Below are 140,820 nucleotides of genomic sequence, written 5' to 3' on the forward strand. Positions count from 1 at the left end.
GCCTCCTGCAAGTTGGGGTTTTTAACTTTGTTATGTTCATTTATAAATTATTTGTTTCCTCTGTTTCAGTGGCATGCCTGTAAACTAGCTATCTCGTTGAAATATGAAGCTAAGTGCCTGACCACTATAAACACATATATTTTTTTTTATCTGTAGCATCTTATAATAGTACTTTTTCAATGTGCCCTCAAAAATATTTTGCCAGACGCAGTGCCTTATTTTTTTAGAGAGAAAATTATTTAATGACTAACTGTTATTATTTGCACCATTGACTCGTCCTCAATATTCTCTTATCAGAAAATGTAAGAATCGAGGAATAATGGGAAGGAGCTTCTTAAACTTGAACTGTTTTTACAGTGCGAAGATTATAAGCTTCCAGCAATTTTTTCAAAATAGACTTGGACGAGACAGGAAAAATGAACTGTTCGTATTGACACCTTTCAGGAAAAACAAGTGATGTTAGTTGGAATATTGCTGCAAGCTTTATCCCAGAAGATTATACCAAACCCGAAGAAAAAATTCACAATCACCAGGAGGAAAAATCACCAAGGAAACAAAACCAACATAAGAACCAGAATGAAGCAACCAATAACATTCCTGTGGTCAGTATATATGCTTTTTTCCTCTTATGTCTGACTTGTTCATAAAAGCGCTCGCTTTCGGTTTCGCGGTGCCTTCTTGATTTTCTCAAGAACTGAAGCTGGCAGAATTCCTGTTGTGTGTCATTTAAGATTTTGTCTCGGCGGGCTTAGCTTATTCCAAAAAAGGGGGACGACGATGTCTGTTTTACCAAGGTTAATGTAATTACACGGCACACCCTGAATACAGTGCAGTTGGTAACCAGATCTTTGTGATTTTTTAAGAAAAAATGATGGAGAATGACAGGCGAAACAAGGCACCGGACGTACCACTTGTGCATGATATCTTACTTTTGACGATTCTTGTTCAAAGAACAATAAATTACTTTAATCCGAAATTAATTATTTTTATTATTTTTATCCCTTTATCTCTATATAAGACAAACACTGGTTTTCGTCGGACTATCGCAATTGTTATAATATGTGCATGTATATGCATTCCCTTGAGACGCTACTTAGCTATTTAGTATGCTGTTATCTTAGTTCGTTGTCAGTTGCAACGTAGATTTGAAAGTAAACACTTGTTCGTTTACCCGTGTTGATCCTTGTGTTATTACATGGTGGCAGCGTGTGTGTAACTCTATTCATCGTTGACAACGGTAACCGTCTGCGATGTCAGGAGGTGAAGGAGAATCCGCTTCAAGCGCCGATGCAACTGCCGCGGCTCAGCCGCAAACCTCACAAGCGCCGATGTTTCATCAGGTTTCACCGCCTCAACCTCTCTGTTTAAAACACAGTGAGGAAATCGCCGAAAACTGGAAACTTTGGAAGGAAAAGTACAACAACTATTTCATTATTTCTAGGTTGGATCGAGAGAACCCAGAATACCAGCTAGCGATGTTCAAACACACGATTGGCGATGATGCTTTGAAGCTTATCAAAACATTCACTTACGCCGAAACCGAGAACCGGAATGATTGGCGCGTGGTGATGGGAAAAGTAGAGAAGCACTGTATTGGAGAGGTCAATGAGATCTATGAAAGGTACTGCTTTAACAAGCGGGACAAGATCCCAACCGAGTCGGTGGATAGTTTTGTCGCCGAGTTGAAGACGTTGGCCAAGACGTGTAATTTTTGTGATTGTTTGCGGGACAGTCTGGGGGGATCCGCGATCGAATTGTGCTTGGAATCAAAAACGAGCAAACTACAAAGAAGCTGCTGAGAGTAAGAGATCTTACCCTGAATCGGTGTATTGACATATGTCGCAGCGAAGAAGTTACGGAGTTGCAGATGAAATCTCTTTCGGAACCAGTAGACAACATTCATCAGCTCAAGTCAAAGAATAAGAAGCCTTCAGTTCCGACGCCGGATGGACGGTCGGGAAAGAAAATTTCGTGCAAGTTTTGTGGCTACGATCATGCTCCAGAAAGAAAGAAGTGTCCTGCCTGGGGCAAGATGTGTAAGCGTTGCAAGAAAAAGAACCATTTTGCTAAAGCGTGCAAGGATCCCGCGGTTTACGCTATTGAGAGCGATGAAGACTTGGAAGAAATTAGTGTTGTGAGAGTTCAAGCTATGAAGGATAAAGCCGTGTTTGCTGAAATGCTTGTCCAGCAGAAACCCGTTAAATTTCAAGTTGACTGTGGAGCTAGTGCTAACATTTTGCCATACAAACATGTTGGAGGTGTGGATCTCGCTCCTTGTTCCCAATCCCTTGTTATGTGGAATGGCACCAGGGTCAAGCCGATGGGGACGTGTGCTCTGCTAGTTGTGAATCCTCGGAACAATACAAAGTACAAAGTGAGGTTCTTGGTCGTCAAGGAAAATCTAACTCCACTTCTGGGTTTAAATGCTACTGAGAAAATGGGTTTACTGACAGTGCACAAGGAAAACTTTGTTAGTGTTGTGGAGAATTTGGAAGATGATCTGGTAGTCAAATATGCAGATGTGTTTGACAATGGCCTTGGAAAGCTTCCTGGCAAGGTTCATCTACAAGTAGACCCAGCTTCTCAACCAGTAATTCTGCCTGCCAGAAAAGTGCCCGTCTCCGTCAGGGAGAAGTTCAAGTTGGAACTTCAAAGGTTGCAGGACCTGAAGGTCATCGCCCCTGTCGATGAGCCAACTGAATGGGTCAGCCAGTTTGTCGTCGCTGTCAAGAAGTCCGGTGATTTACGGGTCTGCATTGATCCTAAGCCGCTGAATGCAGCCCTCAAGAGGGAAAGATACCAGATTCCCGTGTTCGACGACATGCTTCCCGATTTGGCAGGTGCTCGTGTGTTCACCAAAGTTGATCTCGCGTCCGCTTTTTGGCAATTGGAGCTTGACGATGAGTCTAGTCGGTTAACAACTTTTGCCACTCCTCATGGGAGGTACCGCTGACTTCGTTTGCCGTTTGGTCTGTGTGTATCGAGCGAGATATTTCAGAAACATTTACACCAAGAGTTGCTGGGCCTGCCAGGTGTGAAGTGCATTGCTGATGATGTGCTTATTTATGGAACGGATGATGCTGATCATGACAGCAACCTGGAGAGTTTCATGAAGAGGTGTCAGGTGAAGAGCATAAAACTCAACCGCGCGAAGTTGGATTACAAGTGCAAAGAAGTTCCCTTCCATGGGCATCTTTTGACAGCAGAAGGCCTGAAGCCAGATCCTCAGAAAGTTAAGGCGATTACTGAAATGCCACGGCCTGAGAAGCCAGACGATGTGTCGCGTCTAAATGGTATGGCCAATTACCTCAGCCGTTTCCTGCCAAACTTGTCTGACGTGATGAAGCCGCTGCGTGACCTAACACATAAGGATGTAGAGTGGTGCTGGTCCGACACGCAAGAACGGGCTTGGTGTGAAGTCAAGAAACTCATTGCATCTGCCCCTGTGCTATCCTACTACAAGCCAGACGAGCCGCGCTAGAGGTGCAATGTGACAGCAGTTTGGCTGGTCTTGGCGCAGCCCTAATGCAAGGAGGTCATCCCATTGCCTATGCGAGCAGAGCGTTAACGGAAACAGAGTCTCGTTACGCACAAATTGAGAAGGAAATGCTTGCGATTGTGTACGCTGTGGAGAAGTTTAACGACTACACCTTTGGTAGAAAAACAGTGGTTTTCAGTGATCACAAACCATTGGAATCGATTCTAAAGAAGCCTTTGCATCGTGCCCCAAAGCGTTTGCAAGGCATGATCATTCGCCTTCAGAAGTACGACTTGGAGGTGAAGTATGAGAAGGGCAACAACATGTTCTTGGCCGACACCCTTTCAAGAGCATTCCTTCCAGCCGGTGAGTATGACAAGCAAGAGTTTGAAACCATCAATATGATCAAGTATCTCCCGGTGTCGGAAGAAAGGCTCCTGTAGATTCAGCGAGACACTGAAGCGGACGAATCTCTTCAAGTATTGAAGGGTGTTATTCAGAAAGGCTGGCCAGAGCAAAAGAGTGAAGTGCCCAGTGTTATCTCCCCTTACTTCAACATGCGTGATGAAATGTCTATCCAAGATGGCCTCATCTTTAGGGGAGAGCGAGTTGTGGTTCCGCGAGCTTCTAGAAGCGAGTTATTGAAGCGAATTCACAGCTCACATCTCGGGGTCAATGGCTGTTTAAACAGAGCGCGCGAGTGTTTGTATTGGCCTGGGATGACGGCTGATATAAAGAACTATGTGTCAACTTGCGAGGCATGTCGGGAGTATGAGCGCGGTCAACCCAAGGAAACAATGATGTCCCCTGAGACGCCTAACCGTCCCTGGCAACGAGTTGCAGCCGATTTATTTGAGCTCGAAGGGAAAACTTACTTAGTAACCTCGGATTACTACAGCGATTTCTTTGAGTTGGATCATTTGAGGTCTCCATCGTCGACCTCTGTCATCAGGAAGTTAAAGGCTCATTTTGCGCGGCACGGCATTCCTGAGCAACTGGTGACTGATAACGGCTCACAATTTACGTCGCGTGATTTTCTCAGGTTCGCGAAGGAATGGGACTTTGAACATCTCACGAGCAGCCCATACCACAGTCAGGGTAACGGTAAAGCAGAGAGTGCAGTAAAAGAGGCTAAGAAGATTCTTAGAAAGTGTAAAGTGGGTGGAACGGATGCTTTTCTTGCTTTGCTCGATCATCGCAACACCCCACCTGCCGGTGTCCAAGTGAGTCCTACACAGCGCCTTTTCAACAGAAGGACTAGGAGTCTGCTACCGATGACGGCCAGTTTGCTTGCACCACAGGCTATCCCAGATAATAAGCAATGCAAGGCCAAGCTCGAACAGCGCAAGCAGCGACAGGCCAGGTATTACAACAGAGGGGCTGTCGATCTGGAGCCTTTGAAAAGAGGAGAAACCGTGAGGCTGAGACCTTTCCACCTGGGCAAGCGGGAGTGGTCAAAAGGAGTGGTCCGAAATCGGCTGGGCGAGAGATCGTATGAGGTAGAGACGCCGCACAGCACTGTTCGCCGCAACCGTGTTCACTTACGAAAGACAAACGAGCCATCACCGCCACTTTCAGATGATTTGCCTGTTGAGTTACCTGCTTCCCCGGAGCCACAGTCGGATAGGTCGCAGAATGCCGTTCCCGTAGAAGCTGCTCCGCCTGCGTCAAGTTCAGGCAATGCGTCTCCGGCTCAGCCGGAAGGTTCCCCGACTGTTGCAGAGTCTCCCAAGCCAGTGCTAAGGCGATCCGAGCGCCAACGACGGCCACCTAGGCACTTGGATGACTATGTGCTTACAAAGCCATAAACTGTTTTTTGCCAGACTGCTCTAGATATTTCTAACGCGTGAACTTTAGGCTCGAGTACTTATCTCTAGAATGCGTGCTAAATTCATATTATGTATTTGTCAGCTCGTACGTTTGTTAGTTGTTTAGAGCAAAGCGTATTTTGTTTTCTTTTCCTTTTTCATTTATAAAAGGGAGGGTGTTATAATATGTGCATGTATATGCATTCCCTTGAGACGCTACTTAGCTATTTAGTATGCTGTTATCTTAGTTCGTTGTCAGTTGCAACGTAGATTTAAAAGTAAACACTTGTTCGTTTACCCGTGTTGATCCTTGTGTTATTACAGCAATTATATAGGTTTATCCTATAGCTAATAGCAGAAACCCATATGGGTTTCTGCTAATAGTCCATGCACAAATCACTTTATTGCTACCGAAAGAGGTGACCCTGCGACGTTAATGACAGAAAAAGCCTGCTAAATGCGAAAGTAACGAGGATCGCTGCTTGCCGAACTTTTTGTTATATTGAATGATCGCCAAAGTTTTCTTTTTCCTTTTTTCCACAGAGCCCAAGGCGTAAGATCTGTGTTGGCCCAACCGAAGCGCCACCTATTGGTATGTTTGATTTTTCACTTTCTGCATGCAGCTAAGTTCTTACCGGCCAAGCGAGTAATTTAGATCAAGCCTTCCCTTAAGCCGAACGGTCCATCAGGCCGGTGCTTATCACTTGTTTGAAAAAGCACTAAGTGACTGAAAGTATTTCTACTCCCCAAGGATGGGATGCTCATCCATCGCATGGTTATCCTAGCATTCAGTTCGCCGGTATAGTACCCATTTACACACCTGGGGGAGAAAGGCACTTTGAGAGTACATTGTCCGCTCAAGAACATAACACAATGAACTACAGTTATTTAAGGTTCTACATTTTGTTGAACTTTTATTTACATAAAGGTTAAAATTCCAGATCCCTCATAGCACAAAAGAAGTTGTAAGCCCTTTTATCCTTCTCAAAAGCTACCAGAGTCTGGAATCACTTTCCAGCAGAGATAGCTACAGTTTCATCGCTAACTGTGTTGTAAATAGAAGAGATAGACTAAGATTTTATTTTGTGTTGGATTTTTTGTATGTTTAATTTCTATTGGTAAAACAGTTTGTGTGATGCTTCATCGGCTTTACCAACTGATGATGATGATAATGATCATGATGACTAATGATGATGATGATGATGATGATGATGATGATGATGATGATGATGATGATTACTTGATTTTCTTATCTCTTTGCTGTTTGCAGATCACTTGACTGGAATTTGCGTTAATATCGCTTCCAGTAACAAGATTTCAAGCTGATTGCAGTATTAATCATTCCGCTATTACGTCATTTGAGCATATATGTTCAAGAGAACGCGCAAATATGAGATGTTATTATACTCAAGTATTCCGTATTACACTACTTTGTCATATTGGAGAAAATGACAAGAAAATTGCTGTTAACAAATGAATCTCTATTCGATAGTTTTACAGATAATAGTTGCGGATCGACATTTTGCACATTTCTCACATTTTGCGGAGCTCGTAGAATATCCGCGTCTTTTATTTATAAACCCACCGAATAAGGCATACTGTACGAATACGTCACTGCAGCTAGCACACATTCTGATATGCCTTAACTTTATATTTTCAGACAAAAACATCGTGATTTCAGAAAGACATTAAAGAGGTCATTAAAGTTATTTTGATCAAATTCTCGCACTGTAAATGCAGCACAAATGATGTCCATATATATATATATGGCCAGCTAAAATTAAGACTCAGTGTAGTTCCACTCGAAAGTCACCTCAAGAGACACTCAGCGTTATTTTCTAAGAGGAGGCGAAAACAATGTTTTCTTACCATTGACCCAAAAAATCCAGAAATTTCGGATGGAATATAAATGTAAGACTGTTTTGCTTTCCTCATCCGTGACCCAAATAAACGGAATGTTTTCTAAGGTAGTCAGCTACACTGTAAATTACATTGTTGTACCAGTTTGAAATAAATTTTGTTTTGTTATCGTCGAAAGTGTCCAGTGTGAGTAACCTTTACCATAGTGAAGTGTGACAGACTTGTTCTGAATAATCACCAGTGATCGCGCAGATAGTCGAGGGAAAAAAATAGACGCATCTGGCAGCCTAGTCCCCGTAGCCTGTTTCAGGCGTTCGGTTTTTTGGGGAGGCACCATTTCCCAAATTTACGCTTCTCTCCAAACAACCCCACACAGCGGTCAAACGCAGCGCGCGTGCGCAGCTCATGTGTAATTGCCGCCAAAATTTTCCATACAAAGTCTTAAATTTTCCGTAAACTTTTGCTTTAAAGCCAAAAGTTAACGCCGTCTCTGGAAAGTTAAGGTTTAAACGCCGCTTATGGATTGGAAATTTGATAATTCATCTGCACTGAGTGTCCCAGCTTGAACTGTTCTTTCACCGTACTATTTCGTTAATACTCTTTTTCTTTGGCCATCGTAGTATTTCTTTGACAATTTATTGCAAAAGTTTGCTCACTTTCGAGTCAAAAGTTCGAGGCGGCGTAAATCGGACGTGACGTCAATTTTTGCGCTTGACCGCTGTGAAAAACAACCCGGAGTCTGTGCGTTTTCGGTCAGCGGTGATCAAACGCTGACTGTAAAGGATCGCGGTCTCTGGAACGAGTCTCGGTTAATGCTGTCCCTAAGATGCTTGGCAACTTTTTCAGTTTTCGAGCTACTTATTTCTTTATGAGGAATTTTGAGCTACTTTTTGTAATTTCATGATTTCCGATGATTTTCCGAGTGTGCTCAAAGGCCTTACAAACCTTCACCGAGAATTTTTCAAACTTCTTTGAAGATTGACGATATTTGCCGAAGATTTCCGAGAAAATTTCAGAATACGCTCCAACTTTCGGATCATTTAGCATTAAAGAGTCATCAGCAAACATGTCGTCATCGGTATCTTCACGATTGTTGTAATTCAACAAATTTTTTAAACGTAATTTTGATATTTCTGTTGCAGTTAAATTGCATGACAATTCTTACAAATTTTACCTTTAAAGAGAACAATAGGGGTCACGTGACCAGGACTTACGACACCACGGGTGAAGCTAGGGTTATGCTTAACCCATAATAGTGTCTGGATTAGGGTTGCAGGTTAAAGGCTTATGGGTTAAGGTTAGGGATGAGTTGTTGGGGTTAGGGTTTGATTTAGACTTAGGGTGGCATTTTGGGCCTGGGTAAGTCACGTGAGCCCCTACCACACTGGATCACATTAGATGAAGTAATTGTAGCCTAATGACTGTGTTGGGCCTAAGTAAAGTTTCTGTCAAGCTACTATTTCAATTATTTACTCCCTTTTTCAATTTTGTGCTGTGGTCTGATAATAAAGGTTTGAGGGCATTGCCATCCACCCCCCCCCTTAACTTCTTGCTATGTGCTCAAGTTGACACAAACATTTACAGAGGGACTAGTGTTATGAGCCTTGCATGTCTGAAGAATCCCCGAGTTCGAAAGATGAATTGACTAAAAAAAGTATTTTTGGTTAAAGAGAAATTAGCAAATATCTGGAACTGAATTTTTCTTCTTCAAAAGCAACGTTTTGGACCTTTTGGAGCAATTTTCGAGCAACTTTTTGGATTTTGAAGCAACTTTTGATTTACTTTTTAAGAAATTTCCAACAACTTTTTAGACTGGGTGCATTTCAAATCCAAGAGTATCTGTTAACCATTGATTTGGACTCTAACAATGTTTAATTTTCTTCTTTGAATATGCATTATCAATCATACAGGTGACATAAGCATAAAGAGAATCATCAACGATAGAAGATGTTGAAGTATAGGAAGGATCATTTCTCGGTTTTGTTACTAGTAGTGGTACCATGCAGACAAAATCCATTATGAGTATAGTTTTTGAAAAAAGAGAACGACACATTAAAACATTAAATGTTCAAAAAAGCATGTTTCGGTCGTTAAAAGGCCATCTTCAGCCAAGCTAAAGAGGTCTAATGTAAGTGAATTACTCACAATAGAGCGGTTTTCACTTGAGTGTCGAAAGTAAATTGCGTTTGCTTTGGTTTTGCATTACTACGCTTAGTGATTGGCTTAAATCTCGCGCCACTTTCTCAGCCAATCAGAATAAAACCAAAACCAATCGTGACTCGCTCGCGCACGTTTTCCTGCGCCGTGCCAGTACATGTATGCTTCGAGTTTGATTGGTTCACTGGATGTCTGTGTCCCGTGAGGCCGGAGCTGGTTTGGGCGTCACTCAATTGAAAACTGCTCTAGACCTCTTTACCTTCGTTTGTTTGTTATCCCATTTCAGACCATGTGATGTTACCCTTGAGAATTATCTCTTCCAAATACAAACAAATTCACGAAGAAATGAAGTAACAATTTCCAGATAGACAAAGGAACAATTCTCTGGAGAACAACACATGGTCTGAAATGGGAAATTTGCATACGTAGCTAAAGAGGTCGTTAAAGGTCGGCACACACTAGGGGACAAGTCATAGGGACTTGTCGCAGAGACTTGCTCTCGGGGGACCAGTCCCCTAGTGTGTACTCGTACTTTGCATCAAAATTCTTGACGCAGGGATCACATTTTTGGTACCTGCGACTAGTCCCACGAATTAAGCAGGATAATTTCTGGGACTAGTCGCACGGACCAACAGTCCCACAAATCGGTCAATTTTCTAGTGTGTACACACTAAGGGATTAAGTCCTTGTGACCATTCCCTGCGACTAGTCCCCTAGTGTGTGCCTAGTTTAAAGATGGTCATCGACGCGTGTCTTGTTAAAAATCAAATGTGTCGTCCTCTTTCTCAAATTTATTGCCAGCCTGCTTCTAGCTAGGTCTTCAGTTCCTCAGTTTTTTGTTCTCCTTGTTGATTCTTTTGTGACAGTCGTCGATGCACTTGTGGAATTTCTTTTGACATTCTTGCTGACATATGATGTACTTGTCAGTCGGTGGCTTATTTTCGTCATTGCATTTCTGAAGGCAAGGAATCAAAGTTTTAAATTGGCATGTTGTGGGACAAGGGTCCATCACTGATGGGGCTCTGTGGCGTCTGGTGGCGGAGATGGGTCTTGAGTTATACAGTGTCGCTAGAGCTACAAGCCAAAGTAGCAGAGGAATATATAATTTCTTGGTAGTTAGATCAGCCATCTGAAAATAATAAAAAGAAAACGACTTACTACGAGCTCTTCGCTCGAACAGATCGGGGAGGATTTCTCGCATGGTAAAATTCTCTGAACATGACGATATGAAACCCAAATTAAGTCATATCGTCGTTAAAAATCATCACAAGTCCTTGAGCATACTCTGACGACATAAAACACAAAGCTAGTTTTATAATAGAGGTGTAATAATCGGAATTAACAAGTCAGCCTAGTCTCCAGGCGTTCTTCGCTCACCTGGACCTTTCCGTGTGCCGTTACATCAAGCAGACTTCGCGCGGTCAACGGCACAAGGGAGAACGCCTAGGGACTAGGCTGGGAGTCGGCTGGGAACAAGTTCAATCTTTGACATCTTTCTTTAATCTTAATGTATTTTTTTATTATTATTTATTGATATTGCAAAACATTTACTTACAATATTTACAAGGACACAGTACCTACAAGACTTACAAGACGTTTATAGTACAATAATTTTATGTTAATAGTACAATACAGTGCAGTGCACAAACTTTAAATTTGAAATGCATTAGTTTAGAAGGACACAAAAAAAAATAAAAAAAAAACACGAAAAGAAACAAAAAACGATCAAGAAAAAGAGACAAACATCGGAATATAGGTAAATTAAGTTAAATAAAATATAAAGCAAATACATAAAGTGATTTAATTATAAGCCCATGGGCGTATTCCGGAGGGCTTATCATGGGAAGGATCTTTGTGTCTGATTTTTTTTTTTTTTTTTTTTTGAGGGAGAAATCGGGGGAGCGCTTATTTCGGAGCAAAAATTTGGTCAAAATTTGATTTTGATGGCAATGAGAAAGGCTCGGGTATTGCAACTGACATCTTAGTCCTTCCGCTTTGGGCAAATATTGATCATCACTATTGATCATGAACAAATTCGCACGATGCTCATATATCTTTAGAACGTCATTGTTATCCGTCATCTGTACATAACAGATTTGCGAGAATGTATTTCGTTGACAAAGCGGAAAAAAAAAACAATCGTCCTGCTCAATCTTCCTGATTAACATCTGACCTGGCCAATTCGGAGACGGCCACGTTGGCTAATCCGCCGGGGGAATGCTTGTTTAGGAGTGTAAATTTCGGATTTTTGTCCCACTTAGGATGTTCCGGGAAAATGCCAATTTTTTTAGCCGTCAAGGTCTCGTTTTGTGCTGCACAAGTCTTGCCACAAGTCGTCCTGACGAGTTAAGCGAGAGGTCCCAACGGGCCATAAATAAAACGGAAGACTTTATTGAAGGTTCAATTCAAAATTCCCGACAAGCATCACCGTCTGTTTGATATGGGATTCCCCTCGGGCCGGAAATATTACTTAAGCGATATTCTGCGCAATTTCTATTTTTAATTGTTACGTTGCTCCTTTTGCTCAGTTGCTCGCTCGTTTTATGCTTGTGTTTTGTTTTGCTTTTTCTGATTTTTTTTGCTGGAAGGGGCGTCACGATTATTCTGAAGCTCTTCCCCAAGGTCGAGTGGCGTGGACCTTCGTACTTGGCGTGATACAACTTTCAAGCTTTCATTCGCCACTTAGGGAGACGTGAACTTGATGGGTAGATTTTTTGTTGTTTGCTGGTAGAAACGCGATGAAAACTGGAGCGAGTCTTATCTCGTAGTGGCTTGTGGGACTGTTATTGGGGACAAAACAAAGATTTGTCCCCATGCCCAGTAACTTTCCCACACGCGACCACGAGTCCTGAGACTCGCCCTAGTTTTCGTCTCGTTTATAAAGTGTTAAACGGCTTGATCTACTAACTTGATCCGATGGTTATTTGCGTTGTAATCTCAGCTGGATTTGTATATCAGGATATTTTATGACTCATTGTATGACTCATTGTAATCAGGTAACTGTCTTACTGATTCTAAATAAACAATTTCACATTGAACTGCTCGTTAACCCGGTGTCAGGTGGCTGAAGACAAAATTGTAACTTCAGTTCAATGACTAGTTCAGGAAGCTAATTACAAAAGTTTTTACTCAAACATCTCTCTGAGTGCGAGACAATCGGGCAATATTCTCACATTCGTAAATAGTGTTAACTGTTGACGCCTATAATCGAAATGCACGAACGATTTTTCAATTATGATCCTTTTGTTTTATATTCGGGCGCCACTTTTCATGAAATTAAATATGTTTGCATAAAGCATACAAAGTTTCAGAATGTGAACCGCAGTTCATGATCATTGATCATTGTACATACCTTGATTACTGCAAAATAGATTATCTTTCCACGAAATAATCAGATGTATTGAATGTTCAGTTCAAATCAAGGAGTGAATTCTAAATTGCAACTGAATCCGACACCGAATCTTACAACCTGCTAAGTACCAATGGAAGAGCAACCTAAACGAATCAATTTATTATTGCTTTGACCCCTTTTGGAACCCACGCATTGACAGGTAGCAAGAAAGCTGAGATGATCAAAAAAATCGGCGCGACTTCGAATGAAATTGGGATCTTTCGACGCAGAAAAGTTTTTTGGTGTTCCGTTAACACTTTTTCTTTTGCAAAATGTGGGAGTCGGTGGTTCACACGTCACGAGCGACCATCGAGTGCAACCGTTTTATTTGGCAGCAGATACATCACAGCATGACAGCTTTAGTGCAGTTCCCCGTCAAACCAGCCACCAGAAGCTTAGTACGAGCCAAACAAAGAGACCATTCAGTGATGCAGTGATAAAGTACGTCTCGGTAATAACGTCTTTGTAGTATGAAAATTAGCGATAAAAAAAATTGAATAACGTCTAAATGTCATTTCATGCATCTTTGTCAAGTTTGAAAATAAGTAGTAAAGGCGTTTTTATTAACGAAGTGCCAGCAGACGGAGTTCCATTATATGACCTTGTATAGCAGCGACATCTTGCTAACTTCCCTACAGACACCCACGTACTGTTCATTAATGCATTCTCCTACCTGTCAGGGGGTGGGGGTGATTTTGTGTCCGGAACTGCAAAACAAGCAACATTGCCAATCGGGTTTCAGAATATTTAGGGCATTTCATGAACTTGGAGCATTAATAAACCTTTACAAAGTCTATGCAAGGAAAGAAAACTTTCAGTGCGTGTGTCATTTGCATTGCGTGCATAAATTTCCATCTTCTCAGCTATCGCCTCGACTTCAAGAGGCGGGAAAAATAACAACACTTTTTGCTTGTAACAGACACGCTTCGTAGTTATTCAAGAGGATACAAGTTCTAATTCAAAGGGATCTCAAGGATTTTATTGAAAACAAATTGAAATCAAGAACTGGGTTTCAATAGCAAAGAAATCAATGTAAACAGTAACATGTTATGTCGTATTTCAGTTGATTAAGACTGTATCAATGGATTCTCCTAAACATGGCGATGAAGGACGCTTCTATGCAAGAACATCTATTACAAATAAATTCTCATAAAACTTTATATCTCTAGCTGGCAAGTCTTCAAATCAAGTAATGCTTCAAACACAGGTGCAAAAAAGCGTGGTATTCCACAATGACTACTAGCCCTACTAACATATCGAAGTTCTTAATTAAAGATGGTGAACAAAGAATATTGAAAATTAGTGACCCGTGCAATTAACCTTCGACGAACACAGCTGCTTCTCTCCCCTGGGGACCGGGGGTGAGGCGGTACTTCATTATATGGGGACGTGCTGCTGGATACGGAATGGTTTTTGGCCTATCCGCCCTGAGCAGGGTATATATTTTCCAGCGTATACAATTTCAAACGATCAGTGTATGGACCACTCCAAGACAGGGTATGGCAAGACTGCCGTCTAGTACTTAGCAGTCGGCAAATCTTTTTGTGATCACGTACGGTACGTTAAGTAACAATAGGTCCAACTCAATGAAATTACAATTGCCAATAAAAACACCTGTGTTAAACAAGCGAGTGTAGATGTTTTCATTGTCCTAAATAGGACCTTTATTCAGTAAGATTGAGGGCGTTGTCCTTCTACACAGAATTCTAAGCAAGGTCAGGGTCTCGTAACGCATCGTTACGTTTAGAAAGTTTTACCATGGGGTATTCTTGTATGCACCTAAAACAGACCTGGCCTCTCGAAAGTCCCGGTAACGTTTGGGCCTGCAAAGCCATTTTTAGAAGGTCTCAATGGGGTTAACCGTTAGTCATAATATGGCCAAACATTTAGCCGTTAACAACCGTTAGACGTAAAATATGTTAACCGCAACGACCAAGCCAAGAAGTTCGGCCAAGGAAAATTTGACACAAAACGTTTACGCCTCGTAGGAATTAGTTGCAAAATATATATTTAGAATAAAATGAGCAAGATTACTTTTTAATCCCAGAATGGTCCTAGGACCTTAAAATATGTTTTATAACAATGAAAATTAACTTTAAAATTTTTAAAGCAATTGAAATTAATTTTTAACAATTCTGTTAAGGCTGGTTCTCATATGATCGCCCCGATCGTCTCTGTCGCCTCTGTCGCTTCAAAAAGTTTGTTTGCGATCGGGGCGATCATATGAGAACATAACAGAGACGTCTGCGACGATCGGGGCGATCGTGATCGCTTCGATCGCCCGTGTTCTATAGGCTGGTTCTCATATGATCGCCCCGATCGTTTCTATCGCATCGATCGTTTGCAAATACTGAGACGATCGTAGGCGATCCAAGCGATTGGAAGCGATCATGGGGTTCTCATATGATCGCCTCGATCTTCTGGTATATGCAAAATAGGGTTAATCAAACAAGATAATAATTCATGATCTTTTCTTTGTTCCCGCATATGAATATTCGATTTTATTCCGATCGACGCATGTGTGTTTTTTCAAAACTCCGATATCGCTTATGGCAGCCTTCAATGCAAAGGCAAACTTCGTGGCCTCCTATCTTCACGTTATTGTCATTTTAAAATGTGTGAATAGAAGTCAGCTCTCTGCATAAGGTTTGAGATTTTGCTATGGCTTTCCGGGTGCCAAAACGTTTCGGGAACTTCGCGAAATGAGCCCCTAACCTAGAAAACACTTACTTATCAGAATCCCTTCCACATATAAAACAAAATAAAATTCTTTCCAAGAAGAAGTCCTCCGCATAAAATCCCACTTGAAGGGGCGTTGAGCAAAATATTAATATAAGCCCAGGGATTATTAATATTCTTGTAGAGTTATGGTACCGTATTCTACAATATGGCGCAGAATAGCGTCTGATACTCAAACACTATGGGCTGAGTTCGGTAAATTCATATGATATTTTGAATTATTCTTCACAAAACTTAGACGATACCATTGTTCTTGACTAGCTCGTTCAACTCGACACCCTTTAAACACGCCTAAAAACTCTTTTGTTGAGAACATACGCGCAGGAGTATAGATAGCGAAGATTTACACAAGAGGTTCCATGTTCAAACTACAGTTTTATTACATAGGTGGTACTCGTTACACGAAGTGAAAAACAAAACACAAAGTTTAATGATTTTGTTTAAACACTTTAAAGCGATCATTTGACTTCTTCGGAAACTTTTAAGCTCAATTTTTAATTACGTTATATTGAATAAAGTGATTAATATCAATACAAAACACTTTTTTCTTATAAGCTGGATAAAACTCATTGCTGTGTGTCGCGGTTCGGTCAAATTTACGGGATGGATTTAAAGGGACTATGTCACGCAGATTTTAGCCAAATTTAGGCATGGGAAATGGCCATCAAATTCGGTGATATATGAAAATAACCTCTTAAAACAGTAAAAGAACATTTCAATAACACGGAAAAAAACAAAATAAGGCATGGATGGCCAAAAGTGACAAAGATTGATACGGATTGCGATATGGGTTTTTGAAATATTGTTGGGCTGAACAGTTTTCAAAGTTGGTCTCGTTTGCTTCAAATTTTAAATTGTAATTTCTTTGCAACCATTAGGTTACAAAGCGAGTATTTAGCAAAACGTGATAAAATAAACGTAACTCAGCCGTGACACTGAGTCCCTTTAACCCCGGAAGTAACCGCGACCCGAAAAAGTAAGATTTAACACAGATAAACTTAATACAGACGTTTTGGTTTTGGTTTTAACATTTGAATTTATCACACACATTTCAGTCTGTTTAGTATTCTTCCTCTTCCTCCTCCTCCTCCTCCTCCTCTTCTTCCTCGCCTTCTCCTCCAGGGCGATCAAGATCTCCTCTCTCGCATTTTCTGATGCACTTTCTCCATCGATATCCACGTCTGTTTAGACAGCTATCGAGGCATTCTTCGTTGCTTGATTTTCTGCAGCGCTTTCTGCACCAATCTTGACACCGCCACATGCAGACATCTTGATCTTGTTCGGCTTGTGGATCAAACAATTTATCCGAAATGCGGGTTTGTGGGGGGCCTTTTTCCAGGCCGTTCTGCTTGAGGATCAAACAAACTGTCGAAAAAGGGCCTTTTGCCAGGGCGCTCGGCTTGAGGAACGAATCGCTTAGTTTCCAGTGCGCCCTCTTTTCTAGGCCTGCTCTCGGCTTGTGAAACGGAAGAATAGACAAAGGACTGGGAAGCAGCGCAAAGAAAAAGGACTGCACAGGGGAAAATCCTCATCTAAAAAACAAAAATATATATATATATATATATATATATATAAAGGATTAGTCCAAGGCTAGCGCTGTATAGGCAAGAACTGAGTTGCCCGGTAACAAACTAAGGCCTCGTCCACACTGGCCCGGGTTAATCTCGAAAACGGAGAAATTTGAAAACACCGCGTAAAATGTTTTCCGTCCACATTAACCTGGGTAAATTTGAAAACGATACAGTTTATTGGTGAGCGTCTTTGAAAAGCTTCGTTTTCGGTGACCGAAAACGCCGTTTCAGTGTGGACGGTTGGCCTAACCGGGGAAAAAAGATGCGTTTTCAAATTTACCTGATTCAGTGCGGACTGGGCCTAAGACCATTTCAGTCTTGACGAAAAGCTAACGATCACGATCGAAAGGGTTAACGTTCGTTTGGGTTGTATTTTGAATTTAAAGGCTATTTCAGAACCGATTATCTCAAAGGTGCGTTAATCGGCTTTTGAAGAATAAAAAAAGTTCTTAGTTTAAACCGAGGGCAAATAGCTTTCGAAGGTGAATGTTGAAACAACGCTATTCCCAATAGAGGATTTTTGCAAAAAGGGGGAGCAAAAGTTGAAAAGGCAATAAGCAACTAATAACAACTGTATTCTGAAAACTTATTTACTAAAATTATCTAAAATGAAATCAAAAAATCATGATTGCATCTACAAAATGCGAGAAGATTTTTCAAAGAGAGAAAACACTCGCCAAGGAGACAAAGAGGGTCTTAATTGCTATAAATTGGATTTTTGAAAATTTTCAAAATAAAACGCCAGCAGATTCTTACCTTAGTCAGTTTAACGTAAAAATCAAGTTCGTCCTCGCAGCGACAAGAAATGCGTTAGTTTTGTCTCTTCGAATTTCTGGGAAAGCCGTGATCCCACAAGTTCAGTTTCAGATCTGCGCTTCTTTATACTGTTCTACAGAGTTGCTTTCTAAAAAGCAATTATTCAAAAAGACAATATTTATCCAAGCTGTTTGAAAACGCGTGCGACATTAGGCTGGCATTAAAATGAGTTTTCATCAAAGAAAGGAGCTTGAACCATTTCCGTATTTGAAAAGTAGCATATTTTAAATTAAAATCGTTTAATGGATAAAGATATTTCATAAGAGATTTCCGGAGAAATTCTACCTTTCTTGGCTATGTTCAATAGGCATATAAAAAGAAGTTTCTCATTATGAGAATGAAAGCGATTAATTATCCAGATAATTTAGGAGGCATTTTCCATGACTGCTGTCCTTCGCATTAGCAAATATTGATTTTTGAAGGGCAAGTTTGAAATATTATACGATATTGATCACATTCATCGCAGTAAAAATTAATCTCTTGCAGCGATTATATTCAATAAAATAAATTAATTTGCAGTCTATTTTTGTCGCATAGATTTTGACTTTTTTATAGAATTAACAAGATCTGTAATATCCTGATCAAATTAATTGCGATTATGCGTATTTAAAAGATAATAGTGCAGATTAATTTTCTAGTATGAAGCATGTCATTTTCGACGTTTATTTGACTAACATCTCCTTTTTAGCTAAGTCTTTTGTTTCTTTGTGAGAAAATTCATAGTACATGTATAAAGGACTGTTTTTAATTAAAGTTAGATATTTAGAAAAGGAAAGTTTCCTTCGAACTTGAGTCAGAAATTATGCATTTTATCAGTACTTTCCAAACTTTTGCTCCGTTGTAGAAATGCTGATTAATTTGTTTCATTTCACTGTTTTATTAAGCTCGTTTTCATGGAAAACAAAACAGTCTTATTATAGAAATTAGCATGGAAAAAACAAAAGGCCATTTGTACCAAAGATGTGAAACAAAAATCAAAAGCAATTTACGATGTTTGTGGGAAAGGTTTTCCAATATTAATACATATTTTCTGTGTCTGATAAAATCTTGAGAACCGTTTCTTGAGGAAATTAGATTTATATTGGCTGTTTTCAACGACAAAAGAAACTGTCAAATAAACGAGAATGTTTTATATAACTTTGAGTGCCATTGTGACGCGTAGAACAGCGTGCAGTTGGGGCACAAAAGAGAGACAATTCTAATAAACGGTAAAGCGACGATCTACTTTAGATCCCCATTGTCAACGCTGAATCTTTGACGTTCTTCTATTTAACTTTGCTCTTTTTTATGACTGAAAAACTAATCAATTTCTTTAAGTTTTTTTTGTCTGGGTTGTCTCACGCTTTTCAACTGCTCGGTTTTCCCTCCGAAATGAAACAGTGGCCGGTAATCGACTGTTCTTGCACGCTAATTTTTTCGCTAAAATTGACTTGGGATGAACTTTTTAATTAGTTCAGAAGGTATTCCAGGTTAGCTGTTTCTCACTTAATTAGTATTCTTCCCTCCTGTCCCTATAGGCCCTATCGATAATGCTTGTAAAACTTAGCATTTTATGCTGCTAGCAATGCTCGTTTTTTGTCCAAAAAAATCTCAAATTTTGCTCACTTTTTCAAAATTATGGTCCTTTGGTTCGAAAAACGCCTTGTTTTATTTCGAAGAAATACATACAAAATAATGCATCACGAGTGTTTTTCGTTAACTGAATAAAGTGATAAACATCTGTTTCTTTTTAAAACAAAATTTGTCTGTATAGATATAACACGACGTTTTAGCTCTTTGTTTATTTGTCCTAACCTCTGAAAAAATTAACCGCTAACCGGCTGGGCTTCTCTCAAGTCACAATAGACCATGCAATTGCAAATGACGTGAATCTCTTTTTAACAATATTTCCCCGCATCAGCCTCCATTGCAAGCTAGTTCCAGTCCAATACCGAGAATACGAATATGGTCTATTGACTATAATGAATGACAGCACTTGTGTGGAGATGATGGAGAATTGTAGTTTCGTAAACGTCTTTAGAAGTGTTAGAACAGGGGTCCCCTGTTTAATGAGTCAAATGAGTCTATGAGTCATGATTCAATAAGTCAAGGTGGTTTTTAGACAGATTAGGGTTATTATCTATTGAACCACAGTTTCCTTTTACACAAGTAGGCTTAGGAGCACTCTACTTTGCTTACGAGTAGTTCAACTCTGGTTTGCTTGCGGTTAGCTTTTATTTGTTATTACAAAATGTCCGAGAAATTGCGCGCTATGATTAGTCAGTTCGACCTCATTATAAGCACTTGGGAATTTTTAAGAACACTCGAGAAGTAAGAGGCTTCGCATCGTGCTTCTCTATGCACTTCTCTCGTGTTCTTAAGAATTCCCGCGTACTTATATAACTCAACAATACACTCAGGTGTGTTCTTCATATCTCTAGTAAGGGCAGCACTATTTTCAAAACAATTTACTCTAATATAAGATTTGACTCATTAACTCATATGACTCATAAAAACTTTACTCTCGAGAACACCAAAAACAAGCAAAGTTGTGCTTTTGACAACAAAACCGTAGATAAAATTGGGGGGAAAATGCTAAATTTTGCTAGCAATTATTTCTTTAAAAAATGCCCAAAACATGTGTGTTGAGTTAAATTATGCCGAAAAAAAAAACTAGCATAAATAAATCAACGGTAGAATGAACGCATCGCAAGCTAGGGCTTTCCACAAGTTGCTCGGCAACTTTTTGGCAACTTTTCATATTTGGAGCAACTTTTTCCCCTTCGAGCAACTTCTTTCCTCTCGAGCAACTTGTTGCATTTTGAGCAATTTCTAAACCGAAGATCTCCGATTATTATAAGAGTGTTGTTCAAAGGCCATGCGAACGTTTCCGAAGATATACGAAGTTTGCCGAAGATTTTCGAGAAACATCTAAAGACGTTTAAACTAGTACTTTCGGCTCATTTTGCGTTAAAACATCACAAAACTCGTCAGCAAATATGACGTCATCGATATCTTCACGATTTTTCTCAGTTAAAGAAATTCTTGTTATTTAAAAATTTTCCCCTTATAATGTTATTTAGATACTTCTTTTGTTGTATAATTACATAAAACTGCTTTGAAATCTTACCTTAACTTATTTATTATTACATTATTAGCATATATAAAGAGACATTTTCTTAATTAGAAACAGCGTTTTGGATTTTTTGAGGGCAACTTTCGAGCAACTTTTATTAAACAAAGCAACTTTTTTGGATTTTTTGAGCAACTTTTGAGCAACTTTTTGAGAAATTACGGGCAACTTTTTGGGAAATCTCGAGCAACTTGTGGAAAGCCTTAACGCAAGCTACCACGTAGTTTCAAATGGGTCAAATCTAAGAAAGGGAAATGCATACCTGCGTCGGCTCTTCAATGTCACGTTAATCCTTTCGATGTAAAATATCAGGCATGTGTTTCTAAAAGTAAAAGTAAAGTTTGCTTCGAGCCTAGTGGCCCATACAGGCCGGAGCTTATACCGGTTTCCATAGCATTAAGCGACTGAGAGTATTGCTACTCCCCCCTGGATGGGATGCTAGTCCATCGCAGGGTTACCCCCAGCAGTAAATTCGCCGGTACCCATTCATACCCCTGGGTGGAGAGGGGCACTGTGAGAGTAAAGTGTCTTGCCCAAGAACACAACGCTAGCGCCCCGGCCAGGCCTCGAACCCGGGCCGTTCGACTCGGAGGCGAGCGCGCTAACCATTAGGCCACCGCGCCTCCCACTTCTAAAGTACTGATCAAATGGCCCACCCGGGACAGCCCATTTCGGGTAAACGCCCCACGGTCGATCGGAAACGACAACCCGTAAAATGCGCGAGAAATGTCTTGGGTGAAAGGGAAAGGGTCATCGCGCTTGAAACTGATGGAACTATTATGACAAATATCCGTGTATATATTTTTCATTCCAAATAATGATTACAGAGTAAGGAAATGGATTAAAGGGTTTAATTAAAAAAAGCAGGAGTCGTAATTATTTATAAATCGAATAAGGAAAAGACAGCTGATAATTAAAGCGTTCATTGCAAGTGGCCCTCGAGGTCATCAAATTTCTGGACTGTTTCAATGGCCATGATGTTCACCGGCTCTCGAGGACGTCTAACGAACGTTTTTCTTGATATATATAAATGTTGTATAGGTTTGTAAAAAGAGAATATTTTTTCAAAAAAATTCAAGACCAATCTTTCGACACAGGGATTTTGGCGTCCTCGACGACACTAATATCATCTACAAGCACTTCTTTGTAAAACAGCGATTTTTGGTAATATATTTAACGAGTTTTTACTGTTTCATGTTACAGAACCAAATTGAGGTACCCCCATTCAGACCGCCTTGTTGGTTCTCGTCCTTGCTCCGAGAGTTTTTTTCCGGGTTTTCCGGTTTTCCTCCCTCGTGAAAATCGCTCATTTGAGTACCCTGCGAGCAGACTCGACTCGCAGGGCATCACTCGTTTTGACATCAAACGCTTTGTAAAGCAACTTACTGTGAGATTGTTTCCCGACTTTTCCATTTCTCTGAACCGTATTTAAACTCTGGTGTGTTAACCATTCTAAATTTCCTGATCAAGCTAACTGCGGGGTAAATTAAACAACGCGTGTATCATACAATTTTTTTGCAAGTTGACAAGTTACTCACAGAGTTGCATTATATATTTGCGGGACGACCCCCGGGAATAAGGATTTTTTGGAAACCATGGCCAACAGACAAAATGCCCTACTACCGGGACAATCACTGTACAATCTAGCTGTTCTAATGCCCCGGGGGTAGCGGCTCAAACATGTTTATTTTCCTGCTCATTCTGCAGGTCTAGCGTACCATTCATGTCTTATGTAGACGTGTTAGAAAAAAAAATTATGATATTTATCGATAAATTGGTGAAAAAAAAGGGAGATAGTCAAATGCTCCAGGGTAGTTGGAATAGGATGGAAGGCTAATGCCCGACCCCGGGATGGCCATTATTGGAAAATGCTCCACTATTGCCCCGGGGGATGACACTGCTGAAATTGACTGAGCATTAGCCTATCTAGGAATTACGTTAACAAGCAAACTGGAATGGGATCAACACGTATCAACAGTCTCAGTCTCAAGTCTCTCGGTAAGAGAAACGGCGTATAAGACTCGAATATGCAAGTGCCGCATGGGATCCCTACTACGAGAGGGATATTTAAAAGCTGGAAAGAGTTCAGAAAAAGGCAGCTCGATTCTGCGCGGACAATTATAACCCCTATGCAAGCGTGACGGATATGCTTTAGGAACTTAAGGCGAGGGTACACCTGAAAACCGTTTATCCACCGCTTAACTTAGGTTTTGTGCGAATATTTTGTTCGCGTTTCAAGCAATCCAAAAACTCTATGCTCAAAACATGAATCTATGTTTTGCGGTGTTTTGTAAATTTTTGGGGATGTTTTGTAGAAGATAGTTTTTCTCAAAGTATTAGTAAAATTTAGAGAAATAAGAAAAATGGGAGATTTCATGTGATTTTAAAATTTGAATTTGAAGTTAAAAATTGGTAGATGGACACCAGACAGTCCCCCAGTCAACCTGAAGTGCTCTTGCGTGGGGGCAACTGTCAGGTGATGTTTCAAAATTTGTTTTTCTTTCTTCAACTCCTCCTCTAAACCATCTAAAATTCCATTCAAATTCGGGTATGCCCCCGCCTTAATTGGGAAACCCTAGCCACTAGGCGGAAAATCGCCTGACTATCTTTTATTGTATTAACTCGAGTTCTCCCACAACCTGACTGATTTCTCAGTAGCAGCCCATCTGAAACCAAATAATTGAAGAAAAACACGTGGGAGCCACGCTTTTAAATTTGTAGTTCCTAGAGCAAAGAAATATTTTTTTAAGGTTTCTTTTTTCCCACAAACAATCCATGAATGGAACTACCTTTTAGAGGATGTTGTAAATACAACGTCTGTAAATAGTTAAATCTAAGTTAATAAATAGTTTTTAATATTTTATTGTATTAGTTTTATTTAGTTTTTAACATTTTCAACATTCTATTGTAATTTTTAACGGTTGGTGTCATTTCTTAAGATTTTTTAACCGACCTAATAAAATGTAGATGTAGAAGTTGGCCATGATGGTAGGCCCGTGGTCTTAGTTTATCAATTTCTCGTAGCCAAGCATATCCATTAAATCTCCACAGATTTCTTCCACAACTCTTATTAAGCCTTTGGGTGCACTTTTCCACTTGTTTATAACATCTGAGGCACTCCTAAAAAGGGAGTAAGCATTTCTTTCTTTAGCAGTGCTCGACGGTCTGTCATGAGCAGATATCCATTTATCAACACTTATCGACCAATCAAATCCGGCAAACTTGTGCATTTTCCGTGCTATATTTGCAGTATCTACCGCAAGGTCCTCGTAGCGGATTACTTTAAAGCGATTTTTAAGCCAGGAAGGGGGATTTATCAAACCTATTCTTATATTTTTCTCTATGGGATCACAAATTCCACGGACATAGAAACGAAACTTTGGGTTCAAGTAGCTTGTTTTAATCCATTTCACTGAAGTAATTCTGAAGTAAGTCACAGCTCTAGGATCGCGAACCAAGTAAATAAGTTTTACATCATATCTGTTTTGTTGTCGGAAAAGCTCTTGGAGACTTTTTATTGTTCTTTTCGGCAGACGAAGGTTCAAGATCTTTAAAACTGTATGTTTGTAAGAGTTACAGGTCTTGCTAAGCAGGCTGTTTGAGAATGGAGGACGTCTTTCATTTGAACATAAATAAGTGAACGCTTGACTTCGAGCACGAAAGAAACCCTGTGTAAACGTAGATAAAATATCATTAAATCACATTTAAGGAAGCTGTCGATTACGTTGAGGCAGGATTCTCTGTAGCCTTTTAGTTCCATTCTTTTTGTGGAAAAATTACCTTTGAATAGTTCTTCTCCTAAAACATGAAGCGGTTCAAACCAGTACATGTTTTGGGGGATTGCTGTTAAAAACTCCTCCAAGGAACGATGATCCTCCTCTACCACATCTACCCGCGCTTATTATGATGAGGTTTTATCTGGGAGCAAACGTCTGTGAATGTTTGGTTGCAGCCCATTCGTTGATTCGCAGTTTACTGGTGTTTTCTGGCAGCTTGTTACTCAACTGAATGCCTTGTTCGTTCTCAGATGTCTTTGGTCTTTCTTCTGTCTTTGTGGTCTCTGTTCGTTGTAGTCGATCTTCTAGATGTAGACTGTAATTTTGCTCTATGCTGTTGTAATTTATCTCTTGAGTTAAATATGGAACCAGTAGGTTGTAAAAAGGCATCAGCGAGACGCCAACGACACACAATATAGCAAACACTCCGCGACTCTTCATAATTACAACAGCTGATTGATGTTCTTGATCTGACAAGACAAAAAAAACACAAGTAACCCCGCTAAGTCGAACTAACTGCCATTTCCCTTGGATTTGACCCCACGTTTCAGTCACTTTTACTCGGTTAACTCGAACTCGGATAACTCGAAAACCCCGCTAGCTTGAACTAACTTTCGTTTCCCTTGAACAAAATTTGGGTCAAATTTACCCTGATAACTCGAATTCCGGTTAACGTTCTTGCAACTCGCCACGGAACTTGCCCATTGATTAAAGCAACGAACAGATTACGTACTTGACAGGCAATTTTCCACTTTTATCATAACAATGTATGGTTGTATTAAAGTTCTGGCAAGATAAGTTCAATTTGCACTGTACTTTATACTGAAGTGCTAAAAAATCAGTAAACTGTCAATTATTAACTCGGCAAATTAAATATTCAATCGACCCCGATAACTCGAAACCCCGCTAACTCGAACTTTTTTTCGTTTCCCTTCAGAGTTCGAGTTAGCGGGGTTCTACTGTACAATGTAAGGCTGACTTTTGAAAAAACAAGAGAGAATTTTAAAACTGTACAAGCACTAGTGATAGCGAAACTTCTCAATTTTCCTCTCTTTCTTCCAAGGCCAAAGATTCGTGGGTTTATTGTGACACGTGTGATAAGATTGAAATGAAAGGACATTAGAATAACCAGGTTTTAAAAAATAAAAGGAGAACAAAAAAGCGTCGAAAGGCACGAAAAAAATACTAAAATTGTCCCTAAACAAATAGCCCGAGAACAAGACCTGATTTTCACTGCCCTTGTAAGCATGGATTACAATGATAAGCGAACTTCTATGTTTTTAAAGAAGTTTCATCAGTTCTTTTTAAGAATTTTTGTTTCATTACTTTTTTTCTCCTTGATCTCGAGCAACCTCGCTCAGAAGCCTGATAAGCAGTCATTGTTTGCTTAGAATAAACCATCGGGATGGCGAAATATTGATAATCAGCATCCTAGAATTAAAGAACGGGGTGAATAGGGGTACGCAAATCTGCCGATTTGTGCTATTTTTTGGCAGAATCTGTTATCCGCCACTCATCTTCTTTCTTTCTTTCGTACCAATGAGGTCAGATCAGAATGACCTAATCTAAAGTTCTTTTTAGTCCTTTCCATATGTTAATGAACATATGCATGTATCACGGATATCGGTAATACTGCACATATATTCCAGTTTATTTCCTTTTTCAAAAATCTCTATGTTTTATTTTTACAGGTACGCACATGCCGTTATTTGCGTACAGGCAGCTACGCCCCTTTTTTACAGGAGATATCCCAGGAAAGCCAGCTTTAGCCTTTACATCATCGAAAGACGCTCTTGTTGACTCTCGCCAACTTTTAAATGTCGACAAAATGTTTCACTCGTCGATCCGATTTAGGTTACTGGCATGCTCTTTTTTCGTTTATTCTCTTTAGTTTGTAGTTAAAGAGGACAAAGAAAACACTTAAGTCACTAATAATCTAACTGCAACATTAAATCTTTTCTTTGTCCTGAATGAACTCTTAGGGTTTCTGCATGAGACCGATCGTGGTGAACAAAGATCTCGAAAACAAGGCTCACTAACATATTAAATGTTAACTATACTTACCAATGAAGTTAAATGTGTGTAACGGCCACGTTTCTAGCGAAGCTTTACACCAGAAGGAAGTTTTAGGGTTTTTTACGAAGCTAGTATTCAACAAAAGATCATCAAGAGAGTTCCGCTAATGAAATCGCTTTCTCGAGCTTATGACTTCTTCACGTCTAAACGTTTGCTTTCAAAAGCGTCAAAACACCAACAAAGCAGCTGTGGTAACAGAGTCGACGGCTCGTGTTTTCACAGCTTATGCGCGAGTTTTGTTAGTGAAATGAGAAGTAAGTCTAAGAGAAAGTGAAAAATTAGAAAACAGCTGCTGTTACACGAGGGTCCTGAAGGGGGGGGGGGGGGGGGTACCAAATCCCATTTCCCAGCCCAAATTTTTCTCAAATCCCATTTCCCAGCCTATTTTTTGTCTAAATCCCAGCTGTCCCAGCAGTGAAATTCCCAGTGTGTGGAAATCTGGTCTCAAGCACATTATATCTGTGTTGTTTTTTATTGTCCTAAATGTAGTACACTCCCTGAACTTTCCCTTCTGTGCCCTATATAGGGATTGAACCCAGGCGCAGGAAAAGCGATTCCAGAGTAACTTGCACTGAAATCCGTCCTCTCACCCTCCCCCCCCCCCTCTTTACAAAAAAAGGGGGGAACAAAACCATATTCCACAGCACCTTTGGACACGCACGCGCACAGATGATAAATTCAAAAAGTTAGTATTTGTGGATTTAGTACAAAGTTTACAATATTTTTTCTTGCAGATCGCGCGCTTTAGTCGCATAGTTGAATTTTTCATTTTAGCGAACTATTTTTACCCTAACGCACATGTTACATGTAAGAAACGTCTCTGTCGTTTTTCATTGGTTTGTTTTTTAAAAACATGCACATGCAAGTTATCCTGGACTTTCTTTTCGCACCTGGGTTGCAGAAGGGATAGTTCAAGAACTGGACTACCCAAAACCATGTTCTGCTAGTTATTATCATTTGTCTTGTAGAGAATATAGAAATTTTTTGTAGCTTTAACTAAAGCTATCAAGTTTTTATCCCATACCTACCACTACCCTGACTGACAAAAACTTGCTGTCACTTCTTTTAAATATTCCATTTGTGCCGATCCTCAGTCATAGCTGTTCTGCTGAGTATAACTTAATCACTTACACGAAAATTGATCGAGACTAGCTCATGATGGACACTCGTGCAGTGCGGTCATTTTGTTTCAGAGTTTTCAGCTTTTTAACTACTCAGTGCCGGACTTTAAGAACATAACATTATAGAGCGCAAAATATGCTGGTTTAGTCATGTACTGACACGCTTCCCATTCCCATTTTTTGTTTCTGAATCCCAGTCCCAGTGAACTGAATCCCATTTTCCCAGTGAAAATATAGGCAAATCCCAGTCAAAATAGGCAAATCCCAGTTCCCATTTTACCCCTTCAGGACCCTCTTACACGCAAATTTGATCCAAAAATACTTTATTTTGTAGTTATATTGTTGATGAAGATCATTACAAAACGATAAAAAGAAACCACTATATTGGACTTTCGAGTCATTCTCTTCTTACGGGTACATAAAAATAAAGTGAAACAATTTTAATAGAAAGTGTATTTTGAAATCCTTAAGTTAATATATAGCTAGTGGTGGCCGAATTCAGTAAAACATCGCGCTTTAAGTTTTTAGTTAAGGACACCCGTCTACCGTATTTTCTCAATTAAACGCCCCCGGCGTTTATTTCAAACTTGGCTCCGTGGATCCGGCGTTTATTTGAATGGTGCAGTTTATTTGAGCGAAATGTTTATTAAACAAGGGTTTTTAATCATTATTTGTGACATGAATGTATCTTGCCATCATACCTAAAACATATTACACCTCAAATAAACGCCTAAAAGGCTTACTTACCACTCTACCTTGGAGACCCGGCGTTTATTCGGGGCCCGGCGTTTAATCGAGAAAATACGGTATTTTAGGTATAAGGTGGCTGAAAACAGTTTTCCAATCCTTGGAGTATCTATCCTTTATCATTTTGCTTTCACGTCCAAACCGTTGCAGCTGACGATTTCAAAACTGGCAGGTTAAAAAGATAAGCTAAAAGTAAAGTGCCCGAAAAAAACTTCTTCCATGTGTATCTAACTTTAGTTAATTGGTCGAGACTTTAAGAAAAAAACATTTACTTCCTTTTTGAGATGCTAGAGAAACTCTAAGTCTTCAAGGTTGTCCCTGAACTCTCATTTTCGCGCGCCCTTTAGTCATGTTGTTTTTCATTGGTTGAGAACGAATTAAAATACCTGAGAAACTCCTGCTCTGTGTATTAAGTTACGACCGTCTTTAGACGAAATGACGGAATTTAATGACCCATTTAATGTTGTCCAAACTCCTCATTCGTACGACCCTTGCCATTCTTGGTATTCTTATCGATTTTCCACCCGAAGAAGCAATTTTTAAATTCATGACTATTAAAATTAATTATTTTTAAACTAAACTATTCAAATCACTAGACAACTATTGAACTCATTTGACTTTTTTTTTTTGTACTACGGAGAATTCATTCTGACCAGCGGAATTAATGAAAATAACTGAACGCAACTTTCCATTCCAAGAAAAAATGTTGGTGAAATAAACGGGGCCACCCTCTTTCCCTGCCCCCACCCCCACCGCCCATAAACGGAGTCCTCGAGCCCTCGCAAGCATACTGATCGGAGCAAGGCCTGGGTACACAGCGCAGGATAAGCCTGGCGCATATTATCATATTTTGCAGCCACCCAGCGAACGAAACGACAACTCATCAAACCAGAAATTAGAATTGCAGAAATTTTGTTATGATCGAACAGAAAACGATGTTTGGAATCGCTGCTGTTGGGTTATCCGCCGTGGTGGGTTACGGTGTTTACAAATATGTTCAAGGCAAGCAAAATGCTCGAAAGATCAAAGAGGCAGTCGACGAAATGGTAAGGCGCGCGCGAAAATGCATGATTTATAAGCCTGCAGATTTTGTTATTCAGATCTGTCGCACGTTGCTCGAAAACGATTGCTGTGAAATTGCGTTTAATTCGTTTCTTTCAAGCTTAGCTAGCTTCGTGAGCAAACAAATAGTTTTTACGAATTGTTTTCTTCAAATTATGTGATCAAACCTTGATCTATTAAAGCATTGCTTTTAGATCTTGATTTATATGAGCTTATTTCCCAAATTTTGTCCGTAATGCCTCATCAAAAACACATTTTGTCATAATTTATTGCATATTTCATTAATGCAATATTTGCTTTCGTTTGAAAGCAACGAATATCAACGTGTTTTCAATTGTTTCATTTTTATGCAAAATGCGCAGCTGTTAAAATTTAAAATTAACTTCAAAGGATAATGTTGCCTAATTTCTTAATCTTTTAAGTTCCAAAATCTTGCCCCCGAATAGAGAGCCTGCTCGCAGACTAGTCTGCTTTGAGGTGCTAAAACTCAAGTGGAGTACAAGAGGGTACCAGGGTAGAGATGGGTTAGGAGTGGGGGGGGGGGGGGGAATGTATGGTAAGGGGAAATACATGTACCATACTTTTACATAGAGAAATGAAGGTTTAAATAATATTGGTCAAAATTCTGTACATGTAATTTAAACCATGTTTGTCCTCAATCAAGAAGAATGAAAAGCATACTAGCAAGATCTATTTTTGACTATGGCCGAACTGAAGACAAGAGAAAGATTAGTCAGACTAAGTCTATTTAACAATTAGACTACGAGCCCGAGTTTTCTATGAGCGAATAGTCAACGAGGTGCAGCCGAGTTGACTATCATTCATTTTAAACGAGGGCGAGTAGTCTAATATTGATTTAGTAGAAACTCTTAAGGATTGCAGTCCAAAACCTGAAGACAAAAATCAAGAAAATTTACCACTTTAAGAGCTATTCACCCACGACTGTTTTCTGTCGGCGAATAGAAAACAATGGGAGAACCAATCAGATTCGCAGATTTCCAATAGAACACGGCTGAGTTTCTACTAATGTTAATTATTGTCTTAGTTACTTTCTAGTACATTTAAGAAATAACACAATGAGCAAAACTGTGATTCTTATAACAAAGAATCTATAAAATCTATTTACAGATGAAAAATATTGACAAGCCAAATGTCTACATCAGAGATTCAGTTCGTGTGCGGGAAAAACTCAAGATGCTTTACGAGGGAGGACCTGAGAAACTGCAGGTCTGTAATGTGATTGAAAAGAATGTTTTGTCATTTGATACCATGCAAAAAAATAATAAGTTAATAATAAGCTTTATTTTTCACATGGCTCGTTTTCCTTTGTCCTTCCAGGCTGGTTATATTGAATAAACCCCGCTAATTAACAACTGTCTGAAAAGCTGGAAGCGGCTTTGATTGTAACAGGGGAGAGCGGGGCTGATATTCTAATATTCCACCAGGGGAATATTAGAGTTGATAACCCCCTAGTGGAATATTACGATAATATTCCCCTCGTAGCAAATCCACAAGCCTCGCATTGCAAACAAAACCACAACTTTACTTTATAATAACGTTAACGTTACATTCAATTTACCTTGACTGTTGTTACATTTTATTTTAAATACTACTGAGCAATTGCTCAATTGAAAACATGGGAAATGCGTTCCGGAACTCGTGCCTCCACGTTTGCTTTTTCAGAATTCCGAAGCAGTATATTCTGTTCGGTTGCTAACACACTCCAAACATTCAAACGCCTCAAGGTTACCTTTTTTGCCTTCTTCGGGATCCTTCACTATTTCTGGCCAGCAGCTCTTTTAATTTGTCATCGTCAACGATGATCTCTCTAGCCTCTTCGACGTTTTCTTCCCATTTGTTTCCACCTGGTTAAAGCTAAACAACCCTTTTGTCGCCTCCTCAATGCTAATTAAACTGAGCATTTTCATAGTCCTCTTCCCGATTCTTAGAGGATAGCAGGCTCCAAGTTATTGCCTGGATTTTTTCGAAAAATTAGAACTTTCCTTCGCAGACTCACTTACTTCTACCAACTTTGCAGTTAATTGGTGAAAAAAAGTGGTTACAAAGTTGTCGGTACTATTAGGCAATTACAAAATCCCAATGCGTACTTTCGGAATCTTTAATCTTTTGTAAAGCTAGTTTGGCACGTGACGCATATTGATTGTTTTGATCGGCATATCAAAAACGAAAAAATAACCTGTTTATTATAAAATTTAACAAAGTGGAAACCCCAGTGTGTCTTTTCGGAACCTTTCTCCTGTTGTTAAGTGTGTGTCGAGAAAAAAAACATTTGTTTTTCTTCAGCGTATTCTTATTGTTTTAAGCCACTGTTGATACCTTGCCCATGTGAAAAATAAATCGCATATTTCCGAGGTGCCTAAAAATAACCCTTACTTATAATTATTAATTTTGTCTGACTTGATACAACTTGTAGGTCATCTTAGACTTTGATAAGACACTCAAAAAGTTTGTTATCACCTCGGGAATATGCGATTTATTCACCTCGGGCTGCGCCCTCGGTGAATAGACATAGACATAGACATAATTTATTTATACACGAAGAGCTTAGGAGCCGTAGCTCGTTAAAACGCTCTCGTGAAATGAAAAAGGTTTAAAAATTACAAATAAAAGACGGTTAAAAATGTAATAAGTGTATATGTTGCAGTTAATTTTTGATCTCAGTTAATTTTTTATTTTAACTAGTTAGTTTTTTTCTAACTAGTTGATTTTTTTTAACTAGTTAAATAATGGGGTTAGGGTAAGGGTATCATATATTTAAAAAAAATAGTGGTTCACCCAACGTTTCCTTCGTGGCAAAGTGGATAAGGGGTTGGACAGCAAATCCAGAGGTTGAGAGTTCAAATCCAGTGCAGGTTAGTAAAAAGGAAAAATAAATAAATGATAGTACTAAGGGGAGCGGGATAACAGCAGATAGTAGGGGAGGGTTAGTAAGGATGGGGGGGGGGGGCATGAGATATCAAGGGAGGGGAGGTGTTCTACTTTTTCTACTTATTAACCTAGAATAAAAAAAAAACTAGTTAGAAAAAAAAAACTAACTAGTTAAAATAAAAAAATTAACTGAGATCGAAAATTAACTGCAACATATATGTACAAAATTGTGAATTATGACATGAATAAATAGAAATGTATATAAATATAATTCTAAAAAGGTATCAGAGTTTGGCAGAACTCTGGCTGTCGCTTGCCTAAAAATAACCCTTACTTATAATTATTTGTCTGACTTTAAATACACAACAACTCATTGGGGGTTTCTGGGTCTTTATTGCAATGACCAACGCGCGAATTCTAAAAAAAAAAAAAATACAGTTGCTAACTGCGCTCTTGCTGTTGTTGCTTGCTCAAAAGCTATCGTGATATGTCGCTTGCCTAAAAATAACCCTTACTTATAATTATTTGTCTGACTTGATACAACTTGTAGGTCATCTCAGACTTTGATAAGACACTCACAAAGTTTGTTATCAATGGAGAAAAAGGATGTACTGTATACGGTGAGTCAAGTCTGGATGACCTTTCTTTTATTGATTTGATATCTTTCTTAAACCTGCTGGGATGTGATGGGTCATTGCATTGTGTTCTTATAATGGGTAAGCAGGGTTTTTTTTACAATGTTTTAAAGTAGGCGTCAGCAACTGGAAGAGTAGGTGGCTGTTACAACACCAAGCTTGTTTGTCACAAGCTAATTACTCATTACAGTAACTATAACCTGAGTAACCAGCAAACATAAAATCAAGTTAGTAGCTGATGGAACTCCGGCGGTCACCGGCTTGTTTTGAAAACCCTGGGTTCAAGTCAGCACTTGGGTATAAGTAATTATTTAATGGCAAGTAGTGAATTGTTGCCAGGGGTTAACCAGACAAAAATGCTTGGGGAAACCTGCACCAGACTACATGTAGCATGTACATGTATGTGTTCATCAAACCTAAAATACAGTGAGTCGTAGAGTCATAATGCTAGGAATTTTGGAAGGTTGATTATGTAGAGCAAAGATGCATAAAGCACTCCTTGTTAGAGAGCAGCACATTAATCAGTCAGTGGAGGTGAAAAGAGCGAAGAGGAAGGTGAGTCGTGAGTGCTCAAAAACCGGGCTAAACAAAGTTCATCTGCCAGAACTGCGGCTGCATCTGCAAGTCTCAAATCGGATTGTTTAGCCACAGCAAACACAGCAGCCAACCTACAGTGCACTAATCCATGGACCTTGTCTGATAGATGCCTTCTTCTACAGTACTATTTGAGTTTTCACTGACAACGGTTACCGTTGTGATATTTCTACTGGAAATAATTTGAATACTTAAATACATATGACTGATTTTTTATATTTATTAATACTCTTTTCAGGTGTCATTGAGAGCTGCAAGTTGTTCCCAGAATCATACAGAGAAAAGGTGAGTCCAGTGAGACCTTGCCTGGTGGTCACCCTGTAAAATAACAAGAATCTCATTATTACAGCCACTTTATTTTGGTTTGAACAAAAGCCCATTCAGTCATTTACTTATTATTGTCCCCTAATATAGCCACCATCATGTTAACATGGCTAGATTTTTATGGATTATTGGTAACCAGATTATATTGTGTACTGTAGTTCCAGTAAATGTCCGTTTAACACCCTCCACAGAAGAAATTGGAAATTCCTGGGGGGTGGGGGTTCTTGAAGACCAACAAATTTAAAAAAAATGTATGAAGGTTAATTGAAATTCCAGAGGGGTGGGGAGTTCTTATAAAAAATCCCTTCCTTGGAAGTGGTATGGATATTTTATGTAACTACACATTAAAGGACCAAGTCCAGTAGTTCTTTGACAAGGGTGGCACCAGGCATAGAACCGATCCTGAATATAGATCTATAGACATGGTGGCTGAATGTTTGGAACATTTCCAGGATGCTTGTGTTGTGTTCGTGAGCAGGACACTTTACCCCCCAGTGCCTCCTTCTGCCAGGTAATAAATGGGTACTGCAAAATCGTTGGGGTAACCTGGCACTGGGGGTGAGAAAGGGGGAAGCGAAAGACCTGTGATGGACTACAGCATCCCACATGGGGAGGGGAAGAAACAGTACCGCTAGTTGCTTTACTGTACAGAAAATGGAGGTTACAAACGATATCACTTGTTCGCCAGGTATGTAGCTTTTTCCAACCTCTAGGTAGCCCTTTTTTTTCTTGTGAACAAGCTGTTTAAAACACACCCTGCTGATTGCGGTATTGTTATAGCTGAAGTTGTAGTTTTTATTTGGACTGAATACCATTTTCTTTCACCTTTTCAGGCTAAAGAACTCAAAGAAAAGTACATGCCAATTGAATTTTCTGGGTAAGAAAGTTCACTGATCATGAGTTATAATTATGGTCTGAAAATTTTTGATTATACCAGTGTGGCAGCTGGAAAAGGGTGGATTAAATTTTGCAACGTTTAATTTGGCTCTGAGGCTAGCCATTGGCAATCAAAAACTGCTGTACAGTACGTATGTAGTAGCTATTCTTTGATGATAAATGGTTGTCTTTGCAGAGATATTTCATCTGAAGAGAAAGAACCACTTATGGTGGAATGGTACGTTGATCCACATTAAATGTTGGTACCTAATATGTTTTCTAAGTATTTAATATATGAAAGTGTTGAAACTAATGATAATAAACTAAAGCTATAGTGTACAATGATCCACTTGGGAGTGTGGTACATGTAGCTTGTCCTTGTATATGGGTAGGGCAATTTAATCCTGGCGGGGGAGTACCTGACTGTACTCCTAGTCCCTCAGCTCCATGATACAGAAACCATGATAACTTCTAACAATATGGGCCACTTGGCCTGATGCAGACATAGTGGATTCTTCTTGGGGAAATTTTACATGCAAATAGCGTGGAGACTCAACAAATTCTGTAAAATGACATTAAAATTGTTATAACAGAAGAATAAAACTGAAACTTAGATTGACTCTTGTGTATCTGGTACTGATACCAGGGTCCCACTTTCTTATGAGAACCCTGAATAAGGCCTCCTCAGGGCTGCAAATAATTTTTTTTCACTTAAAAGACACCATTGTCAGACAAGACCAAATTGTGGTCGGACATCACCAAACACAAAAGGCCACTTACAAGTTATCACTTATGATTTATGATCAAAAATTGTCCGGACATTATGTGAAAAGTTTGTCCGACCACAGTTCGGATTTTGTTGGGCAAATTTTGGTCAGCCAATGTCCGATGACCGACTGTTATTTGCAGCCCTGCCTCGCTAAGGTTTTCCCCTGCAGGAAATTGCGGAGGAAATCTTGTATTATTCCAAATATTAAATCCATACCTCACCCACAGAATTTTTTTGGGGAAATCTCCCCCTTTCCATGCCACCCCTCTGGAAATTCCAGTATACTTACCTTTTAAAACCTTGGCTTCTGTAACCTCCAACCCCTCCCCTCCTCCCATCATCACCCCTTAGAAACTCCAAAGACCTTCCTTTGGGTGGATATGGATATTTCCTGGAATCGCACATTATAGGTTCTTAGCTATAAGTGCTTTTATCCACATATCAACAGGGATGGCAGAGCCTGGGGCGGGGGGGACTGGGGGGCTTTAGCCCCGCCACTTTTTCCGAAAAATTAAAGACTTACCGGTACTAAGAGAAGAGTCTCTTAAGCCCCCCCCCCCGACTCCAAGTCACTAGTTAACCCCCCCCCCCCAACCTGCAAAAATGTTCCGCCGTCCCTGATCAACCAGTGAATGAAGAAGTGGGTTAAAAATTAAATTATCTTACAAGGTAATTTAAAGGAAATATTTGAATGGCAATAAAGAAAAATTTGATTTTCACACAAACACTTAGGTGGACCAAGTCGCATGAGTTACTCACTGAACTTGGTATCAAGAAAGATGATCTTTCACAGATTGTGGGAGATGCTGCAATTGCACTGAGGTAGGACAGATGAATATAATACTTGAGCATTTTATTTAACGGGTTCTCTCGGAAACGTTTTATTTTTCAGGTGGACAAAAGGAAATGAACTCATTACTGAGCTGAAACTCAAGCAAACACAAATTCCTGAAATAGTAAAAGATGCACACATCGCTCTGAGGTACAATGAAGCAATGCGCCATTGCAGAATCACATTCTGCAGAAATTTGCCATTGCGAGAAACAATTATTTTTGTTTAATTTGCACCGACTAATAAAAATGAACTCTGAACATCCACGAACCACCTGAGTGTGTTTAACATATAAACCGCATGATTTGTTAATTCAAAGGACAGCTCTGAATGGGTACATTCCTACAAAATAATTATGTATGCATGTGTTAATAATTTTTCTAATTTAGTTTCTTTCTCTTATAATAATTATGTTACTGCCTTTATACATTTAGCTTAATATCATGTTGAACATGTGCATCATTCATGTCATTGACAAGTATAATGTATTACAATTACACCCGCTTTCAGTGTCACATGCATAAGCTTTCTTTCTACATCCATCTTTTGACATCATCTTTTGACATCGTCTTTCGATGTGCTGTTTGAAATGAGCCAATCAAAACCAATGCATACCGTTGTTGGTTTCATGCAAATGAGCATACAAGGTCAGAAGGTCATGCTAGTATACCTGCCAACTCTCACGCCTTGGGCGTGAGTCTCACGCCTACGAGTTGAAAACTTCGATCTCACGCCAACTCACGCTTACGAACCAATTTCTCACACCTAGTCGAAAATTGTGAGTTATTACAACCAAAAGCGACACATTTTCCAAAAAATGTAATCTCAAACCAGTGCGAGAAAATAAAACTCCATGACAAATTATACATAAAATGAGTAAATGGCGATACCTTCCCCGAAATGACAGAGTTTTGACGAAAAAAAGCATTGACAACGAGGTCGTATTTAGCAAAACACGTCCACGTACTGGGATCGGAAGATGTTCGGAACGTCTTCGGAATACTTCGGACGTCTTCGGAAAACTTCGGACATTGTCGTATCGTCTTCGGAAATCCTGGCACTCTCAGGATAAAAATCTCATGCCTTTGACCCAGAAAAAGTTGGCAGGTATATGCTAGTGGGCTGTGATTGGCGGATTTTGATCCGTGTTGTTTGTTTAGCACATCGAAAGATGGATGCCGATAGAAAGCCGCTATGCACATAACACTGAAAGCAGGTGTAATAATAAATTTTTACCATCAAGTATTTATCTTGCTGTCGCAGTAATAAAATTTCTTCAGCTGAGTTTAAATTTAAAAAACAAAAATTAAATTTTGCAAATTATTAAGTAGAATAACTTATTTAGCTGACATTTAAGATTAAAAGAAGAAGAAACAGGTGTTTTGTGGTATTAATAATGATTTTTAAATAAACAATCGATAGTAAAATGTAGAATGCAGTTTCTTATCAAGGAAATGTCAATAGAATAAAATTTAACCATAAAATTGTTTAAAGCAAGTAATGATAATTTATTGTTTATAAAATTATTTTTGGTTGGCTTCAAATTCAGATTTAAATTCATGTAATTGGTTCACCCTTGCAAATTCATGTTCAACTTGGTGAATAGAAGTACATGTACCGGTACATTCTTACTAGTCTAATTATATTATGGTGAATATATACATCAAGGCAATGAATGATGTCTTTTATCCTTGTCATTATAACTGTGAATACAATTTCACCATTTCACCATTTTGGGAAATAAAGGTATTGTGCGCTGTGTAACCGGGTATTTAACCTTCTCATTACAGAGATGGTGTGGAGTGGTTCTTTGTAAAGCTGCACGAGAAAAAAGTTCCAGTGCTAATAATATCAGGAGGACTTGGAGGTAATGAAAGTGAAATTAATTCACTAGTATCTTACTGTTGCAGGCAAGTGTTTTACCCCTACTTCTTCACGTCAACTATTCTTGACAACTTTCAGCTCTGAGTTAAATTCCTTAAGATGAGATTCAAGGGTTTAAACAACCGCCTACTCCTCCCAATTTCACTCTTAGCTTTCAGGGTCACACGAATCTCATACAACTTCTTATATATGTCACAAGGCTGTTTTGCCCTGCCAAAATGGTCGCCAATTTTAGGCTCAACCATCCAACTTTGAATGGCTAAAAGTACGGTATTCGTGAACCGTTGGTGAATATAAGTTTATAGTGTTTGTAAGTGAGGTTCAGACTTTGTTATTTACATGTATTACAGTTGAATCCCGATAACTCGAACCCTCAGTAACTCAAACCTCCCGATAACTTGAACATCTCTCTATTCCCCTTTAGGTCATTTTCTTACTAATTTTTTCCTCAATAACTTGAACCTCCAATAACTCGAACCTTTTCCATTATAATAAGTTCCCTTGAAGGCTCGAGTTATTGGGATTTAACTGTATGCAAAAATCTCAGATACAAAATTTTGTTACAGTTAGCACTTAAAAATATGCATTTCTTTCTGTTTGCATGATCCTCTTTCAGATGTGATTAAAGAGGTCATTGATCAACAAAGTACTTTGTACGACAATGTTAACATTGTGGCCAACTTCTTTAAGTATGAGCAGGTGAGATTCAAATGAATACGTACATAATCTTATTGGCATTTCAGTGTGTAGTATTGCTGTTTATTATGTAGATGCAAGTGTTTTACTGGAAAATAGACCACTGGTAAAATTCATATGAAATATTACATCTGGGACAGTAGTGGCATATTTTCCATATCCTCACTAGTGAGGATATCGATGTTGTTATTTCCTACCATTGCATGGCTAGCAAACTTTGAAAAACATCAGCTAGTTGAAAGATCGCAAGTGATAAAGAAGTTAGGTTAACTGACGCGGACTTAAAATTGTTCACTAAGGAGCAAGAGAACACAAACATGAAGAAAGCTTCACATGAATCAAAACAGTACAAGAAGTTTCTTGCAATGTAGACCAAAGGAGAGATAATAATTAATTTAAAGGGACCATTTCATTATACATTTCATGTACAAGCTAATTGACACAAGCAAAATCACTTCCATTGTAGGAAGAGATATGTCAATATGCAAATCCAGTGTGTAATTATTAATAACACTGGATGATGTAATATATTTCCATTTTAAGCACTATATGGATATGGCACTTTACACTGTACATGTACAAATCTTTTGTTATCACTATAATTTATTAGTTTTTATTTATTATTATGTTCAACATCATCGCTAGCATTATTAATAATTTTGTTTGATTGTTTATTAATAGTAAGCTTTATTTATTTACACCTGTCATTTTTAAAATACCAGGGTGTGATGGTTGGTTTCAAGGATAAGCTTCTCTTCAGTAACAACAAGAAAGAGATGACAAAAGATTTGCCGTACTTTGACAAAGTTAAGGTAAGGTATTTTCATTGTAAAACTTATCAGAAGTGCATTTAATATGGACATTGTACATTGGAGTGGTTTTTACTGGCTAAGAGATGGTAAGGGAAGGTTTCCATTATTTAAACTAGCTAAGATTAATCTTTTGCTAAGATTAGTCTCTATTACCCACTAGCGACATATGTAAATGAGGATGTTTAATTACTGATTAAATGACTTACAGTGCAATCTCAATACTCGGATCCAGAGTTTCAGACTTCCGGTCCAAATTCAAGGGAAAAGTGAGCGGTGGCCTAATGGTTAGCGCGCTCGACTCCGAGTAGAACGGCCCGGGTTCGAGGCCTGGCCGGGGCGCTGCGTTGTGTTCTTGGGCAAGACACTTTACTCTCACAGTGCCTCTCTCCACCCAGGTGTACAAATGGGTACCGGCGAATTTACTGCTGGGGGTAACCCTGCGATGGACTACCATCCCATCCAGGGGGGAGTAGCAATACTCCTAGTCGCTTAATGCTACAGAAACCGGGATAAGCTCCGGCTGTATGAGCCTCATGGCTCGGACACAGACTTTACTTTACTTTTACATTAAGTCAGACCATTGTTAAACATCGCAAAACATGCACAATAGCCTGACTTAAATTTTTTTTTTTTTTTTTTTTTTTTTTTTTTTTCCACTTTTTATTAAGATCTTATGAAGCTCAATTATGTTACAACAAGATAATTGATAACACTTATCACCACTGGAATTAACATTTGTGTGCCCTGTTATCATATTTAAATTAAATTACAGCTCTAAGAATTGAGTTAATCTAAGTTCTTACTCTACTGTTTAAATAAGGTAGCCATCTAGCCTGAAATTTACATTCTGTGTTATTTTTCAACGCTAAATATTTTTCAGTTTTGAATTTTTCCTTGACGATTTGTTTGAACACATCAAAATTGGGTTTTACATCATGTTTCCTACTTGTCCAAATATGTATTTTAATAAGAGTAATAAAATAGTTAAGCAGATCTGTTCCCATATCCAATTTACCTAGTAACACATCTTGTGATGTGAGGTCCACCCGTTTGCCGGAAATCGAAAGCCAGAAGAATTTTAGCTCATTCCAGAGTATTCTTGAAAAATGGCATTCAAAAAATAGGTGACATATAGTTTCCGATTCAAATCCACAAAATGTACAAAGGTCGTTTGGGACGTATCCTATTTTAGCTAAGCGATGGTTAGTAAAAGTGATATCATTTAAAATCTTAAATTGGAAGCTCCTTACAAAGGTTTCGGACGAGATGGTTCTCACATTTAAAAATGCTTTAGAAACAGTTTCATCGTCCAGGCCGAATTTCTCTTTCCACTTAGAGAAGCCTCTTGAGACCTTGGCTTTCTTTAAAATGAGCAGATCATAAAATTGTTTACTTCTGCTTGTTAGAGGATCAAATAATTTTCCTTCACACTGAAATTCTAATGTCATCAATTCATTTACATTTATCTCTCGAAATTTGAGATCGAGAGGAATAGCCTGACGAATTCCAGTCCAAACTAAAAAATTGGTGTGTTTCAAACCATTTCGTTTTGCACTATTATAAGATTCTAAATTATTCATATTTAATAGCATGTGCTGGCAAATTAAAATTCCAGCTTTTACGTAATGTGGATAGTATATTGTTTTATGGTCTATCTTAATGTTCTTATTGTTCCAAATAATTGACTCAGAGATTGGAGGTGTTATTGAAAAATCTGCCCTGAAATCAGCCCACCACAGAAGAAGTTCTTTGTAAAATGTAGAGTTAATGTTATATTCCTTTACATTGTAATTACACCTGAATAAAAATTTTCCCCCGAAGTCTTCGAGGAGAAAATTTACAAATGCCTTCCACGGAGTTGAGCCTTCTGTGAAAAGCCTTCCAAGCCAGGCTAATCTTAAAGATTTAATTGAAGTTTCCAAATCTGCTAATTTAAGACCCCCATACTCTATATTGTTTATTACTGCTAGTCGAGCAATTTTATCAGGCCCGTTCCATAAAAAGTTATAAATAATAGTATTAAGTTGCTTAATAAATGCCTCTGGAGTAGGCAAAACTGAGAATGTGTACAGCATTTTTGGAAGCAGAAACGATTTAATAATAGTAATTTTTCCATAGAGTGACAAGCCTCGGCAACTCCACAACCGTGTCCGTGTCCGGATGTCTTTTAATTTGTCATAAAAGTTTACTTGTGAATGAATATTTGCATCATAGCTAAAACAAATCCCTAAGGCCTTAACGCTTTTGCGCCAAGTTATACCCAGGGGCGCTGCTGAGCTTTCTCTTAAAGAGCCAATCCACATGGCTTCGGTTTTAGTGTAATTAACTTTCAAACCAGAACAGGATTGAAACCGGTCAAGCAGACGAAAAATAAGCTGGGCGCTCTCGATATTGGGGACGAAAACAGTCAAATCGTCAGCGTATTGAACCAGCTTGAACTCTTCATTTCCAATTTTGATACCTTGAATGTCCATATTGGTTTGGATTGCGATTGCTAAAATCTCCGCTGCAATAATGAATAAGTAGGGGGATAGCGGGTCACCTTGCCTTACTCCTCTTTGTACATCAAAATATGGTGAGCATAGGCCATTGTTTACCACACAACTGGAAATATTGGTATAAAAAGTTTCAATCCATCTAATAAGACTAGGACCAAAACCGAATACATTCAAGCATTTAAACATGAAGTCACGATCGAGACTATCAAAAGCTTTTTCGAAATCAATAAACAGTAATATGCCAGGTATATTTTGTTTTTTTGTATAATCCATAATATCTATAATCGATCTCGCTGCCTCCCCTATAAATCTACCTTTGACATATCCTGTTTGAGTCGAGTTTATTATTGTGGGCAGAACTGGGATAATTCTGGCTGCAATGACTTTCGACGCGATCTTTGCGTCTACATTAGTTAAAGATATTGGTCTCCAATTTTCTAAATAGTTCCTATCTTTCCCTTTTTTCTTGATAAGAGTGATAATAGCTTGCTTCTGTGATGAAGACATCTCCCTGTTATGACTTAATGAGTCTCACTTTTCTTTTGAATTTGGACCGGAAGTCTGAAACTCTGGATCCGTTTATTTCTTGAATGTCCAAAAAAAAATTAAGCGATATGAGTGTTTTTGGAAATTGGGAGAAACCTTTCATTATTTGACTGATGGAAACAAAATAATCAGAGAAAAGTGACTAATTGTTTCAAGTCATTGGGAGATTTGAAAATTCATTATATTATTTTACTAATGAAGTGTTCTTTTTTTTTTTCATTTTTCTGCAGGACCGCACTAACATCATTGTTATGGGTGACCTCCCAGATGATGCACACGTTTCAGCGAGTCCTAAAGACTCTGAAGTTGACCTCACTGTGGGTTTCTTAAATGACAAGGTGTGGATAGGTGTAATAGAGCGCTTTTCACTTGAGTGTCAAAAGTAATTTGCGTTTGCATTGGTTTTGCATTACTACGCTTAGTAATTGGTTTAAAAATTTCGCGCCACTTTCTTAACCAATCAGAAGTAAAACCAAAACCAATCATGACTTGCACACGCATGTTTTTGCGCGCTTCGTGCCTGCGACATGTATTTGCTTCGAGTTTTGATTGGCTGACTGGATTGTCTGTGTCCTTTGTGATTGGCCAGAGTAATTACTTTGGTTTTGGTTTTACTACACTCAATTGAAAACTGCTCTAATATAAAACAAATACCAGTGAACTGTAAATTAAAAAAAAATTCTGAGCATGCACAAAAAAGTGCCTACTTCTTGTTACCCACATGTCGACTTTTTTAAGTTCTTTGTCAGTTAAATTTGACTTTAAAATGTTTTTATCTACATGCAGGTTGATGAACGTCTCCATGACTACATGGATGCATTTGACGTTGTTATAGTTGATGACCACAGCATAGAACTGGTTGATCTTTTGTTGATGTCCATCATAAGGGCTTAGAAGATGACAAGTGCTCTACGTCATTGAGCCAGGCTCTCCAAGTGAATGAATGCTAAAGCGGAATTTCCAGAGGATTATAATGTAGAGAACTTCTCTTGTACATGTAAAATAATACAGTACCACTCTAGTTTAATCAACTTGCTTGGCTTTGAAAAATGTTGTTTATTATAATTATTATTATTGACAGTTAGACTAGTACAAGTCTGAGTTTTCACCATGTTAACTATTTGCACATAGATATTTGCTAATTGCTCATGCAGATCAGTCATTTGACTTGGACAAGAATCTTAGTTACTTTTAACATGGAAAACTGAGATCTATTCTGCTGTGTCTTTTTGCTTATTACATTGCACATTCATCAGTTTGTTACATGTTTAGATTCATTGCAAGTTCATTACACCATGAGGATTGTGCTGTATAAGGGTGTTATCTTGATGGTAACAGAATGGGGTGCAATTCAGATACAGTAACTATGGGTGTAGCATTAAGAGATGCCAGACTATGTGAAACATCAATGGGATCCTACATAGCTGTAATGCACACAGCGGTCAAACGTGCGCAGTTCATGTGTAATTGCCGGCAAAATTTTCCATACAAAGTCTTAAATTTTCCGTAAACTTTTGCTTTAAAGCCAAAAGTTAACGCCGTCCCTGGAAAGTTAAGGTTTATACGCCGCATATGGATTGGAAATTTGATAATTCATCTCCACTGAGTGTCCCAGCTTGAACTGTTCTTTCACCGTACTATTTCTTTAACAATTTCGTGCAAAAGTTTGCCCACTTTCGAGTCAAAAGTTCGAGGCAGCAAAGACCGGATGTGACGTCATTTTTTGCGTTTGACCGCTGTGAAGCTGTAATGTGAAGTAGACAGTAAATTGTGCAGTTCAAAAAATTATCCATACCTCCCCCACAGAAGGGGTTTTTCCTGAGCCCCCCACCCCCACCCCTCATACATTTTCTTAGTCTTTGGCCTTTTGAGACCCCTCCCACCCCAGGAATTTCCAATCTCTTCTCTTGGGGGGGGGGGGGGGTATGGACATTTTCTGGAACCAATTAGTATTAATATATAATTAGCAATCATAATGTATTTTTTTAGCAGTCACATTGGCTCCACTTTTGTAGAAACCCTTGAGTGTATAATATTTCTGTATTTTCCAGTAACTGGAGGTGCAAAAAATAGTATTTCCAAATTCAAATAGGGATATTTTAATATAACATTAAGGTATTTATAAATATATCATCATCATCATCGCCGTCGTCGTCCTCATTGTCATCTTTATTGAGTTAGTAAAGTCAATGAGGCATCACATTTACTGTTTATAGTTGATTGTAGTGCAACGCCAACTGGGCTAAAAGCTGATTTAAAATGATAATTATTTAGGGGTTTAAGTTTTGACTGTCAGTTTTTGATTATTTTGTGGATAGGTACCAGGTTGATATATAATTTACATGTAAGTGCTGATTGCAGAAGTTTAAAGTTCTTTTCATTGTTTAGTAGCGACACTGTGCTAAGCCTCTGCAGATACGCTTTGGGCTAGTCACACAATCTTTTCTTCCTAATGCGGGGAGGAACATGTGACGAGCCCAAAGGATGTATGCACGGGAAGCTACACTGTGCAATGAGGGTGTTTACTAGGGAGGGGGTGGCTTTTTGGGTAAGTTGTATTGGTGTGGAATCAAGTTTCCCACCAAACCAAAAACTTGTGTCTTTAAATACTGTGCAAAATAATTTTTATTTAAAAGACAATTTAACATGCTGACAATTTATAAAGAATTTGTTTGTTGACAAGTTTGGGGGCTGAACAACCATCATTAACTAAAAAGTTATTTAGACCTATTATACAGTGTTTGCAAATAATTACTACATCTAAGTTAAAACTTTACTACATTTAAGTTAAAACTAGTTAGTTTTTTAATTACTGTAACTAACAAGACTAGTAGTTTCTGGCCTCTGTCACTTTACTGTAACGTCTACAACATGGAGGATATTTTATGTACTAAAACTAAATATTTCTCTGTTTTTTGTTGTTGCTAGAATCTGATGCCAAATAAATCCAGGGACACAAACCTTGTGTATTTTTTTTCAGTTTACTGAAATGCTTGCGTATGATATGGTTCAATTTTACCATCATTGGTACAATCTAGTTTCTTTTGTGTTGTACTGATTATCATTATGACAATATACACCAGAACAAAGGAAAATGCAAAATTGTACCAATGATAAAATTCAACCACAACATGTACATTGTAATTGGGTTAAAAAACAAAAACAAACAAACAATAATGGAAATTAGGAGTACAGAATATAAAAGAATGTCTTTTGACTTCAAGCAATCAAGAATAAATAATTTTATTATCTGGGGAGGTTAGTTAAATTCTTGTAGCCAAATGACCTGTAGGTACTCTGGTCTAAAAAAATATTGTTAAGCTGTTAAATGCACAACACATGTTCTCAGCAGGCCCTTGAAGTTCAAATATTTGTTGCAACCACTTGCAAAAATGGTTGAGACACTTTTCCAGAAATGTTTTCCATAAACATGCTTTAGCTGGGGAAAAATGCATACAGTCGAATCCCGATAACTTGAACCTTCAAGGGAAATCAAAAAATGTTCGAGATGTTGGGAGTTCAAATTATCGAGGGTAGCATTAGTAATAAAATTACCTGAAGGGGAATCGAAAAAGGTTCGAGTTAGCGGGAGTTTGAGTTACTGAGGGTTCGAGTTATCAGGATTCTACTGTATTTCCAAATAATTTTTATCCTGACCCCTTCCCCTCTTTCAAAGTTGAATGTGCAGTAATCCTGAAATTCAAATAACGTTGAACAGTTGGAGGAGATACAAGGCATTATTGTAAAAATGTCTAAAACAGCATTCTTAACCAAGAGTGTCAACTCGTAAGTCATTGCAGCATGACAAGTCTGCAATGCGTGCAAATCTAGTTGCTGATTTGATTGATTGTTATCAGAAGTGATATCATCAGTCTTCTTGTTTTCTTTTAACCTCAAAGATGACAAGATTAGAGGTTGTTAATGAAGACTCCAACCAAAACATTCCCTGTCCTTAATGTCTGTGCAGTATTATTTATTTTTTTCACTTCAGTCCTGTAGAATGTTGCTTTTCATTTCCTTCTACTTAAAGTGATTTTCACTTGGACAGAACAGTTTGCTCTGATCAATAATGTTATCCAATCAATCTTCTGGCACAATTTTTATCCTGAGTCTTCCTTGATCCACATCCAGCTCAACTCTTTCTAACACCCATCTGAAAAAATTAACAGATTCATTTTCATTGACCAAGATTTTGTTTTGTTCTTTTTTTTTTTTTTTACTTGTGGAGCATACAACAAGAAGCAAAATGGGTACTGTAAGCCCAAGAAAAGACACTTATTGAAAATGGCACTTGTTAGGGATGGGATTTAGAATCTCAATCAGGAGCAAGATGGGGGGTATAGGGCCGATAGGGAGGGAGCTTATTAGAAGGAGGGTGCTAAATCAAATCATGGAATAAGCAAATAATTTTTTCCTCTGGTCAATGTTTTTTGGGGGGTTTTACATTGAAAGTAATTTATCACTTTTCAACACAGACAGCTTTTCTTATAAATTACAATTACAATACCTACCCTGTGTCATCTGCCCTTGAAGCAAAGGAATAAAGATTTCCTTTAGTGTTACTTCCTCTGACAGGAATAACTATCTGGAAATTAAAAAAAAATGTACCAACTTGAGATTTCAAAATAAAATTGCGTACTGGATAACAATACAGTCTGGGTCATGGCAGGTTTAATTTGCACTCCTCTAGCTAGAACAATCAATGACTAGTTCCTTCCCCAAAAATTTCCCAGTTTCCCAAAAATTTCTTGTAAAAACAAACCTTCATAACAAAGACCCCAGTTTAAATAATGAACAATGTTCTTTGCCTTGGCAAAAGTTACTAAGGCCCTATTTACATGGAGGGAGGATGATCCTAGCACTAGGATCATCCTCCTTTTAAGATGTATTAGAACGGAACCCTGGTATACGCATCCCCATATATTTATAATTACACATCACCCCAGTCAATCCCTTGGCACTTCATTATAGTGGGGTTTTAATGAAGTATTACAATAAAGGAACTAGTTATGCTTAAACTTGCCTGAGCAGTCTTGTGGTCAATTTTGATGTCTTTGCGGGCAAGATTCATGTAAGGAAATCTTAGAGGTTTCCCGATAGTTTCTGCTGCAAGTTGATGGTTTCTCATTACCTGAACTGACTTTTTATAATAGTCTTGAGAAGCTATTTTTACTGAAAAGAAATAAAAAAAAAGGTGTTGTAAAAATTAACAGATAACTTACAAAGGCTAATCTGAGTTTCTGACTTGGAGTATTTGCTATTGACTTCCCCTGAATAGGATCATAAGAACAGCAACGTGACGAACTCATCCGGCCAGCACCCCTGGGGGAGGAGAGAGGGGACCGGACAAAGTTTTATATGGGGAGGATACGCCCTGAAGTCTGAACTGTTACCCTTTTCTATATACCATTTTAACAAGCCGGGAGAGGTTATACAACCCTTTCATACACCTGCCTTGCCATAGTAAACAGTACCTTTAGCTTTCACATATCAGCAGAGGAAATACTGATATCCCTTTTGTAAACCTTTCACTGAGTACCCATATTTATGCAGAGCCTCTCTCCCGGGGGGGGGGGGGTATTCCCTATAATGGCCTATACGGGGAGGCTCCGTCCGAAAGGGGTACCTTTTTCAGGCTCCAGGTATATAAAAGGGTAGGGATTTCACACATTTAGGTGTATGAAAGGGTAGGGAAATCTTCCATAATGATATTTTAAAAGGCCTTTACATTAAATATTTCGAGCAGACGCAACTTTTGGATGTATCGTCTTAATTTATTAAGCACTTCATAAAAATGACAAGAAAACATCCCGTTTTAGGTAAATGTGATGTCGTGTAGGTATATGAAAGAGGTGCCTTTTTGCAATAAAAGGTATACAAAAGGGGCACCTTTTCTATCAAAATGGTATATAAAAGGGTAAGGGGTTGGATCTTCGGGCGGAGCCTCCCCGTACAAAACTTTTTCGAGTACTCCCCCCCCCCCCCCCCCCCGCCCCCTCCCCCCGGGCCTCTCTCCTGCACAGTCCACAAAAGCCTAAGGGACACCTTGGGGCTTAAAGTTGATAGGATCGCGCAATCTGTACATGTAGGTCATCATACGAATTCGTTCATCATTTACATCAGGCAACTTTAATTTTAATATACTTATATAAGACTGGAATATTATTCCATATAATTAAGAAATGATATACCGTAAAAGGTTAAATATTTAAGCTATAAAAAAACAGTCAGCTCGCTCACCTTGTATTCTGTGATGAAAAAATGTCGCTCCAATAACAGAAACAGCAGCTCCATATATTGCCGCTTTTTTGAAAGCGTTCGCACTAACCATGATGTTCAGAGACCGCGTCAAGAAAAGCAATTCAATTTATTTTACTTGCTGTATTTTTAACATCGTGTATCGTCTGCCATTTTGTCTCTGGGGATAACGCGGGCTCATTAGAACGATCAGCGGATGCTCACGGAGAGAACATAATTCAAAATGGCGGTTAATGGCGGCAAAAGCACATCGATAAATAAACTGTGAATTAACTCATGTGTTTCAATGAGTAGGGAATGAAAAGTAGAGGACAAGGAAAGGTAACCAGACGAAACGCAATTTAAGAGTTCGACAGTGTAATTTGTTTCGAAGCGTGTTCAAACAAAAGCTTACAATGATCCTAATTAGCCTAATACGGCTAATGCCTTGTTGCAGCTTGTTGTTTATTAGTAGTCTAATCATTTCAAATCCCCGATGTATTGTTTTGTTTTAGGCGTCCAAGGCATCCTTGGTAGCACGAGGCCTTGCTTCAAAATCTAAGCCACCTGCGTTTAAAAGGTATATAACAGTTTTCTGTCGATGCATGATAATCATGCAAGGGGGGCTAAAATATGGAAGCCGTCCGTGGTATGGTACGGATATTTTCTGGAATCGCCCATTAGAGATGATATGATAACCGAACTTCATTTTCCATATTCATATTAAGTTATTTTCTAGCCAGTAGAAATTAATTAAGAATATGGAAAATGAAGTTTGGTTATCATATCATACAGTTGGATAATAAGTACCAACAAAATTTAAATGCAGGCGCAACCCTGTCTTAACCAAAAATTCCATTAAGGAGGGAGTTAGCTTCTACTAGTCATTATTGCGGTTTTCAGTGAAATGCGAACTCTGAAATTCAAAATCAAACTAGCGATTGCGTTTTTCGCTACCGTCAATCATAATTATGGTGACTGCCAACGAACCATGAAAAACAGAAACAAACAAAATGGATCGAAATCTACCAATCACAACTGACAGTCGTGACTTTTTGACCCGGTTGAAGTGAACTTATGTTTCCCAAGATGTCTGCTAAGATGATTGACGGCAGCAAAAAGTGTAAACCGTTGGTCGAAAAGCGCAAATTATTAAATAATGCATGTTACTGGAACCAGAGACAAGCCCAGTTGCTAATACTTTTAGAAAGGGCATAGAAACAAAAGGAGTATGACATTTGTATTCTTTAAGAAATGGATTAAACATAAAACAACACTGTCATTGACAGCCCTTCAATTCTTTGATAACAAGTGTGAAACTCACTATACTTTCCCAACTTTTTAGAGTCCAGAAAGGACCACAGAAAGCAGCTGTAAAGGAGACTAAACCTGGCTATAGTCTTTATACATCAGATTCAGAAGACCAGGTAAGATAATTAGGTTACCTGAAACAGTTAAAAACTTAAACTGGTCCTTAAATTTTGTTGCATGAAGAGTGCACATAAAACCTAATAAAATTAAGTACTTAATTTATTAAACAGGCTTCTTCTGTTGATCGAGGCTTAAATAGATGTGCAGCTTTGCTGTCAAATATTCTTGACAATGAGGATAAAGGTGGGTTCTTTTTTGTGCTTTTAGTCTTTTACCTGGCAAACTTTGCTCTTAGTAGAGTTACTAAGAGTTACTTAGTTATGGGAAGCCTTGAGCCATGCCGCCCATACTGCCGAAGCTTATCCCAGTTTCTGTAGCATTAAGCGGCTAGGAATATTTCTACTCCCCCTGAATGGGATGCTAGTCCATCACAGAGTACCCTTTCAGCATTATTTTGCCGGTACCCATTTATACACCTTATGGAGAAAGACACTACACTGTATGAGAGTAAAGTGTCTTGCCTAAGAACACAACACAGTAAGGGTGGTGAATGGTCCTTCAAAAAATGTGTGTCTCGCAAAATTTCGCCAAATTTCAGGGGTCTCGTCGTCTCGAATTTTTCTTTCTTTTTTTTCTTTTCTCAAAGTCTCGATTTCTTTTGCAAGGCTAATAAGGTCTTGGGCTCGCAGAAAAGGTATCAGTCTCGCCATCACGCAAAGTCTAGCATTACCATTCGACACCCCTCACAGTAGTTGGGGCCAGGGCTCGATCCCAAACCGCTAGATTGGGAGTTCGGCATGCTAACCATTAGCCAGGAGGTTGTAATAAGGAGGTTGTCCTAAAACAGGGTTTTACTACAGGTACTCATTATGGACTTTCCCTTATTAATTTTGTAAATCGCTTTAATTGTTTCTGATATTCTTCATTGTTCAGTTCATTTATATTTTTTATTTAAGGTAATAGATTACGCGTATAATTTCAGCTTCTTTTCTTCTTTACTTTCTGGTATATATTATATTCTATATTATATTTTGTATGTGTGTCCGTGTGTGCGTGTGTGTGTCCGGCCAAAAATTTGACAACTCAAATTGTAAACTGGCAACCCGGCATTTTTAACCTAGTGGTTATTTCGGGTTGCCAGAACTCCTTATCTCTAGTAATTTATTTTTATAAATTTTTTTGTAATTTAATTTATTGATAAGGAAATAAAGAGGATGTTGTTGTTGTTGTTAATTGCTATGATTAGAGTTATCACACAAATACTTAGAAGTGTTTTATGGTCTTGCAGACAGCACAACACAGTCCAAGGTTACAGGCATGGTTAAACCTGTCAAGTCAACAATAAAAAGAACAGGTCCAACCACACATCCATCAACGACAGTGAAACCAGGGAAGCTTGACACTCAAAGAACAAGAACATTTAGTCGTAAAGTTGTGATTCCTACAGCCAGGGCTGACGACAAAGGTACACAAGTCTGTTCTCTTTAATTCTGTGTTCTGTCTTTGAAAAAAAAAAGGCTAATTATCAGTGCCTAAAGACCTCATTTTTTCTACCCTGGGATGTTATCACTAGAAGAAATTGTACCATTTTCTTCAGTGCTCAACAGTTACTTTTTGAAAAGATACTGGGCAATGGGCCAGTAAGTCTTAAAAATCACTAGCACACAAGGACAAGTGGCTAGTTCAGAAAATTAGCAATCAACCATTGCTCCCCTTTCATCCCTCTTTCTTCTGATGACTTGTCACACGAAAAAAAAATCAAACTACCATCTAAAGCTCCGTTTGCTTTCGATTTGATCTAGTTAGCCCATCACCATCCAAACAACTTGAAGAAAAACAAAGAACATCAACAGCATATAATGATCGCCTTGTATCCTCCACACCAGTTCTTACTTCAGAAGAACGACAGCGACGCCAACAATTGCAGAGAAGAGAAGCAGATCTTCAGCATGAACTGGTTCAACTCAAGCAACGTTATGATCTGCTCCAGGTACGTACAGTGTGTATTACCATAAAAATCCCACAGTGGATAGGTAGGTAGGTAGGTGAAGTCTGTATTCGAGCCTACATGTAGTGGCCCATAAGCCTGGAGCGTATCCCAGTTTTCGTAGCATTATAATACTAGGAGTATTTCTACTACCCCTGGATGGGATGCTTGTTTCATAGGGTTACCCCAGCATTAAATTCACTGGTACCCATTTTTACCCCTGGGTGAAGAGAGGCACTGCGAAAACAAAGTCCCTCATAGAAGAGCACATTGTAATGCCTGGGTTGGGGCTGGAACCCAGACAGCTCAGTCCGGGATCCAGTGCACTAACCATTAGGCCACCATGCATCGGCTGTCCCACAGTAGTAAGGGTCATAACATTTGATTTTATAATTATCAACCTTTCCTTTTCTCTTAATTCTTTCAGAGACAGCAAGATCCCAGCCACCACACTGAACAAAAGCTAAAACTTCAAAGCTCCATGATGCAGGAACTTGAGAGTCACCAACAGAAAGGAACATTACAAAGGCCTGCCACGCTGCAAGGCTCAACAGAGACACAATCAGCCATAAGCTCAAGAAATGAACAGCTCTCAAATCAATCTTCAAAGAGAACCTCAGCAAGGAGAAGTTTGGATTACTCAGGTTTTCCTGTGACAAAAACTACAGCAAGTGATGCTTCTTTTGATGATTCTCAATCTGGGGGTACATCAGACTTGATAAGAAGACATGATGATGAGAATCCGAAATATAATGTGGACGATTCTGTAACGCAAGAGGTTGGCACTCCAGAGTCAAAGAAACGAGTTAGAATTGTGTCACCTACAAGAACTACCTCTCCTTTTGTCAACGGAGAACCTTTGATAAGTGGCAGTCAACGCCAAAATGTCTCCAATTCTCCTGATGCAGGGCTGTCTGAAGCTACAAGAACTAGACACATGAGCCCTCCATCATCACTCCCTGCCCGGACAAGCTCCGCTTCTGCAAGATCCAGAGATGGACTGCAGCCGTCATCTGCTGAAAATCAGGCTCGTATGATTCAATACTTGGTAGATGAGCTAAGGGCGCTTCTTGGAGGCACAGGTCAGTGGAAAGTTTGCAGTCTACATTTTTTCCGCTTTTAAAATTGTTTAAAAAATTTTTTAGAAGAATCCGTCATTAAAAATGGCATGTTTGTTCAACCTGCCTCAACTTCGAAAAAAAGGAATAATAAGAAAAGGAGATGGGCTACTTGGGCCATTGGTGAAAAGTAAAAAAAAACGTCAAATGTTTGTTGAATGAAAGGAGTACTAAGGCATCTTAGTTATATTTAGTATTGCCAAGTAAGATTTGTTGAAATCTAGGCTTGAACTTAACGTTTTTCTCCAGAAGACTTCTGACTCATTCAAAGTGCTCACCATTTTTAGGGCGTCTTTTTTTAGGGAAAAGACAACAACAACTTTTGTCGGCAGACATGCATTTACATTGTATTTCCAAGCAGTACCTGTATATAACCTTTGGTTCTCCTTATAAAATCTTATTACTTTATTAATATGTTAGCATTTTCTTTTTGCGTTTAGGAATCGTTTTATAATATTTGTTTTTTTAGTTTTTTGTGGTTATTTGTGCGGTGCGGTGCGGTGCACAAGTGCACCACTTCAGTGCACCAAACAAAATGGCTCAAGAATAGGTTTAAAATCAACAAGCTGTTCACACATGCTTTATTTGGGCCAATCACCATACTGTACGTTTCTGTGATTCAGTTTGAACTACTCAATTACCGAAGGTGTAATTTTGCATACTTTTTTGTTTTAATATCCCTATTAATGAACTGTTTCACGAGTTTATGACACAGGGCTTCTGAAGATCTCACAGTTCTGAGAATGGCTTCAAGTAAAGATTTTTTTGTCGATAAGTTTATGGAATGTGTTACCTACTGGCAGCTGACGAAATTAAAGTCGTCCAAAGAATTACATGCATATTGGTCCGTTTTAGTATACATGCAGCGTGACTGCTGCGACAGTAACTTCTTCATGGATTGAGTGGAAGACTGGCCTCCGTGACATCATCACATGGAGCTCGCTCTCGCGCTTTCCCGTTTGAAAATTCTTCTCGGTCGGCGTTTGGTGAAGCAAGGTCGCTCGTTGGTGATGCCTTTTCTTTTTCTCTCCTTTTTGCTCTCTGACGTGCTTTATAAAGCCGCCAATTTGGTTTTGGAATTCGACTTTCGCTTTGCTTTGTCACAGTGGTACAAGGCCGCTTTGTCCTTCGCTCTACTTTTTTCTTCTCCAGAATTTTATCTTTGTTCTTGGCGTAGAACCGCGCATTTCTCTCTCTTTTCTTTTGTTTCTTTCTCTCAAGCGATTCACGCAGTCGCTCAGCACCAGTTTTACCCATGTTAATAGATGCTTACATCTAATATTTGTAAGCTTGAAAACCCACGCTTTATACGTGTGTTGACTGAAACGAAAACAGTGCACCGGTGGACTGGGAAACGGTGCATAAGCGCACCGCTTTGACACTTTGCATGCAATGTGGTTAAGTAAACTGTTTCCTTTAGATGGCCGCGTTGGAAACGGTGTTCAGTAGTGAATACGTTCTATTTTGCACGGGCTAAATGGAAGGTCATGAAAGGTTTAATAAAAAAAAAAGAAACTTTGGTTTAATGTGCAACTTGGAAAGGCTTATTTTTTTCTTCCAACTGAACAATGTGCTATGTGAAAGATTTTGTAGGAAGTATCATTTTTCTCTGAGCATCATAAACGTGGCCTGGTCTACAGAGCAGTGTCATGAAACGATTTAAATAAAATATATGATCGCCAAATGCATGGACTAAGGAGAGATATACCGTACCTGTTAGCCGGGAACCAAGCACGAAAAATCACTTCGTGAATCATCTCGAAAGCTTCTCATTCTACTGGTCCTCTAGTGTAGCAGTTGCTATTGTTTTTGGGGCTGGGGGCATCGTTCCTGTTGTTTGTTCTCTTGTTCTCGAAGATTAGCAAGCTATTCATGTGAGAGCTGCCACCCGACCCAAACAAAAAGGCCATGAAAAACACTATCAACACTCATTTATTTATTTTTTTCACCTTGTTAACAGGTGACTTGGAGGTCGATCGTCTGTTGAATGAGATAGATGATGCTGCTAAACTGCTTCCGTATCTGATGGAGAAAGATAAAACAGCTTCTACATCACAAGATATCGAACAAGCTGTACAACTATTCAAGAACGAAAATGCTCAATTGCGAAGGTTTGTTATATTATTGTTTGTTTATTTAAATGGAGGTTGAATTCAGCGCGCGCTCTGATAAGCTAAAAATGTATATGACACGAATTTTTTATTTCATTTTTGTTTGATCGATATGTACAAAGAACGGTTTGAGCGTTAAAAATCTACCCAAAAATACGCGCTATTAAAGTATAATTTATAAGAAGACGAAAACCAAGTCATTTATTGCTAATTTTTAAGGCACTCTCGTGTTCTCCAATTTCTGGCATCAGCAACAGTTTAACTGTTAAAGACATCCGTAATTTTAGCTTTTTATGCTTTTAACTCCAAAACGAGCTCGGAAAGTTAAGGTGGCTCTGATCCCCTTCGGCAGAGTTTTTTAAATTAGCACAACGTTGTATCTTAACTGCTAACCACGATTCGATATTAAAATTGTATCTGGTTGACCTATGGACAGCCAGATGGTGCAAAATTCAATATCGGATATCTTATTCACATTCAACAAACACAATCACATTCAAGATAATAACTTCATCAAATTCAACAACTACTTATATGAAGTGTGATCACATTCAAGCAATTAAATTTATCAAATTCAACGAAGGTGATTTATATCACATTCAACATTTCAATTTTGATCAACAATAAAATTTTTCTGTCAAGAAATCCCATGAACCCTTCAATCGTAGTTATAGTGCATGATGGGAACTGGAGTACATGGGGCATTCAAAATGGCGGATAGAACATCGGCTTCGCATGTTTCCCCAAGTATCGAAGAACAAGTGCGAATTTGCGTTAGGGAAGAACTTGCCTCCCACAGCAGAGGAAACCCTGGAGTTCAGTCATTAGTTCAAAGGACTCGACAGCTCATAAATGCTTCTGCTTCGTCAGAATATTTTGTTAGCTTGCATTTATGTTGATATTGTTACTTTAAACACTCCCCAAAGTCTGTTCTGAGTGTTTGTGTTAGTAAGTGGAACAAACTCCTACAATGTCAAGTCTACTGTAGCGTTAAATTCTGTAATGTTAGGTCATTTTCCTCTTCTTGACGTGGAGGTGACTGCAAGATATAACCTTTGAACACTGAAATGTATTACAGTTCTGTATCAGTTCCAGTTCCTATATTGTTGCCAGAACACTGTTAAAGTTGTTGTTGTATAGCCGTCATTTCAGGGTAATTTTTATTTGAGCACTCCAGGAACGACTATATTTATTTTTAGTTAGTTACTGTTAATGTTTTAATTAATGAAGTGTAACCTGTATAAAAATCCCATCATGTTTTGAGCAGGGGTAAAAACACCACAAGTGATCAGGTCTTGCTTCCAGTTATCTTTTATATATTATAATGATATTGTAAAATTTTCTTTTGGTAGTTTGTTTTGTTATTGTTTATTTATGTTTCTGGTTCACTTCTCTTGCTGTGGGTGAACAATAATGATTGAAACAAGGAATGCAGATTTATTATCTTGCATGAATACAGGTGGGCATGGACTGTTATTGATCGACACAGCCTTGTATACAGTAAGATTGCCAGTCAAGCAATACCCTTGTGTCCTAAAACTCTTAAACATTGTCACTGTTTAAACACTGACATTCACTTGTTTTGTTTGAAAACATGGTCTTGCTGTTCTCGCCTTGCCTTCTGTGTAGCATTACACTCAAATAGCTATTGTTCGCATGAACCTGAGAAACAAGCTGCATGCTAAATCATATAGAGGGGCAGTCTTGTTTGGAAAAGGGATTAAGTACGTTTGCGGTCAAATACATAACCTAGCCATCCCAGCCTATACATTTATATTTAGGAATACCAACAAGGATCTCAACTTAACACAACAATGCCTTTAATCCTCACTACAAATATTTTCAAGGGAACTTAACTGCCAGCAAAAGTAAACTACAAACACTACGAAATGGAGAAAAATGATTTTCACAAGATGATCCACAAATAATAATAACAACTTTATTAATACAGGAGAAGTGCAAGGGCCAGTTATTTGTAGTACAACAAGGTTATAATTATGCATCTGGATTGGGAAAAGGGTAATTTCCAAAAAAGTAATATTTTTAGTCATTTGTTCAATAAGATTTTGTTTAGAACAAATGTAAAAACTGCCATAATAACTCTCCTTAGACAGATAGTGCCATATCTGAATATATCTTATTAAGTGCATAGTTACTGCATTAAAAAAAAGAAAGAAAAAATTCCACCTTCACTAACACCTCTGTTGACCAGTTGCTCAGGAATTTTAACAGGTCTTACTATTAAACAAATCCTTAACTACAGGGCTTCTCCCTTAAAATTGAACATGTGGAATATTTTTCCATGAAGGGGAAGGTGAAGTAAATACCAAAGACCATGAATGTTAAATGTACATGCTACATTCAATTGATTGTTATAATCGAGAGAACAAGTGCCATTCTTGGCAAATCTTTGTTTTTAATTTTTATTTTCCAAGAAAAGAATATTGGGAGAACTAACAAATACTCTGAAAGTTGTGTCGCCATCACAGCTCAATTAGGATGCATCATGTTGCTTAGCAACTTCCGAACAAAAAACGGGGCTTAGTCTGTTCTTGGAGACTGGAATTTACCATCAACTGGTACTTGTTCTCTCATCTGGGCTAGAATGGTAATTTGCTCAATTCAAAACAATTGACAAGGCATTCACATACAAATCAATTCCAAAACTATCAGAAAATTTACAGGGATTAACCTCATTTGTGAGCTGTTGCGTTACATTGTAAGACAAGTCAACAGTGATGTCTTCAATTTCAACAGTAGACAGTCCATCATCGCTTGGAGGTGGTGCTTGAGAATCATATCCAAACCATTCCAGTTTTATATCTGACACACCTACAACATCTGCCACACCAACTAATTCATGGTTCCGCATGTCCAGCATACCATTTGTCCACATTTGAATTGGAGACCAGTTTCGTTCTGTTCTGATTGGATGATTGTTCCAGGAGGAGGTCAGACTTTCAAGGGCCTGATTTATCCTTGGGCGGAAGACATAGTGAAGCACAAACAAATGTACCTGATCATTTCGGTTTAGAATTCCCTGCTCTTACATTGCCTGGAATGTGTAATAATATATGTGACAAACCATACAAAAAACATCTCGCCACAAGCGTTCTATACGCTGATTGTGTACCGATGATCCTGCAAGGTAGCTTCCCCTGTTTGGACCTCTTTGCTTGCACTCACGTGACTTCTGAATTACGTGTGACTTCTGTCCGCCATGATGGTGTTCCAAATACCAATATGGCGGACGGATGCCAGTCACAAACATAAGTTCCCACACTCTAACATTCTCTCCTCCACGATCGGTTCTCACTCTGGATGGTCATCCAAAATTATGTGTGGCAGATAGAAAAAGCTGTCTCACAGTATCGCTCTTGTTGTTGGTAGAACACTGGAGAAATACAGTGCACCTGGAAAACCCATCAATAGCACCGTGAACCACAAATCCCCAATTAACAAGACTGTGGTGTCCATCAAGATGCCACAGACTATTTGGTCCAGGCACAGAGTAAGCCCTACGATATATGACACTGGCCCATCTCACCCTTACGTTAACTGGATCGACACGAACAATACTTTCCCTCACCCTCTGGCGCTGAACTCTAAGTCCAAGTGATCTTAAGCGTCCACTTATCATTGAGCATCCAATTAAGGAGCCATGTTCCTGCATAAACTGTTTAACTAAGCCATCAAGTTCTGTATCTGTCATGTTAGTAAAACCAGTTGTTTCTTCTATACCATACTCTATAACCCTTCTCCGTATTTTCCACCTTGAGACAAGCAACATGTCGCTTATGTGCTTCCACTTAAAGCCTAAAGAGCGCAATTGGAGTAACACATCTTCACTTATTTCAAGTTTTGGCCTTCCAGCACTAGTAGTACGACTCAAAGGCGGGGATTCCAAAGCGTAAACAGCAAGATTAGTGCATTGAGTAGAGGATTCTGGGCGTCTCAATTCGATGTAAAGCAGTTGATAATTTCTCAACAGCTCATAAAGAAATGCTTCACTCTCGGAATCACTTTGATCAACAGAAAACCTTAACGACACAACAGTCAACTTGCTGCAAAGCGTACACAGCCTGCCTTAAACGCATACCTAGCATTTCCCTCTCCAAAGATGTGGGTGGCAAACTCTCGCAGTCATCGAGAATACACAAGAGAGAGTTAAAAAATAACTCCCACTCTGTCGAAGAATCCCCGTCCGCCATCTTGCTGACCGAGGAGACCGTGGACTGGGTACTTCGTTCCCAGTCCATCACTACGCTGTTAACCTTCGTAAAGGATCACGGGATTTGTTGACAGACTTTAGCCCTTTTGAATGTGATCGTACTTTGTTGTTATTGAATGTGATCATATAAAGGCTGAATATCATCGTCTTTATACATTTTCTGAATTTGACTGTATTTCTGCTTTGACTGTTATCGAAACCTGTTGAATCTGCTCAAATTTTTTGTTGATTGTGATCGTATTTTCACCTTTGTTGAAGTTGATTAAATTTTTGGGTTGAATGTGATCACACTTGTTGAATTTGATGAAGTTATTACCTTGAATGTGATTGTGTTTGTTGAATGTGAATGACATTTTCGACGTTGAATTTTGCACCATTTGGCTTTCCATAGTTGACAGTGCTGTTTGAAGGAATTGCGGTTGTTTCGCCTACGAGTTGTGTCGCTAACGACCAGTTCGCTAACGAGTTAGGTCGTTTCGCCTACGTCTAAAGTCGTTTCGCTAACGAGCTGTAGGTCGTTTCGCTAACGTATAAAGTTAATACCCTGACGTCTCTTTTAGTTCTTTTTCGTCAACAGAGAGACAAAGCTTCTTCATCAACAGGGCATCAACAGGGCGGGCGCCACTGATTAACTTGTATTGTTTAGAAACTTAAACTGTAAACAACTCTTTTGAACAAAATAATGGTGCGTGGCAAACTTTACTTTATGCTAACATTAAACCTTTTCGCTTCGACGAAACCTAATATCAACAACACACACAAGAGGTCTGTCAATCGAAAAAAAATAAACGCAATCAACTCTTATTGCGCGCGCTCGATTAAATACTCACTAAACCTTTCAATGAGAATGCATCATTTACAAAACCTCTCTAAACTTTTAATCGATTTATATTCGAAAACCGCGCCAAACTTTTAATCAGTTATGGAGTCGCTTTGATTACAAAACCTCGCTAAACGTTCAATCGATTGTGAAGACGCTTAGCTTCGATTACAAAACCTCGCCAAACTTTTATTCAATTATGAAGACGCTTTGATTACAGAACATCGCTAAATTACTGATGATCATACTGTGATGTCGCTTTGCTTACAAAACTTAATCGATTTATATTCGAAAACCGCGCCAAACTTTTAATCAGTTATGGAGTCGCTTTGATTACAAAACCTCGTTAAACGTTCAATCGATTGTGAGGACGCTTAGCTTCGATTACAAAACCTCGCCAAACTTTTATTCAATTATGAAGACGCTTTGATTACAAAACATCGCTAAATTACTGATGGTCATACTGTGATGTCGCTTTGCTTACAAAACTTCACTAAACTTTAAGTTTTGTAATTTGCATATGTTCAGTTAGCCGACCCGAATTGGTCGATTGTTGAAGAAAAGCTGGGTGAAATAAACTTTTGATCACGTATACTTGTCTACAATGTTGATCAGTCTTTTATGTTACGCGGAGGACTGGGACTTGAGTTCCAGCCCTTTTTCGGACAAACATGGAGACACATTTAACAACGGTATGTTTTAAACTGTCGTGTTTACGTCGCTGAATTTGATGTCATCGTCAAACTCAACGGGTCTTTAATGCGGATTGATTTGTTATTGTTATGTTCTATTAGTACATATTATAAAATATGAATCTTCATAATACGTTAGCGAAACGACCTACGGCTCGTTAGCAAAACGACTTTAGACGTAGGCGAATCGACCTAACTCGTTAGCGAACTGGTCGTTAGCGAAACAACTCGTAGGCGAAACAACCGCATAGGCAATATAGACTATTTTAATATAGATTGACTAATGTATATATCTTTTTGCAAATGTAGAAAGCTTCTCATCGCACACCAAAAGCTCAAAGAAGGATCCTTGAAGAAGAATGATGACAAGTCCCCCAGAAAGACGGATTTAACTTTTGAATGTAAGTTGTATTTTTAAAAATAATAATACAATAAACCAAAGTAACCACCGCCGAGCAACCACAACAAACGTAAACAACGCAATGAACCAATCAAGCCAAAGCAGAAACATGGCACTGGTGCTAAGCGCGGGAAAAGGTGTAACCGGTGATAAACGCGGGAAAACGCGTAACCGGTGATAAGCGCGGGAAAACGCGTAACCGGGGATAAGCGCGGGAAAACGTGTAACCGGTGATAAGCGCGGGAAAACGTGTAACCAGTGCTAGGCGCGGGAAATTGCGTAACCGGTGATAAGCGCGGGAAAACTTGTAACCAGTGCTAAGCGCGGGAAAACTTGTAACCAGTGCTAAGCGCGGGAAAACTTGTAACCAGTGCTAAGCGCGGGAAAACGTGTAACTGGTGCTAAGCGCGGGAAAACTTGTAACCGGTGATAAGCGCGGGAAAACATGCAACCAGTTTCTGGCGCTAGCGCTACCATGTCACATTGGTTTTGGCTCAAGACCAGATTGGTTAAAAAATAGCGGGTTTGATATGGTTTGTGCTCGTTGCATGGGTTATTTTTGAACAAATTATCGAGCTCAGCAAAACACATGATTCATTTCGATCGTGACAATCCGCTAAAAACCGCTTGGTTAGACAGGCAATACTTAACAGTGATGTGTAATCTTTGCTGTGTTTTATTAGTGGCAGCTTGCAGGTCTGTTAACACTGTACTACAAAAACAGCTGACAGAGGAGAAAGACAGCAAGGAACAGATACTAAGGGACCGAGACCAGCTCGCTCAGGTCAGAAAATTAAGTTGTTATAATTTGTTAATAACTTTAAAAATGATAAGGATATCCAAATTTGAATACAGTACCAGGTTTTGTAAAAAGCAAAGTCAACTGCCCTGCAGAAACCCGCTGTAACTGACAAGCAGTCGCTGAATTGCTGGCGAAATTTATGCCTGTGTAAAGGCGTTCCGCTGTACACAGGCACGAGATATTACTGAAAATAGCGCCTGCTTTTTTTCAGACATCACATTAATAGGAGTTGCCTATTATCTTTATTTCTGTAAAACTATGCCTTTTACACCACATAATGTAATTGTGTCAATGAGAACTAAGCAAACAACGTGTGAGAGATAGAGATTAAAGTCCGTGCGGAATTTCTTATATTCTATTATTTCTAGTAATTTATGTGTCTTGTCTGTTTTTTTGAACGTGTGAGTGACCAACACGATAGCATATGTTTCTTTGGTCACTGAGCACATTATATTTTGTTTTGTATCTATTTATATTTTCCTTATTTTAATTATTGCATTTTCTGTAAATAGTGTTAATATTGTTAAATTTTTGTAAATAGTGTGAAATAATAAAAAATCTGAATCTGAATCTGAAAAAAAATCTGTTGTTGCTTCTTGACGTTTCATGTGAGAGAAAAGAGATTTTACCTGTAAAAATACGATTTCGTTCTTCGTTAAAAATTCGTGATTTAATTAAGGATTTTTTCAGGTCGCCGAGTTGACGTGGCTTTGCTAGCTGCGCGGTAACTGAGATCCTCGTTATTTTCAGTTTTTTTTAATTGTTTTCACGTGTGGGAGTGTGTATAAGAGGTGTTCGTCTTCTTCTAATTCATAGAACCTCAGTGATCTGCAAGATGAGAAGAGGAAGTTTCTACAGATTCTATCAAACAAGGTACAGTTTTGGCCCACTCCAGGCTATACACCCAAAAACGCCATGTACGTTTTTACTGGAGAACGTGGTGGATGTTCATGATCGTCTTCTGTCAACACGTAACTGATTGACTGTTTTTCTTTCGAAAGCGCTTTCAAAGCGTTTTACTTTTGGTATGAACTAAAAAACGCCTCAAATTACAATCAACTATTGAATTGCTCTCACGCTTATTTGCTTAATTCTATCGTCGATAACAGGACAGGCAGGTAAAACGTGTTCGTGCGCTTTTCATCTGTGCCCTGCTTACTTTGTCCTTAAAAGGCTGGTACTCATATAATCACCCCGATCGTTTCTATCGCCTCTGTCACTTCAAAAAGTGGTCTTGCGATCGGGATGATTATTTGAGAACATTGCACAGACGATCGCTAACGTCTGCGGCGATTGGGGCGATCACGATTGCTTGGATCGCCCGTCTTCTATCGTTTTAGTTTTTCTTTTTCTTCTTCGCAATATTCTACAATGACTGAGAAGATAGGAGGCCACGAGTTTTGCTCTTTCATTGAAGGCTGCCATTGTGTTGGATCAAAGGCTTAAATGTCGGATTGTTTTTTCGTAGATCTTTGCTCATACCAGGCGATCGGGACGATCATATGAGAACCAACATTAAGTTTGTTGTCAATAAACTTACGTCCGCGTATGGGGGGGGGGGGAAAACAAGTGTTTATAATATCTTTTTGTGTATTTTTCCCTTTACCGTGCAGGGACAAGATCAACTGCGGTTAAAACGAGAGTGGCAACAAGATACTTCCAAACTGAATGTCGGTTAGTGTAATTTTCTTTATCAGCAAAAACAACTTTAGTTTCTGAAGAAACTGTATTCTCGTCCCCTGAGAGCCTCTTGGCCCTCTCACCCGGAGGAGCCTGTGCACGAGAAACGAGTGCTTATTGGAACACATGATTTCATTGACTAGATTTTAACAGAAAGAGCAGCCAGTCAAATGAGCGTTTTGAAATCTCTTTGTTATACGAGAGTTAAAACGGTTGTTTGTGGTGTTTGAAACCTCTAACGCCCAAAAGGAAATTTTCCAAATTCGCCATGACGATTTTATTTATGTTTCTCACATTCAAGTTAATAAGTACAGCCTATCAAACGTAAAAAGGTGTGCCACAAAATGACATTACCAGATTTCTTTCTTTGTAGAAAATAAGAAGCTGAAAGCTGACCTTGAAGCTATTCAGCTTTCCACGGAAGCAGACAAGAAGGAGGTCAACATTTTGAGTCTTTCCTTGAAGCAAAAAGATGCAGAAATTGAGAGGCTCAAGGAACTCACAAGGTTGGTTTGATACCGTATTATTCAACACTGATTTAAGAATAGCAGCTATTCAAGAACAAGGAAATAAACAATATCTCTTTTCTTATTCAAATCACGTTCCGTTTTTCCTGTCCGCGTTTTCCCTCCCTTATAAAACCCACCCCCCCGCCCCTTTCCCGGTCAATCCCCCAAATAATTTTCTTTTTTTGCCCGTCAAAATACCGCCCTTCTTGTAAGCACTTCGTTTCTTATGCCCTGTTTACACGTCATGTATTCGTCATATTTTGTCCTCTGTAGGGGCCTTCAGCAGTCTCTCGCTCGCTTGCTGTCAGACATACAACAGTTTCAACCAAACGGTGTCTTAAAGCCGGGTGGCATGTTGGATAAAGCTATCTCATTTGAGGGACTGGATAAATTACTTAGGAGCGAGGTAAAACAATGTAAGTGCTACATACAACTTATATTCTTTCTTCGTTTTTTAGCGACGTTTTGCTTCAAAGGACGAATGGAATTGTCCCAACTTTCCCTCGAGAGAAGCAACTTTGATAAAAATAGAATGGACCTTGGTCGAGAAATCAAGAATAGCACCCTTGTCTCTTATCAAAAAAAAATCCCATGTTACATGTAAAACAAAAAGCAAAGACACAAGGGAAAATGTTTGTATTATTATGTATTATTAGGAGTTAAAAAGTGTCAAAACGCAAAATTGCGATCAAATTTATTTCTGCATTTTTGGACTAAGCCCTACTCATTAAAACTGCCATCCCTTAACCTAAAACATCCCGACTTAGTAAACTGCTTTTGTTTTTGTTTTGTTACCCCCCCCCCCAAAAAAAAATTTAATAAATAAATAAACCGGAATCAAATTTATACGCAAGTCGGCGCAAGTTTTTCTCATCGTTTGGCCAACCAATGCAAATTTGTACGCAACTTGAACTGGCGACTACTTGCGCCTCCGGTTGCGAATTGCATTCATTTTACTTTGAGGTACTTTTTGTAAACGATTATTTATTTCTCTAGAGGACAACCGACTACCCCAGGGCTCTCCCCTGAAGTTTTGCAGCTCGCAAGACGAAATAACGGAAACAAGTTTTCTCCAAGTCTTCCCAACAGAACATTGATTAGCCAGAAGAATCCATCTTCCCTAGATCGAGTAGATGTTCAAAGCGAAGGAACTGCGTGGAAAACTCCCAGAAAGAGTCCCTTGTCGCAGAGCAAAAAGCACTTACGCTTCGCCGACGCGGCACACGAAACATCTTTGCGTGCGAATGGAACTGGAACACGCGAAGACGATTTGACAGTGGAGGATTTGGAGGAGGAGCGCGACGGCGGCGATTTATCGTCGCTTTCATCAGGAGAAGAGGAGGATTTTAGAAGAGACTTGGCGAGTCTTGACGCTAATATCGCAAGGATACAAAAAAGTTTGCGGGAAACTGCTCTTAGAACTTGAAATTAAACAAAAAAAAAGACGACCGACGAGAAAAATGAATTGACTTGTAAAGAAAGCTAACAAAAATATTTAACTATTGAGAGTTCGCTTATTTTTCTTGCTCATTTGTATAATATTAATGAATATATAAAATTAGTAGAAACTCAGCTGTGTTCATTGGAAATCCGCGAATCTGAGGTTCTCCCACTGTCATCGCCGAAGAAAACAGTCCGCGCAAGCTCAGCGGAATTTCTGATTTTGTCTTCAAAGTGCACAATATGTAGGTTGACTGCAATCCAGAGCACTAAAACAAGACACCGCCCCGTTTCATGAGCGATAGTCAACTCGGCGCGCCCGTTGACTATTTGCTCATAGAAAACTCGGGCTCGTAGTCTAATTGTTAAGTAAAGCATAGTTTGAAATCTTTTTCACTCAGTTGTCCGGCTTCTTTCAAAATTATTTTACCTGCCCTGCCCTGCTCTGCTCAGGGAAAGGCAGTAAAGTGAAGGAAATTAACTGAATGGCAGGTAATTCAGGGCCTGCCCTACGCCATCTAGTTCCCTTGCCCTACTCAGAGTGGATTCGCCGGTTTCCCTGACGACCATGATCCGAGCGATCCCGGTTGATCAGTTCCGGATCATCTCAAAGGAGCCGCTGTGCCGCAGTGGTCAAAAGATATTTCTTCGCCTCTTGCCGTCCCTACTATCATTCAGCTAACGCTGGAAAGGAAATGTATGGGTTATTTCCAGCCCTTAAAGTAATACTGCACAGTTAATTCTTTAATTATCAAATTATCCTGCCCTTCCCGCCTCTGCATCGCCCTGCCCTTCCTTCCCTTGATTTTTGCGACAGGTTGTATAAAGTACCATTCAAAGGGCAACTTTAAACACCTGTTAAACAAGGCAGGTTGATAATTGTTAACAGTTTAACAATTCCTCGAGGGTCCCTCTCGGAAATAACGCCTTTTAAAATTCTACTCTGGCGAGTGACCAAAAATTTGTTTTAAAATTTCGATAAAGTAATTTGCCTTGGGTAATAAGTGACTTGATGCCCGAAACGTCCATGACACAGGCCGGATAATGAATGCTGAGTGGTTTACCAACGTGGTGATAATTTTCGTATTGACTATCAACTTTGCTGTCAAGGTAAATACCAAAATTTATTGCCCTTTACCTAAATGTTGTGTTTATCTTATGCTTTTTAGATTGGTGTTAATTTGTTTAATCTATTTTGTTGACAAATAGTCCTCAACTTCCGCCATTCATTTCAAGGAGAAAAGGAAATATTTTAACAGGAAATTACGTAAGTAGACAAAGCAGAAGACATTTTGACTAAATCTGTGTAAATAATTTGAAATGGCTTAACTGGTTTTCACCAAAACCCGGAGGCACATGTTGTAAAAACAATTTTAAATGTCTTCATCAATAGATAACTCAATGGTTTATAATTTCTAACAATAACAAGCTTGTTTTAGCACATAGCACACAGTCAAGGAAATGAATTATTCATCAACAAATGTCTTAACAAGGACATGTCACCGTCGAAATAGAAACCCAATAACTGTTTTACTGAAACATAAATTTCCATCCGAAAATAAGCCAAAAGGGACGTTGAGCATATATAAGCACAAAGATTATTTCGACTTTTTTACGGTATCAGGGGGTAAAACAGTGTATTAGTTCGTACTGTGACTGAAATGTTTGGTGCTTACAAGAATACCACATATTAGTGAAGCTGTCTAAGCATAACAACATAACACCCAAACCAAGTCCTACAGTCACTCTTAGCATTCTCGCACAACGTAAAATAAAACAAAACAAGCTCTAGAAATAAATTTATGATTGATTGTCTCTGAAAGTATTTTTTACTGATTACACCTTCAGATGTGAAGCAACACGTTCCTCGCCGCAGTGGTATCCTGGAAACAGTGCAGGCAATTCCCACATCGACCACACCCACTGCTCGTGACTCCGCGCGTGTCTTAGCGCGTGCTTCCGCGCGTGTCTCCGCGCTTGTTTCCGCGCGCGTAAACACGCCCGCGAACTCCACTAAAGACAGCGTGAAAAACCTGGACTCTGTGAATAATACACTCGCCGATAAAGCAAACTTCTCTTCTCCGGTTAATGGCAGCGCAGCGCCTAATAATATGACGATTGTTCAGAATGCAACAAACAGACTGCAAAACTTGGCATCATTTTCCTCTCCGGTTAATGACAACACAGCGACTAATAATGTGACAGTAGTTCAGAATGCTACAAACAGACTGCAAAACTTGGCATCATATTCGCTTGATCAACCGAACAGTTTCCCTCGGCCGACCAGTATCCCAGCAATCGATACCATGTCGGCGGCGTGGCCGACGCCTATGGGATCAATCGATAATGAAATGGACGACGCCGGAAACCCACCTTCTTTGCAACCGATTGAAAGTGAGATGAGCAGCGAGGAGAAAATTCCTGGTATTCAAGAAATTTCCAACATGGCGCGTATTCCTCTCGATTTTCAAGAAGAGCCGCCGTGGGAAAGAAGTCACGCTACCGCTGCTAACGTCACCGCTGGTCACGCCACTCACGGTCACGCACGTTTTAGTCTTGGTCACGCTGCAAGCAGGCATTTTGTTCCTAGTCCAAGTAGAAGTATAAAGAAGTTATTATCTGTAAAAAGCAGAAAAATAATAAGGGCGTATGCAAAAGGACAAAAGGAAAATGTTGCCGCAAATCTGAAAGGCTCGTCGAAGATTCGAAACACGAGCTTCAAAGTTAACAAATTCGGAAAAGAGAAGTTAAGATCCCAAACGCAAAACATATTTAAGCACAAGGAAAGTCAAAATGGTGCCAAGCGGAGCAAGGAAGGCAAACACAAGAAGTGGAGAAAAAGAGTTTCAATTCCTCCTCCAAAAGCTATAGACCCCATCCAGCCTTTACTTGAGAAATTTCAGAAAGAGAAAGAAGTTGGTGACATCAAAGAACATACGGTCGACATTAAAGCCATTAAACCTAATGAAGGGATCGACAAACATTTGGTGTCTTTGGAATCTCAGCCCAAGATTAAACCTATTACAGAACACCTATCTAAGGAAAAGCCAGATGATATAGAGCCGATAGAAAATCATCAACTTGTTGAAAACGCCAAGTAACGCTCATTTTAGGTTGATTTATCATTCACTTGATTTTAATCCGCAACGATAACCTCTCTTAGTGAAAATCAACAACAAAAAAAGTGAACACGTAGAGATTTCATGAGCACCGTAAAAGCTATAGTTTATTCCCCCTCTCGTTTAAATTCCCTCTCTAATGAAGGCCCCGTCTAGAAGTTTAATATTTTAGAAACCCCCTCTCTATAAACCCCCCAACCCATCCCAACCCCCATACCAGGAAATAAGGCAACAATTCCCTATTAAAGGTAAAAACCACATTTACTTACTGTTGTTGCTATTTTCTGTAAATGTGTTACCAAAAAGCACTAAAACATTCAAAAGTGCACTTTATTTCTTTTAGATGTACCCTAACTGATATACGATTTGAAATTAACCCCCTGTCTCTAATAAGCCCCAAACAAAAGGTCTAGAAAAAGAAGAATTTTTCCCTCGGGATTAATAGAACTTTTTTCGGTATTTTGTATAAAAAGATTGCTAAATAAATAGCAAGCTTTACCCTCTAGTAACCTATTTTTATACAAATCACCTTTAAGTTATTTTTTTCAAACGTCCGAAACCGCCTGAAATTTGCCAATTATGTTTGGTAATGTTTTGTTCTTATTTCTTCTGCTCTGAAGTCCATAATCTAGGGATAGGTAGGTCATGCGACTAACAACTGCAAAGAAAGAAAGAAAGAAAGAAAGAAAGAAAATTTTCTTTAAGAAAGATAGATTTTCTTCGACTCGTCTTCTCTGATCCTTAACGTAACACCTCAACTCTTCTTAGAATGGATACCCATTAATTTCACCTTGATCACGTGATGACCATCTCTCCCCAGCGGAGAACAAAAAGACCAATCACTGCGCGCGAATCTGATGTGGAAACCGTCGTTATGCTACGCGGACTGATTATGAAAACCTACATACACAATAAGAAACAGCTGGGCATTCATGCACTCATTTGTCATTCGATAACATTTGACATCAGGCAAGAAACTAACAACTCATAACCAATCAGGGCATGTCGTTTATTTTATTTTGTTCGTGTTTTCGCAACAATGCAATCTTACTTCTGCCAAGGTGGAAAATAACTTTATGATGTGAACGATGTTAGGTCATTCCTACTAACCTTCTTCTTTTTACTTGGAGTTTGCGTTGCTCTTTCAAAGGATTCTCAGTAAATTTAAATGTAGAGATTTTGGGGGGTTATTAAATGATATACAGTTAAAACTAAACGGAAATCTGAGGTTGATGCTCTTTAAGGGAATCTATAAAACATACTTACAAACTATAATCACAGTTGCGTCTTTAAGACTTTGGCTGTACACATTGCTATAGGGAGGGGGGTAATGGGTGGGTGGGATTTTTGGTTACAAACAAAAAAGGGGAGGAAAAGACCCCCCCCCCCCCCCCCAACGTCTGTTAATTGTTGGAAGTGTTCTTAAAAAGCCAAATTAAAAAGGCTCATTTTCTGCCAACTACTACAGAGTGCTGGAATTTCTTGTTTAACTCGCCAACTCGGTAAGGCTTAATTTGAAAATTCCATTTTCTAAAAATACAGGGCAATGGTTAGAATAGATTCACCTTTACAGCTGAATCGCTTTAATTGACTTCTATATCTATTCTTCTATTCTTTCAGTCTAGAACTGTATCAAATCATGATAGATTGTTGGTTTCTATCTAGTATTCTTCTATTCTATCGAGAATAGTATCCAGTAGCTGAATCACATCGGCGGAAACAAGGCTTCTGTTATCCGCGCCCGCAGTCTCATCAACCTCAACAGCGGCCTCTTCCTCGTCATCATGCGCATGTAATTCTTCGTTATTGTTTTCTTCGCCAACTTTTGTTTTCTTTCCTTGCAACTGTGGAGTTTCTATGTTACCATGATTACCCTCTGGAGAATTGAGAAAAACAACAACAACAAACAATCAATCAAGATGTAACGCAAAGCGTTATGTAGAACTACTACTGTCACCGCCTTTCATAGCCCGGCTGCTGTTGACGTTCTCTCTCACGAGAACACTGGTATTTTAGAAAGTAATTTTTTTTTCATTTTAAGAGGAAGAAGAAGAAGTATCGTTTATTAAAAAACTATACCTGCGTCTCGGATAATATATGTATTTTTATAAATATATAAAAAAAAAAAATTTAATGCAACACGCAAAGACATACAGTACTTACAATACTAAATTTTTAGATTATTTTACAGTCACCGCGCATAAAACTTATACTACTGAGTTACTTTATTTACTCTGCACACAATACTCGACTATACATTACATTACATTCTACAAAAAAAATAATAAACTATAAAGGCGGCAAACGGCAAACGCGAGCTTGCCTTTCTTTTGTTCCTTTAAATCTCATTCTGAAATTAATCCCTCATAAAAATAGGGAAAAAATCCCACATTCACGACAAACACAAAAACTACTCATTTCCGCGTTCGAACGTAAGACGGCAGACGTTGAATGTTTGCCGTTCGAGTAAAAAATAAACGTCATGCTTAATCCTTCCGATTTATTACTTGGAGATCCCCGAGAAGGGCTAATTATACCACGAAGTGACAGTAAATTTTGTTTTACTTGCACAAAGCTTTAAATACCTACCCCCTTTCGTGTCCTCAGCTATAGCAGAGGCTACGCCCACCAGCGGTAAAGACAGCCTACTGTTGCAGAGAGTCAAGTCAGTAGAGGTAGCTTGGCGGGTTACATTCGATCCATTGTAGTAGCGACGAGATATGCCTGCAAGGATTAGAAGAAAACTGTTATGATAATCAAAACAAGGTGTCTCAGTGAAAAGGCGAAAGCAAAGTTTAGAGGTTTTATTTGAATCCAATTAAAGCGACTCTGTTGTAACTTGCAGGAGCCAGTTGTTCAGTTGTCAATAGATTGTTTTCACTGGCACGCAACAAAAATATACAAACTAAAAAAAACATTCAGTGAATGAAGTCAAGGGAACGGGATGTTATAGGAGATGAATAAAAAAAAGTCATTTCTCCAAATGTCAGGTCTGTGCGTTATCTCAAACTTCAGATATTCTTCGAAACATTTTGCACAAATTTACAGAGCCCAGTATGTCATATTGGTCACCGCCATATTGGTGTACCTTGGTGGTACGCCAATACGGCGGCCGAAAAATAGCGTAAACATCTAGAACTCAAATTGGTTATCTTTGCCACTGGTTATCTGTTCTGGACAAACAAACATCTTTCATGCTACTTTAACTTCTCAAATGGCTAAAAATCACAAGATTAATAAATATTTTTGGACAAACATAATTGCAGAATTTTAAATAGATTTAAAGAAAGGCTTAGGCGGACTCAACAAAGAGGGGCCTAGAAAAGGCGGGTAATTTTTAGTTGGAAAAAGGGATAAAGGTCACTGTAACTTGGAATAACAAACAAAATAATGGGACTAGGTTAAGTTACCTATAAGTTATCTATTTTACGGCCCATACGACGATTCCGGGTTGGCGGCAATCGCTTGCAGATCGCCTTTTTCTAAAGGGTTTCGTTAGCTTTACATCACGTGACACATGTGAGCAAAAACTTACTCAGGGATCTCCGGTTAGGACGGTTTCCTCCACAGATACTAAGCGCCATTTTGAACACGAAAAGGTAACCTCGCCTGTACCGCTGGCTCATCCAGCCGTACAGCGGTGGATTGACCACGGCGTGAAGGAGGGAAATCACACTTGTAAAGACCACAACCTTTTTAGCTGGCTCCTGATCGACGATCAGGCAAAACATGTTGTTTAGCTAGAGTGGAGGCAAGATTAAAGTTAGGTTAGTTGAGTTTGTTGGTTGTGTTACACGTACCGTAAAACCTCCATTACAGCGCGCCTTACCGTGGTTACCCAAGAAACGTTTTTACAAGTGCCATCTTGTAATATTTTACGTTTTTACTGCGTTTTTTGATGTTTTGGTCTTATTAAAAATAAGCAATGGTATATTGCAATCCCTGCGTTTTGATTGGTTGACAGAATGGTGTATGAGCTCATATACCACTGACCACAAATATGGTACAGGGGCGTAGCCAGCTTTTGAAAGAGTTGTAGGCCTGGTCAATCGGCCCGTAAGGGCCGCTTTTTGAGGGGGTTGGGGCAGAGGAGGTCGGCCGAGGATTTTTTTTTATTAACTTTCCAAAAAACAGAGGTTTAGATTACATTTTTCATAAGCGGCTTCCGATGCTGTACTAGGCGACGGTAACCACATAAGGGTTCCTGAGGCTTCCTTTTCCTTTGGGTTCTGGGGTGCCTGCTCCCCCAGAAAAAATTGAAATGTAGAAGCTCGGAAATGCAATTTCCAGCATTCCGGGCATCAAAAGAAGTGCTGTTAATGATTATTTTTATTGAAATCCCCGAAAAGAAAGCTATCTGCTTCACTTTCTGCTAATGATATGTGTCTTTCACAGCACCTAAATTATAACATTTCATATGAAGGAATTGCTTCAGTTTTCACTCATTCAAAAATAAACGCACTTGTCTTTTACAGCGCACGCCATTGTGCGTTTGTCTGTCACCTGGCCAGTCTAGAAGGCTCCCGAGTTTGCACTTGCTAGATAATAATAGTAATAATAAACCTTTATTTAACCACGATCTGTTTTAAAGCAAATACATGCTTGAGGGGTCGTGTGTACGTGTGATTAACTACCTACCTAAGAAAAATTAAAATAATATTAATTAATATTAATAGATAAGCCTTGATCTTATCACGACAGGGTAGTTGTGAAATGTATAATGCTAAGGTACGTCACAAATTGCCAATTTATCTTGAAAGAGTTTCAGCCTGATTGATTTTCTATCACACATTTTGAAAATAAGAGCTCCAGTGGGTTGAAAATTTGTAGGCCAGGGCCTACGGGCCTATAGGCTGGCTACGCCCCTGTGGTAGCCGATACGCGTCAACGAAAACAGTTTAGGAGCTAAAATATTGCAATTCTTTGGGTGTTTTTAAGAAAACAATTATTCCACTCGCGCTTGTCGAGTGGAATAATTCGGTTAAATATTCAACTTTACAAGGAGGCGTGTTTTCAAACAAGTAATAATATTACGAGAGCATACTTGTAAAAAGGTTTGTTGGGTGGCCACGGTGAGGCGCGTCTCACTGTAAGATCTCTATCTTATAAGTCTTGACCTATTACATTGAACTTAATAAGCTTTCACTCTTCACGCACACACTTCCTAAGATAATAATCCAAGACAAATTATCAGGAAAAACATCCTTATATCAAGCTATGCAATGGAACTAAATATTCAAGGTATTCATGAAAATAACTTTCAAGTCTTTTGTCTGTCTCGCCAGTTCATAACTTGTCGCTTAATTAACGTTGACAGTCCAGCAGAAGTTGTCTTAGTCTAACGCTTTGAGTGCTCAGTGCAGATCATTCTTTGAAGCGTTTTAGTCATTGTGCCTCAATTAAACCAAGTCAAGGTTCAGAAGGCTCTGGCCTAAATTTTTGGTCGAAAGAAAAATAAAAAAAAAATAAAATAAATACTTACACCCACGTGTAATAAGTGAACCAACAAATTTTTAATGTAAAATAGCGGTTTTCCTTATCTCCTTCGCAGCAAGATGGTAATTTCTCTGAAAACTTCATGGTACTCACATTCAGAATCACCAAATCTAAACAATGAAACAACCGTGTAGACATGCGATCCCTAATTCCATTAAATCAGCCGCAAGTCGCTTCGAGAAAAAAAGTTTTTGATAAGATCCTGACATCTTTTTGACCGTTTTTAATACAGTTTGCCTTTGCTTGCTCAATTAAAAACCCAGCCAGTCTGGGAGGCGGGAGAGCTTAAGCCAGGAGTCTAAGTAATCGGCACACGCCGATATATTTGCACGTGCAAGAGCTAGCGTTTTGATTCGCTAAGAAGTTTATGAAATCGAAAAAAAACTTGTCAGAAAGTTGTCAAACTTAATGAACAACTTCAATGAGGCGTGCTTCATGCAAGTTCAATTTCAAGATGTTGTAATTTCAGTTTTTAATGTTATAACCTGTCAGCTTGAAAATTAATTAATTTTTAGACAAGAACGAATATTTTTATTATATAATTGTCAGAGACTCACCAGAAAGGGCAGCCAGCTGATGTAATAAAAAACAACTACAACTCCCATCATGAGAGTTAGTTTCCGCACATTTCTTACGCCGCTTGTACTACTTGGAATTTGTTTGCTTTCTCGGAGGCTTTGCCCGCTACGCATATTATTTCCATTGTGTCCCGTCATTATCGTCTGCCTCCGAATAAACATTTTCCCAGAGAGCTTGATTGCGAAATATGAACCAAGAACAGCTAACAACTGAATCGCACCGAATACCTCGATGTAAATGGCGTACGCTTTGCCCAAGTCGTACAGTTGCGAAAAACACTCCCCGTTCCGATACCCAGTGTGGCCCACACCAATCAACGGTAAAATGGCTGAAAATACCGAAAACAGCCAAATTCCAACCACGAATTTCTTTATGCGTGAAGCCGTGATTAGAGTGTGATGTCTGAAGGGCTGTATTAACAACATAGCGCGTTCCACTGCAATCACGGTAATTGTAGTTGCTGCCGCTACGCGAAAAGTATACACCAAGCCAATAAATACATTGCACAGAGATTTAGACATGTGCCTTCCCATGTAGTATTTTACAATCGTTAAAAGCTGAAGGGCGACTATAGAGTCCAAGATATCAGCCAATGACAGTGAGAATAACAGCACATCCGCGGATGTCCAATTTCTGTAGCAAGACAGCGCTGCAAGAACTAAGGCGTTCCCGAAAACTACGACGATTATCGAAGATTGAAAAATCAGTCCGGACAAAAAAGGGTTGAAAGTTTCCTCTGCGTATACACTGCTTGCTGTGTTGTTCGTCACGGTCTTGTTGCTTAAAAAATCTTCAGTGGTTTTAGTTGCGAAGGCATTTGTCGTAGAAGTCGAGGGGCTGTTCCATAGTGTTAAGGTAAAGTTCGTTAACGCCGACCCGTTCATCTTGACAGCAGAAAGTTCTTCGTTTCGTCTTCAGAACGCAGTCAAGTGAAAGTGAAGTGTCTCGAGATTGCAGGGTGTAAATTAGCCTCGTATTTGGCACAATGTAAACAGGCGGAATTCATCAATTTCTTGCCATGACTAATGTCAATGAGTCACATCAAAGCTAAATTAATTGTTTCCTTCTTAGCAATCAAACGTTCATAACGACCTCCGAAGGTTCACTCCACAAAAATGTTAGCGAGCTGCTGAAAAGCCATCGCTACGTCAAGTGTACTGTATCGCTCTTACAAGCATCGAAATAGATCTTCTTTTTGAACCTGACGTTGTTTACCTAACTTAGTGACGTTATGAACTTGTTTGGCTTTTAACACATAAACGAAACCCCATTATCATAATAAAAAGGATTTTTTGTACACTTTCTTGTTTGAGTTTGCAGTTTGGCATGTTTACACAAAGTTTTTCCAGCTCTTAAAAAGTGTGTTAATATTACAAAAGAAGGAAACCTGTCATTGTTAATACAGAATTTTGTTGATACAATCTAATGCTACAATAAATGTTATTTTTGTCTTTCATGCTACGATAAACGAAATCCAGACAGCTTAATAGATGGTAAATGTAGTAGCGTTTTAAAGCGCGTTGAAACAGCTCACGTCTTATGCGTGATCGCTAATGACGCAAATCGAATGAACGATTTCACATCACGCAGTTCGTGTTGCGCAAGGAATCATTTCACGAACTTTCGTGCTCTCGTATACATGAATAAATTGTCAAGATCTTCAGATACAAAAGAAAAAAGACTTGCTATAGGCTGAAACGCAATGGAACAAAATGCGAGAAAACCAAAGAAAACCTGAAGATAATTACTAAGATAAGAATATATCAAACAGATGAATTATGAACCCCAAAGAAATATGTATGGTAAAAAGAAATATATATATATGTATATATTTTTTTTAGTTAGAAATGAAAATTAAATTTAAGCCGTCTATATTTTACACTTGAAAACCTATTTCTATCATTATGAAATTAAGCTTACAGCAAAACGGGGTTTTTATTGTGCTGAAATACACTCCAGAAAGGTAATTCCAAGCATTTTCTATCTTGATTTATCGCACGCATGGCAAAAAGTTAACTTCAGATTTAACGATAGCCAATGATCCTGCCATGAGATTCTAATCGTAAAAGCTATAGAAACATTTGACTTCGCCAATTCATATTTAGAAGACGGAAAACTTGTCTTAAACGGTATACTTGACCGTCTGACAGAATGCCGTGTATCTTATAAATTGACGGATTGTAAAACCACCTTGAAATCACCAATTAGGAATTGCTGAATTCTTAGTTCCACTGAGTAGCCCGTGTTGCAAACAATTTTTATTTTCAAACGTGAATTTATACTAATATTTTCCATCTAAGACGTGCTTTTTTGTCGGTATTTTCCCGTTTTTCTCAGACGGAGAAACTGGACGGATTAAAAAGGCGAGTTTCCCACCCCCCGTCCAAATGCAAAATGGTTAAGGGCAGGCAACAAATATTGAGCAGAAAATTCACCATTTATATTCGAGGCTTAAACATTGAATGCACGATTTCTTATTGAAATATGAGGTTACAAAAAAAGAGGGATTTTCTATATAGGTAAAAGGGTATTTACCTATAGTTCGTCTAATTAAAAACACGGTTGTCATGTTAAAGTTTAACTATTTACTAGTTGTCACTGAGGAGGATATAATGAGGTAAGAATATTTTGTCAGTTAAGATTGAGGCCATATGTCAGATAGTAGTTGATCAATTCGGTCGCAAATTTTCGCCATTTGTCAGTTTGTCGGTAAACATTCTGAATACTTGTCAGTTGTGAGTCTATCGCCATCCTCTAAAATAAGAAGCCTGGGACCAATTTTGTTCCCAGAGCTCGCGTTAGCCTTGTCTATCTAGGGGCCTGGCAACGAGATTGGCCTTAAAGAACAAAGGGAAGTACTAGTGCGAATAAACGATGCGTCTTCGTTCGCAGGCTACGGTCGACATAGCCTCCCACGTAGTCGTTCTTAGGGGCGATCGTGTTGCGTGGGAGGCTACGGTCGACAAGGCTGACTTATTTTCTCTCTCTTTGACAAAGAAGTGGTGCTACTTCAGTTTATACACGAAAAATTAAAACCGGATCTTGTCAAAACTCAACGAAACTTGGTACTAACTAAATTGCTTGAGAAAGTTTCAGTTGAATTTGCAAGTAACTCGAGCAAACTGAAGCATTGCGCCGCAACTTTATTGCAAAGTTAAAGAACTACCGGTTTGACTGGAATTTGTCAAAATGCATTGAAAGTGGTTACTTCAGTGCCTTGGGGCTCAAGAATTTTCAAGTTTTTTTTTCTAGGCCTGGGTCCAGCGAACTTGTTTTGCGAGTTTCCTAATTAATGACTGATTGTTCCTTATACATGTATATAGTGTACTGTTAACTGAAGGAACCGATAAATCTAAATCTCAGACTCAAAAATCCTTACAAAAGCCCTGCCAATCATACGCCTATGGGCTTATACTTAGTTTTTTTTTAAGATCAGTAAATTTTCCAATTATAAGCCTTTATTGTAATGCACCTAACAATGTTAAGCCCGAGTTGGGGGGAGGGGGTCGGACATAGGGTGGGGATTTTGACATTTTCTTTAAAAAAAGGGCAAATTCCCCACCCTCGGGACAAAATAATTGGTCAAAATCCCCACCCAGCAGCAAAAGAAGGTGGTCAGATGTCCTTCAAACTCCCCCCCCCCCCTCGGGTGCATAAGCTTGTTTTGTATCTTACTTAGTCTTTGATAGAATGAAATGCTCGGATTGACTGTAGGACTTGTTTCGGATGTTATATCGTTGTGTATAGAGAGTTTTACTGTAGTATGTGGTGTCCTTCTATGCACCAAAAAATTTCAGCTACCGTTTCCCGTCCACATAGAACCAAGAAGATTTTTGAAACGTAAATTTCCATCCGCGAAATATTGCCCCCCCCCCTCCCACTCCCCCACCCAGTATATAAGGCCTTCACCTTACATTCTCCTTTTATTACGATAACCTTTTCAGGCCTTTCAAGATCTCAATATTCCGAACCATCTGCCAATCCAATATGGTTTTCATGCCAACTCGGCCATGCTCTGCCGAGCAAGGCCTAACAACTCTACTCCCTCCAAATAACACCTACAATCATTGACAAAAGTGTTGACCCATTGTCAATTTACGCCCTTTTTTATTATGTTATATGGACCAATTTCATCCTTTTGCCCCACCTTTCCAACCCCCCTCCCCCCAATCAATGTTGTAGTTTGTTTCTAAGAGTCCTTTGCTACCATTTTACAACATTGGATGTGGGGAGGGGGGTATTTTAGCAGACAATCATGAAATTTAAAAACTAGTGGTAAATTTGTCATAAAAACCGCAGAGCGAAGTCAATGTGTCAACTACTTTTGTCAAAGATTGTATATTCTCCAGACAACACATATCTAAAATTTGTTTGATGAAAATCAATGTCAATTACTCAATGCACATAAAGAATAACACCTTGAATGACTCAGCAATTTCTGTCGTGTTGGGAAATTGATAATTCAAAGATGAATTTTAAAACAAGGCGACAGGTGGGAGGAATACATTACAAAGCATCTGCGCTTTGACAATTTTTCCTTCTGTGTTCTAATTAACATCACAATTGGTTTTGATGTTGGGCGTTTAGATGTTTAGACGGCAGGAATAACAAGGCACGCCAATTGACTTAATAAAATGAGTCATAACTGATGCGAGGGTTGAAACAATGTGTTGTTTTGGATTCGTGAGAAGAACTGCAATTCATATAAGTGACGGTGAGTTGTAGGTAAGGAAAATAATTCCATGTACTTTCTTTTGCTTTTATGACAAATATCAATGTATGTGTTTGAAAAGGAAATGCGTTTATAAACAACAACTAATTGGAAATGTCTTTTACGATAAGAATTAAATTTCAGCTTTGAAAGGTCCGGGGAGAGCATGACTCTCTTTCTGTGAGAATGAAAAGTATTATTTAGATGAAATATCTCGCTTATTTCATGGCATGTAACGTGTAACAGTAGCTTATCGCACAGCAGTATTGAAGAAAATTGTAAAGGAAACGTTCGTGATGAAACCCTGTTTATGGGAACAAAGGAGAATCTCTTGTGGGCTGTCTGTGTTAAGACTGAAGACAAATTTAAACTTTCTCGAAGAATGAAGGATATCTAAAAAGGACATTGATAAAACAGATTTCCCTTTAACCAAACTTTGTTGAACAAGTTTCTTTTGAAAAATTATATTTTTCGCCAGTATTAAAGTTTCAACAGTTTCAATTCGGATCGAATGTCAAAACGTTGCGTTTTACATATTGCACCATTGCCTATATTCATGTATATTCACGAGTTTCCAGCGGCCCACAAAGTCTATAAGAAGCTTATCTGTTCCGGTTTGGTAACTTAAGCTCACCCTTCATTCGATTTATCGCTCTGTTTATTTATGTTGTTTGAGGAAGTACTTCTTTATAGAATTCTTAAATGACCGTCCGCTTTATAACAAATCTAGAGGTATTAAAGTTGAACTGACTATATATATTCAAAAACAAACTTACCCAAAGAATTGTTAAGAAAGAAAAATAAAAAAGGGCTGTGTACAAATATCTCGGGAGATGAGAAATCCTTTGTCTTTAGAAACGGAAAAATTTAGGCAAACAGATGTAGGTGCTGTTATGAACGATATTTTGTGACATTAATTTCGCGACTCACTCGCACACATTCTTTTTTAAAGAAAGCTTGTTGGCTTTCCTTTTCCAGCCTTCGAAATCCTTTATTTGAGACTTTTTATGAAAAAATTGGAACGTTTTTGTAAAAGTAAGTTCTAATTTCTTAGATGACCATTGCAGGGAATTGTTTTTTTATTATTATCATTTTTCATTTAAAAAAGCCTAAATATTGCTTTATATTTTGTGTCATTATCGTTCTGCGTGTTATTTTTTGACTATAGAAATAAAAATTACCTATTTCCCGTTATTAACGAATCAGTTATGAATGATTTCCAAGTTTAACTAATTAAAGAAGGACGAAAATTATACTACAGAGTATAAAGTTCATTTAGTTTGTAAAAAAATAATAGAAAATAAAATATAATTAACAAGCAGAAACTGATTTAAAAAAACAAGCAAAGAAAGCCATTATGTTAATATCTGGTATATTTTGACATTTGAAGCTAGAAAAAAATGATCATTCATTGTAAATTGAAACTACTTTGTATAAACCTTTTATGTTTATAAGTCTTGAGCTTTTAGCACGACAAGTTGTGTCATCTTGTTGATATTGCTGTTTTAGTTGTTTATTTTTCTTTTGTTGCTTGAATCTTGAAGACGGAAAGCAGATTTTATTTCACTGAAGAAAACTTTTTGATAACTGATGGTTAAGTGATCTTTACGTCTGGAGCTTTCTGCCGAAAAGGGACATGCCATGCTTTTATTATGATTATTTTTTTATGATTTGCTGAAAAGGGACATGACATTCTCTTATTTAGATGATTTTTATGAAGCTAACCTGAAGATTTAACGAAAACTAAAAAAGTAAACAACAATGGTTTTATTTTGTTAATATCTATACCGTAAATAAATGACAGGAAGCCATTCGCAAGCGCAGATGATTAACAATAGCGCGCATGGAAATCGATTACAATGTACATCAATGAACTAAAAATTAAATGCTAATAGACTGGAAGACTAATTTGCATGCGGTTTGTCATTGCATGCGGTTTGTCACAGGTTCTAAATCTTAAACCCTATCACGGTCTGGCGAAACATTAAGGCCCCCAGGGAAACAATTGGAAGAATCCTGATGGCATACATAACCTATACATAGGCTCAGTGCCCCCGGAAGAAACATTTATCTACGAGCTGGGGTAGTGGGGTGGGGCGGCATCCTTTCCTCCACTCCCCTGTTTGGAAGTTGTCAAATTTTTCGGGCGACACGCTCGTGATTCGGGCAGGCAGGCCATGATGGCTTTTCCCATACAAATCACTTACATTTAAATGAGTCACAAATGATCTGAATCAGATGTTATTCCCGCCTTATAAGTTCTCAAAAAAGTGAAACCAGACATAACTTTACGGCTTACGGTCATCGGATCCAGATAGTTGCTTGATTTCTTTACCGAATTAAGAGAGGGATAAAAGTAAATTTGACTGAATTTTATAGTAATTTATAAAAGGAAGAAAAGGAAAAAAATTATTTTTGGAACATCAACAGACAGTTGATCGCCACGCAAAAGCACTCCAGGTTGTCAGGGGACTGTATGGTGTCCGTCTACTACTTCTAACCTTCAAAATCTAATTTTAACCACATCAAATCTTCAATATTTCCTATTTCTCTAAATTTTACAACTCCTTTAAGAAAAACTATCTCCTCCCAAAAATCTCCAAACATCACCCAAATATTTACACAACACCCCTAAACATAGATTTATGGGACGAGCATAGGGTTTTTGCATTTTGCTTAAAAAAGCGAACGAGATATTTCCAAAAAACTCATGTAAAGCGGCAGAAAAAGAGCTTTATGTTAAGTCCCGCCTTATTATCATATTCGACACTTTAGTGGCTTAACGTTAAACATTTGACGGTCTTTGAAGTTTTATTCTAATTTCCTACCCGCCGTGTACCCACTATCGGCTCCTTTCCGTTCCCTTGAGAAGAGTTTTGTCACCACGGTCAGTGACAATAGCTTTTGTTTAAATATTTATAATAAATTTTATGTTATAAAAGGGAAATCAAAAATAAAAGGGAGGTGTATTTGTAATAGTAATTGAACTGAGTGGAGTACAATTCAGGGAGTAATCGGGCGAGTCATTTCGAAATCGGCCGAGTGCGCAGCGCGAGGACGATTTGAAATTACGAGCACGATTACTCTCTGAATTGTACGGCACGAGGTCCAATTACTAATTAATCGTGTCAATAACAAAATTCGAGGTTAGGAAGTCTTTAGGAACCTTTTCTGTGTGGGTGTCCAATCACAGGTATCCAATTTGAAGTTGCTCAAATTAGTACCTGTAATTGGACACCCACGTGATCGCGCGCCGATTACGCGACAAATAGGCGCGCGCAGAACCAATCAAAAACGAGAAATTTGTTATAGATACGATTAGTATATAAATACAGAGAACACAGGTCAAATATAGAGTCATTAATGTCGTTACCATGGTGACAGTTGCTTTAGATATTCATTCGGACATTACTTTCATTTTGTTTTAAAATGTTGACAAAAGAGAGAGCGACAGGAGGGCGAAATATCATTATTGTTATTTCAAGAATTTTTATTAAACACAATGAAATAAAATTCACGCTGATTTAACCCACAAAATACAATTGACACAGTTATTCAATCTTTCGTGCGGTTCTTGTTCCGCAGCTCTATCTTTAACAGCCATGTTTGTATAAACGTGTTAGGACTAATATAATGCTAAATGAAATTTGTGCGTGAATTGCTCTTCAATGTTCGGCATTTTAAATTTGCCCTTGAGGCGAAAAAGTTATTTCACTGCATATATTTGTTTTGAGTTCTAAGAATGTTATTCAATTGGATATAACAAAGCAGTTATTACTCATTGTCTAAGGCAATGTAATATGCGGAATATGTTAAATTTTCCTCGTCATGACTTCTTGGCTAGACGGCGAAAGGTAACATTTCGCTTACTTATGTGTCTTTCTGACAACAGCAGACATTCTGAACAGAGCTTTCTAATGAGCGAGTGTTACAACAAGCACTCAATTTGGATTGCCTCTCACCAATGTGCTAATTGACTTCCGTGCTTAAAGGATTTGAACACGTTTAGGAAGCTTTTAATAATCAAAGCCATTGAGCGCACTTGATCGGTTTACGTAATCAACCTGAATCTCGTCATTGAAAAGCCATTGATTACTTTTGTTTAAAACTGAGTAGCGCTCATTAATTTTGCCAACAGGGAAAACTGGCCAATATTTTGATGTGAAAAGCGACAGCCACTTCAAAGCGTCGATTGGACATCAGGGAGCACGCAAGCACTGAAATGGCTTCCACGACTTCGATGATCGGCGGAATAGCGCCGAATGTTTCGACATCCGCTTTTGCTGCTACGGAAACTAGCGAAGATGAGGACATAACTTCTTTGAGCCCACTTGTAATTGGTTTAATTCTCGAAGGAGGTATTCTGGCAGTAATGCTTGGAAATCTTCTGGTTCTCGTGTCTTTAAAATTCCAAAAACATTGGCTCATTACAGATTTTCTTCTTTTATCACTGTCTACTGCTGACTTCATTGGCGGAGCTTTCCCTCTACAGCTTGTCGTTTTCATGAATTATTTTGTGCAACAGAATTGGACAGCCTCTCTATGCGGCGTATATATCGTGGTGGTGAATTCACTTCGCTTTGCGTCGGCGGGAACAGTGACTCTAATGGCAGTCGAACGAGCTTTTATGATTTTATCGCCGTTCAAATATCACACGACACTAACAACTTCGCGTGTAAAGAAACTTGTTGTCTTCACTTGGCTTAATGCTGTTTTTTTCGGGAGCTTACCGTTTATGGGAGTCGGAAAATCGGGTTATGAAGATGGCAAATGCTTTTATCATTTAACAGACCTGGGCAAAACGTATGCAATACTTATTGTATCGGCGTCCTTCCTGTTACTAGCATTAGTATTAGCATGTTATATTGCAATCAAGTCTTCAAGTAGTCAGTTTGTTAAACGGCAAACAACAATGGACGTTAAAAACAAAAGTGCTGGAACAGACTTGTCCCGCGGGTCGGATCCCGAAGTGCTCGCGTGCGAGCGAACGAGGATAAGGCGGAAAAGCAACCCTTCGGGAGTGAGGGAGATTCAAAGACTATCACAAATGATGGCAATTGTTGTTATTCTGTACTATATCAGCTGGCTGCCGATTCTGGTAAGTAAATCGTCGGGAATAAGGGAAGAAAACATTTGCACGAAAACGACGAAAGCTCGTATCCAGGTTTTTCTTCGGTCCAATGGTCAGCGGTATACCACAGAACCCGAAGAGAGTGGGTACAAGTTAAAAGCCTTTCAGAGTTTCTTTTTCAAAACGAGGAAACGTGATTAATATTTTTTTTCACTGGGAAAAGAAATATATTTAAACAATTCTGGGAGAATGCTAAACCTTCCCTCTCTCTTTGGAGTCCCTTATCTTTAATTGCAATTTATTTATTTTGTTCTAAAAAACAAATTAAAATACCGACATTAAAACTTCCGTAGTAAAATCGAAGAAGACTGTAATTCTAAATGCAAAATGTAATGACTTCAAATTCGTCGAACACCGATATATTTAAGTGATTTCCGAACGCAAATTTGTATAATCACGTTCGGCTATGTCAAATCATTGATGAGGTTTTCTGTTTAGAGTATTAAATCAAACTATATGGGCTTCAGCTAGTGTAAATTTTGAGCGTTAATACCAAATATTCGAAATTGCTAGATGATGACAATCTTACTTTCGTGAATAAACTGTATTAAGAGAGGATTTTAGCGTTTTAAAATTTTCATAAACATTACAAAAACAAACTGCTATTGATCAATGCAGCTGCAGCTGTCATAAGAAGCAATTTGACGAATCGTTTATGAAGAACTGAAATTTCGTCTAGAATTTTTTGTGCGTTTGTTATAGTGATAATAATTTAATTGATAATAAATTAATAAATCGATTTGAACAAGCTGTTTTAGTCTTCTTCAACTAGATCCACCTGACTTCATTGTGTAACAACCTAAAAGAATTTTAGAAAACTTAAGTCTATTTGTATGATGTTGAATAACACACTGTGTGGTCTGTGGGTGTATTAACACATTCTGTGTGTATTTTCACGTGAAATATTACTGGAATGCACGATGCCTTAATAAATCAAATGGCTATTTTTAGCTAGTTTGTAAGGCTGCAGTGAATGTAAGCTGTTTCCTTTCTTATGCTTATCAGTTTGATAATTTAAGTTTTACAATCTCTATAAACTAATAATTACTTACAGTTGTTTTGCTGATAAAGAGGTGGTGAAGGTGGTAGTGGGGGAGGGATGGCAGTTGGTCATGGTATTTTGCACACAGTTGTGGGTTATGCTATGAGGGGGATGCAGGGGGAAAACACGCCCAATAATAGGGGGGTTCAAATAATGCAAAGGAAAAAATCTAAAATTGACATAGCCCGGCCCTCCCCCCTACATTTATTATGAACCCTCCCATAATCTTCCCCAAAAATCATTCTTTTCAGATCAGCAACATTGTAACCTTGGTAACAGACAGGAAGTCTAGTAAGTTGGTGGTTCTACTCACAGGAATGGTATCTCTTATCTACGCTCTAGCAAACCCAATTATCTACGGCAAAATGAGCATGCGCTATAGATGGGCCTACAAACGAGTGTTTGCAGCATTGTGTACACTTTGTGGAGTATGTGGAGAGAAACCAAGATCCTGGAGCATTTCAAGCAAAAGTAAGTTCAATTTATAAGCATTTAACATCACAATACGATTTCTGGGAATTCTTTACAGCTGCATGCCTCTCAGCAGTTTTCAATAGACTAGTACTGTCATTGGTTCAAAATACCCATGCAACCAGACCTAAACAATCAGGACAAACTTGCTATATCCTAGCCAATAGGATGTAAAGCCACCGGTTGCAAAAATCAGAAAACAAGAGTGTAAAATTTTCTTCTCCTCTTTTTTCCTGTTAAGGCTGAAGTAATTTTACTCGCAAGGAATTGTAGAATGAGATTCCAACACAGAAAGGGAAAGGGTACGGTCTCTTAAATACTTCGTTTACGGTCTTTCACCGAGTTAAAATCCAAATGGTATTTTTAAAACCTTTTCGAACACGTTTGTCGCAGATTGACGGATTTACTGCCAAAACATTGGAGCAGATATGCTTTTTTCGTCATTAAAAAGATCGAGACCACGTCGGTGACTTATAACTTTTCATATCACTTCTCCTTTCTGCGAGCTATAATATTTATTTAACAATAAACTTGGCAGCGGTGCATTGTTGGAGATACGAGCTTTTATTGGTTTATTCAATTTCGCAAAACCAACAGAAAAAAATACAAGTACAACATGTATTTATCCATTTCTCATCTTTTCTATTCTTGCAACTGGAACAACTTTTTTCTACAAAAAAAATTGCTAACATTAATTCATAATTCGCTTGGGAAATGTTGATAAAAGTATTTATCTTCCTTTGGCCTTTAACAAAGACCACCATTTAAGTTTGATCTATATTTTGTTCTTTCATTCTAATGAAATGTCTCTTAAAATCCCAAGGTACAAGTCGTTCAAGAATTCTGACAAATCCACAAAGCCCAAATATTCCCTCCCTTCTTTACTAGAATCTATTTTTTTTTTTTCAAAAATCATTACTGAAATCTATCATTCGCTTGGGTATTAAATTTTGATAAGAGTATTTGGATTCTTTGTGAAGTTTATTTTTTGTTTTTATCTCCAAGGTGCAGGTACAAGTCGTTCAAGAGCTTCGACGATGCCTTACATATTCAAGCAACAAGAGTCCAACGAAAATGCCATCAACGACGAAGGGTCTGGAGACGACCAAACAACCGCGCATGGGCAAGCTGAAGGCACCTCTGAAGCGCAGACTAATGATTTGATAGAAGGCTCAGATGACATCACTGATGGCGTCATTGTTGATTTTTGCGACGAAAGAAACAGTGTATCCGACGTTGAGTTCACAACCAAAAAGACTGACAATCATTACTTCTGAAATATATATGTTATATCGAAACCACTACGGCGCCTGCTACACAGGCTATGATCAGACTAGAATTATTAACTGTTATTTTCCAACTTTTTTTGTAGAGTAAAAATAACGCGCGGAACGAGTACAGATATCTCACTTAACAACTATCCTGCGAAATCGCGCGGAATATCGCCTGATCATGACTTAGCCGACGAGGCCGTAGGCCGAGTTGGCTAAAATCAGACGATATTCTGCAGGACTGAACAGGACATTTTATTATTCAGCAATTTGTCAACGAAAGAAATTTTGCAGATGTAAAAAGTGTAATTATGCAGAGTGTTACAATACCTTGGACAAATCTTCTCAACCTACGTATATCGCAGGATATCTGTTATGTACGGATGACAGATAACGATAACATTTTGACTTTATATGGGCAGCTCGCGTATTTGTTGAATATAATATTTGTACTCATCTTATTCCTCCCGACCGCGCGAGAGATTAAAATTAACGTGGCAAGTCAGCATTGCATGGAAAGAAAACGCTTTATAATTATTTTCAGATATTTAAGTGTGTACTATCATTGTTTATTATATAAACATCAGTGAAATACCAGGAAATCTTTCGCACGAAAAAATGTATTTTCTACTGGTATGCAGTCAATACAGTTCATTAACAGGTTTTTGGTTATTTATTTCGCTGTATATGACACGCCGCTTGGGCGTGTCCCTTGGGTATCTCTGATTGGTTTGATAAGGTATTTATAGACTGTTCAGAGTTGTTCAGTCCTCTCGCTTTCGCATTCCATGCTGACATTGAAGTTGTAAACCCGAAGTTTTTGAGTAATCCTATGGTTGCAGCAAGAGTCTTCAAATCCAGAGTTAGTCAATTAAGTGTCCTCCCTGTTCAAGAATTACCTGTCGTCCTAGTTCGGATAGTCAATTAGAATTCGGAGGAAAGTCGAAAATCGACTTTGAAGCATTGTAGTTTAAATTCATAGTAATTATAAGCTGTTTGAGTTGAACGTTCGCTCAGCTAGAGATCAGCCTGGATAAACCGTCAGAAGTCTGCAAGCTGGTAACGGAAGGAGGGCAGCTCACAACGACGCGGCAGAAGGCGATAAATCTCGCGGAAAGAAGCAAAGACGAGTGGTTGGCTCTACAGGTATACGAGTCGTACGAGCTTGCTTGTCAGAAGATGCAAAGAGAATTGACTGTCAGCCGAAAAGAAGAAGGCGGATTCGGACGCTAATTTCGCAGTATTCTCAAGAGGTTCTAACCAACTAGCAATTTAGCCTTCTCGCGGTAAGATCTTATATCTTTTACTTTGTGATGTCTCGCGTTGGTTGGATTGCCTGAGCATCCAACCATCATTCCCTTGGTGTGTATTTTTTGCAGTATTGAAGAAGAAAATAATTTACGTTCGTTTGAGCGTAGCGAATTAGAACGTAAATGTATTTTCTACTGGTATGCAGTCAATACAGTTCATTAACAGGTTTTTGGTTATTTATTTCGCTGTATATGACACGCCGCTTGGGCGTGTCCCTTGGGTATCTCTGATTGGTTTGATAAGGTATTTATAGACTGTTCAGAGTTGTTCAGTCCTCTCGCTTTCGCATTCCATGCTGACATTGAAGTTGTAAACCCGCCCGCCCGCCCATTTCGTTTTTGTTATCTTGTCTAATTGATTGCTTGTCAATTTTATACATGTTTTTTTGTCCGAACAGAATGTGTTGCAGGTGTTAGTTTTTATTTCAAACGGCGGAGAGTGGGCTAAGGACTGCAGGTTCGGAAACTTTTGCAGACTGCAGTAAAACTAAAGTAGTTGAAATTCCCATTAATTACTGGAGCAGCGCCGCTTCCACTAAGCCCGCCGGCATCAGGAGCACGCAATGATGGGGCATCGAAATGATATTGGTAATGTCGATCTGTTTGACGAATTGAATGAGGTAACACAAAAATCAGATTTGAGCGTGAAGTTTCTACTAGACCAGGTGTGTTGCAAGTTATTAAAGGGCAGTCTGGGAAGAAATATTCATTTCTGTTATTTTTAGGCGTCTCAGAGATATTGTATCATTTGTTTTAGATGGTTTTCGTCTTCCTTTCAAGAAGATTCCCTCTGAAATTTTTCAAAAGCTATGTGTCATCTTTGCATCATTCTGTATTTGTAGATAAGCTATTTAGTGCCTTTACATTTTACCGGGTTGGCAGAAGTTAAGGCTCCTTCTTATATGGTTTACCCTTTAGTGTTTCGAATTAACCCTATGGAAGAAGAGATAAACATTTTTATGAACAAGGATTTAGTGCGTAAACGGGAATATCACTTTGCCCTATTCTAAAAGGGAGTATTTATGGTTTTGTTTGGTCCAAGTGGCTATTACCTATCACCTATATAGCTATTCACACCCTGATCATCGCACATTTATATTGTTAGGTTTTCGCTTGCTTTTCGTTAGGTGACGCTTAGTTTAGGTGTTTTTCTGTTTACTGTATTTCCTTTTGGGTTGGATGTTTATTCCATGCCTCAAGTCGCTCGAACTGAATATTGAAGGATTCAAGGGGGTCAACATTGTTCTATTCCTGGACGAGGAGAAGTTGATCCATATTGATTATTACTCTTGTGCAGTCTTAGATCCAGTTTACGGAAGTTCAGATTTATTTTTTAGCTATGGCGGGAAGTTTTAGTGGACCCTTGTTAATTTTCGAATGGTATAGTATAGAACACTATCTATAGAACAATTCCTATTTCGGATAGACGGTTATTTTTACTTCGCATTTCTGTATGTCTTCATAATTGTTTCAGAAAAAAGTTTATGGGGAATTGTTTAGCCTGGCTTGGGGGAATTTGTTTACATTGGTGTAGTATTTGAGGACATTTCCCGAATTATGACTAGTTATTACAACAAGGACATTGAGGCTGCGCAGGATTACGATTTCACTAGACGTTTACTTTGGCCCAGTTTATTCTCTAAGAAAACATGTTGAGTATTGAAGTGGACTGGACAGGATGAATTTGAAAAGTCATTATGGATTGGCCCGTCTTATTGTATTGTTAGCTCAGATGCTAGTGCCACAAAATGTGGCGTCCATTTAGGTAACAGTGAACAAGTGCGCCATAATGATAACTGGGTGCATGTATACACGTTTGTGGTATGACTTGTCTGGAAAAGTTTTTGTCATTTCAGCAAGGCTCTTATGTTAAGTTGGTTTTAGATTGTTGTGCGTTTGCAGAGTATTACATTCGAGTAGCACGAAGTTGAAGTTTACATGTTATATAGCCCAAAATTTTCAGCTCCTATTGACAGCGGTGTCAAATTGTATGCTATGGTTTCCCGTACGGAGCTCGTTGTGAGGATTATAAAGTCGCATTATATATACATAAATGGTTGACTAATTACAAATCATCATGTTTTCAAGCATTGAATATGGGTGGGAATCCCATATAGTGGTCTACTTTGTCAGTTTGGCAACAACTAGGTATGTTTTCACTTTAGTTTTTGAAATCCATGCAGGACTTACGGAGTGGATTTATTAATTCACTAGGTATTCACTGCTCGTGTACATGCAAGGCCATTACCACATTTATCGTACTGTTCTGGACCTCGTCTCGTTTTTTCCTAAACTTTCAGAATAATTGCTCGTTTTGCAATAGATGGCAAGTTGTTTATAGTCTTTATAGCAAGAGTGTACTGGAACATCGGCGAAATACTGTTTTACTTCGAGCAGATTCTTTCATTTCAACATTGGTAGCTGTTTGTATAAAGTTTTCGCTGATTACAAGACCGCTGGGCCAGTTTCTATTTATGTTTGGTTAAGATTGATTGACGTTATCAGAAAGGAGGCGCTGGCCTGACTTTGGGACGCTTGTCCATTCACTCATCAGCTAGGAGGCGCTGGCCTGTTTTTGGGACGCTTGTCCATTCACTCATCAGAAGGAGGCGCTGGCCTGTTTTTGGGACGCTTGTCCATTCACCTTTCAGAAAGGAGGCGCTGGCCTGATTTTGCAGAGCAATTTGTCTGCATTCAGCTTATGTTAGTTTATTTCAGTTTATGTGCTCGCTCGCTTCCATGTAGGTTTATATGGATACAAATGCCTGTCACTTCTCTTTTTTTCTTCATTATAGATGTTAACTATTCAAGGTTATCAGAGGAGCCCCCAGCTAGCAAGAAACCAAGCACGAAGGACGTCCTGAAGTTGTTTATGAAGGTTACTTCACAGCAAAAAGATATTCAAAAAAAAAAAAAAAAATCGTCAAGTTCTTTATAAGATGCGGTATCTTGTCCTCATACTGTCTCAGTTTCAGTTGTATCGCTTTACAAGCCGCATGCGCATCTTACGTAGTTTCAAGTCTTATGCTGCTTTTATTTTGATTCATGTCCGCATTATCATTAATCATTTGGCCGGATAGCTCAATTTGAAATAGTTTTTTTTAATAGCGGTTCAGCGTTTGTTAGGGTGTTTATCTCTGCTAATAAAATCAACAAGCCTGAAGGACTTGCGCTTAGCTTGCATATGTTTGTTAGGTAGCGAAAGATTCTTCGAAATGATGTATTGAATAGTTTGTTACCTTAAGCTTAGCTTTTGGCATTTTGGCTGTTCATTCTAGTTATTTGTTCCTTACGTACATGTGGAAATCTACTGATGTTTACAGTGAAGGGACTAATGTTTAAATTAAGAGGTTATGTAACTATATTATCTCGCCTCAACAACAGCTTAACATTATTGGATCAATAAGTTTTTTGTGGTTTTTCAATACCGTCTAGCAGAATGGTACCAAGCTGTTATGCGCAAGATGTAGGGAGCTATTGAAGAACTGTAAAGGATCTTGCTCTGAGTATTTTATTGTCATTGATAGCATAAGCTCGAAGAAGCTACATCCGTGGTTAGAAGTAGCGCCAATTTATCACAACGATTACTTTTATTACATTGTACATATAATTATTTTGAAATAACTGCTCACCTTATCCTAACTGATTTAATAAGTATTTTGGTACTTCTATTTTTTCTGGTAGGCGTCAACATTAGCTCTAAACGTTCCTTTTTCACTGTATGAAATGTATCAATAAATGTCAGCTTGGATTGCCTGAGCATCCAACCATCATTCCCTTGGTGTGTATTTTTTGCAGTATTGAAGAAGAAAATAATTTACGTTCGTTTGAGCGTAGCGAATTAGAACGTAAATCATATCTTCACACGTGAAAATAACATGTTATTTTCACATGTGAAGATATCGATTTCGAAACATTTTCTGACAAGTTTACCCTGTTTCAATGCTGATTGAGCCAAAGTAAATCGATATTAAGTCGAAACATCTTCGGATCTTCCTCGGCAATCTTCGGATATCTTCGGAAATTTTCGGAAAAGTTCGGAAAATGTTCGAAAACATTCGTACGACCTTCGCACAACATTTTGCAAATCTTCGGAAATCTTCGGAAAATGGTCGGCAATCTTCGGAAAATCTTCAAAAACACCGTAATTAGTAGGTTTATATAATAAACAGAATATTACATGGTTGCTTGGAGATATGAAATTTATCTTCTCGTGTTCAAATCGATATCCCACTCGTTCGCTGCGCTCACTCGTGAGATATCGATTTGAACACTCGAAGATAAATTTCATATCTCCGCGCAACCATGTAATATCCTCTATATATTTTACTGGTCATTTGTATTTTGACTCATAAAAATATGCAGCGATACTACACACTAAAATGACTTATAAGTTATATGAATTTTTTCGCATTCGTATGCAAGCCAGCGAAAATAAACTAACATATATACCATTAAAAAAAAGTAACAAAAGTAGGTTCGTCAGGTTAGTATGTCTGGGATCTTATTGGATAAGGTTAGGCCGGTTAGCCAGGGTTAGCACTCGACCACACGTCTTAGACGGCCGTAAATAGCAGGTCAGCAAACTTATACTTTGCACTGCTATGGGCTTAACCGTTAGCCGTAAAAACGGCCAACAATTTCGCCGTCAGGCGTAAAAATTGAACAATTTTAACCGTTAGCCATAAAATATGTTAACCGTAAAAAAATCGGTCAGTGATTTTAAATAAACCAAACTAGTACACTTCATCGTCCCAGAATGGTTTAAGGTCGACCTAAAGTATGTTTTTCAATAATAGAAATTTATTTTTAAATTAAAAACAATGGAAATTGATTAACTTTGTATGAGAGCGTTTCACTAGGGTCACAAGAAAGTGTCCGTATTAACGGGTGTCCGTATTAAGCGGGTTTATAATGTAAGAGAAAATGTATGATCTTTTTGTTTGGACAAACAAAACAAAACTGTTCGTAATAAGGGGGTGTCCGTAACATGGGGTTCCACTGTACCTCATCTTGGTTCATGCTCAGCCGAATAAGAATGACAAAAATAGCGGCGATAAAATGCCTAGCTTGGATCTCAGACGGTCCAAGCCCAAGGTCGCTCACTCTCACGATCGACGGCGGAAAATCGGGCAATTAAGCTTCTGGAAGTAAAAGATTATGATTGCCGACCTTCTTCGCGTAATTTCTTGACACAGTTTTGTTCATTCATTCAAAGCGTTCAAGGTCTATGATTTTACAAGGGGAAAAAAATTCTTAAATTCTTACACCATTGCCGCAAAGAAACATATCTATTACTTTCCCTTCACAACGAACAAGCTTCTTAAATTGTACGCACAATTTTTCTCAAAACTTTCTATCTAACCTAGCTTCAACCGGGACAAAATGTTAATACGCCATTGCCGCAAAGAAACATGTCTATTTACTTTCCGTTCACAACGGACAAGCTTCTTAAATTGTACGCACAATTTATATCAAAACTTTTTATCTATCCAAGCTACAACCGAGACAAAATGTTAATACACCATTGCCGCACCATTGCCGCAAATTTTTGCGAGGGGCCTGAAGGGGTAAAATGGGATTTGGGCAAATGTTCTTTGTGAAAATGGTCGGGTTTGGGTCACTGGGACTGGGAATCACAAACAAATCAAACTGGGAGTGAGATTTAAAAATGGGGAAACAATGTGAAGGGAAATGAGATTTCGGCAAAATTTTGACTGGGAAATGGGATTTCCTCTTTATGCGAGTTTATTGGGACGGGGCCTAACTCTTGGCAAATTTACTTGCCGTCTTTTGAAAAACAACAACGCAAAACGGCTAAATTCTGTGTATTTTGAATCAGACCGCTTATTTTGTTTGGGACAAAAGATCAGCTTTATTTCGATTTCACAATCGAATGCATTTTTTAGTGTGTTGGTTCATCATTGTGGATTAGGCACTCACAGTTGGCGCATCATTAAAGGAGAAGTTCACTCCAGAATGGCCATTAATTTTCTTTGCGCCAATAAAAAGTTTACACAAAGATATGTTATTCACCAAAATTTCAGCCTCCAACTTTAGCTATAACCCTACGAAATCTTACCCAAAACTCGACAACTGAACGCCGCCATCTTGGAGCTGGTAATGTATGCGTGACGTCAAAGAGCTCAGCCTGAAGTTTCACGGGGAAATTTTAATGGTCGAAACTCCTTGTTTTTTGTATTTCTTGGAGCTCTGTTTGAGCAAAATGGAGCTGCACAAACATGTATTTTGTCAAACCAAAGCCACTTCGAAGAAACAAGGAGTTTCGAGTATTTAAATTATCCCGCCAAACTTCAGGCTGAGCTCATTGACGTCACGCATACATTACCAGCTCCAAGATGGCGGCGTCCAGTTGTCGAGTTTTGGATAAGATTTCGTAGGGTTATAGCGCACGTTGGGGGCTAAAATTTTGGTGAATAACATATCTTTGTATAAACTTTTTACTGGCGTAAAGAAAATAAATGGCCATTCTGGAGTGAACTTCTCCTTTAACCCTTTTACGCTTTTTCTTCTAGTTATCGTTCGCCGGCGAACGATGACTTGACATACGCGCTATGAAAAAATAATGAAGTTTTAAAAGTTGATCAGGTATTCTTAAGTATGAGAAGATATTGCTCTTTCAAAAGAACTATGATATGGAAGAGACCATTTAAAATTAACTGATTGTGTTCAAACCAACTTTGTGATCTTGCATATTAGTGAAAAATGAAAAATAAAGGGTGAAAACCTGCCAACTTCAAAGTTGTCATACTTGCAAACAATTTTATCTATTTAACTGAAACTTTGTCAGTCAGTCTGTTACAGACTGTTATTACATATTTTAGCCCCTCCTTGTTTAACTACAAATAATTAACTCTCATAGGTTAAATATTACCAAAAATGTACATTTATGACGTCATAACTCCATAGGAGTTCACCTGTCAATCGAAATCTCATCAACAGCGGAAAGCACATTCTGTGCTCTTAAAAACCGTATATAGTTTACCATGCTTTCAACTGTTTGCTATGCTCCTAATACCAGTGACAACAAACCTTCATAGAAAAGCCCACAACAAAAAAACGGTTAAAGGGTTAAGCACTGCTCACGAAAACAGCTTTACAAATCCTTTTTCGGATTTTCCAAAAAAAGCCACAAAATTTCAAAACCAATAATTAATAAAAATCCACCTCGCAAAAGAATTTCGGTAAGCCAAAATCCGTTTTTGGATTTTGGGTTTTATTGGAAAATCCGATGATTCGATTTAGCGCCCTCCTCCCAATAAGCGCCCTCTTCCGAATAAGCGCCCCCTTTCGACTGCATTTTTGTCAATAAGCGCTCCTATTCCAATAAGCGCCCCATTTCTAATAAGCTCCCCTATTGTGGATAACTGCCCCGTCTGAAGTCATCGACGTCGAATATATAAACTCATGAACATCCAACGTACCGTACATGTATATATTTCTTTCTCTAAGTAACTAAACTTTCAACAATTTTTTATTGTTAGAGTTTCTGTTAATTGTTAGTTATTTTGATATTTATTAACGTTTTGTTTTGAACATTTGGTTGTTTCTCAAAAAATTAAATAAGCTCCCTGTTCCAAATAAGCGCCCTGTCTCAGCTCGCTCCCTTGAGTTGCCAAAAGTAAATAAATAAATCTTGCGTTAATTTTTACATTTTGTGGCGTTACAGCTGACGTGTTAAAAAAAAAAATTCCATTACACTTTTCTGTAAAATGCAAAAACGTAGTATTCCGCCTTTTGTTCCCAGGGTGGAACTACTTCCATAACGTAAAGAGAGGTGTAGCTGATCAGCAACCTTGTTCCCAGGGTCTCTCTCTCCCTGAGACCCAGGTAACAAGGTTGACTGATCAGCTGATCCTGTGTTTTGAGGCAAGGGCTTTCCACAAGTTGCTCGAGATTTCCCAAAAAGTTGCCCGTAATTTCTCAAAAAGTTGCTCAAAAGTTGCTCCAAAAATCCAAAAAAGTTGCTTCTGACAATAAAAGTTGCTCGAAACTTGCCGCTCATTTTCCTTTAAGGGTAAGATTTCTAAACAAAACAAAAAAAGATTTATGCAATTTTACAGCAAAAGAAGATCTAAATAACATATTAAGGAAAAATTTGTTAAATAACAAGTATTTTTTTCAAATGAGAAAAATCGCGCAGATATCGATGACGTCATGTTTGCTGAGGAGTTTTTGTAAAGCCGAAAGTTGAAACGTCTTCAGATGTTTCTCGAAATTAAATCTTCGGAAACGTTTGCATAGCCTTTGAACAACACTCGGATAATCTTCGGAGATCTTCGGTCTGGAAATTGCTCAAAATGCAACAAGTTGCTCAAGAGGAAAAAAGTTGCTCGATCGGAAAAAAGTTACTCGAAATATGAAAAGTTGGCAAAAAGTTGCCGAGCAACTTGTGGAAAGCTCTATTTGAGGCTGCGTTTCTCGACCGCTGTTCAAAGGGGGCGCGGACTTTGGAAACAAGATTGCAATCACGCGTGAAATTGTGCGCTGTAGAGATGACTTTGCAATACTAAGGGATGAGCTTAACGTATCTGCTTTTTAGAGAACTGTATCTTTGCTTAGAGAACTAGTATCTCGCCTTTTCCCGCACCGGAAAATGCCAAGGCAACACGTCCTTGTCTGTTCATTGCAATCCCCCGTATATAGTGATGTCGGTAACGTGAACTGATGGGAAAATTATGTACTAACTCTCCATCTATTGTGTATATCGACACAACAAAGTCACACGATGGTTCCCAAAAAACATCACCACATTTCGAAACAACAATTACGTGTTCTTCATTTACCCAGTAAATTGCTAGGGCTGCCGCTTTCTTCAATCGATTTGTTTCCAAGCCCACACTGAACTTGTGTAGACAGTCTCCCTCTGCACTGAATATGGAAACTCGTCCTCGGTCCAGCACCATAACACGACCATCATTCTCATCATTACAAGCACTGATGCTCCTAGCTATGTAACCTCCTTGAAATCGATCGGTCCCTAATAATTTTCGAACAATAGATCCATCAGCCTCGTAAACATTCACCACAAAATCCAAATTAGACCCTTCCTGCGTTCCCAGCACTAACACCTGTTTAAAGTTCTGTTCCACTACAGTAAGACGAGACGCTACATCAAGCCCATCAACAACAAAACAGCGACGCATGTTTATGGCCTTATCGAAAATACGCACTTGGTTTTTGACCTCATCATTTTTCAGGCAACAAAGCACGTACATGTTATCAGCTTGGTCAATACCTACATCACGAATAAAGACCGGACTTTGATCGTCTAAGGTATGAGAAAACCAGTACAGGAAGTTGCCATCACTGTCAAATACTTTTATGTTACTATCCTGAATGTCTCCTACAATGAACTGATCTTTTGTGTTCGTGCAGATACCGCTCGCTGATTTTAGGACGTTCGCTCCAAACGACCATTGCATAGGGTAGTAACCAATGTATTGTGTGTTCTGCTGATTTATTTCAGCTACTCTTGGGTCCCACAACGGATGAACGCTCTCTGCTCCAACATCGATGAGAGGCCAGACCACGCCTAGGCGGCGCAGGATATTGGAACCAACCATGTGCGTGACATCAAAAATGGCGTGATTTATGTCACAAACAGCGGCGATAATCGTCTCACGCTCATCCTTCCCGAATCGAGACTTCAGTCCCTTTGCTAGCGCGATTTTGAAGCTCTTTTTGACGGCTGCAAGGGCGTGTAACTGTTCAAGGCAAACTCTACACGGCGTCAATGCCAAAGTAGGATTGTCAACTTTCTCTAGTATTGTTGCCATGACCAGAACCATCATAGCCAAAATGCGGTCAGCCGTGTTTATCCCTTCGTTGCTAAAGGCATCCCTTGCTTTGCTACGGGCTTCCTTGAATCTTTCTTTTGCGTCAGACAACAATTCTTTGCTTGACTCATCTATGTCGATTAGTTGTAAGTTGGCGAGTTTCTTGGTAATGGATACTGTTTGTGCTTGAGCTGAAGCTGACGATTGAAGGCTGACCTCTGCGATGTCTTCCGTTCCCGCTGTTGTTGCTACAGCACCTACTTGTCCCGTTACATCAGTATCCCTCGACTCCTTTTTTCCTCTGTTTGCTTGTTTGAAGACATCGAACAGAATAGCTATTCCCTCCTTGAAGGCGCTGATACTCGAAAGAAGATCTTTTCGTGCCAATCCATCCAACTTCGAGTTGATCTGATCGATTTCGCGCACGATCACGCTGCGAAACTTTTCATCTGTGACATCACCTTCTTTCAGCCTTTCAGCTGCCGTGTCTCTGGCTTTATTGATCAACAAGCCAATAGTTGCCTTAAACACAGCTGTTGCGATAGAAGACATGCTAAACTTGTCTATTGCGAAAGGACGTTTATGCTCTGTGACTCTCAGTCTACTCTTACTGATCTTTCCGAGAAATCGAGTCATTTGATTCCATCGGAATACTTTTCAGGGGTGGGGAACAACAGTTGTCAATCGATGTGAAATGATACCTTAAGGTCTAAACTGGGTATTTAAAGGTAAACTTTCAGTTAAAATATTGCGACTGATGAAGCGGTTATAAAAAGTATAGCATGCTCCTCGTTACAGAAATAAAATCAAACCCTCACCTCCGGCCGGTTTGACGTTTGAGAGGCGGACGGGTTTTATTCGCAAACTCGTCAAACTGGCAGGTCACGTTGGGGAGGCAGGAGGACTACATATTTATTATTTTTTCTCATATTATTATTATTTTTTCCTTTTGATTAGTTGTTTCCTTTTTATTTTTTAGTGTCTTAGAAAAATTATAACATTATATTAGTTTTAGCTAGTTTTTTTAATAGAGAAATGTAAGCGCATTGAGTTTTTTAAATGCGCCCAAAAAACCTTTTTATCATTATGGTATTCGCTTTCCGAAAAATGTTCGCTACGCGGAGCAAAAAAATATTTCTACAAGGGGTGGTTGTTGCTTATACCATAGTTAGAGGACTCGACTGATTTCCTAAGCTCAAATCACTTTATTTTTAAGTCTCTACATCAAGGAGTTTATTCAGAGATTATCAAGTCATTCACTCTCAATACCTGCCTGCTAATAATTGTTTTGAAGAGGAAAAGATAATTAAGCACTTCATTACCGATAAGAAATTGGGTGTTGGGGATCAAGATAACTGACACATTTTAAGAAGTAAATTTATTACAAATCGTGTAATCTTACACTGACCTTTTTTGGGTATGACTTAATTAAACTGAATGGTCTTCCTGCAGGGCTGTGACAAGCTTACATCTTAGACAGTAGCCTCAGTTAAACAGCCATCTATTGTCGTGTATTCATTTCATCCTTCATAAGAGAAACATCTGAGATTCAAGCTAAAAGCCTTATAATTGATTATGAAGCATCACCGAGAAACAGGCAGTTTCTCTGGTTGACTTCTTAACCAATCAGAGACGTGACTGATCTCTACGACATCAGTATGGAATTGCTTCAGTTTGAATTTCAGACATCTCTATTACAAAAGGCAGAATGAGTATGTAAATATAGGATGTCTGTTCTCTTAGGTCAAATGTAAGGCAAACAACAGAGTTTCAACCAGTCTCCCTACAGCTGTAAATCTTAAGGTGAAATTCTTAATCTGTCCAAGTCTTATACCCTTGCCGTAGCTGGGCTTTTATTTTAAACCCATCTGCTCATTGACGGCCCACTGGCAAGTTCAACAGCATATTCTGTCCATGAGGAAGGTATGCAACATTGCGTGAATGAGACAATTTTTCGGCGATTTCCTCAGCAGCTTCCATCTTCCTTAGCACAACAAGACCCTCGCCTGCCTCTTTAAAAGCAGTTGCTAAGAGTTCTGCTCCTTTAGCGTCTCCTTCAGCCCTGATAACAGTTGCTTTCTTGTGCTGCTCCGCCTGAAAAAAAGTCGAACATAAAGTAAGTAAACACTTATTGAGCTTATGCGAAACATCTACAGTAATACAACAATAGTCATGAAAAATTCCATTTGGGGGCATGCATTTCTGTACTTGAGGTGCCAGCTCATAGCAATACTGTCTTCAGTCTTTTGTTAGACTTTTCCAAACAATTTGCCAATATCCATTAATCAATAATCTTGAGTGTAAAGAAACGCTTTGAGAGTCTATTGTCTTGCCTAAAAATTAACTCAACAACCCTATACAGCCAAACCAGGTTTTACGGTCTTCAAAAAAGGTCGAAGCAAGAGTTTAAACGGAAATGGGGTGGTTAAATGGGTAGTTGACCCTTTGAACTCTGCCATTAGTGTCAAAAGTAAATTAATAAAGAGGAGAAAAACCTATATTTTACGAACTACATGTATAACTGGATTTATGAAAATGTGGTCAACGAAAAGTGACGTGAGGTTTTTTTGACCACGTACATTATACTGCGATATGGCGTAAAAACATGCCGAGAAAGTGGAAACAATGAACTGCAGCGCTGAAAGGTAGAAAAGAGAGAGGAGGAGATAAAAAAGACTGACTTTCACTTTAGTTTTTATATCGTTTACTTTGGAGATTTGCGCTTAAAACGGTGAAAATTTCATTAACCTGGTTTTGATAAATCCAGTTATATGAACATGTACGACAACCCCGTAAGAGTTCAAAATGCAGTGATCAGAGCAGCTCTACTAAGTCGCCTACATGTACATGTAACGCATGGCATACCAACTGCTGGTCAAGGTACATCACTTGCTCTGACTGCTGACTCTACTAACCTTCTCCACAAGAAATCTGGCACGTTCTGCTTCTTGCTGAGCTACAAGGTGACAATATCAAAATGTCAAATTTATGAGGAAAAAAAATCTCAGTTGATGTAAAGTGTTAACAAAACCAACAATGATATCTGACACTGGGTAGAAAGAGAATGCTTGCCTGAAGGGAAGCCGGAATCCAACTTTTTTCAAAGTCCTTAGCAAATAGGGCCATTTGTTAAGCAATACAGTACATAGTTAATAAAGGAAAATGGTTATGAAGCCTGGCAAAGTTTTTTGTTATAGGTTTTTTGTTCGATATTTTGGAGAGTGCACAAAACCTGATAAAATACAATAGGTGTGGGGGGGGACAGGGGGGTCTGAACCTCCCGCCTCCCGTACCTTTTACTCCCGCTTCCCGTACCTTTTACTCCCGCCTCCCGCCCCTTTCCGTAGCTGTTCCCTCCTGTTTGTTCCATTTCCATTGCGAAATATAACGAAATGTTGCGAAATTATACTTGTTTTCTCCCGGTTCCCGCCACCTTAAGAATCCCGCTTCCCGCCCTCTCTCCTCCCGCTTCCCGCCCCTTTTCTCCCGGGCTCCCGCCCCCCTGTCCCCCTCCACATAGGTGGTTACATGTGTTCATGCAACTAACCAATAGAAACATTGCGATTATGTAGTTTATGCATAGTGTATGAGTGCAAAACAAACAATGTCCACTGTCATGGACCTTTCAGCCTCTTCGTGTGTTCCTTTGTTGTTTGCCAGGCTTCCTAAACAACTCCCTCTAACTTTGTACAGTAAGACCCCGCTATCCCAAACTGACACTTATTTCAAACTCCAACTCACTCCAACAAAAATTCATTCTCTTTAATTAGGTAAGGTTGTATTTTTTTCCAGTCTTTATTGCAAAAATAACCCTGTTATCTCAAACTTGGTCACATGGGAGACTTTTAACCACACTTAGAAGACGAACTGCTAGCCACCAAATGCTACGCTTGGTGCTATTAACTTGGTTGCATTAAAATCTACATACATGTTAGACACTGTGCACATAAAGATTTTGTTTTATTTTATTTTTTTGGAACAAGAAAGGTCATTGTTACTCACCAACTTGCTTCATTTCAACAGCCTCGGTGAATTCTTTGCCAAATGTTAAATGTGTCTGAAGTGAAGGGAGATGAAGCCACAAATTTAACACTCACTCATTCTAGCATGTTATATATTAGTCTTAATATTTCTTGCACTTTTCAGGGCTTGAGACTAACTTTTTAACTCACTGGTTTACTGGCTAGTGACAAGTCAGATTTTACTAGCCAGAAGTAATTTTTCACTAGTCAGGTATATTGATTTCTATCAAGAACAGTTGACTTTTCCGAGTTTTTCACTAGCCAAATGGCTAGTAGGAATGCTAAACCTGGTAGCCAAAACCTAAATTTTAGTAGCCTTTGGCTAGTTGGCTACCGTTAGTCTCTAGCCCTGCTTTTCCATTTCTTTCATTAGTACATGTATAACAGTTAAAAACTAGTGTATTTACAGCAAACAGCTTAAAAGTGTGATCACTTTTTATCAATTCACATTCTTTCATGCAGCCACTATCCAATCAGAAGCAGAGGGCAGCTTTCCGTTGAGGTCGGATTGGATTAAATCTGCATGGAAGAATGTGAATAAATTACACGGGGTCACGTTTTGGGCTCCTTGCTGTTATAATTATTTAGTGGAGTAAAAATAAATACAAAATACATTTATAAATGTTACACATTTTTTTTAAGTGTTGGTAACAGTCTTTTATTAGAACAGCTTGTTTGTTACTGTTAAGTTATTTGAAAAGCTTTGATTAGAATAGCCAGGGTTGTTTTATACCCTGGTACTTCCTCGATTACAACACAGGACCACTTCAGGAAATTCTGCTGCTGCTAGTACAGTGAACAGTTTTTGTAGGCATCTCAGATGCTCCTCCAGGTACTGAAAGTTTCTCTGATAAAAGACCCTCAAAAATGCTTTTTCCTTTACTTTCTGGTGATTTTAAGCATTTCTACAAGATATATACATGTATTCTAACATTTCTTATCTAAGAATTGCACCGATTTTCACTCATTCCTGCATTGTAAATAAATGCACTTGTCTTGTCTTGAACAAGCAACTTCCAAAGGGAAGCGATGTTTAAGTGTTTTATGAAGAATTTAAATATATTCTTAGGTAAATCCAGAGTTGAGTATTTATGCAATCATGTAAAAAATTAATTTTAGTTGAACTCTTGAACATGAAAAAATGTCCTCACCAGAGAGATGTCATCTAAAATAAGTCCAAAGCTTGCAGCACGCTCTGTCAGTGCCTCTTGTACTTTCTGAGAAACCTGCAACATTAAATTGAAAGTACACATAATAAATTCAAAATCTGATACATGCAGTTCACCCTATATATGTAGCCATTACCCATAACTTCTGAAATTCCTTAAAATCTTTATCCACAAAGGGTTCAAAATTGAAATGGGGAAGAGGAACCTCTAAAAAATGTTTGTATGGGACATTGTTAAAGTTTAAGTGAGACATATCTGCATTGGGTTAGTGTTCCAGCCACTTTTGTTGTAATCATAGATTTCACATTGTTATGATTAGAGAGTTTTTTTTCTTTTCTTTCCTTTCAAAACTCATAAACACATGATGCCCTTGTATGTAACAAAACGTTAAGGTGTCATTTATAAGTCACTTTAGAGCTGTTTTGGAAAAATGAGCACATCCCTAAGGACTTACTTTTTAGTAATAAAATTTGGCCCCTCACATAAATTACAAGTACAGATATACATGTAGCTGATGACACCTACCACTTCTCTCTGTGTGATGAGTTCTCCAGCATCAAACTGAGCCTGTCAGGCAACAATAATTATTAACATCACTATCATGTATTTTAAAGATTTCATGACAACTACAAAACTTCAAAACAGCAATGATCAATCTTAGTAACAGTTGCATCACTTACTGTAGATAACAACGTCTGTGTAAGCATAAAAAAGTAAACAGCATTCTATAGCGATGAAGTACATGTACAGCTGCAGGCCATTTCCAAGTTACCAAATGCCTCTGTTTCAAAACGAGTCTACGTGCTAAACCATTCATATGAAAATGAGTTTTACCTACAGATCCATTTTCATGCAAATCAAACTCATTTTCTTTTGAATGGTTTGCACGTAGACTCATTTTGAAAAAGAGGCAAATTGAGTAACTTGGAAATGGCCTATTATTGCACTACCAGTGTTATTAAATAGATTTTCTGTTACTATGATGTTTGCGTTATGCGTTACTCATGTTAAATATTAATAAGTCATTCAAGACATTTAATACTTTTGAACTGTAATCAAGTGTATCACATCATGTCAAGATCCCGTTGTAATACCAACGGCAAAAAGTATTAAGGCTTTGAACATTCACTTATCTATCCTTTCGTTGTATAATTTTGAATGCTACCATATGCATGGAGTTATAAAGCCGACTACAACAAATAGTGTGTTTTTATCTGTTAATAAACAAAGGTCAACAATGGTCTCTTGCAAGGATCATTAAAAAAGCAGACAGCAATATTGTTTTGTTGTCTCTGCTTGTCACATCAGATGTCGTACAGTGTAACACTAATATGGTTCTAATGAATGGATTATTTATGTGCAGACCACACAGACACCCCTCTCCATTTTTTCCTTGACAGCAGATGGCTGTACTAGCCTAAAATGTTTGCAGCTATACTAACTTCAAGGTCTACTTACAACAACAGCCTTGAGGACTTCTGTTGTGATTGATGGAAGCACACGCTCATCATAATCTTCTCCGAGGTTCATGTACATTTTGGGCAGAACATGAGGCTGTGGCCTGAACAGGATTCTTAGAGTGATGTTAACATTTTGTAGATCTGTAAGACAAACAATTGTTGTAATTTTCTCCTTTGCCGTAGCAAACAGAGAACTTTTAATATGAAAACTTGTACACTGTTTGCCTTAAACAAAAAAAAATTGTTTGTTAATGGGTAACACACTATTTTTCACTAAGAAAATGTGCCGTTTCCTTCTCTTATGGAGATTATGTCAAGGAATTATGAACAGGTGAAGAAGCATCAAGCCCCCAGGGAACATTGGTGAACGTCATAACTTGTACTGACTGAATTGTTTTCAGACAGCAAAACTTTATGGTTGCCTGCTGAAAAGGAGAGCCATCTCAACAGCCCATATTGATGTATTTAGAATTGGACTGAACTAACTTACAATGAAGACTATTGAAGCTGAATATCATTAGAAAAAGCTTCATATCTTTGTTCTTGAAACGATTCCCCTTCATTAGCCTCCACAATGCAAGCAAAGTCCAGTTAAATCCAAGAATACAAAAATGGCTTATACATGTAGCAGTCAAGTCCTGTTTAAAGTTACATGTACCTGTATGCCTGTGTAGTATTACAATGTATTTTTAGCAAATTGTGTAAAAACTCTGCAATAATTTCATGCCACACAGCATGGTAGCTGACTGTTCAATGTTGACAAAATATGTATACACTTACCTTTACTTCCTGTTATTACAGGTACATTTCTTGGTCTGCTACGAATGTCAAAGATGATTGGTCTTTGGACCCATGGAATAAGGAAATGAGTTCCTTCACCAGTGACGTCAGGTTTAACCCCTTGAAATCGATCAAATATTACAGCACGGTGTCCTCCTTCAACTGAAAAATACAACACATCGTAAGTTTTCAAATGTGGGAGGGGTGTATTCTTGACTCTGTAATTGGCCATTTTTGTGGTCCTTGAATCCCAAAAAAGGGCCTTGGAAATCGTCATTGAAATTTGTGTAACTCTGTGAAAAATGCATTTATGGGAATTAAGGAATGAAAACCAAATGAAATGCAAACATGTGTCGTGACAAGACCCCCCCCCCCCCCACTCCCTTTCTCCCCTGTTCAACGTGCAATTTCTTGTGATCAACCCTTAGATATGTCACATTCTGTATGTACCAGAGTGTGTCGCAAATCACAGTGTCCCTAAAACAAAAAATTCTCTTTCGAGTAAGTTACAGGTCGTTTCAAAATTAAGCCATATAATTTATAAGAGTCTTGAGTACAAAAAAAATGTACACCGCACGCAACATTTAGTTGCTTTTCATTCATTTCCACCAAAATACAGACTGCAAATTGCCAGCTTGATTCAAATGGGAAATTTGCTAATAAATTTTACGAGCAAAATAAACTAACTGGAGTTGAGTAAGGAGTTACAAGCATATTTCAGATCTGCAAACTTCAGCTAATATACGCGAGCTCTTGAATAAGGCTGTCAATTGAAGTTCGATCAACCTTCAGAATCTTGCGTGATCGCTTCTTCAATTCAATCAAGCTACAAACACGCTAAATTACAATTTATCTAACCGTTGAAAAGAGCTGTATTAACCACACCGCCAATGCCAGCCAGGCCTAAACCCAAGGCAGCAATCTTGTTGAAAAACGAAGCAGCCATCTTGTCCGAAACCACGTGAATGATGAAATTATTGCACGAGCCCGCGATGGTATAGGACAATTTCTGGGGAGGCCGCCCACAAAATCCAGGGGCCCCATGTGAGCGGCCTCTTTTCCTCTCGCTCAGATCAAAATGGTGAGCTCTTTGTGACTTGTAGCTTTGGTTTAGGGACATTTTCGTTGTTATTTAGACCGCTGAGCGACTTAAATACGCTTGGAACACACTTTAGATATCGTTTGTGCCCTGTAACCTATAATAGTAGCGCTATGGCCGAGAAAAAGCCAAAATTGTCGCGTTTATGTTCTCGATACGAAAACCACGTTGCCAATGACTCGCTTACAGGCGCTAAATTCTTGAACCGAACGTTTGTCTTTTAGACTGTTTCTTACCGTTTTTTATTTGTGCGTGTTGGGATTTTAACTGGAGTTTTATTTTTTTTACTGATTCTTTTTTTGTAAAATAGTATAGCCGTCATTTTACCACTGTATCAGTATGAGAAATAACAAGCAAGGAATTGTGGAGGTTGAAATTGTTTTATAAAACACAGAACGTTTCTTCAAGGCTTGACACAGTTGACAGTAGTTTTTATGATGGTAGCCTAGTCGTCAGTTTTATCAGCTTTAGTAAGAAAAAGTGAATTTCCACTGGATAAAGGAGATCGAGAAACCTTTTAAGTGTCTGTGTATTCTAGACCAGGTGTATCTAATCAAACCCAATCGAACACCAATCGTTCAATTGGGTTGGGTAATCAAACATATTCAAACTCACAACAAAATTTGGTCAATCGAACGTTCGATTATGGAACAGTCGACGATCATACCCAATCCAACGTTCGATAACTGTTTTGTTTGTTTGATTTTTAAGTTTAAATATTAATACAAAAAAACACGAAGTCATGAAAAAAATGCCTAAACATTATCAATCTAGTGTAGCATTTTGCAGATATTTTGTACGGTGCACCGTTCCACTAATCCTTTGTTAGCGATTTGATAGGATGATCGTCACATCTGCATAATCACCAGGTGGTCAGGGGAAATTTTGATTGAAGGTTGAATTACTGCTTGCTTTCAGTGAAGAAATGTCGCAAGTGTTAAGAACCCAAAGCGATATCCAGGAGACTGGAGAGGAGAGTGCATGTATCAAAATTACATGTACTGTAAAAGGATAGCAAAATTAATGTTGTTTTAGTGTTATGTGGGAGAAGAGTTGACATTCATCAGTTTGATATTTGGACGTTTTCAATTTATTCCATTCAATAAAGGTTGATTATGATTACTCCGGCATGATTTACTTATCAAGAGATGGATTCCGAACAAAATTGAATTTGTTGAATTGGTTTGATAATTGAACTCACAGCAAAATGGATGTTCGATTTTGTTCAATTACTGAACCCAATCAAACGATCTGTGTTAGATTGGATTTTAATTGAATTTTGGTTCGAGTTTGTTCGATTAGAAACCCCGGGTCTAGAGGGTTTGCTTTGCTTTCAAAACAAAGCAGACCAGTCAGAATTTTGCATTAAAAGTGAAAAAGATGTTGTACAGCATTTGTTGTCAAGGTTTTGTTCTTTCACTATTAGCCAAGGTGCCATCTCAAGCAAGCACCCTGCTCTGTTTGTGGGCTTGCACACTAATCCAAGACTAAAAGTTGATGGAGGTTTTAATTTTTATTTTCCTTAAGAAAAGAGCTTTTATTGCTAATATTTTGCAGAGTTTGAGAATCATTAGCATCATAAATGGAGGGGAAAATATATTTTAAACAGAAAACGTTGCTGAAAAGTTGGAAAACTGAATTTTAAATTCATGCTGGATAATTTTTGCTTGAACAACTAGACCCAGAGCTATAAACTTGCTGGATTTTATCTTCATACAACTTGTCTTGCTGTTTATAGATTTCTTACTTTAAAAGTAAAAAGAGAAAAACCTTTATATGGTATTTGCTTTTTGTACAGACGCAGAAGAGGCGAAACTGTGGGCGCTCCAAGCATGGCCGCGGACACGTCAAGTTTGTACGTTGCACAAACTGTGCCCGTTGTGTCCCCAAGGACAAGGCTATAAAGAAGTTTGTTATTAGGAATATCGTGGAGGCTGCCGCAGTAAGGGATATCGCTGATGCCAGTGTATATGAAGGTAGGTTTGTTTCTGTTGAGGAGGATGTTTGAGTATTTCTCACACTTCTGGTGTCAATGTTTTTGAGTTGCAACCACAAACATTCAACATTCACATTATATATGTAGATTTATTGGAAATCAACTTTTTCTGTACCCTGATATTAAAAAAAAACCTTAGTAACAAAGGCCCCAGTGGCATATTTCCCCAATCTTTGTCAGGCCCCCGATCTTTGTATTTATGTGCCTATTCCATCAGCTTGTAGATTTTGAAAGGTGACGAAGTCCGAAACCAATCAATGTCAATTAATCTATCGACTGTTATTGGAAATCGATACCAATCGATAACCACACGAATCTTTGTCATTGATTGGCCATCGATTATCAATATCAATTAATTAACTGATATGGATTGGTATTGATTGATATCGATTGTCATCGGTTTCATCGATTGGATACCCCGGGATGGAACAGAAGCCCAGTATAGTATAACAAGCACATCGTCCTAGTCCCTTGCCACTTTACAATGTATTATGCCTTGGCCAGGGCTCGAACCTAGATCACTTAATATGGAGTCCAGAGTGGAGAAGAAATACTCTTAGTTGCTTCATGCTACAGAAACTGGGATAAGCTTTGGCCTGAAAGGCCACTAGGTCCAAAAACAAACTTTGCCTTGCCATTTCATTATACTGGATTTTACTGTACTTTGTCAATAGGCCTTATTCGTATTCCCCGACAGCCCTGGGACGAGAGCCTTCTGAACATGAATGCGAGGCTAATGCGGGGTACTTTGCACAAATTGCAAAGAAACATATGGAAAATTGCGACTGGGTTGCCGAAAACCTTAAAAATTATAAACGCTTTGAGGATCTAGAGCTAGTCGGTGATCTGCAGGCTAAAGGGATACCAGTGTCGATCAGAAAAATTAGAAGATCTGGTAGAACTGACCGAGAAGGCTAACAAATTTACACTGAATCGTCGGGAACGGTTTCGAGTCAGCAATACTTGCGAAGTAAACTTCAACACCAGGTTATGTTTCCAGCTAATCTGTAATTTTTACTTTCAGTGTATATCTGACTTTCAGTGTATATCTGTATTTTCTGAATAAACATATCACAACCTGAAAACTTTGTTGTTGTTCACTACCTTTTAGTTCCTCTGCAAAGCTGTTTGCAGTAAGCCTGCCAGTCACTTCGAAGCATGTATTTCCGCTGCGTGCGAAAAGGCACCAAGATAAACGCAAATACTCACAAGGCAAATGGCCGACCGCTTCGGTTTTTTATTGACCTTCACAGCAAATACATCTGCTGGATTAACAAACTCTTATTCTGCATGAAGTTTTTATCCTGTTGCGGGTAGCAGTTTCCAAGAATCTTGAAATAAAAACGTGGTTTCTTCCGAAGAAAGTGCCGCCGAGTGCCACCATGTTTGTTTTTAATGCCCAGACTCCTCTCTACAATTCAGAGCTTGGCTACTAAGCATTCATCATTCGCGAACGATTCGAACGAATTACAAGTGTTTCAGGAGTGTTTAGAAGTGATAATCTGGAAAAAATGATATCAAGAGGGCATCCAAGTTTAAGATATTGTGAACTCAAACTAAAAAGGAGGTATGACAAGTGAAATTTAGCTTTCGTAATACTTAATTTATATTAAACATTGCAACAACCACCGTGTCAGTGTCTCGAAACTGTGCTTGTGTGCCCTTGATTGTTTACCAATAGAACTTCACTTGAACTTCAAAATTTATGGTCTGTATATTTTTTTTTTCCAAAATTTGAGCTTCCAAATCGGGGGTGCGGCTTATCTACGGGTGTGGCTTATACACGGAACTTTACGGTATGCTTAAAATTGAGGCTAGTAGAAAATATGTTTTGGCTAGTGAAATCAAAGCTGTCACTGGCCACTTGGCTAGTTAGTCTCGAGCCCTGAAGCATGAATTTCTTCTCCATATAATTTTTTTTGTTGGCTTCTTCCTTAACACCAATCTCTTTCTTTGCAGTGTACCCTCTTCCCAAACTGTACGTCAAGCTTCACTATTGTGTTAGCTGTGCAATTCACTCCAAGGTGGTGAGGAATCGCTCCAAGGAAAACAGAAAGATCAGGGTTCCCCCTCCAAGGTTCCCACGTAGGGTAAGTGTACTGTTTATTATAATTTATTGTTAGTCAGAATAATTGTACTGAGATCAGTACTCACTTTAGTCATGACTACAATCTACAATGTATGCATTTGCTCAGATGAGATTAAATCATAACCTACATGTAGAGCATTTTGGCATCAGTGTGAATATTCTAGCACTGAAACAAAGGGCTCTTTTGTTATTTATCCTTGTGCTAACCAGAAAATTTAATGTGCAACCAAAGTGAATCTCCCCGAGTTTACAATTTCCAGAACTTCTGACATACTGAATTTCCTATAGTTTTTTTTTTCTCTGTTTTTTTTTTTTGGGGGGGGGGGGAGGGGACAAATCATAACAAGCTCATCGTGGTTTGCAAAGTCCTTGATAAGTCCTTGAAAAGTTGCCAAATCCTTAGAGAGATTAGGTTTTCTCCTTAAAAATGCCTTGAATTTTTTCCACCAATCATTGAATTTTGTTGAGGAGTCCTTGAATGCTTGAGACTAGCTGATTCTCTGGGCTCAGCGCTAGTTGGTCATGACAGAAGGCAATGGTACAGTAGTAATTCACCATTACCCTTTTGTATGCCTTGGTGAAGGGAGGTTTTGTTGAGTTGTGCCCAGTTTGAAAACTATGGGAGCTACAGTGTACATGTAGAAAGTCTGATGTTATATTCAGAAATTGATATATATTGTACTACCCTTAAGGTCATCATTAATTTTCCTCTTTTTCTTCCTTTTCGTTGTAGCCTGACAACCCCCAGGGACAGCGTCCAGGAGGTGTTGGACCACGGCAAACTACTGCAGCATAAATCTGCCTGTCATTGAATCCTAAAGGGTCAATAATAAAAAACTCACTTTGCAGTTATAACTTGGTTTTCAACTTTATTGACGAAGCCTGTGCACAGATTTATCATATTTCATGAAGTTATATTTCATGTGTAGTATGGTCAAACTGCTCAGACAGTACTGACCTAGACTGCAAGCAATATCTTTTTTTTGCTTTCAAATCTGCCCATGCTTCTCATGGCTCTCGGCTTTGCTGTTCCTTGCTTGAACGTCACGCTTGAATCCTCGCTATTTTTGCCTTCACTCTACTGATTTTAAAGCAAAAACAGAGACTGTTTGCAGTCAAGTACTGACCATGATTATAAATCTTCTGGACAAATATACTCAGGAGCAAAGGTCAACAGTCCCAGTATACACATACAAATTATTCCGACTGATCTCCATACATTTTCTTGTAGTATTAGTTGGGAGAATTTTGTTAAAAGATCAAAGTAATTTCCCTTTGGTGATCGTTTTATTAATTCTCATAACCTTTACTCTTGGTTACAGCAAGGCGCCCAAAAGTGTGACCACTTTTAATTTATTCACATTCTTTCGTGCAGATTTAATCCAATCAGAAGTCAACTGCAAGCTATCCATGGCTTTTGATTGGATTAAATCTGCACGAAAGAATGTGAATAAATTAAAAGTGGTCAGACTTTTGGGCGCCTTGCTGTAAGTATTGATATTATGAGGAGAAATTTAACATTGGTCACTCTTGGGACTTAGTGTTAACTGGTGCCAACTCATGCCTAGAGACTTAATTAATCTATGCATCCAGGGGATATCTCCAGTGGTTCCTGGTTACCCTCCCCCCCCCCCCCCCCAAGTGGGCTTTTGTAGTGTGTGCTGTAAGGCAGCATTGCAGCCAGTGGTTGAAACTGTCTTTGATGCAGGCTACATCTGTAGATGTGCCCAAGCCATTTCCATTTCTTTTTGGAAATAGCTTTCTTGACTGGAGTTTGAGATCTCTCTTCAAGCTCAATGTTCATCCAGTAGACCATGTTTGTATTCTCAGCATTGGAAAAGAACTAGCTTGCAATGGATGCTAATGCAGGGAAATATCATTAATCAAAGAGGTCTATGACCTACTCGTGAATGCGTTAGATATATTTGAATCCTTCCTTTGAACAGCATACTATCGATGGAAAATATTCATTATAGGGATTAATAATAATCAACTTTATTAAAAGAGGGTGAACACATAACAGGTCGCTTAGGTATAAGAATTACTTTTTTCATAACTTTAATTGCTTAGTAAACCAATGGCTCAGTGGTACAGCTCTGTGTTCTAAAGCGTGTGACCCGGGATCAACTCTCATACCCTGTAGCTAAAATTCTTTTTTTCTTCTTATTTTTTTAACACGGATATTATATTATATACATATCTGTCTTATATAGAGTTTCGTTACTCTTTTACTGATTATCCTTTAATAAATTTTGTCGTGGCGGTGCTGTAACCTTCCCAGTGTTTTAATAACATAAAGTGTATTCCCAGTGTTTTTAAAAATACATAAAGTCACTGGTCATCGTTTCCGAATGTTCGCGATTATTAATGAAAAGGCAATATTTCATCGTTTGGGAAACGATTGTTTCTCATTTACAGGGGTGAAGTATTTTCTACACTTATTTCTTTGAACTGATACCTTTGTAAAGCTGTATTTTTATTCACAGCCGAGGGAAAAGAAATTTAGAAAGCGCCCGTGAGCATACCTAATTTGCATAATGTTTACATCACATGGACGGATGGCTCAACCTCCCCACTATACTCGTTCATTATGCATTTACGAGTAAAAAGGGCTTCATTTATGCATGGTAACTTACAGTGTACACATATAAGCACAGAAAAATTCTACTGGACTAGCAATACCTGAGAATTTAACTTGTCTAATATACTTCTCCTCTGGGAGATAGGATGGCCCTATTCTCCCAGAAGAGATTTAGGATACAAGTCAAGTAAGTCAAGATATACTCTCCAATATTAACTGGTTTGCACATTGTGTAAGTTATTTGTCACAAGAGAGATGGTTTCCGTAGCATGAAGCGATTAGTCGTTCCAAAAAAATAGGTCGTTTCACACAATATAGTCAGATCATTCAAGAAAGAAATATTTAGTTAGAAATAGTTAAAAGATATACATGTACTGATATGCTGATGTCCGGTCTCATCCCATAAAATTCTGTGAAGCGCATTGAGCTTGGTAAATGCGTTATATAAGCACCAGTATCATTCATTCATTAAAAAAAAATGTCAAACTAGCGAGAATGCTCCACTTTGCCTCGTTAATTTCGTGCTGGAAATTTGTGCGCACATTTCGTAGTTTGAAGTTTGTTACCCGCTTAGTTACATACAGTGCTCGGTGAATTAGATCTGCATCTGCAACTGAATTCTTCTTACTTTAGGGAGTTTTTCTTTACATTTTCATCGAACAAAAAGATTTTTTAGCGAAATGATCTGAAAATGATCTGAAATGATCTGAATATGCTTTAAAACTTTGTGATGTGGAACGAAGTGACCGTAAAGCATATCTACTGCCCCTGCATGGGATGCTAGTCCATCGCAGGGTTACCCCCCCCCCCTCCCCCCAGCATTATTTCCGGTGTCCATTTATACACCTAGCCCATTAGTTCAAAAGATTGATAACGCTATCCACCGGATAAATCACTATCCGGTGGATAGCGCAGTTTGTTTTGTTTACACTTTGCCACTGGATAGCGATTTATCCGGTGGATAGTGTTATCTACCCTTTGAACAACTGGACCCTGGGTGAAGAGAGGCACTGTGAGAGTAAAGTGTCTTGCCCAAGAGCACGATGCAGTGCCACAGGCCAGGGCGCGAACCTTGACCGCTCGATCCAGAATCCAGCGCACTAACCATTAGGCCACTGCGCCTCGCTTGTATAACTAGTAATTATTTCTGTCCGATTTCGCAAGAATGTAAATCAAGCAAATGCAAAATATGCAAAGTTTAATATTATTGCGTAATCTCGTACCCAGATCTTCTCAACCCTCGGAGAGAACATCTGGTAAAGTCGGATTTTGCTCACGTCAAATGTGTCAGAAATGTGACACGACGCGACTACGCATGCTCGGCAATTTAGTGGATGAAAAGCTCACTTGGCCGCAGTAAAAAGCTCATAAACTTCTTTCTTATACAAGGAAAGATAAGTAACACAATCTTGAGATAGAGTTAAAGAAGAAAAAAAGCCGCCACTCATGTTTTGCTGCTAAATTAAAACATTCAACCCAGCCTTCAACGGCGGGGAAAAGCGCGCGCTGTATTTGACGCGTACAAGCTAGCTGTACGCGTCAGATTTGCAAAGTTTTTCTCCCATCTTTTTACCCACGAATATCGTCTTTTAAAAACATTTTGTACTGGCAAGCTTGAACTACAAACTGTATCTGAAGTTTATTCGCATTAGTAACGTTCAAAACACGAATCCGTTTTTAGCAGAAGCCTTTTAAGCCAAACATTTTCTTACTAGCTAACGTGCGGTGCGCGCGTGCAAAACAAATTTTGCATCATCCGCGCGCAAATGCTGAAGCTTTTCATCAACCAATCAGATTGGCGAACTCAACGCACTTGACCAGATGTGTACTACCGTGGTAAGTAGACATCTGGGTACGAGATTAAGGTCATTGCCCTGTATTGCATTGCGCATCCTTACTGCGCAGAATTTTACGCGTAATAAGCGCGCGCGAGCGCGCGCACATAAACAAAATGGCGGCTTTTTTCTATGTGGCTTAGTCCGCGAGAGAAGTAAATTGTCGCTTTCTCGTAAACGAGTCTGGTGACCTATCAATTTTTCTCATTTTTTGGGTGTAGCGATCAAATTCTTTCTGTAAAATGAAAACAGATCAATTCTTGTGTTTGAAAAATAAATTATCGCTAAAAACGTGTACTTTGCTAATACTCGCAGAGGAATTTTAAAGGAATTATATGGAATATACAAGGTCTTCCTGCTCCTAAACGAATCTGGTGACCCCCCTTTTTTATTTCAAAATTTAAGTTCCCTTAAAGTAATAAACCAGTAGGCGAAGTTTGGTTAAAAAATTGTGTTCAGTTCTATTTCAGGGCAATGACCTTAATTATTGCGTTCTTAACCTACACGTCTCGTAACCAAGGCGGAATAAAAAAAATAAATTACACTTCTGTACGTAAGTGACACATAACAGTACTGATCCCAATCTCTCGTCTGAGTTTTCAGTTTGCAATTATCGACCTGCGTTCCAGCCCTACAATTTTAGTGGTCGGCGTAAAAGGTAAGGGAATAGTATTTTAAAAGTTCGGAATGTACTTGAGAATTGAAACACGTCTGAGTTTCGGAAAGAACCTCTCGAACCATTTAATTGTCCTCCCTAAGTAAGTATACCTTGGTAAAAACAAAAAAATCAGTAAGAACTGAAAGGCCAGGCAGTGATGTTGAAATTTTGTGTTCGAGATGCATTTTCAGTTTAAGCTAAGAACAGGGCCGGTATTCTTTAATTTGTCCGTCGTATGCACGCAACAAATTCCCTTTTGTCGCAACTTCAATTCCACACTCGAGACACTGGAGCAAAACTAATAAAAGAACAAAATTTGATCCTGCCTGTTCTTTTCTTCTTGAAAAAGCTGTTTTTATACAAGCACAGTGAATTTTATTTATGCTGCGCAGAAACAAAAAGATATGTTATTTTTGGGAGCTCAAGGGCGAATCACTCTCGGGCCGGGAAGGTTGACCAAGGTTTGCGCTTTATCTGATTTTGACCGGTAGATAATCCTTTGGCCCTTTGGGCCGCAAATTTACCAAAATGCGTTTAACTTCTCCTCCAATCTAGATTTCATCAGGTGTGAAGCACTCACGGGAAACTGAATTGACCATGCAAGAAAATGTACGCACTATGTACAAATTGATATAGTTTGCTCTCCGCCAAGTATTGCGCTTCTAAATTTCGCTCAGCTCTTTTATCACACTGGCGAAGTAAGTAAATGACCTTTCTTTAAACACGATGGGGATAAAGGCTGACAAACTTGTGTGGTCGTGTAAATTAAAAAGTATGAAAAAGTTAAACGAGTCAAACATTTCAGAGTGAGTGAATCGAATGTCCCACAGGTGTCTAGTAATGCTGGCTTGCATGTTAACTTTCTTTGCTATTAACATGCAAATCGGTTGTCTGGAAGCTTTGGGGGGGCAAACGTTTGTCACCTAAATAGTCACTAGCCAGTTCAGTGTTATCTATTATTTTTTGAGCAATTTTAAGCTTAGTTTGCGTCGGATAAAAAATCGCAAAACTTATTACACAAAAAATAATTTTAAGGAAAACTGGACAAGTTGATTTATATCCTCAAGAAATGGCGAATCACTTATAAGTTTGCTAAAAAAAAAGAGAAAAAGCAATTTTGAAATTAGGCATCGTGTCATCTTATTGTATTTATTGAAGAACGTTTTCTTGTTAGCCGGATAGATTTTAAAATACTGCAACACTGTAATATCTTATAACAAGAGAGCAGCCTTATATACTACGCCTCAAAAATCGCCTTGTTTTATGTCCTTAATTCTGCCGTTATCTAGATAAGTTAAGGTTATTTTTTTAATAAACCTGAAGCAAAGTTGGATACTGTTAGCGGGGGACAAATTCACATAAATTCAAAAATATTTCACAAAATATCATTTTCTTTTTTCGTTCTTTGTGACCGAACCAACAAAACATCTTGCTACCAACATTGGTCGTCTGTTCTAGTAATTGTAGTGTAGGCTTAAAAAAACTGAAATAAAAACATATTTTTGACCAGAAACATCTCCATTGCATTAAAACCCCCTGCCTACAAACAATGAAATAGCTCTGCAGTTAACAACCGGTTGAATTAATAAATTGGTTTCCATCATTTAAAACACAAACATAAAAAAAGAAAACTGGTATTGTTCGATCAGCCTAAGCTAATAATTACAGACGAAGGGGTTTTCTTGACAAGCGTGCTTGACTTTTTTTTTTATTTGACTTTGTGCCAGAGCGGTAAGTTTCCCTGCCAAATTTTATTTTACGTGCTCTATATGCTCGTTTTTCTATGGTGATGCTGCAATTCCGCAATACTCTTTTTTTATAATTCACGAAATGTCCCTAAAACTGTATATATACATATTTTTTTGTTTTATTTACAGTCAAAGTCTTGCGTAAACTGAACGACCTTCGGAAATTTCAAGTTTATGTGCTCGCTTAGGAGGTGGTCGCTTAAGAGAAGTCAGACTACAGGAGGTCAAAATTTTGAGGCAAAGCCTGTCGTCGTTTTAAACACAAAATGCATCCATAAACTTAAAAACACTGTATTTAATTTCAATTTATTTTATTTCAATTTCCAAGTTGCAGTAGTAGCAGTGCGTGTGAACATTAAACACCGGATTAAAAAGATAAAATAAACAAACTTATCGTCATAACGGGGTTATAAGGCATCTTGTAACCTAGTTGACGCCTGTGTGTTGTGTGGTTTGAACATACACTGCATGTTAAATTTCAAACAATAGAAAATTTAAAAGCCTTCAATCCTAAAAGTGGTCTCGGTCCCCTACGGGACAACTAAACTCTGAAGTTTTTGTCACTCCTGTCCAATTGCACAGCATTTTCTCGGATACCATGTTAGTTAGATAACAACAGTTTGTTTTTGGTCTTATCTACCAGGCAGCATTGAATATGAAAGTCGCTGGACTCCTATTACTTCTAACCGCCGTCGCTTGTATGGCTACGATTGGTAAGCAAACTTTCAGATGTCATAGAACTAAAAACAACAACAAACCCATAAAAGAAATATTAAAGTTCTTTACCAATCCACTTGACATCACAACCCCTTCCTGGGACAATACATTTGATCCCCGCAAGGGGATTGAGGGGGGGGGGGGGGCTGTTTGTCCATCCCAGGTTGCACTGGTAATTCATCGTTTCTATTGATACATGAAATCGAGGGTTCGAGAATTGGGATTCAACTGTACTCCTGGTTGAGGAGAAATAACTTGAGAAACAACTTGGTGATCCACCGCCCCTCAGATATTCTACAAGTACTTTTATTTATCGCCCGGTGGAATTTTTCACATTTGCCTTATCCGCATAATCTTGGTAAATCCGGTATTCAACACAGCAGCCCCTGCAGTGCTAGGACAGCCCTCTACCCATCAAAAGAAATATCCTAGATTATCTGTAATCTCTCCGCAGAGAGACAGATAACGCGATTTATAATCATATCTGTTGTTTGCTTTTCATTTTAGGAGTGTCAATCAGATGCTTCGAATGCTCAAGCAAGAGTGAATGTGAAGCGATAGATAGTAACAAGACGCCTCCAGAATGCAACAAAGCGTATGTTCCTGAGTCCCACCAAGTCAGACCCGAGTATGATCGTTGCCTGCGAATCACAGACACCGGCGTGACTCCTATGTACAAGAGAATCTGTGGCGATCAGCTTATTGAAGAGTATTATCGGGCTGATTGCGGTGCACCTGACTGTGCAGTGTTGGTGTGTTATTCGGACAAGTGCCTTATTTGATTGCCTTCAAATAAGTGGTGATTTAGACCCTGGTAAAATTTTTAGCGTGTTCCAACGAATATTGTTCAGTACAGTTCACAGGCCTTTTTAAAGGGACTGCGTCAGGGCCAATTTAATTAATATGTTTGCACAGAAATTAATTCTATGATTCTGTTTCCGCACGTCTTTAAACAATCGATTTTTAGAGCCGTGATTTCATTTCTCTCTTCAAATTAATAATGTTTTTCATGGGTTAAGTTGCCTACCACTTGTTTCAGAAAAGTTTAGACCAAAAAACCGTAAAATTCGCGTGACGTAGCTCCGTTAAAGTTATATGAAGCCCAAACTTTCATTTCAAAATACCAGTGGTCTTTGTCAAGTCTCAAATGATAATGGTTAACTAAATTGGGATTTGTATGGTGAGAAATTCAAACTTTACTTTATATGTAATGATTTTTAGTAAAGGGCTGATTTTTTTTTTTTTTTTTGGGGGGGGGAGGGGGTAAGTTGTATTTTCTGTAAGTGAACTTCTATATTATTTCTTTGCATTGTGTAACTGAAGCCAAGTCTCAAATAAAGAAGGTGGAATATATTCCAAAAATCTCCCTCTTGTCCTTTAATAGCCTGCGAACGCAGTCGCATTTCCGGCTGTCGCTTCTTTCCGCGTTCGCAGGCTAGTCCTTTAATAGCCTTAGCCAAATACATTTTTCATAGTCCATAGTAATAAATTCCCACTGGGAGCCCCGACTCCCAAACGCCCCAGGTTGGGATAAGATATGGGAAGAGGCGATGAGCCCGGAGGCGGAAAGGAGCGGGAGCTAAGGCGCAAAGGTAAGCCACCGCTGCGGGGAGGAGGGTGGGGCAACGATCTGATGTCTGGCGTCCGTTTAACGAAGAGAGAGGAAAACAGGATAAAACAGGCCTATTTATACCAAACTAGCCAAAAAGTATGCACAGTAAACAAGTGGATGCCGCAAAGGAATTAGGGGCGTTTGTGCTTGATGGCTCCCAGTGAGAATATAATTCGATTCACTGGTTCAATAAACAACATAAAAAGTTGAGAAAGAGCTAGCATGGGAAAAATTCTGAAGTTCTCCCAGCAGGAGTCAAACCTATGACCTTCCGTACACCGGTAGGAAGCTCTACCACTGAGCTAAGCAGACTCGTGGAAGCTAGGCCATATAACTAGGTTGAAATGAGACAAACTTCCCGCGAACTGCTAGGAATGTAATATATAAAAAACAAGAGACAGTGTTTCATCAGGATATCCAAACACCGAAATTCGAGGTGTTTGGATAGCCAATGAAACACTGTCTCGAGTGTTTGATATATCTTTTTAATCGAAACAAAAGCTACGGAGTTTACAAACGGAGAAGTAAAATCGTAAAGGTCTTTGCTAATGAAGACCAGGTATCCAAACCTCCCTCACGGTTATGATTTTCTTTGTTTTAACTTGGTGAATTATTAGAGCAGTTTTCAATTGAGTGTCGTAAAACCAAATCCAAAGCAATTACACTGGCCAATCACTAAGGACACAGACAATCCAGTGAACCAATCAAAACTCGAAGCAAATACACGTAGCTGGCACGAAGCGCGGGAAAACGTGCGCGAGCGAGTCGCGATTGGTTTTGGTTTTACTCCTGATTGGCTGAGAAAGTGGCGCGAAATTTTTAAGCCAATCACTAAGCGTAGTAATGCAAAACCAAAGCAAACGCAATTCACTTTCGACACTCAAGTGAAAACCGCTCTAATTAGTTTGAGAAAGTATTGTCAAACAGCAGGAGCCCCGATTATGGCTCCTGCAAAGAGTGAGATTTGTATGGTAATAAAGGATGGTACGTGAATTTGAAGCTTGGAGAAAGACAATGAGAAAGATATAAAAAGTTAATTTTATTCCAATTCTAGTCCAGGACGTAATGAGAGCTATCATTATTTGTTTTTAAACATTGAAGCGCGACTGTTAAGAAACTTCCTTCTGCTCGGCATCCTCAGGGTACAGTGTAGCGATCGGAGGAAGAAATCGAACTCTCGATCTCAAAGTCTTTACAATTTTCTTTCGCTGTTGGGCTGGCTCACTCTTCGTCTTACGGATTCCGATATTCGGCTTGTTGAAATAGCCATATAAGGAAGGGAAAAAGTTGATTGGAGGAAGACTAACAGATTTAGCGTCCAGGGAACCTTCACTAACGCGGGACAGAATACTGAAAAAAAAAAATCAAAGATTACGTGTGGTTTTGAAGACTCTTACGGTTTGTAAGCAGGATTTGCACAGGGTAAAATGGTCTGCGTGCTAAATTAAGTTTATGCAAGTCCTTTCCAGTTCTTTCGAACTCCCTTTATCAGGCTACGTATACATTATATTACAACATTATAATGCGACGCTGATTTACATTTCGTAAGCGGTCGGTGCCATTTTTAACGGTTGCTGCAATCATTGGTAACCAAGCTTTCCGGAATGGACGATGCCATATCTGTTCTAGTTTAGGCCTGGACTAAGTCCAAACTGTGATCTGATTATTAGATGAAATTAGGCCTACATAAGGCGATTATTAGACCTAAGTTAGATTCACGCTTAGGTTAGAGATAGGGATAGCGTTAGCTATTATAGATGTGACAGTTAAGAAAGCCACCTTATACAGTTACGGATCAACATGGTATAGTGGTGAGGGAGGGATGTTTGCAGGCCAGAGGATCAGGGTTCGTTCCTGGGTGGTGATATGCTTTCTTGCGTGAAAACAGTTTTCGATGGTAGTTAAATAAATTTCTAAAATGGCATCGACTGTTTACGAAATGAAAACGTGCGTAGGCAACATGTACGAATGACTTACTCCTGAGCTGCCTGGCGGCTGCGATTGATGTCCATGTCCAACAGTTTTGGTGTGGTAATCATAGCAGTGGGAAACGACGACATGACCTAGAACGAACAGAGCGATTAGAAACGACGCTTGCATAATGAGATACGGGAGATGGAAACGGAGTTCTCGCAGGAAAAGATGTATATTTTTAGTGATACCGGGGCCAGATTCAATAAGCCCTTGCAGGACAAGAGTATTGTTTGAATAAAAAACCTATTGTTGGGAAAAAGTATTTTGAATGTATCTTAACTTAGAAGAGCCAGGTGCATAAAAGCGACAAGCTCTCGAGAACTGTCGAGATAACCAAACTCTGGCTTTGTGGGCGTGATTCAAATTCCCTACACGCTTTAAATTATGAACTGTAACAAGATGGGCTGCTTCAAATACCCGATTAAGGCGGGAGTACACCTGAATGTCATTTTTGCGCTGTTTCACATGGGTTTACTAGCCATGTCTCGTTCACATTTCAAGCAATGCAAAAACTCTCTGCTAATCTCATAAACCTATGTTTTGCAGTGCTTTGAAAATTTTGGGGAGATTTTGGGGGATTTTTTGGAGGAAATAATTTGTCTCAAAAGAGTTGAAAAATCTAGAGAATAAAGAAATATTGAAGATTAAATGTATTTTTTTAAAATTAGAATTTGAAGTTAAAAATTAGTAGACGGACACCAAGACAGTCCCCTGACAACTTGGGGTGTTCTAGAGTGGGCCAGTCAACTGTCTGGTGGCGAAAAAACATTTCTTTCTTCTATCCCTTCTTTAAACCTCTTAAAATTTCATTCAAATTCACATTTACCCCCGCCTTAACTGATACAGGTTTGCTTTCGCACTCTAACGCGATAACTACATCGATGAAACTTAAAAAGGGAAATCCTAATGGGTGCAGAACGCGTATTTTAAGCTCTTGAACATCAACGTGCGTCCCTGCAAATCCTCACAGGAATGCCCTAGGGTTCCCCGATACCTTCCATGAAGATCCCTGGCCTTCATCACACGTGACCCCGGTGCCCTCCACAGTAGTGAGGGGTGGTTCCTTAGCTGCTGCTGCCTGAGCCAGCAGCTCAGCTTTCCTCAGCTTTGCGCGCTCCTTGTGAATATTCGCAGCTTCCAAGATGTCTGTTTGGCTTATTTCTTTCACGTCTTCTTTGATTTCTTCCAGTCGTGGAATCAAATCCATCGGTTTAATGAGCAGCATTCCAGTTTCTTCATGAACTTGAGTAAGGCTGGAAATAAAATGCTTTGTTAACTACAGTTTGTACTCCGGAATTTTTAAGGGGAAAATCCTTAGTGTCAAGTGGCAACAGGCGGGCGTCGAGGGTTCCTTTTTTGTATGCCACAAAAGAATGCCATTATAAAGAAACAACAAAAAAGATAGAACCTATTAAGATGACGGCCCACCCCAGGGGTTCTCAGTGACGCAGCGGTGAGAGGCCCCTCCCCGACTCTCTATAAGGCGGACACCTCTCTAAGACGGACAGTTGGGGACCAGTCCCGACGGTGTCCGTCTTAGAGAGAGTTGACTGTATTACATATGCGAGACTCGGGATTTTTTTTCGATCATCCCACGCTCGTAATATATATCAACATTCTATCACTATTTCACCGAGCTTTACATTTAAGAGAATTAACGTAATCAAAAGTGTTTGTTTACACTTGATAGAGCTTTTCCAAAATATCTGCTCGAGCTTTCATGAACTGCTCCTTCTTCTGCTTCCATGTTTCTTTTTGCTGTCGACAAAAAGACAAAACCAAGAGACCATTAGACAGGAGAATCGATGTGCCATAACTTATTCACAGTTTTTCGAATAGTCACACAGGGGATCTTTGTTGATCTATTTGTATCATGAATAATTATAGCCTGAATTTTAGCGGTCTTCTCTGATCGCCTTACTCCCGAAAGAGACATGGGCTGAACCGGAAAAATCAGCTGAAATTCAGGCTAGGGTAGATTAGGTTATGGTACTTCTGAAGTAGGAGATATTGTCGTTAAATCCAAACTTCGATGGTGAAATTAAAATAATCGTGCATGCTTAAAAAGTGTATCTCAAATGGATTTACTACACTAACAGTTTATCCTTCTAAAGTTCCGTCTACATGAGATTGCGGCTCGAAGGAGTTATAGTGGGAGCGTGGAGTGTAGATTGAATTGGTGAGAGTGTGAATACATGTCATTTTGCCAGAGAAAAAGGAGTTTTGTGTACTCTTTTGAGGTTTCACGCTTGGAAGGCTCTGGACTCCACCTGCATAACTGGAAATTCCAAACTGATGACGTAGCTCCCTAGGGATTCGTCCACTGCCTTTGATTGGCTGCTACTCAATTTCGAATTTTCACGCGGACAACCAATCAGAGACACTACAAGGATCTCTATAGAGCTACGTCATTAGTTACAATTTTCGGATCTAATTCCAGTCTTTTCTCGACTCTCTCGTGCGGAAAAAGAATTAAATAGGCGAGTTCTAGGGCGCTTTCCATTAGTCAGTAAATCAGTGGTTTGAATCCAGGGCCGGGTTGTTCGAAAGGCGATTAACACTAACCCAGAATTTAAAAATGATCGAGGTTTTATTTTCTCTTGTTTAAAGGGTTTTCCATAGCTAATGTTTTGTAAAGTTTGAGATTGGTCCGCGTCAAAACTGGGGGACAGAAAATATTAATAGAAAACCTCAACTAAATGTTATAAAATTGCAATCAAATTTCACGCTTATCCTGGATTAGCTTAATCGTGCTTTGAACAACCGGGCCCAGGAATATCAGTAGTTCGTATAGTGTGATCGTCCGGGTAAGAGTAGTTTTGCAAACTACAACGCCTTCCAGGCTGAAGATTAAAAACATATTTGAAGCCGAAGTAATCTCCCAACATGCTACTACAAGATCTTTGTATAAAGACCAAGGAGAATTTTTATTTTAACCTACCTTTATCATCCTTTCCTCAGTTTCCTTCAATGCCAGAAGAACTCTCTCATTCATGCTTGATTCCGTCTTCATTCTTTGCACAGTTTCTTGTATTTCTTTGACGCGCCGGAAATGTACATATTTTTTCACTATTTCAATAAAACGTTTGCGAGGAAAGTCCATAGCGTCTTTAATCATTTTTTTCGTAGACTAAACATGTGGAATACAAACAAAGATAGGTACAGATTAGTCTGTCTGGATGATTTTCTGCAGTGAGTGAGTCAGAATGAGAGAGATCTGACCTGTTAAGCACGGGTTCCAGGGAGGTACTCGGGTATGTTTAATTTAGAGTGGGATGTGCCGCTCGGGTCTCCATATTAGCACCCCGTTCTAGAAAAAATTGCATTCAAAATGATAACCCGTTCTTGAAATCGGTCAATTTTTAACACCCTGTTCTAACTGCTGATAATTTAAACTTTCGTGCGTTCGAAATATCATACCCCGTTCGGTTCTAGGAATCGTCTCTAATGTGGACAACCTGTTCTAGATCAGGAGCCCCAAAATCCCGACCCCGTTGGGCAGCACATACCCGTACGTAGAATTCCGGTTATAAGCCCCCCGCTTATAAGCCCCCCCGGTTATAGGCCCATCATCCTGGAAACAAAAAAATACATCCGGTTATAAGCCCCCCCGGATATAAGCCCCCCTCTACCAGATGACAGTACTGAATAGGGCTAAATGTTGCTTTATTATGTGTTTTTAACTTAAAAACGTATTGTCATCAACACTCGCGTGGCTCGTTTTGAAACGTTTTTTTCATTCCGCTTATAAGCCCTCCCGGATATAAGCCCCTCCGCTTTTAAGCCCACCCAAAACCCCTTATGAAGTTGTATAAGCCCAGGGCTTATAACCGGAATTCTAGGCATTTTGGGGAAGTACCCCCTGGGGAGTGGGGGGGGGGGGTGGGGGTGTGTTAGGTTACTCTCTAATGTACATTTTGTCTTTTGCAAGTCATCGCAATTTCAATTTCACCTTTGTAAACTATTATTGTTTCATTTTGGTTTATTTTTTACTTTGTGGTGCTTTTTCTTCCCCAGTAAGCTATTATTGTAAGGATTGAGAAAGATTAAATATTTATCATGTCACGAGCGTGAGAAACAGAAAAAAAAAAGCTGAGTTTTCGACGGAAATCGAACCTCCCAAAAGCCGGGCAGGAGCTCTATTCACTGAGCTACGGAGAGACTCATGGTGAGCAAGGCCACTTACTAGGTTCATATGTGAACACGCGTCCTCCATACTGCAAGAATCAGCAATGTCGAAAGATAGTAAATTTTATGCTCGGCAGTGAAATATGTAGAAGGATTCATCCATAATGCAGAGGCTTGCGCATTACAAAGTAATGATTTTTTTGTGTTGTAACATAGACCTTTTTCAGCACTTGTAAATAAGCCTTGAATACTAATGGTCACATGCCATTTCCTGGGTACAAATGGTACGCGCAACTAAGCGGGTGTGGTGTGCTAGTTTATCGCGGGTTAACCCACTTAGTCTTTTGTCATGTATGAAGCTATTTTTAACGATATTCCCCCGCTTCCCCTGCATTAGCCTTCGTTACACGCTAGTTCCAGTCCAATACCGAGAATACGAATACAGTCAACTCTCTCTAAGACGGACACCTTCGGGACCGGCCGCAGCTGTCCGTCTTAGAGATGTGTCCGCTCTGTAGAGAGTCGAGGTAACATGACACCAGTAATGAGATAATAAAGCTAAATCTTTGCACAATGCAACAAGCCTTTGCTAACTGCAACAAGACTAAAATAATAAAAGGACCGTATTTGCTTTTTAAAGGAAAAATTGAGAGCTTTTACAAACTGTAACACTGTAAGTAGAGAACGACCTCTTTAGTGTTCATATACGGAAGCAAAGAATTAATCCGTTAAAGCGTCATTGTTTGTGGGTAGTAAGCTTGGTATACACGTATCTTAGGGCACTGACCAACTTTGCAAAGTTTGGAAGTATTTTCACTAATAAAAATGATAAAAAAACACTTCTTAAGTGTCCGTTAATGATTTCAAAGTGTCCGTTGTCCGTCTTAGAGAGGTGTCCGTCTTATAGGGAGTTTGGTACAGTACAATGACTGAAAAACGGCAGGGACCATCACCAGGTGTCCGTCTTATGGAGGTGTCCGTCTTATAGAGGTGTCCGTTAAGAGAGAGTTGACTGTATGGTCTACTCGCCGTACCCATTCATATTCCTGGGGGTGGGGGATGATCGAAGGCGCTCTTTAGCTAAGGGTACATACGGCAATAATTACCTCATAAAGCTCCATCGAAACTTCATTTTCTTTCATTGCTTCTTCGAGTAGCTGTAAATTTCTCAGTTGATCTTCCCGGCGAATATACTTTTGTCCAATTCGGCGGCTTTTCCAAATCGAGGCTAGGCTCTTTATAATATTTTTCTGTTCATCCACATTTTTCTTGACTTCCGCCTCTCTTCTCAGTACTCTCTTTAGCTGAGCTTCTTTTTTCTTCATTTTTTCCTCCTCCGCTTTTTTAACTGTCTGCATTTCTTTCTCGTGGGCTGAGAGCTGTGCTTGCAGCTCTCTGAAGCGCTCCATAACTTCCTGTCTTCTTCCTTCCTAAAACGTACAATGTGATAAAAAAAACAAGCAATTTGATGTGTGAGTGTTTCAAGATGTACAGGTATGATGTTGCTTTCTGTAGCTTGACAGCCTTCCTTGTACGTGAAAATAATTTGGAAGTCTTTAAAGAGGGCCTCCGAGAGGAACGGGGGTGGGGTCCATGTTTCCTTGTTCCCAACAAAATTTCTCTTGTCTTCCCCTGTTCGCTAAAAGTATTTCTTCGATTTTGGTCTTCCTTGTTCCCTAAAATATGCTTTTGTCCCCATGTTCCCAAATGGGTAATGGACATGTTCCCTGGTTCCCTAAAACCTCTGGCGGAACCTCTTAACTCGACCAGCGTTTTATGCCTTTTCCACCATGTCTAGTGTGATTCAGATGAACTAAAACGGGAGGGAGGGTTTGATGAATTGGGATGGGGGGGGGGGGGGGGGAGGGGGCAAGGAGGAGTGCGGGGAAGGAGGAGTGAAGATTTTATTTGTAAGCTAAAAAAAAATAGAAAAAAAGCGGATGTTTCCTAGTTCCGCCATCGGCATTGCACTGATAGCTGACTGTATTAGCTCCATAACGGATTTCAAGCTACTCAACGGCTTTTGCACAATTAACCTTGATTTTAGTTTAATCTTCCATTGCACGAGAGATCAACATCTGACTGCACCTAACGATATGAATACTTTGTCAAGGAGTCAGGTAGTGAGAATAACGAAAATCAATCATCAAACAGCTCACCTCCAAGAGCCTCCATACGTGAAGCTCCAGTTGTTGTCCTTGTATGTGTAAATCATCGCTCGTTCCTTTCAGCTTTCCTGCCTGCATTGAACCAAGATCCCTTGACTTCCGTAATGCTTCGGGGGGCGTGTCCTTTAAAATTGAAATAATGATATTAGGTTTAAAGGCCCGGTAGCAAGTGGCCACGCCTCAGGGGCGGATCTAGGATGAGGGTGCAGGTGATGCGCAACCCACCCCCCCCACTCCCCCCCTTCTCTCCCCCTTTAGATGACATACGGCTTTCTTATACAACTGGTATTCTACAGTAAAAAAGTCAGTTACGGCGTCATTTCTTACTGGTGCATCCCGTTCTAAGAAAATTCCTGGATCCGCCCTTGCGCTGGAACATTTCGCGCAACATTAGTGTCACACTTAGCAAGTTAAACAGCAGTGGTAGGGATACTTGAACAGATAGCCAAAATAAACTACAGCTATTAATATAATTAATGCTTTCACCCATGGAGGAGAAAAGTCAAAAACCATATTCAAAACAAATCGCAACGTTTGATTTGGACATTGTTAGACTATCAGGACAGTAGATCGCGCTTTTCTGATTGGCTACTTGCGAATTTGAGTACGGTAATATTGTCGATAGTGGACGCATTTTGAATTTTTTGCACGCCGTGTTGCAGATAATTAGAGATACAAACAAAAAATGCCCGCGCGATAGCTTTTTGTATAGGATGCCGATAACTGGTATAAATTAGGGCCTGTACACACGTTACAATGGCTCTACTGTACAGTGTGACCACTTCTGATATGATATGCGGCGAATGGTGCAGATGTAGAATGTCGTTCTTCTCCCGCACACAGCGTCCTTTTTATCTGACATCGTCATGGCTTATGCTTAGATTATGCGAACCTTTCATAAATATTACCTTTAATTCTAATCGTTTGCTCATGAGTCCCCTAGACAGATGTAATTCCACCGATATAAGCATCTCGTTGGATAAGATAGCCATGCGCGCCAGCATCTGACGCGTGTCACCGAAATTTTCGTCCAGCGGTAATGGTGCGTGAGATCGGATGGCATGCGCTTCTTGACTAAGATCTAAAAAGAAAAAAAAAAACAATTGAATTCAATAGTGAATTGTCCGTTACGAAATTTTCTCCGCTTGTATAAGAAAAAGAAAGAAAGTCTTTATTTATAGAGGGTAGCACTTAAAAGTGAACATTTACTTATAAACTTGTGGCCTTCACTTAAAAATCTGAAAAAATAGTCCATTCTCACCGCTCACATGCATATATGCTTTTGCTAGGGCTTCATGTTCTGATTGTTGCACTTTTCCAGCGTCTTCCAACGATTACACATTTTTGCTTTCTGTTATTCACGGCGTGCTTGCCTCAGGTTTAACGTTGTTTTTTTATTCGCGTTCTGATTAGTTTACCTTGGCATCGGCTTTGGATAGGTTACCCGTTGCTTTCTTCAAGTTTTGATTGAATTACATATCACACTAACTGCGGTCGTAGTCTTTAAGTCTGTGATTACCTTTTTGTCTTATAATTTTAGTTTAAAATATATGATTGAGTTACAACCAACAGCCAGAAAATTTCTGTATAAAGCAGTTTTCTATTGAGTGTCGCAAAGCCAAAACCAAACGAATCACTCCGCCCAATTACAAAGGACACAGATAATCACTGAACCAATCAAAACTCAAAGCAAACATATGTAGCCGGTACAACGCGCGGGGAAACGTGTGTGAGCGAGTCACGATTGGTTTTAGTTTTACTTCTGATTGGCTGGGAAAGTGGCACAAGATTTTTAAACCAATCAGTAAACGTACAAATGCAAAACCGAAGCAAACGCGAATTACTTTCGACACTTAAGGTCGCGCGGGACCCTTGCTCACTAATAAATTCATTAGCCAAATTTCTTGACGGGGTGCTATCTTGTAAAGCTTTAATTCGCTACATTTTTAACATCGATTCCTCTAAAATTTATCAAGGATATTAAGGGATGATGGAATTACATCATGATTGTCCTTTTACTGAGAGACGGCCGTTTACTGTAATGCTACAGGCTCTTAAAAGTTTAACTGCAGATAATCGATTTTGTGTCCAAGTTTTCGGCTACAACAGCGCACCGAACTAAATGATTATATAATCTAGTGATGAATCATAACCTCTTTTGTGTTATGACAAGAACGAAATATTCGATTTCAAAAACTGCTAGAAGTTATCTGCTTCTAAGAGAGTAAAAATGTGAAATGTAAACTTTGAAACGTGCTATCTTCATTTTGAGAACGAAATTTCAAAATTCGCTCTTGTCATAACACAATAGAGTGCACCAAGGTCATGTTCCTCGCGAATCAACTCCTGAAATTCTATATCGGTGAAGAAAATTTGGACACAAAATTGCAGGATTTTCCGCCTCCGAAGACCTTCCGAGTCAATGTTTACAACCGACTTGTGCTATATTCGCAGCTGTGAATCTAATTATGATAATTCGCTTTGTTTCAGCGCACGGTACGCAAAGCTGAGAACAATACCGTCTAATTAATTGTGCAAAGAACTTTAAGAAAAACATTGTCATGAATATTTCGTTTGTTGTCGGCTTCAGTCGTCGCAGTTCGTGCATACTCTTTAAATAAATACATACATAATGATTTCAAGGGTCCTGCGCGACCTTAAGTGAAAACGGCTCTATATCAACAAAATGGCCACTTCAATGAAGTCTTTTTAAGGACTGAACGTTTTCTCAGGCCACGAATAAGTAGCCGTTATAATTAAACGACTGTTTAAATATCAACATACGTTCTCTGTCCAGTAGCGTTGCCACGGAGTCCTTGAATCTGTTGAGAGCGCGCAGTAACAGCAGAGATTCCTTATGGATATTCTGCACGTCCTTCTTATGCTCCTGTTCCAGTCTTCTCAGCTCAGCCTGATGTCGCTGCGTTTCTTTACCCATGTGATCTTTCAAGCTCTGCAGCTCAGCTTCATACTGCTGCTTTACTTTCGCTACCATTTGGCGCGCAGTCTGCGGCTCAAGACCCAGCTGAAGTGAAGTCTTCCTGCGTTCGCGCCGCGGACCTCCCGCCATGCTCGCGACACTCATTGTCGCAGGGGTGGGGGGAAAGGACATCATTCGTTCCTCGAGGCACTGGATTTCTTCCATGAATTGGCCGAGTCTTTCCTCTTGGTACTTGATCATTTCTTCGTTGCATTCTATTTCGCCCGTCATCCTGTTCAAATAACACGAAGTTACCACATGCTGATTGTTAAATTAATAATAATAATCTTTTATTAGGATGCCTTCATTCACTATACAGTGGTTTTCAGAAAGGTCCAAACTAAGATTAAAAATACTTAATAAGACTATATACAATAAAACGAAAAATACCTAAGAATTAAAAACTATTATTAAAAACTAACTTGAATACAAAAGAAAGAATTAACTAAAAAACCTACTTAGAACGCTACGCTTAAAATTTACAAAATCAAGTGCATTTCTGGTGTCTCACGGTTGACTTTAATTCGTTACTGGCTCTCGCGGTAATTCGCGTTTACTTTGTTTTTCCATTACTTTGTTTAGTGATTGGTTTAAAAAAATCGCGCCACTTTCTCAGCCAATAAGGTAAATACCAATCGTGACGACTCACTCGAGAACGTTTTTCCCGCGCGGCTTCGCGCCGGATACATGTACTTTCGTAAGTTTTGATTGGTTCACCAGATTGTCTGTCAGTGTCCTTTGTGATTGGCCAGAGTGGTTATTTTGGTTTTACGACACTCAATCGAAAAACACTTTATAGAGCAGTCTTCAATTGAATGTCGTGAAAACAAAACCAAAGGAATCACTCTGGTCAATCACAAATGATACAGACAATCCAGGGAACCAATCAAAACTCGCAACAAATACATGAAGTCGACGCGAAGCGCGCGAAAACGTGTGCGAGCGAGCCATTGGTTTTGTGGCGCGAGATTATTTAAGGTGATTCCACTGAAATAGAAGGAGTATTAAACATTTTCTGAAACTTGGTCCAGGTTACAATTATGTTATGAGCATTAAAAAAATGAAATAAAAAATGGGGGTCACCGCGCTAGTTTTTGTGTAAAATGGATAAGCATTCCTATGCTGCACTTAGTGCCGGCAAGTCAAAACATTATTATTAGATTTTAACATTTTTTACACCATAGATTATAATAACATTTTTATATGACTTATATATATTTTTATTGTATTTATATTTAGTATTAGTGTAGTTTTTAGTTTTTAGCAGTGTCCCCTAATTAGTATGGTTTTATTTTCCAGGCTATAAGGCTTTGACACTTAAATAAAGTTTCTTATCTTATCTTATCTTAAGAGCTATATTCGGAGAGTTTGGAGAACTGGAAGACATTCGGAAATAATCGATTTTTTTTTTATTTCGCCAAAACATTGCTTTAGGTGAACTTATTCGAGGAAAAATAGTTTTAAGTTTCAGCGTTTTATTTTACGGGCGAAATTTCAAAAGTTTGAAGTGTTTGAAATTTGGATGCAAATGGCCGTTTTCGCCGCTTTGAAGAATCAAATTTTCACACTTCTTTGTGAAAACATCGGAAGTGTTAAAACTATCCTATTAAAACGAAACTTGGCACAAATATTATATTACCCTTACACTTTAAAGTCGTGCGCCAGCAGGCAGTGCCTGCGGCATTAATATTGCAGTATGCGCGCGCATGTTTTCGCGCCACATGTTCTGTATGTGTTATATGTCAGCCATCTTGGTTGCATTAAAAACTGCTGTTGAAGTTCTTTCGTTGTGGCGTGCGTTCTTGTCTCTTAAACATTGGCGTGGTGGCAGCGGTGGGATAAATCCACGTCCTCAAGAGCCTGAGTGTCGTCTCGCTGGTCCAAGCAACAACGAGTCTACCTATCCTATGGTCGATTGAACTCTGAACAGCCGTCTCATCGTAAGGAAAGTATAACCTCACTGTTCCTTACTGTTACTGTGTTAAACATGCATTCAAATAGAGCCCCGAAACAGTGGTCCCTAACAAAGAATGAAAGTATCACATCATTTGAAGCCTGGCGCCAGAATCTTCAGTATTCCCTGTCTTTAGACGCTAATTTCGCCCCGTTTTTAGCAGACAATTTTACATGGCAGAAAAAGTCGTCCACTGCCCCCAATAGAGGGCTCACTACCGATGGGGAAGACGTCCCATCAACTCGCCGACGTACCGCCGCACAGAAGAACGTACACCTTGAACTCATGTTAGGTCAGATAGCAAATTTTTGCCCCGTTATTTCACGCAATACCATTGTGAAGAATACCACTTCAGTCAAGTCCATTTGGCAAGCAATAAGGTCCCACTTTGGCTTTCAGTCCACGGGTGCTCATTTTCTAGATTTCTCTAACATTAAACTCGAAGTTGATGAACGCCCTGAAGACTTGTTTCAACGGTTAATGTCCTTCACTGAAGATAATTTGCTTGTTGCAAATGGCAACATAACCCACCATGGGGAAGTCATTACTGTTGATGAGGAACTGTCACCCACACTTGAGAACTTCGTGGTTTTAACCTGGCTAAGACTCATTCATAACGATCTACCTGCCCTTGTCAAGCAGCGCTACGGAACTGAGTTAAGATCAAGAACACTTGCTTCCTTAAAACCTGAAATCTCGCAGGCGCTAGACTCTCTTCTCGATGAGATTCGCTCCAACGCCGACACCAAAGTTCTCCGAACCACTGCTTCACGGTTCAGGCAGCCACCTCCTCGCCCCTCCGTTAAGTCTTCTGCACAACCATGGCCTCCGAGGCGACCGAGGTCCTGTCCTTTATGTAAACAAGCTGGTCGCAACGACCAGCACTTCTTAAGTGCATGCTCATATTTACCTCCGGAGGACCGTACTTACCTTTCTCGTTCTCGCCTTACCTCTACCCTTGACGACGAGGAACCTGACTACTCAGACTATGTGCCCTCAGCCTTCCCCGACGAGGACGACCCCCCTCCACACACTACAGCTCGTACAGTTTCACGCCGTGTCAGCACTAAACAGTCACCCCACTTTAAGGCTTTTTACAAACAGCATCCACTCCGACTGACCCTAGACACAGGTGCAGAGACTAGTATGATCAAGTCATCCGTGGCCCGTTCAATTGGTGCAACCATTGTAAAGTCTTCCCAGCAAGCTTTACAAGCCGACGGCATGACTCCCTTAGCTGTAGCCGGGGAAACTCACCTCATCTTATCCCGAGCAGACAAACAACTCGGTCTTGACGCCCTCGTTGTTGACGACTTAGACGTAGACGTCCTGGCTGGCACACCCTTCCTTATTGCTAACGACATCACCGTCCGTCCCGCTTTGTGCCAAGTACGTATTCAGGACTCTGAGGTCATACATTATGACCCCGATAGTGATTCAACTGGCTCTCATGCTGTGCGACGTGCACAAAGTTACGTCCTACGCGCTTCCTCCTCCGCAACCGTTGTTTGGCCTGGTGAATACTTGGAACTGGACGTCCCTTCCGACCTAGGTGACGATTGCGTACTAGCACTTCAACCGCGCACAGACACCCCAATATCGAAACACACCAAACCCACCCGCATTTGGCCTGAACCTCAAGTTGTAGAAGCTGTCGGATCCAAAATCCGCTTAACCAACACTTCCAACGAGCCGAAAGCCATAGGTCGCCACGAGCACCTCAGCGAGATTCTACCCACAGCAGAAACACCGTCACCGACCCCCAACCCAGCATCCACCACTAAGTCAATTCCAGTGAAGCCACACAGTCTACCTCCCTTCTCGTCTTCCGTGTCCTTAGACCCCGACAAATTGCTGCCAGATGAAACCCGTCTCAAGTTTTAACAGCTGCTGCAGTCATACGACAGAGTCTTCAACCCCGACATAGCCGGTTACAATGGTGCTGCTGGTCCCATCCAAGCAACTGTGAATATAGGCCCCGTACAGCCTCCACAACGGAAAGGCCGCGTACCTCAGTACTCTCGCAACCAACTGGTAGAACTCCAAGCTAAGTTTGACGAGCTGGAACAGGCCCAGGTCTTCCGTCGCCCCGAGGATCTGGGCATAACCGTTGAGTATCTTAATCCTTCATTTCTTGTAAAAAAGCCTTCAGGTGGTCACCGACTCGTGACCGCATTTGCCGACGTAGCACGCTACAGTAAACCGCAGCCATCTCTAATGCCAGACGTCGACACAACCCTGCGCACTATCACACCATGGCGCTACATGATCCAAACTGATCTCACCCGAGCATTCTACCAGATACCTCTCTCCCAGTCTTCTCTAAAGTACTGTGGTGTAGCCACCCCCTTCCGTGGAATCCGTGTATACACAAGATCAGCAATGGGGATGCCTGGCTCCGAGACCGCTCTCGAGGAAATGATGTGTCGTGTTCTGGGTGACTTAATTCAAGAAGGCTGCGTGGCTAAACTCGCAGACGACCTGTACTGTGGCGGCGATACACCCGAAACCCTCTTGACCAACTGGAGACGGGTACTGGAGGCGCTTGATCGTTGTAACCTCCGTTTGTCCCCTACGAAGACTGTCATCTGTCCAAAGTCTACCACCATCCTTGGCTGGATCTGGTCTCAAGGCCGTCTATCAGCCAGCCCTCATCGTATTGCCGTCTTGCAATCATGCCCTCCTCCCCAAAGTGTGAAAGGCCTACGTTCCTTCATTGGAGCCTATAAAGTCCTCAGTCGCGTACTCCCAAACTGCTCGGACATAGTGGACCCCCTCGAGAGCACCCTCACGGGCCTCCAGTCTAACGACAAGCTGCTTTGGGATGAGAACCTCACCTTCAGGTTCAAGCGTGCCCAGGAGTATCTGTCCAAACACAAATCCATAGTCCTACCACGTCCTTCTGACACTCTTTGGATAGTCACCGATGGCTCAGTCACCAAGAGAGGCCTTGGTGCTACATTGTATGTTACCCGTGAAAGTCATCTTTCCCTTGCTGGCTTCTACAGCGCCAAGTTGCGGAAACACCAAGTCACCTGGCTCCCCTGCGAGGTCGAAGCATTATCTATTGCTGCTGCTGTCAAACACTTCGCTCCATTCATCATTCAGTCGCAACAGCCTACGACTGTATTAACTGACAGCAAACCGTGCGTTCAAGCAATTGAAAAGTTATGTCGCGGTGAATTCTCGGCCAGCCCCCGAGTAACTTCCTTCCTCACGACTGTAAGCCGTTACCAAGTCAGTCTTCAACATTTGGCTGGTAAGGCCAACCTTCCGTCTGACTTCACCAGTCGCAATGCCCCCGACTGCAGTGAGCCTAAATGCCAAATTTGCACCTTCGTCCACGAAATGGAAGACTCAGTCGTGCGTAGCGTTTCGATTCAGGACATTCTCGACAAGAAGTCCAACCTCCCGTTCACCACAAGATCAGCATGGCTACAGATCCAGAACGACTGCCCCGACCTCCGAAGGGTGCATGCCCACCTCAAACAAGGCACTCGCCCGTTAAAGAAGATCACCAATATTCGCGACGTTAAGCGGTATCTCAGCTGCACCTCCATTGCTCGTGACGGAGTCCTCGTAGTCAAACACTCCAAGCCATTCGTTCCTGTTTCCGAAGCAATTGTTGTGCCCCGTTCTGTACTGGATGGTCTTCTAACTGCCCTCCACATCAAACTAAACCATCCTTCCCGCCATCAGCTCCAAATGGTGTTCCAACGACAGTTCTTTGCCCTCGACATGAGCGACGCCATTTCCTGCGTTACATCTGCCTGCCACACGTGCGCTTCACTCCAGTCGTTTCCGAGCACCTTGGTATCCCAATCCTCTGATGACCCTCCCGAAGTGATAGGAATCTCCTTTGCCGCAGACGTAATCAAGCGCCACCGTCAGTTCATCCTTGTTCTTAGAGAATGCTCCACGTCACTTACTGCATCTTGCTTGATACCTGACGAAAAGCATGACACTCTACGCGATGCCCTCACAAAACTAATCGTCGGTTTACACCCTCTTGATGGTCCTAGAGCTGTTATACGTGTTGATCCTGCTCCTGGTTTTTCATCCCTGAGCAACAACGACTCGCTCGAACATTTAAACGTCTCAATCGATGTCGGCAGTATTAAGAATAAGAACCACAACCCTGTCGCCGAGAAGGCAGTCCGCGAACTTGAAGAAGAGCTCCTCCGACAAGAACCAGGTGGAGGACCAGTAGGCGAAGTTGGCCTCGCTCTGGCTACCGCACGTCTTAACTCCCGCCTTCGTTTCTCGGGTCTTTCTTCTCTCGAGTTGTGGACCCAACGCAACCAATTCACCCATGAGCAGTTGCCGTTATCTGATTACCAACTCATACTCGATAGGCACAAACATCGCTCTACTAACCACGCCTATAGCGAGAAGTCCAAGAACCCCCGCGGTCTTGTCGCAAACACGCCACCTCTACAAGTTGGAGATATTGTCTACCTCTTCTCTGATAAGGACAAGTCACGCGCTCGTGATCGCTATGTCGTTGTCTCCATCGACACCCCTTGGTGTTTTGTAAAGAAGTTTCGTGGCTCACAACTCAGAGCCACTTCTTACAAAGTCAAGCTGTCCGAGTGCTATTCCGTTCCCTCTTCCATCATTGTGCCCAGCCTCCCAGGTCCTTCAGCCCCTCCAGACATGGACGTCGAGCCTCCAGTAACTCCTGCGGTGTCCCCAGCCCCGGTACATCCTGTGTTACCTCCCCCTGCACCTCCAGAACTCATCACCATTCCGTCTGACGAGGAACAAGTCCCGTCCTTCACCAGCGATGACACACCACTTGATACCTTCAGTCGCTCACCTTCCCCAGTCGCTGTTCAAGACGAGTCAAGCACAAGTGTTGCAGTCACAGATCAACCATTGTTGTCTCCTCCCAACTTTCCTGATCACCCAGCTTCAAGACCTCAAAGGCAGCGCAGACCTCCTTCACACTTGCAGGACTATGTTAGATTTTAACCTGCGTGTGGTACCTTTAGATCCACAGTTTAGTTTTAGGTTTACACTTTCACAAGGTACTACTAGAGACTGAGACATTTGGTTAGTCTGTCTTAATTGACATGCAGTTTTCTTCGTTTAAGTTCATATTTTTATTGCCCATGTATTTCAAGCCTGTGTACAACTACAGTTTGTCAGTTCGCTACCATTTAAATGTGAGAAGAGGTTGCGCCAGCAGGCAGTGCCTGCGGCATTAATATTGTAGTATGCGCGCGCATGTTTTCGCGCCACATGTTCTGTATGTGTTATATGTCAGCCATCTTGGTTGCATTAAAAACTGCTGTTGAAGTTCTTTCGTTGTGGCGTGCGTTCTTGTCTCTTAAACATTGGCGGTGTAATAATTTTCTCAAATTGTTATTTGTAGCTTTTGAACTGGGCGTATTAATTCAGTCGCCATTTGTGTTTCACCGACGAAGGACAAAATAAGGCCAACTTTGACTACTGTAAATGGCCACTGGTATATATCATTTGGTCAAAATATTTACATGTTTAGAAACCTTTGTTATTGGTCTTTACACCAGAAAAGTTTCAGCTCTGGGAATCCAATATTTCTCCGTCAGTAAAATAAAATGTCATGGCATATTAGCGAGTTGGATTTTATGCAAATTACAAGGTTAAAATGCATTTCGGCAATGAAATCACTAACAAGAATAAACCATTCACCGCTACTTATCCTTGTTTATGCTGCTGAGCATTTGCTGACGATATCACTTCAACTTCCAGTGTCCCGTTGAGTCCTTTGACGAAATATATCAAGTGATGATGAACTTGTATGAGCTAAACCAACGGCCACCACTTGTCAATAAACTCGACAACAGGAAATTTGATATATCCACGAATTGACATCTGTGCGGCGCTGATTTCCCGGTTTTCATCGCTCCCTTTAGACGTATTTTGAAAACATGGTAAACTATGCACTCCAAGCTGCAAACTTATCAGTTTTTTATCGATACATTGACAACTTCCAGGAGAATTATTTGTTTAGGAATGAGTGAGCGGAGAAATGGGACTGACCTTTGGATTGACCCCCGCGCCGTCACGTTACTACTTCCTTCTGTCACGCGCGGAATTAAAAATGTAAAAATTGAAAAAGCGACATATCACATACACAATACTTCTTTTAAAAAGATCATAACATTACACTTTTCTAGATTGCGAAAAAATAGGATAGCCTATTTATTAGGATTTTCACCGTTAAACAATTACAATGTGTTTTAAATACATCTGAAAGTAAAAAGAATATAAACTTAAATCAATGTTGTGATTATCTTCTGTACCTCACTTAGCTTCACTTCGACTCACTTCTGCTTTCGAAGAAGTATTTACTACCTTCATTGGTCGTGTTGAGTCGGAAAATACATAAAATTCATGTCTGTTGCTTCAAATATATATTTTCAGTCTTACTGTCCTATTTCCCGTTTCACATTTGGCCAGATTTTT

The 140,820-nt window shown here is 39.3% G+C and overlaps 11 protein-coding genes, 1 long non-coding RNA gene and 3 pseudogenes across 18 annotated transcripts in view; 8 read left to right on the forward strand and 7 right to left on the reverse strand.

The window, feature by feature from the left end:
• Window positions 1-15,788: 15,788 nt before the first annotated feature.
• LOC144629625 (uncharacterized) lies at window positions 15,789-22,383 on the reverse strand. The gene is made up of 3 exons (XM_078487859.1): window positions 22,319-22,383; window positions 16,463-16,917; window positions 15,789-16,430 (listed from the first exon to the last, which is right to left on the reverse strand). Exons 1-2 carry the CDS (start codon window positions 22,381-22,383, stop codon window positions 16,494-16,496), a joined length of 489 nt encoding a protein of 162 aa, XP_078343985.1. The 3' UTR covers window positions 15,789-16,430; window positions 16,463-16,493.
• Window positions 22,384-23,886: 1,503 nt separating this feature from the next.
• Window positions 23,887-25,149, reverse strand: LOC144629626 (carbohydrate sulfotransferase 3-like; annotated as a pseudogene).
• A 4,340-nt stretch (window positions 25,150-29,489) lies between these two features.
• LOC144630238 (cytosolic 5'-nucleotidase 3-like) lies at window positions 29,490-46,029 on the forward strand. 2 transcript variants are annotated; one of them, XM_078488570.1, is made up of 12 exons: window positions 29,490-29,698; window positions 30,843-30,941; window positions 33,154-33,223; window positions 34,071-34,117; window positions 34,990-35,033; window positions 35,229-35,270; window positions 36,534-36,623; window positions 38,424-38,500; window positions 39,134-39,216; window positions 39,936-40,025; window positions 43,300-43,407; window positions 43,856-46,029. In XM_078488570.1, the coding sequence occupies exons 1-12, from the start codon at window positions 29,570-29,572 to the stop codon at window positions 43,961-43,963; spliced, it is 987 nt and encodes a 328-aa protein (XP_078344696.1). In that variant the 5' UTR covers window positions 29,490-29,569; the 3' UTR covers window positions 43,964-46,029. The 2 variants fall into 2 exon arrangements, with proteins under 2 accessions (XP_078344696.1, XP_078344697.1); XM_078488571.1 differs by lacking the exon at window positions 36,534-36,623 and adding an exon at window positions 36,694-36,783.
• Window positions 45,935-49,509, reverse strand: LOC144630261 (cytochrome c oxidase assembly factor 1 homolog). Of its 2 annotated transcripts, none has more exons than XM_078488601.1 (4): window positions 49,310-49,509; window positions 48,089-48,241; window positions 47,581-47,650; window positions 45,935-47,222 (listed from the first exon to the last, which is right to left on the reverse strand). In XM_078488601.1, exons 1-4 carry the CDS (start codon window positions 49,398-49,400, stop codon window positions 47,150-47,152), a joined length of 387 nt encoding a protein of 128 aa, XP_078344727.1. In that variant the 5' UTR covers window positions 49,401-49,509; the 3' UTR covers window positions 45,935-47,149. The 2 variants fall into 2 exon arrangements, with proteins under 2 accessions (XP_078344727.1, XP_078344726.1); XM_078488600.1 differs by having other exon boundaries at window positions 47,581-47,654; window positions 48,093-48,241; window positions 49,310-49,506.
• A 2-nt stretch (window positions 49,510-49,511) lies between these two features.
• Window positions 49,512-66,530, forward strand: LOC144630270 (uncharacterized). The gene is made up of 15 exons (XM_078488609.1): window positions 49,512-49,648; window positions 49,822-49,886; window positions 50,652-50,733; window positions 50,848-50,920; window positions 51,966-52,142; window positions 52,480-52,667; window positions 53,092-53,746; window positions 55,743-55,893; window positions 61,946-62,037; window positions 62,720-62,820; window positions 63,655-63,711; window positions 64,452-64,512; window positions 64,892-65,024; window positions 65,301-65,447; window positions 66,024-66,530. Exons 1-15 carry the CDS (start codon window positions 49,625-49,627, stop codon window positions 66,451-66,453), a joined length of 2,436 nt encoding a protein of 811 aa, XP_078344735.1. The 5' UTR covers window positions 49,512-49,624; the 3' UTR covers window positions 66,454-66,530.
• Window positions 57,576-60,152, reverse strand: LOC144630829 (uncharacterized; annotated as a pseudogene).
• Window positions 66,531-67,369: 839 nt separating the features above from the next.
• Window positions 67,370-69,855, forward strand: LOC144630058 (uncharacterized). The gene is made up of 3 exons (XM_078488337.1): window positions 67,370-67,577; window positions 67,677-67,734; window positions 68,316-69,855. The coding sequence occupies exons 1-3, from the start codon at window positions 67,512-67,514 to the stop codon at window positions 69,566-69,568; spliced, it is 1,377 nt and encodes a 458-aa protein (XP_078344463.1). The 5' UTR covers window positions 67,370-67,511; the 3' UTR covers window positions 69,569-69,855.
• A 1,132-nt stretch (window positions 69,856-70,987) lies between these two features.
• Window positions 70,988-76,842, reverse strand: LOC144630039 (glucose-dependent insulinotropic receptor-like). The gene is made up of 4 exons (XM_078488321.1): window positions 75,640-76,842; window positions 73,122-73,326; window positions 72,176-72,310; window positions 70,988-71,462 (listed from the first exon to the last, which is right to left on the reverse strand). Exons 1-4 carry the CDS (start codon window positions 76,543-76,545, stop codon window positions 71,248-71,250), a joined length of 1,461 nt encoding a protein of 486 aa, XP_078344447.1. The 5' UTR covers window positions 76,546-76,842; the 3' UTR covers window positions 70,988-71,247.
• A 3,421-nt stretch (window positions 76,843-80,263) lies between these two features.
• Window positions 80,264-88,838, forward strand: LOC144630038 (beta-1 adrenergic receptor-like). Of its 3 annotated transcripts, none has more exons than XM_078488318.1 (4): window positions 80,264-80,386; window positions 84,511-85,470; window positions 86,797-87,016; window positions 88,022-88,838. In XM_078488318.1, exons 2-4 carry the CDS (start codon window positions 84,595-84,597, stop codon window positions 88,291-88,293), a joined length of 1,368 nt encoding a protein of 455 aa, XP_078344444.1. In that variant the 5' UTR covers window positions 80,264-80,386; window positions 84,511-84,594; the 3' UTR covers window positions 88,294-88,838. The 3 variants fall into 3 exon arrangements, with proteins under 3 accessions (XP_078344444.1, XP_078344445.1, XP_078344446.1); XM_078488319.1 differs by lacking the exon at window positions 80,264-80,386 and adding an exon at window positions 84,120-84,226; XM_078488320.1 differs by lacking the exon at window positions 80,264-80,386 and having other exon boundaries at window positions 84,155-85,470; window positions 88,028-88,838.
• Window positions 88,839-89,153: 315 nt separating this feature from the next.
• LOC144630532 (uncharacterized) lies at window positions 89,154-93,370 on the forward strand. The gene is made up of 2 exons (XR_013566568.1): window positions 89,154-90,185; window positions 92,393-93,370. It is a non-coding gene; the product is annotated as an uncharacterized LOC144630532 (long non-coding RNA).
• A 7,390-nt stretch (window positions 93,371-100,760) lies between these two features.
• On the reverse strand, window positions 100,761-107,791 carry LOC144630250 (prohibitin 1-like). The gene is made up of 8 exons (XM_078488589.1): window positions 107,687-107,791; window positions 106,829-106,990; window positions 106,047-106,189; window positions 105,114-105,155; window positions 104,571-104,645; window positions 103,400-103,454; window positions 102,313-102,353; window positions 100,761-101,491 (listed from the first exon to the last, which is right to left on the reverse strand). Exons 1-8 carry the CDS (start codon window positions 107,772-107,774, stop codon window positions 101,270-101,272), a joined length of 828 nt encoding a protein of 275 aa, XP_078344715.1. The 5' UTR covers window positions 107,775-107,791; the 3' UTR covers window positions 100,761-101,269.
• Window positions 107,792-107,823: 32 nt separating this feature from the next.
• Window positions 107,824-112,867, forward strand: LOC144630262 (small ribosomal subunit protein eS26-like). Its single transcript, XM_078488602.1, has 4 exons — window positions 107,824-107,909; window positions 109,726-109,903; window positions 111,883-112,013; window positions 112,746-112,867. Exons 1-4 carry the CDS (start codon window positions 107,907-107,909, stop codon window positions 112,806-112,808), a joined length of 375 nt encoding a protein of 124 aa, XP_078344728.1. The 5' UTR covers window positions 107,824-107,906; the 3' UTR covers window positions 112,809-112,867.
• A 3,508-nt stretch (window positions 112,868-116,375) lies between these two features.
• Window positions 116,376-120,440, forward strand: LOC144630165 (uncharacterized). Of its 3 annotated transcripts, XM_078488462.1 has the most exons (4): window positions 116,376-116,429; window positions 117,032-117,086; window positions 119,478-119,547; window positions 120,059-120,440. In XM_078488462.1, the coding sequence occupies exons 1-4, from the start codon at window positions 116,415-116,417 to the stop codon at window positions 120,096-120,098; spliced, it is 180 nt and encodes a 59-aa protein (XP_078344588.1). In that variant the 5' UTR covers window positions 116,376-116,414; the 3' UTR covers window positions 120,099-120,440. The 3 variants fall into 3 exon arrangements, with proteins under 3 accessions (XP_078344588.1, XP_078344586.1, XP_078344587.1); XM_078488460.1 differs by lacking the exon at window positions 116,376-116,429 and having other exon boundaries at window positions 116,984-117,086; XM_078488461.1 differs by lacking the exons at window positions 116,376-116,429; window positions 117,032-117,086 and adding an exon at window positions 118,792-118,817.
• A 1,745-nt stretch (window positions 120,441-122,185) lies between these two features.
• LOC144630193 (uncharacterized) overlaps window positions 122,186-140,820 on the reverse strand; it is a 29,551-nt gene continuing 10,916 nt past the window's right edge. The window contains exons 8-16 of the mRNA XM_078488511.1: window positions 132,218-132,645; window positions 130,342-130,514; window positions 129,425-129,556; window positions 128,372-128,695; window positions 126,079-126,267; window positions 124,819-124,895; window positions 124,132-124,390; window positions 123,141-123,226; window positions 122,186-122,513 (exon numbers count right to left, since the gene is read on the reverse strand). Coding sequence (XP_078344637.1) covers window positions 122,273-122,513; window positions 123,141-123,226; window positions 124,132-124,390; window positions 124,819-124,895; window positions 126,079-126,267; window positions 128,372-128,695; window positions 129,425-129,556; window positions 130,342-130,514; window positions 132,218-132,645 — 1,909 coding nt within the window. The 3' untranslated portion in view covers window positions 122,186-122,272. The remainder of the gene's footprint in view (window positions 122,514-123,140; window positions 123,227-124,131; window positions 124,391-124,818; window positions 124,896-126,078; window positions 126,268-128,371; window positions 128,696-129,424; window positions 129,557-130,341; window positions 130,515-132,217; window positions 132,646-140,820) is intronic.
• Window positions 134,341-139,341, forward strand: LOC144630830 (uncharacterized; annotated as a pseudogene).

The sequence above is a fragment of the Oculina patagonica genome, chromosome 11 (genome assembly GCF_052425735.1).
Source record: "Oculina patagonica isolate OP01 chromosome 11, crgOcupat, whole genome shotgun sequence".
Classification (NCBI taxonomy): Eukaryota; Metazoa; Cnidaria; class Anthozoa; order Scleractinia; family Oculinidae; genus Oculina; species Oculina patagonica.

Excerpts from the sequence above, each read along its gene's own strand:
- LOC144629625 (XM_078487859.1), bottom strand. The coding sequence starts at position 22,383 with ATGGTTAACACACCAGAGTTTAAATACGGTTCAGAGAAATGGAAAAGT. Across the intron at positions 16,918-22,318 it reads AGTCGGGAAACAATCTCACA|TCCTTTGTCTATTCTTCCGT; the intron begins GTAAGTTGCTTT and ends GCTGCTTCCCAG.
- LOC144630238 (XM_078488570.1), top strand. The coding sequence starts at position 29,570 with ATGATCGAACAGAAAACGATGTTTGGAATCGCTGCTGTTGGGTTATCC. Across the intron at positions 36,624-38,423 it reads GATGCTGCAATTGCACTGAG|AGATGGTGTGGAGTGGTTCT; the intron begins GTAGGACAGATG and ends TTCTCATTACAG. Across the intron at positions 43,408-43,855 it reads TGGGTTTCTTAAATGACAAG|GTTGATGAACGTCTCCATGA; the intron begins GTGTGGATAGGT and ends ATCTACATGCAG.
- LOC144630261 (XM_078488601.1), bottom strand. The coding sequence starts at position 49,400 with ATGGTTAGTGCGAACGCTTTCAAAAAAGCGGCAATATATGGAGCTGCT. Across the intron at positions 48,242-49,309 it reads TTTTCATCACAGAATACAAG|TAAAAATAGCTTCTCAAGAC; the intron begins GTGAGCGAGCTG and ends ATTTCTTTTCAG. Across the intron at positions 47,223-47,580 it reads TCAAGGGCAGATGACACAGG|ATGGGTGTTAGAAAGAGTTG; the intron begins GTAGGTATTGTA and ends TAATTTTTTCAG.
- LOC144630270 (XM_078488609.1), top strand. The coding sequence starts at position 49,625 with ATGAAAAGTAGAGGACAAGGAAAG. Across the intron at positions 50,921-51,965 it reads TCTTGACAATGAGGATAAAG|ACAGCACAACACAGTCCAAG; the intron begins GTGGGTTCTTTT and ends ATGGTCTTGCAG. Across the intron at positions 65,448-66,023 it reads AGCGAGGTAAAACAATGTAA|AGGACAACCGACTACCCCAG; the intron begins GTGCTACATACA and ends TTATTTCTCTAG.
- LOC144630058 (XM_078488337.1), top strand. The coding sequence starts at position 67,512 with ATGAATGCTGAGTGGTTTACCAACGTGGTGATAATTTTCGTATTGACT. Across the intron at positions 67,578-67,676 it reads CTATCAACTTTGCTGTCAAG|TCCTCAACTTCCGCCATTCA; the intron begins GTAAATACCAAA and ends GTTGACAAATAG. Across the intron at positions 67,735-68,315 it reads ATATTTTAACAGGAAATTAC|ATGTGAAGCAACACGTTCCT; the intron begins GTAAGTAGACAA and ends TTACACCTTCAG.
- LOC144630039 (XM_078488321.1), bottom strand. The coding sequence starts at position 76,545 with ATGAACGGGTCGGCGTTAACGAACTTTACCTTAACACTATGGAACAGC. Across the intron at positions 73,327-75,639 it reads TCAGCTGGCTGCCCTTTCTG|CTAAACAACATGTTTTGCCT; the intron begins GTGAGTCTCTGA and ends CCTCCACTCTAG. Across the intron at positions 72,311-73,121 it reads TCCTAACCGGAGATCCCTGA|GCATATCTCGTCGCTACTAC; the intron begins GTAAGTTTTTGC and ends TAATCCTTGCAG.
- LOC144630038 (XM_078488318.1), top strand. The coding sequence starts at position 84,595 with ATGGCTTCCACGACTTCGATGATCGGCGGAATAGCGCCGAATGTTTCG. Across the intron at positions 85,471-86,796 it reads TCAGCTGGCTGCCGATTCTG|ATCAGCAACATTGTAACCTT; the intron begins GTAAGTAAATCG and ends CATTCTTTTCAG. Across the intron at positions 87,017-88,021 it reads CTGGAGCATTTCAAGCAAAA|GTGCAGGTACAAGTCGTTCA; the intron begins GTAAGTTCAATT and ends TTTATCTCCAAG.
- LOC144630250 (XM_078488589.1), bottom strand. The coding sequence starts at position 107,774 with ATGGCTGCTTCGTTTTTCAACAAGATTGCTGCCTTGGGTTTAGGCCTG. Across the intron at positions 106,991-107,686 it reads TAATACAGCTCTTTTCAACG|TTGAAGGAGGACACCGTGCT; the intron begins GTTAGATAAATT and ends TGTATTTTTCAG. Across the intron at positions 106,190-106,828 it reads TGTAATAACAGGAAGTAAAG|ATCTACAAAATGTTAACATC; the intron begins GTAAGTGTATAC and ends TTTGTCTTACAG.
- LOC144630262 (XM_078488602.1), top strand. Across the intron at positions 109,904-111,882 it reads TGATGCCAGTGTATATGAAG|TGTACCCTCTTCCCAAACTG; the intron begins GTAGGTTTGTTT and ends CTTTCTTTGCAG. Across the intron at positions 112,014-112,745 it reads CTCCAAGGTTCCCACGTAGG|CCTGACAACCCCCAGGGACA; the intron begins GTAAGTGTACTG and ends TTTTCGTTGTAG.
- LOC144630165 (XM_078488460.1), top strand. The coding sequence starts at position 119,490 with ATGAAAGTCGCTGGACTCCTATTACTTCTAACCGCCGTCGCTTGTATG. Across the intron at positions 119,548-120,058 it reads CGCTTGTATGGCTACGATTG|GAGTGTCAATCAGATGCTTC; the intron begins GTAAGCAAACTT and ends TTTTCATTTTAG.